The sequence below is a fragment of the Ammospiza caudacuta genome, chromosome 4 (assembly GCF_027887145.1).
Source record: "Ammospiza caudacuta isolate bAmmCau1 chromosome 4, bAmmCau1.pri, whole genome shotgun sequence".
In the NCBI taxonomy this organism is placed as follows: domain Eukaryota; kingdom Metazoa; phylum Chordata; class Aves; order Passeriformes; family Passerellidae; genus Ammospiza; species Ammospiza caudacuta.
Genome location: NC_080596.1, coordinates 10236083 through 10357978, shown reverse-complemented (window position 1 = coordinate 10357978; position 121896 = coordinate 10236083). Strand labels below are relative to the sequence as shown.

Below are 121896 nucleotides of genomic sequence, written 5' to 3'. Positions count from 1 at the left end.
TCTTGCACTAAAGCAGTTAGTGTGGAGACATATGTGGATTTCAAACCTGGGGCACTTCCATATTGCTACAAACAGTTTCTACCATATGAAGCAGTTGTGTAATTCATTTGAAAATTATAACTTCTTCATGTCACAGTACCTGTTTTTAGTGTCTCCTCTTTTCCTTCCTGCATTTCCATATTTAACTAAACATACCTTCTTCCCTGGGATTAGTCACTGGTACCACCACACCTGGTATGTCTTAAATGTTGAAATGTTTCCTTAAAATTAAAGCCCTTTTTCTTTTCCCAATCCAATAATCTCCACTGAGAAAAAATGTTCTTCACAAAAGCGGCTGAGGATAAAAACAGACAATCAAAAAAGCTCAAGTTTTAAGATGTGTCTGTGTGCACTGAGATAACAGTTCAGGAACAACTCAGCCTACAATATCCCTGATGACTGAATTTGTCCTTTTTCAAGGCTAATTCTCTTCATCTTGAATATTATTTGCTAAATATCATGGAAGAAAAATGTAATTTCATCTATGATTTGTACTTGTAGGTTGAGTCTTGATGCACGACGCTTTGACAAAAGAGAAAATTATGGGGTAATAGAAAAGCAAGCTCTTCAGCATGTTAATCAGATCAGTCTTCCTGTTAAATGTTTCCTCCCTCAGGTCTTGACAAGGTGATGGCTTTTGGAGAATGGAGGTTCTCAATATCATCTGTGTGCTGGATACCATGGCTTCTGTCAATCACTTGTGAGCTTGCTTTGCTTGCAGCAAACCTAACAGATGATTATTCTGTCTGCTTCAGAGAGCCTGGCTCAACAGGCCCTTCCCCTCCTAAGCATATGTCATCTTCCCTAGATAATTAGATGGTACATATCCCTTCTGACCTTTTGCTTCAGCTAGCCACCATTCCTTATTACCACTCAGGTCAGAAAAGCGAAGTATCCTCACCCTCTGGTACTCCTGAAGGCTGAGTTCTTGATCACTTCTAGCTTGAAATGCAAAAACAGCATAGAAGATCTGAAAAAGGAAAGCCACATAAGCAAAAATCAGAATTGAAAAATGTAGCCACATGTTACTGTGTAGCTGTGTATCAAACCAGCGTTCAACTTCGTGGCCCGCAATTTATAGACAGGGCCAAATAAAAGGTAAAATTGAAGCATCTGGGGAGTTCTGCATGACAAACAAAGCAATCTCCAAGACCTCATCACCTTACAATACTGGTAAGGTTTTCAGCTCACACCAAGTAGCCATGGATTGCATGAAGAATTTTTCAGCAAGGTTTCCTCATGGGGAATCACCTCTCCTAAAGCTCCTGTGCTAAAATGTGGCACATGGGTCACTTCTGTGCCTTGCTGATCAGCATTCTTGTCACAGCTTTCTTGTCACCAGTAAGTTGAAAAATCCCCCAAACTGAGCTATTTTGCAAGTTCCTGCTCCGTATGAGAACCTTGGGGTGGGATACATGGGGTGGGATAATGCAAGTGTGTTTTCTGCAACACAGGACTGCAATTCACAGTTTAACTGATTCTCATTTCCTACCTCACAGCTATTTAAGAGCAGAGAATAACGAATTCCTATGTCACACTGACAGATTGGTGCCAGTCTTTTCTGGTGTGAGAGGAAACCATTTAAATTACTAACAGTATAATTTTAGATTTTAAATAGGAACAACAAGAAGACAGGCACAGTGTGTATCATACTTACCTGCTGCTCATCCATACCCTGAAGAGCACCAGTCCCTGTGCCATTAATTGCAGGATTTTCACAGAAGTGGAAAGGTGAGCAGCTCTTACTCTTCTGGTACCCTGGACTGCTTGTGCTGCTGTCAGCAGAGGGCCGTGAAGAGACAAAGAGGCTGATGTCATCAAAATCATCATCACCAAAGCCATTTTCTGCTGCATCCTTCTGTGCTTTGCCAGGATTGTATGGCTTCAGGAAGGAGGAATACACATAGCCTGTGAGGACTAGAAACCAGAATAAAGAGACAGAAAATAAATAAACAGCAAAACGCTGCTAAAATAATTTCAAAACCAACTGCTTTATGCAGCTGTCAGCATGACAGAGGCAAACAGATGGGGCCAGAATGAAAGGAAATCAATATCCCAAAGGGAAGCTGTTATTGGGATATTTGTGCAGAGAACTCACTTCCTGTGTCAACAAGCCATCTGCTTGTGCTTCCAAAGGGGTCCTTTTTCTCCACAACAGCCACCACGTCTCCTTCCTGCACGTCAATATCGAATTCCTGCACGGCGTTGCACTTGCGCTTAGCCTGGTACAGCGACTCGGTGCTGTTGGTGGCCAGCAGCTTGGACCTGTGCTCCTCTGTCTGCCGTGGGGACTCCAGCTGGAAACAAATCATATTCATCCTCAGTAATGCTGGGGCCATTTCCAGGTAAAAATCTGTATAAAAATGCTGCATGTGGCAACTGACCTAGCATTTTCACACACAAACCAAGGAGTTACACCGGGACCAAATCTCTCCTGCGAATGCAGGAAGAACTTGTCCCACTGCTATATTAACAGGTGAGCAATAAAGGGCAGATTTCAAAGAAATGTAGGAATTTCACTAATTAAAGACCTCTTAGTCTGTCCTCTGCTCTCAAAGAGGTGCTGTTCTGTATGTGAACTCTCTCCTGCTTAATTGGTTTTCCATAGCCATGACCTTTGTATTCCAATGTAATATCACAGAAAAAGCATAATCCAAAAATGGGCTGAGGTGTGCTAAGGCCACATAAAAACTTGCATGATAAGGCATTTGGCAAAAAAAAAAAAATCAGTGGTACCCAAAATGGCTGCTTTTTGTGTGAAATTACCTCTCTAAATGAGGGCAAGATGCCATTACCTGCTGGAAGCATATTCATTTCAGGGTTTGGTTAGAGGGCAGGGAGGGGGGTGCTGCACATCAATGGGATCTTAACATACCACAGAAGCAAGAGCACCTGTGCCTGCACTGATGCTGAAAGGTATTCTACAACTGCCCCAGCTTCTCCTGTAAACCTGCACCCAAGTCCTTATTTTTCTGTAAATCAAACTCCTAAAACCTCCAGAAACATCTGATGAGATTGGGAACACAGATTTCCTGGTGGATTTTCTGAATGTTCTGCTGTGGGTGTGTATGTTTGTGTATATATGTGTAAACACCAGTGCACATAACCACAGCTGAGCACAAGGAAAAAACGATTTCTGAATTAGAAGACTAAGATGCACTGTAAGAGCATTTAACAAAGCAAGTTACCAAAAATATACCTAATCCTTACCATGTGCTTAAAGGGCTAAGAGCAATTTGAGGTAATTTCAAGTGGATTTTCAAGATATTAACATGAAAAAAGTGAAAAATCTTCAGAGGTTACTGGTCAATGAAAACTTTACTCCAACAACCTGATTCAGAGTCACAGTGGGGAGAAAAAGCCCAAACCTTTAGGTAGCATAAAAATGGATTTTTTTCAACAGCGATTGAAAGAGGATGCTTCATACACAATTGGGATGTATGGTACTCACCGGAAAAGGAACAGGTTTCTTTTTTTCCAGGCTCAATTTTCCCTCAATAAAGATTGTACTGATGTTTTCTTTTACAAAATTCAGCTTGTGAACCTCCTCTATCAATTGATTATGCACTTCCCAGATGCTTGAGGAGGACAGCTGCAAACACAAATGTGGGTTAGATCTCATGTAGAAAATGGGAGGGAGATTGGAGAGAGCAGATTTAATTTAATTTGCTGAGTGCTAGGAGTCAGGAAATCTGACAAGTTATGACTATTTTCTGCAGAGCCCATAAGCAGTGCAATCTCTACATATGAGATGTAAAGAGAAGCAAGGTCTTTGCTTAAAGAAAGTCTCTACTAGATGCTATTACATTTAAATGGCATAGAAATTGAAGTTAAATCATTAAAAATATTCTAAACGGTGATGAAGATTAAGAGCCTGCATTTATGCTACTGAACCACCTGCTTTCACATGCAAATGGGCATCTCAGCAGCTATCAGAGTGGCCAGTGTGCTACAAGGTTTGGAGCAGTTTATCCCACAGCTGTGTGTTTGTGCAACTGAGAGCTGCAAACAGGTTAAAAAAATGTTGGGTAACTGAGTCTCTGTCTGTGGCACTGAATAAGTGATTTTCATATATGCTTAATACCAAATGGATTTGCTGATGTAAACAGGAAAAAAAGAAAAATAAGGTAATTTTGTAGCCAGACCCTCCCAGAAAACAATGCCCAATACAACAGCTTTCAACACATGAAAAACATCAAATTACAGGGATGAAATTTCTTCATGCAGAAAAATCCTTAATTTTCCCATTAAACACCATAGCTCTATGTTTTGATCCTGACCTAGCTTGCTTAATTTTTCAGCTGCCCCTTACTATAATGTGCTCTGTTCCAGCCTTGATAGAAAAAAATACTCCAGAATTGCCTTTCTACAGTGTGTTTCCCAAGCAGCCTTGCTCTGTTCAGGTGAGTGGATTTGTAGGTGTGAAAGGCATTGTTGTAGCTGTGTTTCTCAGGGGGTTCGAGTCCTCCAGGTGAGGCTATTCATTACTGCTGAGAGATATCTGCAGGAGTTTCTGCATCATATTTGGGGTTTAAATCACCTTGATTTTCATAAACACTATTTCATCGGTACTCCTAACTTGTTTCTCTTTTGCAGTCATCTGTAACTCTGCAGTCTAGCAGCAAATGAGGTGTTCATGTACTTTCTTATAATTTCCTGTGTTTTCTAGGCTAGTCAGAGTACATGCTAAGATGTGCTAGCAGCTGCCTTCTTTTTGCCTCCCTGTAATACTGTTGCCATTACTGTCCTGCAACAGCAGGAACAGTCCCATTAGGATCATTCTCAATGAAAAACCCATGTCTGATAAGAGCTCAGAACAGAACTTCCTCAAAATTCACTCCAGGCTGACCTTACTGTGGCCTTCAGTACATAAAGGGGGCCTACAGGAAAGCTGGAGAGGGGCATTTTACAAGGGCATGTAGTGGCAGAACAAGGAGAATGGCTTTAAACTGAGAGAGGACAGGTTTAGATTGGTTGCTGTGACCCTGGTGAGGCACTGAAATGGCTTCTGCAAGGAAGCTGTGGGTTCCTTATCCCTGGAAGCTTTAAAGGCCAGGTTGGATGGGGCTTTGAGCAACCTGGTCTAGTGGAAAGTGTCCTTGTTAATGGCAGGGGAATTGAAACTAGATGGTCTTTAAGATCCCTTCCAACGAAACCACTTTGATTCTAAGAACTTAATCTGTACTGAGCTTGCAAAGGAAAAAAAAAAAAAAACAATCTAACTGTGTTCAGCAGAACAAACAAAGTCACAAAATCAGTAAATCAGTGTAGCTTTGTAGATATGTGTCCTACATAACTTTAGCCAAAGCATACAGAAAGAAGAAAAGAGAAATTAAGACACAGCCACACCTGTTTCTAATGTACTTACTGGAACAGGCACCATGACAGCAGAGTTTGACTGAAGTGCTGCAAACATAATATTCCTGAGGAGGGTGATGAAGAAATGTAGACAGTTCAACACAATCTTTTTGGCTGCTCTGTTGAATACCTGAAGTTCTTCCACTAGCTGTGCATTTAGAGCCTCATATTCTTTCTTTGCCAGCTCCAGCTCTTCTCCAGCTGACCTCTGAATGTAGCTGTTGTAGTCCAACAACTTGTCATAGCGCTTCTGGATGAGCTTCTGGGGGCCTGGAAACAGGGCTTGAAGTGCTGAGAGAGGAGTCAAGACAAGCTTGTCCAGCTGAGCCATCTGGAAAGTACAAACCAAACCTACTCATTACCTTATTCACACAGTCTATCAGATGCCATAAGGGGCTGAGCCTGATGGCAGCCCATCAAGCAATCTGTTAATCACTCTTCACAAAGCTTTGCTGCCAGAGGCAGTTTCAAGCAGGGTCCAGCATGACTTAGAATCTCCTTCATAACGGGAGATGTTCAATTTTTAGATGTTAGTTTTTCAGTTTTCAGTCTCTGCAAATGGCAGCGGTCCCTTGGAGCATGCAGCCTCAAGTACTGCCCCTAGGGAGCTGCCACTGGGGGAAAACAGCAAGGATTGGTCAAGTGGTCAAATGAAACTGGGATTTCCTTGGCTGGAAGGCCCACATCAATATACACTCTAAAGCCAATGAGGTCTTATTAAGTGGGAGATTTGAATTCTCTCAAAGCTGCTTTTTTTTTTCCTTTTCCCTCTCCTGGAAACAGCTGTAACTCAATTCCTGTTTAAGCAAACACAAACAATCACTTGATTTGATTAAATTAGGTTATGCTTGTTGGTTTTATCTCTAGTAATCAACAAAATTAGACACCTGGTAAAAAAACCAGTCTTCCTCAGACTTTTCCATTAGTCTCTAATTGTCTCATGGGATTAATATTGCATGAAATAAAATTTATTTTTGTAAGTAATTTGTTCAAATACAGCACAGGCTGGTAGTGAGTGAAATTCATCATCAGATTAAAGCCCTTGGACATTCTGTGTGAATTAAGTTGTTGAGTTGGATGTGAGAATAAAAAAGCAGCTGCCTCTGCATTCTCAAAAATATAGCAGAGTTGAGGACAGATCCATTTTAGCCCCAGAGCTGCTCTCCAAGACCAAGATGATGTACACTGGCTAAATAGCTCCTATTTTATTTCCACCTGAAAAACTGGGCTGTGTTTAGTGAACCAGGTTTTGATGCATTAAGAAAACAATTCTTCCAAACTGCTGGACTTGATTTCTTAAAAAGAGGCTACTGGGAATTTCTGCCCTGAAAATTTTCCAAAAATCTAATGAGAGAGGAAGGTGTACATTATTGACAAATGTACCTCCACCTCTGAATTTTTCCAGCTTGAGCAGCTGTTTAAATAAGCAGCCTGTCCCATTTTGAAAAGACATTTAAGTACCTTATTAGGGCCAGGCATTAGAGTTCATTTTAATTCTGAAAGCAGAAGACTAGTTGAAAAACTATTACTATTTTTAAAATTGCTTTATTAATTACTATGGGCTATATTTGGATTTTTCGTGGTTTCCCTACATGAAGGATTTGACAGTTCTATGTTAATATCTGGACTTGATGATCTAAAAGGCTTTTTTCCAGTTAATAAATCTGAGATTTTTACAGATCTGTGATTCCAGGAGCTAACAGTACATAAGCACAATATCAATCACAAAAGTCACTCAAACTGAAAGTGCTAGTAACAAAAATATCAAGGCAACAATCTGCTGCTCTTTGCTGAAGTTTAGATGAAACAAATACAGAATTGTTCAGGTGATACAAATTTAACACAAACCCAGGAATTTGGCTTGACAGGTTTTCTTCCATTCTTCTAAGGAAAATACAATTCATTTATATTGTATTTTATCTTAAGTTTCTACATAAATTCAACCAAAACCCCCACTTATCTTTCCCAACAGATTCCTGAGCTGGTTTTTTTTTCCTCTTTTCTGTGCTAGTCTTCCTCACATACAGCTGTTTTCTCAGACATACAGACAGCTGTGTAACAGTGGGCATTGCATTTACTTACAAAGTCTTCACACAGATTTGCAGTGTTGGTCTGTTTTTCCGAACAGTCATTGACTTTGTCATCTTTATCTTGCAGGATTTCCTGAAGCTCAATTATATTCTGGGCAGCCAGATGTATAGAATCCTAAATGAAAACATGGTAGGAAGATGAAACTATTACAATCTGTTTTAATATGCTGCATTCACTCATTCATCTTCTTAGTAATACTTCTGGAATCAGAAATATTTTCCATCTCCAACACCTGTGCAGTTGCTGCACAGTTTTCAGTCATTGTGAGGTTGTTTACTGTGATAATATTTTCCTCTGCTTTGTCTATTTTCAGTGTAAACTATTTAAGAATCAAGCTGTTAATGTTCAACTGAAAGAATTATGCCCTAAACTGATGAATATCCCACTGGAATTCAGCTACTCCTCAGCAAGAAGCCAGCTTACCACACATCCTCAAAAATCTCTTTTGGGGGACAAAGTAGGACTAAGTGGTGTATTTCAGTTACTCAGAATTTAAATCTCAATGAAGTGTGGATCCATTTGGATAAGGAGCTGTCAGCACCACTGCAGGCAGCAGCCCTCCTTGGCTGAGCTCCCTGGCCTTTCCCTGTTTGTGGAACCAAGCACCATAAGCCCTGGCCAGCTGGCTATTGATCTTGCCTATCTCCCAAACAGCCTCCCTGCCTGGCTAGGGCACTCTTACCCTTGGACAGGCTTCATGCCATCTACAAAGCTGGCAAGTGGTCCATGGGAGGGGCAGGCTGATAAATCACAAGCCAACCCTCAGTTCTGAGAGGAGGGTTGAAGCACAGACATTTTAGAGAACTCGAGCACTCTGCACATCTAATGCTAACCCTCATGGGAAAAGAGAAGGAGTCCTTCCATCCACAATATGTATTTTAGGATGTTTTAATTTATGGGGCTGCAGCTCAGTTCTTCAATCTTTAATGAGAAGATTGGTTCAATCCCAGTTTGTCCTTCACTGCAGCAGATGGGAGTGACAGCTTCACACAGAGATTGAAAGTCCTGACTGTGCCACCAGACAGAACCTTCTTCTCTGCACCTGTGGATCTCCACAGAACCTGCCTCTGTCAGGGGGAAAATGCAAAACTGTGGACTTCAAAATTTCTTTCCATTGGCTCAGTAAGGCAGTGGCAGCAAAGCCTATTTATTTAATATTCTGATGTAGACAGCCCTGCTAATAAATAATTTGGTGTTGTCCAGCCAGTAGAAATGTGTGTCAAACTGGTTATGGACAGGGTTTGTGACCACAGATTGCAGAAAGGCCTGTACCCACCTGGAGATGTTGTGAATAGAGCGAAATGTTCTTCACACACAATTTCACAGTCTTCTCTAGACTTTGGAACAACTTTTCTTCCTTATCAAAAGTTCCATCTTTCACCTAAAATAGACATTTGCACTGTTATTTTGGCAGCCCAAAGGAGCCTGGCTAACAAAATAAACATCTAGAGCGCTGCTAGAAAAATCTCTGAACTCCTCCCTTTGAAAACAGATCAACCCCTAATTCTCCCAAGCTCCAGCTGTAATTAAAGAAAAGTCAAAACCACCAGGCAACACGGCAGAGAATTCCATTTTTAATGCTTATGGGAGCAGAGAGTTGCTTTACTACAAGGTCAACAAAACGCTTCATTTTCCTGTGTGCTGTTGTTCCACCTGAGAAAAGGACAGGGGGGAAAGGTGGGATGGGTACTTGGGAGGAGAAGGTGGGATGGATACTTGGGAGGAGAAGGTAGGGTGGGTATTTGGGAGTTAAAGGTGGGATGGGTATTTGGGAGGAGAAGGTGGAATGGGTATTGCAGAGGAAAAGGTGGGATGGGTATTTGGGAGAAAAAGGTGGGATGGGTATTCAGGAGGAGAAGGTGGGATGGATATTCGGCAGGAGAAGGCGGGCTGGCTGTTCCGAAGGAGAAGGCGGGGTGGCTATTCCGGAGGAGAAGGCGGGATGTGATGGCTGTTTGGGAGGAGAAGGCGAGATGGCTATTCCGGAGGAGAAGTTGGGATGGATATTCGGGAGGAGAAGGAGAGACGGCTATTCCGGAGCGGGGCCGCAGCCGCTCTCCCGCACGCCGGCTGCAGGTGGAGCTGTTATCCCAGAGCTGTTATCCCAGAGCCGAGCCAGCCTCTCCTCAGGAAACGCCGGCAGCCGCCGATGGCCTCGGGAAACTTCTTAATCCCGCCCTGAAAACGCGGTCAGTTCTGCCCCTCTTTTCCTGCAGGGGCTTCAGAAATCTCAAGTCACGTCTCAGTGTTTTTGCCGTGGGGGTGTCGGCGTGTTTCAAGACGTGAGTCGGGAACTTTCTCAGTCTAATTAAGCAGGAGAGGCGGCTGAATCTCTAACAGATGCATTCTGATACTAAAATGATCCTCAAACGTTTAAAGCTTAATTAGAAACAAAACCAAAAAAACATAAACCAGAAGTTTCTAAAGAAGAAAAAAAAAGGGAAAAGAAAAAATCACATATCCTCTTAATCAAATTTAATTCCCTTTTTCTCTGATTTTATAGTCTTGCTGGTGTCTGTCACATTTTGAATACAAAAATTTCCACTGTATAAATAAATGAACAGGAAAAAAATATATGTGAGTGATTTGGATCAGAGGAAGAGAAGAAACACTGATAAAAAACAAACCAGGAAAAAATGGCATGTATCTTGTGAAGTCACATCTAGAAAGGCAAGTGACCTTGTATAATCAGCCATCTCATGCAGTGAGGTGCACTGGATATCACTTTCAAGGTCGTTTGTAATTGATTTTCTTTGAGATTTCAATTTAAGCTTTCCTGAAAATGTTTATCCTGCTAGGTTTTGAATTACAACTTTGAAATTATGAAGGAGGATTTTACTTTTGGCCAGCCAACACCCATCAGACTCATCACAGAGTTCTTTCTCTCTGTAGTTTTGAGGGTTCCAGGTCTTTGCACGTGTAGAGGCAAACCCGAGGTATTGCTCATCTTCCTTGGTGGATTCCAAACCTTTAATGCTACAACAGGAGCAAGATGGACTGAACACCTTCTCAGCCCTGACAATAATTATTGCCAGGGTATCTGCAAAATGCTGACCTCAGGCTGAGTTTCACAAAACTACCTCTCACTTCCTCTCTGCTGAAGACCAGAAGTTTGAGAAACTCTTGTGTAAAAAAGGAAAAGGTGGAGAACACATTATATTATTTTCTGTTTCAATCACAATGATCTTTCCTGTCCTCTGTGACAGTCAGAAAATGACGTTATAAATTAGGTAGGAAAAAAAGCAGCACCACAAACTCCATTTCCAACACGTTTTGAAAAACACCCTGTGCAAAAGCAGAACTGAAGCTGTCAATGCAAATCTGCAGTTGGATGAGTAAGTACCTGAGGTTCTCCCCTCGTCAGTATTTTCAGATGGCTGGTGACCCTCTTGGATTTCTTGCTAATGGAGTGAATATTCAGTCGGGCAAACTTTTCTTTAAGGGTTTCATCATCATCATTCTTCCTATACTTCAGCACTGCAGACAGGGAATTTCATTACATCAATAGTCTGTATTCACAGGACTTTTCACCAGAACAGGCACACAAATATGAAACTATTTGAAAGCAGACACTTTGATGTAATTTGGGGTAATGTTGTGTGAAAATGCTCAAGAGGATGAAAACCCCATTATCAACAGTAACCCTGGGGAGAGCGAAGTTAGGGCTTCAACCTGGCAAATCTAAAAAAAATATTGCTATTACTGCATCTTAATTATTATCAGTGTTTGCAACTGCATTACAGACACTATAACATTAATCCTTTCTCTGTTTTCATACTGGAGTTATCAGTCAGGTAACATAGTTGGCTGAGGACAAGGGACATTAAGGCATTGTTACCCTCTTGAAACTCAATGTATTACACACCTTGCGTGGCACCAGCTAAAATTTATATAGTGAAATATCTGAGCTGAAATATATCTTGTAATGGCCAGCCCAAACCTACAAAGAACTTTCTGTGCTTTCTTACCTAAATCTTTCCTCCTTTTAAGTTCATTGATGTTCCAATTAATGGTTCTCATAGTAAAAAGGGCATGTTGTAGTGCCTCGTGGTCAGGGTGAGTAGCAGGAGTTGAGTTCAAGAGCTCCCGGAGTAACAAGGGATATTTCATCAGCCGTTGCACTGGTTTGATCAACAGGGATCCCAGGTCCATTAGATTTGGCTTTCCTCTGTAATTTACACAAAATTAATTGTCACAAAATTAGAAATTCCTTGAATTGCAATTACTACTCAAGTCAAAAAACTTGAGTGGTAATTGCATAAAAAATTGCATAAATAAAAATAAGATAGATCTGTGGGGGAACAGGGGTGTTGTAAACGAAACCCTGCTGTCACCCCCTCAACAAGAAATACACCCCAGCTCTTTGAATTTTCTGTTTTCAGAACTTAGCAGACATCAGCTCTGAAACCATCCCACTCAGTCTAAAGGTGCATGTGCTATAACTCACACATCACAACATCCAGGAAGGGAGATGTAGGTGGAAGAACAAATAACAGGAAGTTTGAGAAATGCATGTGAGAGCAGGGCTGTTACATCCTGCTCTGGGCCCCCAGGCTTAAAACTGCAACATTTCCATGCTGTGGGTAACTGGGATGCCTGTTCACAGTGCATCCCTTCTCACTACACCCCTGACTTGGCACAGAGACCCCTAAGCTTTACAGCCTTTCACCTGGGGCTTTACTTTGCTGGCTGCCAGTCAGTTATTTCTAATGATGCCTTGGCTTCCAAAGGGTACCAAGTCTGGCCTGGGAAATGTTGAACACACAGGATATTCACACAGGCTTGATCCAGCCTGCTGGAAGACTCCCTTACATAAAGGCAAAGCAGGCAGCTGGCCAGGGTGGCAGAAGGGTGAGAGCAGGACAGTCCCAGCTCCCAGCATGGGCACAGGGATGCTCTGTGGCTCTAGGCCCAGCTGGCTGGGCTGGGGCAGCAGAGCAGCATCCCCAGGCATTCAAGTGGCTCAGGCCATGAAGGGCCCCCTGAGCTCTTGGGCCAGCTGAACTCACACTCCAGCCCTGCTCCAGACTTTGCTTACACTCTCCAGGCTGGAATGGGAGAGGCTGTGCAGTCTGTGGGCTGCCACAACAGCCTCAAAGGAAACAGGAAAGGACTGAGCCACATGTGCCTTCATCACCTTCCATGTGGGTCTCCCCAGAAACATGGGGTCTCCCCAGAACAGGTAACACCAACCACCAGGTGGCCAAGAGCAGGGCCAGCCACTGCTGAGGCTCCAGCAGCAGGACAGACATGTCCATGGCCTCCCCTCATGACAGCACACTCCTCAGCAAACCAGGCACAGCTCCAGCACCAGCTACCTGGCACCTCCCCATTGAAACTGAGCATGAGCTCCTGGTGACAGTGTGGAGGGCAGTAAAACAGAGCAAGCTTTACATTTGCATGCCCAGAAAGGCTCTTTTGGAGCAGAAAAGGTTTTCTGACATTAACTATGCAAGAGTTAAGGGTAGACAAAGAAGGATTTCTGCATATGGAAAGATGAAATGACACAATGTAGAAGGAAAGTACAAAAAATAGGGAACAGCCACATGGTTTTGCAGGCTGACATCTATTGTTTTGTGCAACAGAAAGCATAAAAGAAAAAAAACCCCTTCATTCCTACTTTTATATGTGTAAAAAGTACAAGAGCCAATCCTGACTTGCTGACTAATTAACAACAATTTGAATGCCTTTGAGAAGAGACATCTGCATATTTAAACCATCTCTCTCAAACAGGCATTATCTGTAAAAAAGTTCTGCATGAAAGAAATTTAACAGTAGATGCCTTTTAAGGCTTCCTCATGTCCTGAAACATTCTCATAATTTCAATTCCCCTCATTTCCCCTGTATCTTACATTAAATAGAAAGCTGTTTTTCCTTCTTTCAGCTTCTGGCAGCAATAATGAAAAAAAAAATCTTAAATTGTTATTGTTTTCTCTGAAAAGCTCTATGAATGCAAATCTATAAAAGCTGCCTCGTGAATGGAAAAATCTTCAAGTGTCTTCTCTTTATATAGTTGCACTTTGGACAGCTGCCCAAGTGATAAACAGCCCTCTGTTCGGTATCTGCATGACACAGTCTTGCAATATGGTGTGAGAGATAGCAGGTTTGTTAGGAGATAATGACTCCCTGGGGCACTAAATGCCACAAAGTTTGACTCATCTAATTCTCCCCAGCAAGATTAGCTGAGATAGCCACTCTCCCTGGACAGTCCCATTTGCAGTGCACCCTGTTAGGACCCAGGGGCTGCTGGGCAGGACAGTGGCCTTGCCACACGACTCAAGCAGGAGAGTAACACCTTGTGACATCTATTGTGCAGAAAATTAAGTTGGTAATTCATTTGTGATGCTACTTCAGCCTTCCCCCACGTTATTTTGAATTTAGCAAGTACTCTAAGCCACATGTAACTGTACCAATCTCACAGCAAATTATTGCTATAGCACTGCAGCAAATGCAGCTGGCAAACTGCAGTACTGGCAAACTGAGCTCCAGGGCACAGCCTCCCTCCTGCCTCCCAGCAAAACAAAGTCACTAGCACAGACACATTCCCACTTGTTTAAAAAGCCCATGGTGGTGAGCCACACAAAGGCAGGGGAGGCAGGATTTAGTTTCATTTGCTCTCACTGCAAGGCAGCTTGGTCCAGTGGCAAACATGACAGCCAGCATGGTCCAGCCAGGCTGAGGCTGGTGTGATGAACTGGCATCTCAGCTGCCAGTTCTGAGATGGTGAGCAGGAATCAGGCTGCAGCAGGACTCAGGATCTTGGGGTTCATGGTCTACTATGCATGCCTTGATTTTAGTACCAGACATGTAGGGCAAAATTCACTGTGCCATAAGTCTCTCAAGCAAACCCAGGGAACTCACTGAGGCTGCACAGTTGTTAAGCCAAGCAGAATTTAACCTACTGAGCTGCTAGCAAAGGGCAACACTGTCTGGTATTTATGTAATTGTTTTCTTGATCATGCTTGAATGAAAAGCAGTCTGGGAGCAGCAACATCACAGACCATTTGGGGGGAGTTACGCTGTATTTTCCAGTTCAAGAGTAATCAGATTTTTGGGTGCAGTCCTGCCCAAGGGCTGTTGCAACTCTGCAACCTCTGATTTGCAGGTGATGAGACTTCCTGAGTGCCCTGCCTGTGAGGCAGCCAAGCTCAGGGATTTTCCTATCTGTTAGGGCTACACAAGGCAGAACAGCCAGTCTTGGGTGATTTCAGCATGTGTTGCTGCCTCACATGATCATACTGCGACCTTCTGGATATTTTGTATCTCTTGGAGCCACACTCCTTGTGGAACAGGGGTACACAGGAATATCCCTTATCAAAACAAACTGCAGAGAAACTATTTCCTAGCACAAAAACTTGAAACCTCCAAAAGTAGAGTTTCAACATGCAAGTGTTTCAAAGTGCATTTTATGCAGATCATAGTTACAACATCCAATTAACTGACTGATTAACAAATTCCCTGACTTGACTTGAGTTCTGTTCCTCTCCTGCCAGCATAGACCACACTTGCTCCTCCTTTCTCCTAACACTTTGTCTGGGGTTGTAATCTTTCTCTTCAGTTCAGACAGCCCCTCCTCTGACCTCTCACTGCAGGTTGCTACAGGCATTGCTGCATTTCAATGCAGCCAACATGCTGGATGTCCAGAAGCTGCAGCTGTGATAAATTCTCCTTTACAGCTTTTCAAAGATGTCACATTTGGCACAGAAGTCCCTTAACCACAACTCATCAGTGGCTGGGGGACTTTCCTGGCTAAGTTGCAATGAACTTGTTCTTTTCTGATATTCTTCCAGCCACTGTTGGGGCAAGATCCTAAAGAGGGCTTCTCACATAGGGCTACTGAAGGGCTTGTCAGTTTGGAAACAGCTTTACCTGCAGGCCTGCCTGAATTGTAGCAGGAAATTGGATTTCAAAGACTGACACTATGCTGTTGACAAACACTCAGAGCATTCTGCATATGTCCTGGAAAATTCTCCAGGTTATACTGACACAAAAGGCTTGTGTTCTTAAAATTACTACCTGTACAGCTCTAAACATACTAAAGATAAATCAAAGATACTATAAAGATTATTTTACATGTAAAAAAAGGCATAGTACTTACTCTTCTTCATATCTCTTTCTGCAAAAGAGAAGAAAACAAAACATGCATTAGATTCCTCCTAAAAGGATTTATACAGACCAGGAGATTCTCAGATACACTTCAGTACACAGGGTAGCCATAACTGGCAAGGTAACTTAGGTTTATGGCTGCTGTGTGTCAGCAGAACTGCACAAAGCAGCCAGAGGGTACTGGTGAATCTGACCCTGTAACTTTTTGAATGGACAGTCCCAAATGCAAAAGGATTGTAAGAAACCTGCTTTGGCTGCGAGACCCAGCCTTGTCCTCACACTGTTAGAGAAGGAAGTTTGGATCACTCTGCTAACAATTGTAGGTAACATCAAGCCATTAATATAAAAAGTAAAACTAAACATCATTCTTACACTTTACATACATCTCTGTCTACTCTCTTTAAACAGAAATGTAGTTTTAAAAGAAAAAGAATACATTTCAGGCTTTTGGGGTGTAGAGTCAATGAAGCTGTGAAGCTTTTTGTAGACCACACATCAACTGAAACCTCTCTGGATTAGGATGGTGTTGATGCATATACCAAAAGCATCAGGGACTTAAAATTGTAGTTTGCAAACTTGTGCATAGAATGTTTTCTTATGGTATGAATACACTGAAATGCAAGAGATCCAAACGTGTCAGCACCATCTCTGCATCAGGCTTTCCTGACATCACATCCTCAGCCACACTTTTTTGACTGCCTGCACTCTCATCTCCTGGCCCCCAGCGCCTAGCTGAGCATCTGGAAGCTGCTGCTGCTTTCATTGCTTCTGCACTGTCAGCATTTTGTGTGCTTGTGACGTCCCTCTGCCCCTGTGATAGTTGACCGAGCTACTTCAGGCTGAAAGCTGAGCAGGTAGCTGCCAGCATCCTTTCATTTTTACCAGCTGCATTTCTTTGGCTGGGCTAGCAAACAACATCCCCAGTTTGCATAATCACTGCTGAAACACGGGACTCTACAGAAATTGGATTTGCACATGTCTCCAATGCAGACACCTACATTTTGGGATGGATATTTTCCTCTTTAGTCAAAAGGAACAGGAATCTCAACATAGCTAATTAAATCTGATTTGTCTGTACAGATGTGCAGAGTGCCACTCTCAAATTGCTCCTGATATAGAACTTGTTTTTCACATGTCAGATATTACTCAGTGGAGGCACAGAAGCCCCTACTAATGTCAGCTCATTTAAGATTTTTAAAGTGGAACAATATTCTTTCCAAGGGAAAAGAAAACTCTTTATCAAGTAAACATTTCTCAAAGATAGCACCAGCCCTCACATTTGTTATGTCTCACAATGGAAAACAGCTTGTAACTTATTTGGTAACAATCTTGCATAGTTTTCTTCCTAGGGCAAATATTCTCCACTGGGTAGAAACAGTTTTAGATGACCACAGTTCTGAATCTCAGCGTGCACTTTCAGGTCTTAATAGTTGAATTGACTGCAATCTTTAGGCACTGGGAAAGATCACAACATAATATATACACACCAGTGCTTTTATGGTTGGCTCCTGTTTAAAGGGTAATCGGGAAAGAATAAGGCAAAACAAGGGTTCATTGTAAAGAAGTCCTTGTCACTTCCTGCTAGCAAAGGTTACAGTGGCTCAGCACAAAATATCCTTTCTCTTCACAAAGCCCAGCTGTGATTTTGGAGCAGAAGCACCTCTTGCTGGCTCTGGGATACAAGTGGCAACATCCACCCTAGGATATACATGGACATTATTTTTTATCTGTATTTCCTTCCATGTCCCCTTGCCTCAGCAGCATGGATAAATGAATGACAGTAGTGGCTTCTCTTGATTAGTCAAGAAAGATTATTGTAGGCATCAGCACCAAAATACCCACTTAGGAGAAATACCTGGCCATCCATTAGCCTGAAGGCATGAGTTTATATGAAAATTTATTTATTCCAACTTCCAGGGTAGTTAAAACTTGAGAACCCTGTACATATACTTTGTTATATATTTAAGAGCCAAACATGTTGCACAAGATAAGCTTCATTTTCAACAAAACCTATCTTCAAAGCAAACACTTCTCTTTTTATGTTATCAATATTTTCCTTCACCACTCTTTCCAGATTTCACTTGGACATACTTCCCATCTCCTAAGTCTTAACAGATCTCTGCAGACCAATCACAAATTAGGGTGTGGCTGAAATATTTGTTGCTGATGTACACTTCTTTATTTGTGATAACTTTACATCTCTCCTACAAGAGTGCAGCATGGGCCTTTCCTGGAGCTAGAGCCAGACCTCTGGTCTGAATCTGCAGCATGTTCCCTCCTGACAGCTCTGTGTGATGCTTTTGGGAAAGTGAGGGGCAAGGGGATTTATGGGTGGGAAGAGAAGCACTCTCCATGGAGTGGATGAGCTGATGCTTGCCACTAGCTGCAGGAGGAAGCTGTGCTGGAAGACAGATGGATCCATTACTTGGCAACATCCCCAGTTCTCTACACATTTTCCCAAGGGTCTGGCATTGGAGCCAATGGCACAAGCACCTGGCTCTGGTGGGAACTGGCAGCTTGCTGCACCACTGTTCCCTCTCAGACACCCCCATTATGAGGAGTTGGGAACTACACAGCAGCTCCAGACCCTGGGGCCTCGTAGCAGCAGCCCAGAACTGCCAGTGCACTCGAGTAGCTCCATAACAGCCTGCTCCAATTCAAGGAGCAGACTTGCTGAAGACAGGGGGCAGCAAGTTTCCTGGGATTGGAAAAGGTGTTCCTAATAGCCTGTGATATGATGCAGCAATTTTTAAATTTTTTTTTTTTTTTGCCAGTATGGGGCACTGAAACTAAGGAAAGAGCAACCTTTCCTGTGCTATTTTTGGCCATCTTAGAGAGAAAAAAATCTAATCATGGCCCCTGGCTTGTCATCTTTTCATGAAAGCAGCATAAGCCAGAGCTCCCAGCAAGCCTTATAAAACTCCAGATTTACAGGGGACCTTTCATCTACATCCATTTAAAATGTTCCCTGACAGGCAACTGACTATGGACGGAAATCATCATTTGAAAAGATCTTACTTTAAGGACTGTACACAGTCTCTTAAATGCTGCTTCAGTTCTTCATCCTTTTCATAGTATTCCAGCATGGTGTGTGCATCATCATGGTGATAGCAATAGATTTTATATGTGTCTTCTAGTGGGCCTTTAATCTGCAAGAACACTTCCCCTGTTAAGGAGAAAACAAAGCATGTCAAGTCAGACAACAGCATCTCAGAAGGAGTTTTATTATTCCACCACATTAGCTGTGAGCTAAAAAGGCTGGCTTCCACTTTACTTCCCTTAGAAATGATCTTGTGTGTTTATGTGCATTATTTATTACATGTATTTCTCAGCTGCTCATCTTTGTCATAGCCAGGCACCATTATATCAGTGTTAATGCACAAAAATTCCCTCAGGGGAAAAGCATGAAATGTCTACAACCCCCACCCCTTCAAACACAACCTCCTAATTCACTGCCCCAGCTTAATGCCCCTTCGTAGGAATACACACAGGAGAGCTTAACTAATAAAGGGAGACCATTTTTGTGTCATGGGCTGGCAGGAGGGATGAATGCAAGCCTGTTAGCTTTCCTTTTGACTTTTTTTCATGAATATGAACTTAAATGGGTAATGACAGGAATAATGACTCTATCTTCCATTAGCCATTTCAATTTTATCTGTTTTGCAAAACCTTGAAATGGCAATTGTTACGACCTAGAATAGAGAATTTTCTCCACACGACAGAAGAAAAACCTCCACCCCCCCCCTAATTAAATGAAACCACCATGGATTACAGCCATTTTTATATAATATCTAGGTTTATATACAGCTGAAGAGGGAGAACACCTCCATCTTCAGTCCTCCACACCACCATTTTCCCATAAAGAACAGTTGGGAATTTTAGAGGCACTAAAGTAGTCCTACACTCATTTCCCATTTATTTCTGGAGCCTAATTCTGTCAGCCTAAAACTCTTGTGTCTGGTTCTGTGTATGTAAGAAATCTGAGCAAGGAGAGCATTTACTGAAAATTATATCTATGTGGCAACTAGTCCAAATAGATGTTTATAAACATTCCTGTTGAGTTACAGCAATGACTATTAAAGGTAAGAGTTGAACACTGCATTAATTGGGAGCTCTCTATTCATTCACAGAGCAAGCTCTGAGCTGTCAGACATCCTGCATGCTTCATCCTGACCGGAGTGTGCTGTTCCATAATACATTGCATTGAACTGCTCCATCTTCAAGTGAAAAATGATTCAGTTACCACAGTAACACAGCCCTGGGTTTTCTGCCCTAGCAGCGAAGGTTAACTGGGCTGTCTAATGCACGTTGGTTTCAGGGTGCAAATAAGGGAAAAAACAATGAGGAGCTAAGACCACCACAGTACATTTTAGTTACTGAAAGGGCACAATCAGAAAAGCACCAGCATCCTGTAGTTAAATGCTCTTTAGCTGTCTTCTCTGCCTTGTGCTTACTGCTAATGCAGATGGCTAACAATGCACATTATATCCTGGCTTTCCCATGAACTCTGTGCAGGTCTTTATTAGCCACCAACCTTAGGGGAAACCTTAACAAGCCTCAACCTTGATCCTGCATGCTTGGCACCCAATTCTAGAGATCATGACCTCTCAAAATTTGCACTAACATTAAGCAGAGCTCCAAGTGCTTAGCATGGTCTGTGTTATCCTAAGCCCTCAAGTGAGGTCACATTTTCAGTAGGAAAAATGCAATGTAGCCTTAGAGCTCATTTCAGTGTATACTACAGGCTGAAAATTAGCTTCTCCAGAAGGAAAGAGCTGGGCAAGTTCTGTTCACTGAAGTATTGTACCACAGCGAAAGATACTCCCATTGATGCTCAATGATGAGAAAAATCATGTGCTGATTTCATGAACAGGGCCTTTTAACAGCAGGTGGATTTCTAAACCTAAAGCCTGTCTTGGTTCTGAGCTGTACGAACCGAATCAGATGAGTTTTGGGCATATCACTGTGGGAGCTTACTTTATGAACCAAAACCACATTGGATTTGGCACAGCTTTAAAAATACTCTGAGAGATGCAAAGCTCCTTGATGCCTCTTCTGGAGTTGGTCATCAGTCTCAAAGAGAAATTCCTAGGAGGAAGACTTGAGTAACAAAGCAGTTTCTCCCTGTTGCTCTCAGTGGTGCTTCTACTACAGGCAGCAGTAGGAGAGGGAGGAAGGAGGCTAATAGCAAAAGCTAAGTCTTCATATTCCTCCATATACAGAGGAACATGAAGAATATGTACTCAGAACAGAGAGGAGAAAAAAAATCACAGAAGGACTATAAAAGGTATTTAACCTATTTTAGCTCAGATTAGGAGATGGGTTTTGAAACCAGCCACTCATTAGTCCTCATCTCCCTGTGTGGTGGAGCAGTCACAGTGATACAAACTGGATCCCTTAGAGGAGGATAATTGCCAGAAGACACACTTCAAGAGCACATCTTATGCAGTCCAGCCATGAGGGGCATCTCAACCCACAGGCACAGGCTACAGCGAAGCTGAAGTAAGACCTTGTAAAATGTGTAGTGTGGATACCATTTCCTTAGCAGAAACTCTCACTCTGCAAGTCTGCTCCTATTGGACATTATCACTTTTCAATGTGGACATAGGATAAAATGTGGAGAACACAGACTAAAATAAGACATGACTATGAACAACCACATTGTTTTGCTTTCAAAGCACTGAATTATCAGTTCTTTTGAACCTCACCATGACTGGGTTCCAAAGTAAGATACTTCAATACAAGATTTTTAAATACATTAAACATGACAGAATATGATGAGTGTGCTTTTTCTATAGACTGGCTTCAAAAACTTTTACACTGAAGATCCCGAACACAAAATTATTACTTTGATGTACTTTCAGAGGACAATAAACCTACTAACTGCTTGTAGTGATGCAATTATTCTCCCTATTTTTGTCTCAGCCTTCAGAAGAATGTCTCACACCTTACTTGACAACCTTTTTCCTGTCATAAGTTAGCCAACTCTGTGATCAATGATCCCATGCATTTTCATGGTTCTTTGTCTATTTTGGAGAAATGCACCCTAATAGATGGATGAAATTGTTTGTCTTTACTTCTGAATGTGGTAGGGAACTAATAGAATGATTCTCTTGGCTGTGAGAAAGGCACTTCCTGCTAGAATAGAACATTGCTTATTAAGAGTATGACTCATCATGATGCACTTTTACTGAAATACTGCCAAACAACACAGACGCATCAAACTACGTTAAGCTGTTGCCTTGGCAAACCAGATTGAGACGTGCTAGAATTAATACTTTTCCCAAGCCTCTCATGCTTTAATATCCTGTTTCTTAGTAAAGTGGCAACTGATATTTTTACCCAATTATTTGAGAGAAGAGGGACACTTTTTATAAGGTGTTACCTGTGGTATGTGGTCAGGCTAGGAAAGAAAGAACCTCTCTTGACCTCTGAATCACAGCTGGAAATTTTTTAAACTGAACTGTTTAAATTTTTAAACTAAACTGTCTGACTTTGCACTGAAGCTAATTCAGAATTCTCACCTGATCCCTTAAAGGTAGCTCACCCTAAGGTGTCTCTGCACTGACAAAGCAGTCATGGGAGAGCTGATGTCTACTGGTAACTTCTTAAATCTCTCCAGCTGTGCCAGAATGTCACATGAATCACTGCCTTTAATGTTCATGACCTGACCTGCAGAACTTGTGGCTGTTGTGACATATCCGGGGCCAACCGTTGGCTGAAAATACCTGTGATTCCTACAGACATTCCCACACAGAATCCCACAAACTTCAGATTCATTACATCTTTCTCTACTGTCCATGTCCCTGTCAAGCACATTTAACCACTTCCTACAGGAACTGTATCACCAGTACATACATGTTTAGAGTGTTGGGATGGGTTGAGGTTTGACGTGCTTGTTATTCCAAATATTTCTAATGCTTTTCCTGAATGGCATAACTCTGTATATGCAAAATAAGAGTTTGAGTCAGCACAAGTGGATTTAGGTAGGCAATATCAAACTAGATGAAACAGATCTTAGCAGTAATTTGTATAACTCATTGCAACAGGTTTTACTGATTCCAAACCAATTTTCTCCTTCCTCTCTTCTCCTCAGCATCCAGATGTATGGAAAAAAAAGCATCATCATCATACAAATACAGTACAGCAAGTGGACAGGTTTCACATGTTATTTTTCCTGTGTCATTTTGGACAGCCCCTAGCATGCCAGCCTCTGAGAGGGGTACTAGCTAAGTCTGATGAGAGCAGAGGACAGGAGAGTGTTATGTTTATTCTTTCACGTGACTTTGTAGAACTCAAGAGGACAGTAAACATACCGATTATTTGCATGGGTGGTTCCACATCTGTTGTGGCTTCTTCCAACAATGACAGCAGTTTGGCTGATAGCTGATGGACCAATTCAACGTTGCTAAACAAGCCATCCACGTCAAAGCGAGCGATCTAATGGAATACAAATAGTAAGCAGCTACTGACAAAGGATAAAGAAGGACGTTGTGTATTACACAGCTTCTCTTGCTATGCCCTGAGTGTTCAACACTCCAGGAAGCACCACTTCTGCAAAACCTCATATAAACATCCTCCTTGTGACTTCAAGGACACATACACAATTTTCACATTAGTATAATATGGTTGACGCTGTTAACAAAGTGTATGTTATCAAGTGTTTTTAACCTTATTTTAAACTATCACTAACTGAAACTGTTTACCTAGGAAGGAAATAAATATTATCATCTGAATAAAGAAAAGATCCTTAGCTGGCTTTGAAATGTTTGTTTACTTTCCCACTGGGGAAAACAATACTTGGCACTAGGTTTGATTCCCTGATTACCACCCACTATCAGAGGCCACTACAAAAACTGAGAGCTTGGCACTTTGGTGCCAGCTACCAGGTACAAAAACTCCAAGATAGCTGGTGCCATTTAAATTAGTTGTCCTTTAAATCCAAAGTCAAGATCATATAACTTCCACTAAAAGAAACACATTTCTAATTTGGGATATTAATACAACCTAAAGAACTTCTTACAGAGCCTGGGCACACAACATGGATTTCAGTGAATTGTATCCATTTCTAGCAACTGAAAATTTGGTTCTGTGTCCCTCCTCATCTTACAGGAAGTAAATTATTTCCAGGACATGTACTTTTCATTTCACAGCAGGGCAATAGTTACTATTTGGGGATCATTGGAGATAACCAGTGGTAATGTGCTCATACTGAGAACAAAGACAAGACCAGTTTCATCACCCATATCAATACTCTCTGAGCCTACCTCTCCATTTGGAAGAGAACTGCTGATTTACATGGCAGCTTACCAGATGCCAGGAGGATCAAATTGCATGCTATTGTAACAAAATCAGAAATACACTTCCAGTACTGATGCAGTTAATTTCTTTATAAGCATTATAGGGGCTAAAACGTGTTTTATCCATTTGGAAATATGAAACAGATTCATTGCCTAGACCAATTTTCTAAATACATTATAAACTTCCAATATGGTAGTTTATTGGAGAGCTAGCATTAAAAACATGTAACATTCCTGAAAGCCTTTCAAAAATGCAGAGGTTATTAGATTAAGACAGTTATAATCTCTAAATTACTTTTCCTGTATACATCTAGCACAGGACTTCTGACCTCCTCCCCAGCATGTCTACATAGTATTTGGAGCTACATCATGCATGGACACTTCCACACATTAACACAGTGGCAAAGGACAGAATCAAAAAGAATGTTTTTAGTTGGGTGAAAAAGAGTGACAGAATACAGCACTTTTGTCAAAAATCTCAGCGAGTTCAACCAGGGAATATTCTCGCACCGTGCTGGCCAGGCTGGGGAGGAAGTCAAGTGGAGACTACTTCTAAGTGGATGAATGAGTGAGGGAGGAAGAAGAAGTCAAGAACTCCTAAAGTTATGTCAGCAGATGCCAGCTCTTCTGAGAGTGGGTTGGAGCAAATTCTGACACAGTCTTAGAAAAGCAAAAATGTCCTGCAGAAGTTTTAGCAGCACAGGTTAAGAGGCACTGCCAATGTCGCCTGATGACACTTTGGCCTCTGCATCTGCATTTTGTCACCACAAACCCTACACAAAGATTACGTGGATTAAGGTCTGTTTAAAATTATTTTTATTCTATTTCTGCAGCAGATATAATTTGTGCAGCCTCTGTTGAATGCTAGGCCTCACAAACACGAATCTTTGTCTGGACAATCTCCTCTATTTCCGGCACCATTTTTCTACAAATTGAAATACTGTTGAGGAAAAGGTGCTCTTTGAAGTCTCAGCTGAAAAAGAAAATAGGTATCATTGGCCTAATAAGGTCTTTTCCATGAAAGGTAGTTTATGAGCCTTTTTTCTTAAATGTACCTCTTTTGTGTGAAATACAAATATCCCAAGTCCTCACTGGCCTGTCAAGCATGGTATTTATCCACTACAACTGTCTGAAAGGATGAATAAAGTTATCTTAACAATTGAATTTAACCTTGATGCAGAGATTCATGCCATTCCAGTCTCTACTGTGGGAAAAACCTTCATTTTGAGGTTCCAGTAAGCATCTGCCATGGCACATAACAAGGGTTATAACTGCAGAGCAGAAGGCAGAGCTGGAAGCTGCTGCTGCAGCCCATAAGCAGGGATGATAATATCCAAGCTGACCTCTGGACAAGCACCTCGATGCAGGCTTTATGCAAGTTCAGCACAAGGGTTCAGGAGCATCTCTGACCTCCCACGCTCCCCACTGTCAGAGCCCTGACACATCACATCCCGGAGCGCTGGCTCCAGACCCGCTCCCAGCACCACGTCACTCTCCTGCTGGCACTTGTGCTTGCATGGATATTGTCTGCAAGCAGAACGTGGCTGAGTTGAGACCTTGGCACCATCCCCTCATCCTCCACCCCAGCACTCACCTGCATGTTTCTCAGGGGCTGAATCACTTCCTGGATGCAGAGATCCAGGTCACTGATAAAGTCTTTCTCAGTCTGCAGGAGTTCTGCGATGATTTTCACCCTCCTGGCCATCATGCGTCGCCTGACTTCTTCTTCGTCTTCTTCTTCTTTGTCCTCCTGCAGCGGGGTGGCAGGGGCTGAGGACACCGCCTGTGGAGCCATTTTTTCTGGTAAAAAAAGGAAAAGATTTGTGAGGAGTGTCATAATTCCACATGCTCATCCAGCTTGCCCTGCATGACCATGGGTGGTGGACAAACAGCCATGGCGAGCAGGAAAAGAAGCATAAGAAATGGCGAACCCAAATCAGACTGAGTGTCATCCCATCTCCTTCTTGTAAAAGTGGACAGGGGTATGCCCAAGCAACTCGTCCATTTGGCATTAAGGGGATAACCCATCCCCGGCTCCTCTGGTTTAGATGTTTGGTATTGGGCAGAAATTTTCTATGGAGCACAGGAGAGTCTAATTCTCGTCACACTGAAATTCCAGGATAGCTGATGCCCTTCTACTCCTTTGAAAACAGTAGTGGTCTGACATCTATTATGATTTGGAGGATGGAAAAAATGTGCTCCTGTGAAAGAAAAAGGCTGTTTACCATAAAAAAGCTTCACAATAATAACCTTTGTTCTGTACAATGTAACATTGAGTCTATTCATGGGAAATTGAGGACTGCAAGTACTGGATGACAAACTTTAAAGTGAAGACAATGTTACTAACAATGATGATGAATCCTCCAGTTCTGTTTAAAAATATTTTTTTGAAAGAGACAAAGGAATTCAAGAAGAATACGAGAAAACCTTTAATGATCAATAACAACCATTTCTACAAACAACAGAGATCATTGGGATTAGGACATTCTTCACTGCTTTTTGGTACTTAACACCTAGGATATCTGATTTGTCTCAAATACAGGAAAATGCAAGTGACTCTTCTACAGATGGGTAATTTATGTACATTACAAGACCTGCACACAACCTACTTATCTGTAATGATGGTCTTCCCACTTGCTGGTTTGTAAGCCAGCCTGCAGAGATCCATGTCAGCTCTAAAAAGGGCACTGGCAATCCATATTTTTCATTAAGAAATACACACAAAATCCAAAAACGAAACCAAAAAAGACCCGAGTCAAAGATTTCAGAGGCTATTCTGGTGTTTTTCTGCTAGCCACAAGATGGTGCAGAGTACCAACAAAGATTGACATATCATTAGCGTGCTCAAGTCTGCATCACTCAGGCTGAGCTTTGACAGCCCTGGCTTTTATTGCTCAGCAGCAAAGGATGGGAATCTCTGCCAACAATCAACTGCTACACCTTCAAGTCAGCTTCTTGTACAGACTGTACTGAAGGAGGTAATAAAAAGCAGTATCAGGTGCTTTGCTCACTGATCATATTGCATTTATTTTAATTGATTGTTAAGGGTAAGGTCATGAGCACTCCAGTGAGCATTGAACAGTGCAACTGGCCTGTGCAACACCAGCCAAGGGGGTAGAGGATAGCCCACAGCTGGACCTGTGGCAGCCAAGCAGCGTTCAGGACAGAGGGCTGTCAGCCATCTTAAAACAAGAGGTGTAAAATACAATAAATCAAATATATCATCTTTACCCATACCTTCTACAATTATGCTGACCAGTGATACTCAGAAAGGAAAGGTTTTTATTAATGACTCTCCCACCAGGTTTTTAAGTGAGACTGATGTGACCACAGATAGTTTTAAATAGCTGCTTTTGGGACAGCATGTCAGTCTCTACAGCACTAGTTTTAAACAATGAGGACCAAGAACCTAAACAAATCTGGGTGGGGGAATGGAAGGCAGAGGAGTAGGGGAGCTGTTTTCTCAAACATTTTTGTATTTAGATACACTTTTCAGCTTGGAGTTTTTAGCCTTGAAGTTTGTGCATAACACAGGCATGAACATTTTGTCCTCGAGTTTGTACAGAGACAATGAAACGGAAACATGAAGAGAATGTCTCCCCTCTGCAAGGCCTTGGCTATCAAAAGAATTTTAGGCTTAACCTTGCACTGATGAGTTCGTGCTGCTGCAGAGCTCATCCACCAAAGGTGCTGTGTGCTGAATGTTACAGACTCTGCTCTTTAGTGAGTGGGAGAGCAAAACTGGTACCAGTATCACTTCAAACCTCCCTCAGAGAAATTTACTGCTAGGGTTGCAGAATGCGACCACCTTGCCTGCTGCTGACATGCTAAAGCAGCAGGTACTTTTTATTCTGAAAACTTACAGTATGTAACCACATTTATTAATTCACAAGGAACCATATGAACAATCCATTTATATTTAACTTTTGCACCAAAACCAGGATTTTTCTTTAGATTGAGTGTGAAACTGTTTGCATGCCTGCAACTCTGTGTGAAGAGTTCAGGGCAACTCCTGAGAAAGCACAGAGAGGAAGATCTCAGAAGTTCAGTTTTGTCTCAGACACAGATGTTATCATATCAGATGGAATTTTAAGGTAAACACAAGATGCTGTATAAAAAAACTTTCTAATCTTTATACTAGTGGCAGGGGAGGCCATTATATGAGCAAAATAAAGCCACTGTATTTCACTTCAGGCTGGAATTCACAATCCCTCGAGAGGCTGTTCTTTCAGTTTGTGTCATTAGATAGCCCTGATCAAATTTGATTCTTGAATTATGTCAGGGCTCATCTATTATCATTATTTCATAATAGATAATAATGCTGGGAAATAAAAATTATTCTCAACAGGAAGAAGTAATCATGAGAAATATCAGTTAGATGCTGTTTCCTTATAGAAAACATGTTTTTTAATAAATGTTTCCTTTAGTTAAATGTAATATAATTTTCCATTTTCACCCAATATGTTAACTTTCTCATTTCAGGCATATCTGTCTCTATAGAATGCAACAGCAAGGTCTTGAAGTGATGATTACAGCCAAAATGTATGATTTCATGTTCAGCTGATTGCTTTTGACCAGTTTGAGAACATTAGTAGTTTGCTGAAATCCTTGCGGAGTAAGTGCAAGTTTAATGAATGCACAAACAGTGAGAGCATATCTGGAATATAATCAGACTCATTTATACCTGGTAATGTGTACCAGCCCTGGAACAGTTGAAGAGAGGATTAGCAGGAAAAGACATCGTTGAGGATTAACTGCTACAGTAAGAATTTGACTCATTTGTCCTCAGAGATACCAGGTATAGAAAAATGAAAAAATAGTCTATTGAATAGATTGTTAAACCATTGCATCTTAAGCCCAGTTGACAAAAAACTAACTGATACTTTTACTAGACATAAGAATATAAAGTAGAAGGCAAAGTTTGTAATTAATGCTTTTGTGACGTCAGCTATCTGCAGGAGTTGCCTTTCTGGAGGACATTCCTTTGGAGATGACTTAGGTTATTCAACTGTGTATTGAAGTACAAAAATACTTCACAAAGTATTGTGAAGTTGCACAAAACAAGAGGTTCATTATGTGATGACAAGGACAAAGAAGCCATATATCTTACAAAAACAATTTCTTGCAAGTGTGAAGTCTAAAGATGTCCCCCAGATGGAGACATCCCACAATGTGGTGAGAGCATGGAGGAACAGAGCTTGCAATGATACTGCATACAGCAGCTCTCTTCTAGGCCCTGGGCAGGTGCTGGGGGACTGTTCCAATCTGCTTAAAGGGAGGAGAAGAGGTTTGCCTTAATCTACAACTGCAGAAAGGAACCAGGCTCAAAACATACCTGAAAGTGAGATTAAAACATAAACGACGTTAAATGTTGGGATCCAGAGCGATAACGCGACTTTATTTTTCATAAAAGAGGGAAGAAAGAGAGAAAAGCAGAAGAGTAGGAGAATGCCAGAATAATTACAAGAAGCACAGGAAAGGGGTTACCACCACCATGGGTCCAGCGCTGGCTGATAGGGTGCGATGGGGGCGATCTGGGCGGGTGCAGGGGGTCCTTCTCCGCTGAAGCCTCTCCCAGAGGAGCCCAGTGACCCAGCAAGGGAGCAGCGCCACAGCAGCAGGACCAGACCGGGATGGGGAGCATGGGCAGCCTCATTGGAGCAGCCAGGACAGCACAGACAGCAAAGCTTCCAGCGCTGGGTAGATATTTGCAGCACAGCCCCCAGTGACAGCTTAGGCGTTTGCTTTTTTTAGAGGGTTTTGAAAGAGGCAATGGTCACATCCACTTCACAAAGTTCATTGGCTGGCTCCTGCTGTATCAAAAAGTTTACTGCTTGCTCGCTTAATGTATCAAAAGTTTGCTGCTTGCTGCTCTGCTGTAACAAAAGTCTGCTGCTTGCTTAATGTATCAACTAAAAGCTCTATGAATAACTTTCAATAGGATGCCTCATTTTCTAAAATAAAGTCGTTTCTAAAGTTTTTGTTAAAGGTAACTTAATACTTTAATTTTCAAACCTTAATCTTAGAAGAGGTAATGGAGAAACATTCCTTACATTTTACTCGTTCACTACAGGGACCCACAGCAAAGGACTGGAGGACCAGCCATAGCAGGGCTGCAAGATCTCTGTGCATAAATCTCCCTGGTTTTCCTGCCTGGAGAGTGAGCAGCTCCAAGAGGTCTGTTCTATCCATCCTTCCTCACAGGTAAGATGCTCTGAATGGATATTACATTTGCTCTTTGTGCGGGGACCCAGATTTCTCCCCATCCAGTTCTTTCCATGTGGAACCAGAGGAACTAGCACAGAATATAGGAACAAGTACAGTGATGCTGGTGTGTGGAGTGAGTTACAGACCTTTTTGTTACCTAGGCAGAATTTGAAAGATGCCAAAGGAACGTGAGTTCTCACTCACACTGTGCAGATACAAGGATTTTGCCTGGCACGAGGGACTGGTGAAGGCAGAAGTTATCAAGGTATAACAAACAAATTACAGAATGACTGTGTTTTCACATGTTAAACATGAGTTTTGTATCACCCTGGATAAATTATTCCTCTGTGAAAGCAAGTCCTCAGATAGCCTTTACCCTCAGATAACCTAGCAATTACACAAGGGAATGTACACCGACTTTTATCAGCTGGATTTGGGAATGAAATGCAGGCAGCCAAGTCCAGAGCTGTGGCAGCTTTCCTCTCCTTCCTCATGCTGTCGCTCTGGCTCTGTTTTCTACACGCCTGTATCCACTGCAGGAGCTGGAGAGGCTGCAGGACACTGAGACACTGGGATCCATGGGAGTGAGGGAGCCTGAAACAGGACAGGCAGTGGGGAAAGATGGAGTGTGACTCTAGGTGCAGATGAAGTGCATCACGTTAGATAACACACCTGAGTTTTACTCCAGATGCCCCTCCCTTTGTGAGGGACCACATGGGGTGTCCTTACAGTTCCCACCAGAGTTCTTACAGCACAACAATATGGTGCAAACATGGTGCAAATTAGGCCACTGAAAACCAAGTTGGGCACTGAAATAGAAAAATATTGGGAGAGACTTGAGGAAAACCTTTTTTTTTTTTTTTCCCTTTACTGAGAGACTCATGAGAGAAGCATTGTTCAGGAGCAGGTTTGCTGTGCACAGGCTGTAACACATGCAAAAAGCCCCTTTTCTGAACCCAGGAAGAAAACACTGCAGGACCAGGATGACCTTGCACCCGTATTCCTGGGCAACAGGTTTGCTTATAAAACCTGCATCAGAGACTTCCATGCAATTAGGTCATCCAATCTTTGATCATTTTTCTGTTCCATAAGGTACAGAGAGTATTTACATTCAATGTGCAGGTTCTTTCTTCAATTCCTTGACAGCAGACCGCTCTAATTATGTGTGTGCTGACAGGACTACAGAGAGCTCCCATGTGACCGTGGTGCAAGGGAAGAAAGCTTATCATCAGGTGACAGAAGAATGCCCTTATTGTTAGCTCCAATACTTACAAATAAACCTTCCCAAGGTGTCACACACCGGTATAAGTACACCACCCCTGGCACTGAGCTAATATGTTAATAGGGCAGGAACTGAGGAAGGGCTGCACCTGAACTGCTCCCTCCAGGACACAAGCACCTCAGGATTTGGCATGGATTAGCTGTATGAACTGTGGCCCACAAAGCAAAGTATCCCAATTAATAAAATGTTTGTTTATATGCTCAGAAGAGGATCCATAACTCTCCCTGTGTCCCAGTCTTCCCTTCGGCTGCAGTTCCCAGTTCTACTCTTAGCTCCTAAGAGTCCTCAGCCCCAGCAGGGCTTGGCTGTGCTAAGTGCTGTGCAAACACTGCAGCACAAAATGGATTCTGCTCTGAAAAGATGGGCTCACTTACCTGACAGACAGGGAATAAGCTCAAGGAATAACTCCAGCTTTATTGCAGCACAAGTTAACAGAATTAGATCCCCCGAGCCTAAATTTGCATGGGAGAAAATAGAAGTATTTGTTAGATTGTGACTTCTCATCCCAGGGGGGATGAGAAGGGGGAGAGACTTTTCATCAAGCCATCTCCTGCATGTCAGGAAATAACCTGAAGTTTTACTCCTTACTGTACTTTAGCAAGCCAGCCGCTGCACGGATCAATACATTCTGCAGTGAAATAAGACATTATCTGCATTGTAGTCCATAGAAAGCTAGCACAAAGCAAATAAGGAACTGGGGAGTGGCACAGGGCATCTTTACACCTGGTGGGAGGTGCAAGAAGCTGACAGCATGGGCAGCCCATGCAGGAAGAGGTGGTGTGCTCTGCAAGCAGGGAGGAGGATGGGACGAAGAAAGGTGCCCTGCCTGAGATGGAGCAAAGGTGGCTGGGCTTTTGTACTCCAAGGGATAGTAGTTTTCCAAGAATTTGTATCATTTTGCTGGTTTCTGCATCATCTGGTGCAGAATATCTGGTGTTAGTTATTTCTCATAACTACATTAGACAGAGAAGACACAGAGCATTCAGGGTTCAGACATGAGCTCTGAGGTAGTGTATTGTGGTAGCTGTGTGATTTGAATCACCAATACAGGTACGTCCCTGATGCATTTCAAATTGAAGTGTGTGCAAATCACTTACCAGGGCAGTTGACCCGTTCACAGCCAAAGTTGTAAGGGAGTTAATATGTAATAATTTGTAAGACAAGGTGCTTTTTTGAGACACTAATTGTTTTGCTGAGCACTGAAAATATGATCTCTGATTCCTTCAGGAAACTCACTGCTTTCAATAGCTCATTTTTCACAGCAAGCACAAGTTTGGCATATAATTATTAACAAAAAAAAAAAAACAGCAACCTGCCCAAAACTTAACAGACAATGAACTATGCTTCAAATGCCTTTTCATGGTGTGCCCTTTTTAGTTAATAGCATCTATCCCCATGACACACTGTATGCTAATCTGCCCTGATCTTGCAAACATTTGTGTGCCAATAACTGCACCAAGCAAACTCCTTTTATCAAAATACACAGGTACTCACAGAATGGAAGCTTTGGATTAATTCAAAGACTGATCCCAACATTCATACAATACATAAATATTAATATAGTTACTTTTAAAGCTGCTACTGATGGATTTTCACTTTAGAAAAGATAACTCATACCAGCTAACCAGCTATAGATAATACATTTGAAAGTAGAGATGCTAAATATCACTTTTTGTTTTGCAACTTCTTCATTCCTCTTGAAAGAACATACTTGCTGAATTTTCTAGTGAATGTAGAGCAGAGCAATGAATAGAAATGTCACAGGAGCTCTGCCTTAGCTCTTATAATGATCCTTGATATTATTTCTTCATCTCCACCACAGATGCTAGTGAATATACCTTCCTTAACCCCATTCTTCCCTCTTCAGAAGAGCAATGTCCAGTTGATGGAAGACATATATATGGCCTGATCAAGGTATTCCTGGACTCTTCCAAGTATGCAAGTGTAATCTGAGCTCTAAATGACTGCATGGTTTTATCATGAACCTGGCATTTGATGGCAATTACCTTATTTACCCCTATCTAAAATGGGGCTGGCAGGCATTTGGTTATCTCACAGGATGAGCTGAAGTACAGTCACGAATGCTTGCCAAGCTCCTTGAGAATATAATAGTTACTTTGCATCTTATTTCCTTTTTAAAAGAGTAAAGTCAGGAAATGTTGCACGGCCATTCACACCAGATAAGCCATTGAATAGATGCACCTACTATAGTCATTAACCATGAAAATGCTTTCTTCTGTCTTAACCAATCCTTAATTTTAAAGTGAAAAACACTTGCAGAAGTTTCCACCTTTGGCAATGCTATTGTGCACTGCTGTTTGTAGAAGGACAGAACAAACCACCTCGATTACCCTGGAGATCTAGAGTGAGAAAGTCTCCTTCTCACTCTTCATAGAAAACATTGGTCTACTGTATAAAACAAAACTTAAAAGAAATCCAAGCACAGAAATTGAATTCTTAGGAGTTTTTATGCCTGACTGCTTGCTCTCTTGGGCTTTTTGTTTTGTTTTCTTCACAGGCTTTTATTTGGGGGCCTCTATTTCCACCACACCGGGCTGCATTTTGAGCATATACTCCAGGGCTGTGGAGGAACAGCCCGGTTCCTTCTCAGGGGAACCTTCCGAGCCTGCAGGGCCTGGAAGGGACCGGGATGTGCCTCGGCTGCGCTTCATCCTGCACAAATGAACTGCAATGCTGATGCAAAGACACCGTGGCCCCTGAGCTCTGCCTAGGCTGCCTGCCGCCAGCACAGAGCAGGGTCCTGCAGCCCCCGTGGAAACCTGCCCCACTTATGGGAGATTTCCTTCTGCAGGGCTTGCTGCTGTTGCATCCCTGTGTCTTACACATCCTTGTCTGCGCTAATACCTACCCCAGGTCCGCAGATTATGTGTTAGAGAACAGGAGCCAATAGAAGGGAGAGGCAACTAAACACAGAGCTTTTCCCACAATTCCTGTTAGAAGCAAGTGCAAGTTCCCATTTGTATCTTTTTACAGAGCATTTACCACTCTAGGGTGATCAGAAAGTCCCGACCGGGTGACACACACCAGAAAAGCTGTCACCAACAGGGCTGCTGGTTTTCTTAACAAGAATGGAAAACTCAAAAGCTTTGTGCCAACAAAACCACTTCCTTGCTGTAAGCTGCTTTGCATCCAAGTGCTACGAGAAAAATGCAGAACACAAAGGTGTCCAACCACAGCACAGCGTCAGTGTTGGCAGGCAGCACATTAGGTCCGGGATCCGGGATCCGTGATCCTTATCAGATTCAGGCACATCTTCCTCAAAAAAATTTGATCCAGGTCAGGCCTGGGCACATAACTGCAATTCTATGGCAAGTGCAAATATATTTTATAGGAATTTCTACTGCCTTTGTATTTTCACTCTGAGGACAGGCAACTTCTAATCCAACGCAAAGCCTGCAGGTACATTTTTAACCCAACATTGTTTTTCTCAAACAAACGGAGGCAAACAGAGTGAGCTGATACCAGCCCATGCTTTGCAATAGGCGGCCGTGGCAGTCCCAGCATGTGGCAGGAGCTGTAAAGCTGGATTTACTGTCTCCTTGGACTGCTGCCATAAACATAACCTCAGCTCTGCCATGACTTCCTGGGCTTCCCCACCTCCTCGCCTTCAGATTTTAAACAGGAGACATTCATGGCTTGAACGTGGCTGACACAGGACAGAAAGATTTCACACCTTTTTGCTGGATACTCGTCTGATAACCTTGACCTCACTTGGCCAACCCCATTTAGGAGTTAAAATCTGCTGTCTTGATGGGATTTGTGCCATGAGCTTGCCACAGCTATCCGTGCCCTGAAACACCCCTGCCAGATTCCTGAATCGTGGGCCTGACCTATCTGAGTATTTTTCACCTTCTCATTGATTAGCTATCATGAGGAGGGAAGAGCACAATTGATGAACCTCTCTGTTTCAGCATATGCAGTCCCCATAGAAAACCTATTATTTTCAGGCTTATTATTTTATTTTCTGCTTTTATTGTCTCTCTGAAGCAATGCTACTTCCTAATTAAGTGCATCAAAATCACAATACAGCAATCCAAAGTATTTTTCTATTTTATTTCCTCATAAAGGATTATGGTTGCAAGAATGACTGCCACTAAGCAGTTATAGCACTATTAGTAATACACACTTATAGTATAATAATACTCATACCCTGTTGTTCAAGACCCTGGAAACTCACAGAAATTCATCAGTTGGTGTTCCAGAGCACTCCCAGAAAATGCTATTCACATTCTTCATGCTTTTCCTCAATTTGTGGCATCACATTTAATTTTTGATTGACAAACCCAGTACTGACATACTTTACTACAATTTGTGTTCCATATGCAATTTGGTTATTTGAAAAGCAACTCTCTCCATAATCACAGAATGGTATAATTTTCATCAGTATATCCATCTGAACATGTATTTGGACATACTTTAGTTCAGGCTTGTACAATCTATGCAACAGTTTATAGACCACAATATTTTTAATTGAGAAAAAAAAAAAGTCCTTAATGCTTCTAATGACTTGGCACATACCCTGCTTAATGCGACAGCCAAAGACAGATAGGATGGAGCCATCCTATTTTCACATTACTGTTTGTGTTGCAAATGCATTCTGGTGAATGAGAAAGGGTTTCGTTGCATACGAGTTTTGCAGGCACTCACCAAAACCTTCAATTATATTTTGTGTCCCGTCTACAAAACACCATTTAGAAAAATTAGGGGAAACATGTCACAGCCTGGAGGTGGGGGGCAAGGCTGAGAGGGGTCATTGCTCATTGCTCATTCCAATGTGGGTGTGGGGGGGCAGAGCCTGCCATTCCCTTCTTTATCTGAAGGCTGCAGCCTGGAGGGCACGGAGACACCAGCCCAGCTCAGAGCATCCCTGGCAGCAGAGCACTGAACAAGCTTCCCCAGTACCTTGCAATTTCTGGCCGTACTCTGTCCTGTCGGACTGACTCCTCCTCAAGTTGCCGTGGTCCCCGGCGGTGGTGCTGCTCTCCACCACGGGCTCCGTCCTCCTCCTCTGCCCCAGGTACAGCTTGTTCCTTAGCAGGGTCAAATTCCTCAGCCTTCCCCCGGTGCCTTCCTTCCCCGGACAGTCCATGCTCGCCCCGGACAGCCCTGCGTGCTGCTGCTGCTGGAGGGGGACAATAGCTCGATATCCGGGGAGGTGTCCCCCTTGCCCAGGTGAAGGCTGGCTGCTTTGGGCGTGGGTTTGCAGCAGGGCTCGCAGGCTCCGCAGGGCCCCGGGCTCAGCCCTGCCACCTGTGCCGGAGCAGCTCCACCCCCGGGAAGCTGCCGCCCCGGGCAGCGTTTGCATTCACCTGCCCCGTGTGCAACGCGCCTGGCGGGGCCGCTTTCGGAGCCAGCCCCAAACCGCAGCCATTCCCGGCCCTCTCCCTGCTGCAGGGCCCGCTCCTCACCGCGCCGCAGGGCCCGGGGTGCCGGCACCGAGGAGAGGGAATTGCCTCCTCCCGGCTCCGGCAGGGAGGTGCCCGAGCGTGGCACGGCAGAGCCCTTCCCGCTCTGCACTGCCGGGCAGGTGGAAGCGGAGAGCAAGGCAGTGGGAAGGGGAGGCCAGCCACCCACTCGGCCCTCACTCCGGCAGCCTGGTCAGGACCTCGGCTCCTTGCATATCAAGTTGCATCTGCCAGTCTCCTGACCCCACTAAGCTTTTGGGCTGGAAACTCCGGATCTACAGGTTTGAAAGGCGACCAGTCCCCCAGGACAATGAAGGAAAGGGCTGAGAAGGACATGAAAGCCCCTCCGGGAGGGAGGAAGCAGCGTGGAGCTGATGCTTGTCTCAAACAAGCTCTGTCCCGCTCTACACTATGCACAGAGGGGCCAAAGCCTGAAAGCCTGCCAAGGGCCTGCGAAAGTGAAGGACACCACAGCTGTGATAGCCAGGGGAGTGGACACCAAAACACCTGCTCATAATACCTCTGGATTAGCCCCTGGAAGAGATCTTATTATCCTGTCTGTTAGCAATGGCCTCTGGCACACATGCACTGTCTAGTGATCCTCTATAGCGCCAGTCTAATCAAGCTCATGTCAAAACAGCAGGAGTTGCTGGCATATAAGCTTGGACTGGACTTATCCCGGGAAGAGCCCCAACAGCCATCAGTAGCAATCACTGCTGCTGCTGTGATACCCAACCCTGCAGCCCTGGCTGCTGTAGGAAATGCCTGGTGGGAGCCCCATGGTGCAGCCTCACGCACAATTATTGCCACAGCATCTGCCAGGGGACACAACGAATGTCCTCTGACAGAGGCTGGCAGAGTGTTTGGCTTTAGCGCTGCCACACTGTGTCCCTGAAGGACTGTCTAGTAAAAAACAAGCTGGGATGAGACGTAGTAGTGTAACCTCATTTCCAAGTTTTGTTTTTCTTTACAAAACGGGTCCTGTAATGCAATCTCCTCATCAAAGCCCTTCATTTCTACCCAGTAGTGAAAATAAGAGGTTATGAAACTGTTAAGCAATAAACTACGTCAAATTGCAGCACCAGGCCAGTGCTGCACAAAGTGTCCAGCCCAAACACAGCCTGGCAGAGGAATAAAGTGGTGAGGGGAATACTGGGAAGACTTTGTGCTCACACAGAGAAGTCACATATTACATAGGCAATTCATATGTTACGTCCTGCCTCCTCTTTGCTATTTCCCAAGAAACTCTTTATTCTGCAAGTCAGACCACAAAAGTTCCTTGAAAGGCAAAGCAGTGGTGACAGCAGGGAGAGGCGTAGGCAGGGACAGACTGGTAACACACTTGTGACAAGCATCAAAGCTCTAGCAAGAGGTAGTACACAGACTAAAGCGGGAGTTTGGGAAATCAATCAGACAATTTCCTTACACTGGGGACTTTGGGAGGAGTTTTTACTTGAAGCAATAGCTTGGTATTCATTGAGGGTGGTAAAACCGGTTTAAACAGTCACCACCCTGACTGCCCCCCTTCCCCAGATGAATTTGTTCCCATTATTGCTGCAGGGTGTAAACACACACATTTGAGATGAGATGGAGGAACTGATCTGGCAGAAAACTCCTTCCCTCGCCCCTTTTCCCTGGGCTATTTTCCATCTGGATCTGTGCTTCTGATTAGTTCCTCATCCAGCTAAGGAAGCAGTTGTGGCAGCATGAGGCAGGGGATGACGCAGGGCACATATGAGCAGCTGTGGGTAGGGCTGATGGTTGCTTAGGCCAGAATTACCCAGAGAAGGTATTTCTCCCCACCAGGATTTCAGTGCCATACTTCTCAGGTAACAGAGGTCCCACCGTTTTAGATTAGATTTCCTTATATTTATTTAAATTCAAATGGTTTGGGGGAGAACTGGGGAATGTATCTTGGCCGGGTGAAGGTGGAAGAACAAATTTAATAGAATTCTTGGCATTGTAAGTTCTGGCACATGTGCAGAGTTACAGCCAAGACAGGATGTAGTAAAGTTTGCTCAGGTGTTTATTACGACAGCAATCTCCCCACATGTAAAAGTTGTCTTCCTCTTCAATTCAGTCACAAGGGGTAAAAAAGCCACAAAACTGTTATGGGGAAAGCCAGCGGTAGTTGCTGCTGCTGTTGTACTTGGAATGGTTTACATGGCTTTAGCCAGCAGCATTGTTTTGGAGAAAGCCAGGAGCCAAAGCAGGCCTACACCACAGTTTAGAATGTAGATGAGAACTTATTTCAACCTTAAAATATCTCCTCTGTGCCACCCAACAGGAGAAAGGCTGAAAATACTGTATCTTCTGTGATACTCCAAATGAATGGGACATGCTCAGGACTGGTGGCTTCTCCATCCCCTTTGGAAGGAGGGAGATTTGAGAGACAACCGGGTGTATCCATCATCCCATTAAATCCCATCACAGATTTACAGCAGTGGGCTATGCCTGTGCAATCAGCAGAGGGATTACATAAAAACAATCAGATGTGCTTTTGAGCAAGACTCCCTACAAACTCTTATTACTGTTTGCTGATCTTTACTGACTATAACAAAATGCCACAGAAAGCACAGGTCAGAACTGTGTGTGAAGCATTAACTGCCACTCACAACAGTATGAGCAACCCTCTCTCAATTTCAAATTATTCCTGCTCTCTTCTGGCCCCATTAGCAACTGATGGGAAAACAGTACCAAAGTCACTAATCCATAAGACAAGATGAATCTATGGTATCTACGTGGACAAGATGCTCTTTTTCAATGAATGTGGAAATCTCTTTTACTACTTTGTTATGCTCAATTCCACAGGGCAAACTGGAATCCAGCTGACGCAAACACTCACAGGAGTTATTTGCATGGAAGCCACCCTGCTTAAGAAACAGAACAGATGCTGGTGTCAACACAGAAAATATTGGCATTGTGTTCCCCAGCAACTGTATTGGCCACATACAAGAGCTGATTGTTGTATGGTCAATGCCAATCTTTATCTCAGTCCTGAGCTATAAATGAACCAGAAGCACCATAAAGCTGATAGCCATTAAGTAAGCAAACAGTTATTTGTTTTCTTGTCATACCTCACAGCTGTTACAGATTTATTTATAACTCAGGATCCCAGAACTTATACAAAAAATACTGGTGTGGGTTGACTGCCATGCCTGTTCCCTTTGAGTGGATGCATAGATCACTGCTGGAGTCCTATGGCAATGGCATGGGATTGGCATTTACAAGTTTGCTCACTGCAATGGCCAGCACACACACCAAGGAAAAGAAAGTCACAGTCAGAGAGACTGAGAGTGACTTTGCCACTTTCACCTATATAAAAAGATCACATTTGACAGGCAGTGGAGAAGCAGAAAGGTACCATGGTGCTGCTGCAGAAAGCTGTCCTACCTTCCCCACTGGTGGAGCATGACAGCAGAGAGTGCAGATGTCTCTGTAGCTCCCCATCTCCATACAGAGAAGCCTCAGTGCAAATAAAAGCAAGCCCGTACCTTGTCACTCAGCCTGCATGCACGTGTCATAGCAAAGATGTCTTCTGAGGGACGAAACATAAGATAAGAACAATCCTGTGTAAGGCCCATGGAGGACTTTGAGCACAGGAAAGTGGCTGGTACGTACACTCTACCTGTTTGCAACAGTGCTGGTAAGATAAGAACAGCATGACAGGTGAGGAAAAAAGCAATAAAAAGATAAGGTGTAGGGACAGGTAAAACTGGAGTCTACATGCTGATTTTTCACAATGAATGAATCAAAATTACTTTGAAATATACATAGGAAAAAACTTCAAACACCTTTCAATAGTACAAAAAGAGAAAAAAGCCTGTCTTGCAGGTGAAAAGTTATTTAGTGTGGCAGTCTCACCTTCACTCCTACTGTTGATCTTGCCAGACTAGTGATTCCTGTAGAGAAACAGGTCTTTAGAAGTAAGTGCACAGTGATAATTTCTTTTAGCCCTGTCTACAGTGTTTCTTGTCTAAATATTTGTAGGAAAAAATCATAAAGTACATGCCTGCTGGGGCTCAGGCTAGGCTGTGGATATTTCTAAGAAGGGATGGCTCAACCTTTCAAGATATGCAATCTATCTCCTCTGACTGCTGTGATGCTTTCTTACTCCAAACAAAGCCTCTGCTCCAGTTTACGCACACAAAAGGCTGACGTGTTTTCTGCCTACAGAGGGGGACCCATCTCTCAAATTGAAACACCTGCCAGAGAGGAGAAGGGATGCTGAGAAAAGGGTCAGCAGGGCTTGGATTGTCCTTGCAGCGTTGTGGACCTGTCACTATCCAGCCAGGGCTTTGTGTAGGTCTGATAGGCTTGGAGCTGGGCCAGCTCCCAAAGGGGGACATCTAAGGGCAGTGCTGCTTTGAAAGGGCTGGGAGGTGAGAAGGAGAGAGAGCTTGCCAGGAAACCGAGCAGCCCTTTGAATTCTTCAGTGTTAGAGCCGTGTAATTTTCTAAGGAAAATAACCTGACTCTGTTGATCAAGTAGATGGCACTGTGATATCAAAGCTAATGAGGAAAGACAAGCAAGAGAGCGAGGCTTAGGTAAAAGAACAGGAAGATGATTCTTCATTACTGGTGTGTTTCAATGTAAAATAAGAGGGCATAGAAATTACCAAGATGAAATATTTTCTGTGGAATTCTTTGAGAACCTTATGTCTGGCAATTCACAAATCAAGAAAGGAATGGAACCTAAAAATGGACCATCATGAGCAAATGGAAAGATTTTCCTTCTAGGTCTCTATTTTGAATCATTATAGATTTACAGCTTCACACTAAAATTTTATATTTCCAGACAGTATTTTTATAGCTGAACTGGAGCCTCTTTTTTTTTTTTTTTTTCTCTATGTTCCTGTTTGTGCTCATTTGTGAAAGAATGAATGAAAGAATGAACCCGAGAGAATACAATTTGGTGATTTTTGTTTTGTGATGGAGAAGTTGCCTTGGAGTAACAAAGATAAGAGTCTTAAAAAAAAATTAAGCTTCAGTTCATACTCACAAACAAGTTTAATGGGAGTTAGGGTAGGCTGAAAATCCTTGGTTCACAGAGCTTAAAATTAACTCAGTACAGATGCCTAGGAGGGAAGAAATGGACATATCTGACAAAACCAGAGTCAGTCGTGGTGTCCTGGCCTCTTGATAGGCAAATCACTTTCTAGGCAGAGGTCCAGAGAAGTGTGGCAAGCAAACCTAACACACTTCTCAGGGGAGCCTAACAAAAAGCATGGTTAAAAAGAAACAAACAGCTTAGACAAAACAGCTCAGACAAACAATTTATTCGGGGAAAAAAAGAGTGTAAACTTAAAATCTTCCTAACAGTAATGAGTATTATGACTAAATCCAAATTTTGCATAAATACAGAAGATCAGTCTCTTTAAACCAGTTGGGTTACAAAAGTGACTTCATTGCTGCAAAACAAGGGTTCACAGTCTGACTCAAAGTATTTAGTGTCTTTGGGATAGGAGCCTCTGCTCTTATTCACATTGAGATGAAAAGTAGTGTAACCTGATAAACCTAATTCTAGTTACTGAAATACACATTGATTCCTTTCAGTTAGATGACACAGTCTTTCACTGCCATCAGGCATCCATCAGTGAGCAATATACAAATCCATATGTGACTTGGCTGCTTGTAGACATCCTCTCTAGACATCCTCTGCCAAATCCAGCTGTGCCAAAGAAAGGGGTCACCCACTCCAATGATTTGTCATCCTTCTCCTGCTGAGGACTCAGTGCAAAGATCTGCAGGCCCTGAACTTGCTTTGGCTGAAAAGCAGCCTGAATAACTTAGCCCAAAGTCCCTAAACTGCCTCAGCTAGCCTTGCCTGGCTTGATCTGCCCTAGGGAGCACTGGTTCCAGCTGACCCATTGGCAGGTGGAGGAGGTGGTGCTGGCTGAATGAGAGAGCACTGGCCAGCAGGCCCAGGGAGTGACCTGTTCCACCGAGGTGGCTGGGCAGGCAGGGAGGAATCCTGGCTGTAACTTCTGCATACAGGTAGCAGCAAAACAGAAAGCTGGCAGGAATTGATTCCTTTAGATTAACGGTCTTATAAGCCATGGAGATAGAACTTATATTACAGCAAAATTTAATGATAATGATGTGATCACCAGCCAAGAGCAAATGCACTGAAATAGCACGTAGTCGTACTAATGAAATTCTTCAAAGCTTTATTAGGTGAAAAGATGAAAATTATTTTCCTTCAGGAGGATGGGTTTCCTTAAATTAAAATATAGATAATATTTTCTGCATTTAATTTGCACAGCATTTTAATGGGCAAAACATTAATTTTAAAATATTTATGTGTGTATATACAAATTTATCTAAAATCCATGTAAATGTACACTGCAGACTACAAACTTTTAAAATAAGGACGTCCTTCAGGCTTAGATGGTTATATTGCTGCTGAGTTTTTGCTATCCTCCAGTGGCATTTTGCTGGAATGAGATTCACCCCTGTGCAGAGGGCAAGCATAAAACCTAAGCACCATGTAAGTTCTACTTAAGTCTTAAGGACCTGGCTCTAATTCCATTGAAATAAATAGAAATATTTTGATTGTTTTTCAGCAGGAGCTGTTACAAGGTCGATGAACGGGATCAGTCTTATAAATGCTTTTTGCTGGCCCAATTGGAATGATATGCAAGGAGCTAGATGTAAAACACTTGGGAATGAATGTGAAAAAATCCCTAGGCAGTAAAAGACTTGGTAATTCTGGAGAATTTGCTTAAGGTAAACACTGGAACCAAAACATTGATTTGAAGGATGGTAGGTAAACTTATTCTAACCAGGGAGCTGGTTTTACCCAAATATGACTTGAGGAGTATTGGTGTATTTCAGCTGTATTCTGTGAAATATAATGCACAATACTGAAAAATACAATCAAACCTATTTAAAGGATTAATATTTCTGCAGTACTAGGATAATTATGGATACCTTAGAGTACTAAAGCATCACTCTCCTCTGGTAGCATTAGCAGGGTGTCAGGGTGGTTTTCTGCTGTATCATCTACCCTTGCTAGGTAACATGATGGCATTTATTTATGCATCTAAACAGTGCCTGCACAGAAACTCGTTTATATTTAATAAATTCTAAGTGCTTCACAGCTGATTTCCCATTACAGATGAGAGAGTTTTAGGTAAGACCATGTTCATAACACAAGGCAAAGGAGAACTCTGTGCTCAGACTTGGTGCATCTTACCAGGACTCCTCGACACTGCAGTGTGTTTCACTTTTCAGTTTGTAGAGGAGAATAAATATGAATTGGACTCCTACTAGAATAACCTTACACCCATCTGTCAGCCTTGCAAGTGTAAAAAAATCCTGTGTGTGTTCTCTGTAAGTGATTTGTAAAGGCTCTGACTTTATATAAATGAAGTTCAGATTCCTCAGAACCAAGCAGAGGAGGAATTCTAGGCCTGTAGCATGTGTTTCCTTTTAACCATGCCCATTTCAGCAGCAGGCCAACTCAAAGAAAGCACATAATGGATTTTATTATAATAGAGAAAAAAGTTATATAGGTTTTTCCTTTTTTTAATTACGCCACATGAAAAACAGATTGTTTGCCCTCTAGACAAACTTAAAAGACTTAGAACTACAGAGAGCTGCTGGTATCTGAGGAGAGCCTAGAAGAAAGACGGAGAGGGACCTCTTACAGGAGTATGATGGGACAAGGGGGAATGGCTTCAGACTGAAAGAGAGTATGTCTAGGATTAGATATAACAAATTCTTTACTGTGAGGGAGACACTGGAACAGGTTGCCCAGAGAGGTTGTGGATGCCCCATCCCTGGAAATGTTCATTGCCAGGTTGGATGGAGCTCTGAGCAACCTGGTCTGGTGAAAGGTGTCCCTGTCCATGGCAGAGAGAACTACAGGAGATTTAAGGACCCTTCCCCACAGATCTATGATTCTGTGAAGAATTTCACCCCTACATGTTCAGTTCAGGGGATTACCCCTGAAAACTTTGCATTTGGTGAACTCAGATGCCAACTCCTCTGATGAAATATGAAGTACTATTTTGTAGCTTCTGCAAAAGTGGGGAATGGCCCTGCAAAATTGCCTCTCTGCTCTTCTGGAGATGCCTATCGTCACAAATGCAGCAAGCAGTGCAACATATCAGAGGAGACTATAGCTTTTTTCTCCCGCCAGAGCCTTCTTGTAATGGGAAATCTACACACTAGAATACAGCTCCATCAAGGACCCAGAGCACCGACACATTTCAGAGGTGTGCATGGGGAAACAGTAGTGAGGCCATCATGAAAATCGGCTCTAGTGTAAGTTCAGTGGGACCTCCTGTGTGTCAGTTTCTACTCGCTCCCTCGTGTCCCAGTGCTTGGCATCACGGAGAAGAGCCTGGCTCCATGCTCTCGGAATCCCCCTTTGTGGCAGCTCTGGCGGCCTGCGAGCACCCAGCCTGGGCACACCCGGGCTACCACCTGCGCCAGCTTGCCTGCCTCCCGCTGCGGTCACCTACTGCCTCAAGGAGGTGCTGCCTTTCCTCACTATTAATTTCGACCCGATGGAGCCCTCCCTGAGGCTGTGCAGCTCCAGCCTCCCTCTTTCCCCGCGGCGCTGCCCTGGGCCCGGCCGGCGCCGCAGCAGGCGGGGCAGGGCCGGCGCGGCGGCGGCCGCAGGAAGGGGAGGGAAGGCGACGCGCGGCCGCCGCCATCATGCGAGCGCCGCCGGGGCTGTGGCGGCTGCTGCTGGCGGCGCGGGGGTGGGGGCGCCTGGGCGCCATGTCCCGCTACAGCACGGAACAGCGGGGCCGGCCCAACTCGCCCGACTACCGCCTCTACTTCAGTAAGTAGCAGTCCCCGGACTCCATAAACGCTTTCTTTCCCTGGCCCGCGGGGCGCACGGAGGTGGCGGCGGCGGCTCCCCCCGCCACGGGCTGGCTGAGATATCGCCCCCGAGCCTTCCCACCGCTGCAGGGGGAGAGCAGTGGTTTTGTAGAGAGTGAGGGCAGATCCTGTAGACACCCCGGCTTTTGGAGGGGATGCTGGGCCTGCTCAGCCCCGGGCCGGCCGTGCCATTGCCGAGCCCCGGAGGGCGCCGGGGGTGAAGCGGTGCCGTGATGCCGTGTAGCGGCAGGCGGGCCGCGGGGCCTGTGGTACCCCAGGACAGCCGTGAGAGGCTCTGGGGTGTGGCAGCCCAGCCTGTCCCTGGTGAGCAGGGCAGCCCTCCCTCCCACCAGACACGTCACCGAGGCGGGAGGCTGGCATCCAAATCGTGGGGCTCCAGCCCGAGCGGGGCCGGCAAGCGGCAGTGCGAGGGCACGGGCAGGGCTCCAGGAGGCGTCTCAAGACCCAGCGAGAGCTGAGGATGTGCCTTGCTCAGTATTACGCATTTTCGTAACAGTGTTGTCTTGTTTGTGTGCCAGTCCTATCGCAGTGGGTTTGTACGTTTCTGGTCCATTGACCTACAGTCAACTCTGACGTCTGCTGGTGTGGGAGAAGCGGAGGCAGCGTGTGCCCGCTTGGCAGCGCTGCCAGAGCTCCCTTGTGCTCATTCGTGGGGCTGCCAGTGCAGGAGATCGTCTAGAGAAAGTCACTTTATTTGGTGGGAATAAACAGTTTACCACTGAATTTTGTTTTATAAACAGAATTTAATAAACAGCTTACCACTACATTTTGTTTGGGAGGAACATCTGGGAGATTTCCAGGAATCGCTTATCAGCTGCATTTACTCTTCTTTGCTGAAGTGGTCAAAAGTCCAGAGCCGAGTGAAGTGCCTTGTCTGCTTTTTCCTTTGCTATGAACAGGGGTGCTAGCAGAGGAGAAATTCCTTGGGATTTGAGTTAGTGTTTGCACTCTTTTGATGTGATACGAGGACTTGAAAAACTTAAACATACACTCCAGTGAAATTAGTTTCTTTCTAGAGTGGGGGCAAGGCTGAGGTGCAGATTGGGCCCCCAGTAAGTTAAGATCAATTTCTGCTGGTTTCAAGGTGTTTCATATTGAGGGCTTAGAGCAATTATCCCATCCCTCACTTACTTTTGATCAGAATTTGGCCTATTATGTTGGGGGGTTGTGATCATGAAACTGTTTATTAGAAATACAGCGCAATCACAGAGGCAACATTGCTAGAAACCCAGATGAATTCACTTACCACTGATGGAAATTAGGTTCCTTTGTTTTTTTTTTTTTTTTAATTTGTTAATGGTTGTGTATGGCCAGGGAGTAGAAAAGAATGAAAGAATCTTCTTCCTTGTATAGCTTGTATTGCCAGGTAGAAGAGAAGCATAGTGTTGAATTCTAAAGCAATAACTTTGATTCTAATAATTCCTTGTCAAAACACTCAAATTCTTTGCCCTCCGTGTTGGTACATGCTTGAACTTGAACTTCAGAAAAAGTTTAACCAATAAACAATCATAGCATATATACATTTCTCTATTGTGTGGTGTTTAGCAACACAAACATCTTATGCCATATCTTTAGGTTTGCAATGCTACTTCGTTTTTGTCTTTCAGAGAATGCAGATGGTAAATATATTTCCCCATTCCATGACATTCCCTTGTTTGCTGGACCTAAAGAGGTATGTTTTTAATCCTTGAAACATGGTTAATTTCACAATGCTAATAGTTTTGTTGGTGTTCTTTAGATAAAAGTGTAGGTTTTAAAAGCTTTTTTTTTGGTAAACAACAGAGAAATGTATAATGCCAGAAAGGGCCACTCTTAAGACCGATGCCTTATGTAATGCAGGCACAATGACTACACCAAATTTTCTCAGCTAAGTTTAGTAACTTGGAGTGAAACATAATGATTGCTGTTTATACAAGCCTAGGTGTCTCTTTAAGTCTCTAAGTGATTGAGGGCAGGAGAACCCTCACTGTATCTTGTGATAATTCTCTGTGTTTAGGTTTGTGCTTGAATTAATTTTCTGCTGTTACTCTTATTGAATTAGCAGTTTTCTACACCTGCCATTAGAAGTGTACATTTCTGTCGTGGATGTACAGCACACACTTGCATAACTTATGGTGTGTGTCTGTAATTCCCAAAAGGAGCATTAGGATTGGAAGGCAGCAGCAATGCCTATGGGAGAAGCGGCAATCACACCTTTGGAGGCTCGCAGTGCGCGAGGTGCAGCTGAGCACTGTCACGTCTTGTTAGCCACCCTCCCTGGGGTTTCATTACAGCAATAATGAAACGGCTGTTTAGTCTGTCACTGATGGGAGAGCTGCCAGTCTTTGGTTTAGGCTGAGGCTTGCTTATCACAGGGTGCTTGTGACACAAACAGGCTGGGGGAGTTTTAGTCGTTTTCTTGTTTTGTTGCTGAATCTCTATGGGTGATATGAGTGGTGCAAAAGGTCTGTAGTTTGAATATGTTCAGATGGAGACTCCTGAACTAATGAACCAATCTCTTAAATTATTAAATATGAGAGACTGGAAATCTGAATGAAACCTTTTTGATCAGCAGACCCCAGTGCTTGTCAGTGGGAGAGGCAGGCCATTCAGAGTATCAATATTAAGATGCCATGTTCAGTCCGTGCTGTTGCTAGAAAAGCAATGGGCATTTTCATCACCTGTTCCCAGAGGCCTTGCTGTCCCTGCACCTAGAGTTAAAAGTTTGTGGGAGTAGCTTATAGCCTTGATTTTGCCAGTAGATTAAATTAGAGTACAGCAGTGTCTGATCAGTGTGGAGAGACATTCATTTTGGTGTGTTGGTGGGGAAATAGCACTCTACCCAAAATAGGGCCTGAAGGGTGAGCAAGAAGGGAAGTCATGGTTAAGGTCTCTCTTAATTTTGCCTTGTTTGCAGGAGAATGACTTAAGGATGTATGCTGGAATCTTTCCATCCCCTTGTCTAAGATTTATGGACTTTATGATGGATAAATCCAGCCCTTTTTTTTTTTTACTCATTTTGTTTATTTTGGATTGGTTTTTGTCTTCTTCAGCTGTACAGAAGGATGACTGTTTTTAATCAGTTGAGTACAGGCCTAAATTGCTGCTTAAATTTCTTGGTAGCTGGGAGAAAGTACATGTGTCCTTGTACATTTTTTATCTTCCTTTGTTAATGTCTCAAAGGTTAGAATTTCACAATGAAACAGAACTGAGTACTTACTTTTAAAAGTTATAATTTAGGCCTTTGTGCTCACAAAGGGTTGTTTCAATTGCATTGCAAAGTACTGTTGCTTTCTAGTATTCTTTATATACTTCTTTACTTCACTCTTTCCCTATAGGATAAAGAAATTCCAGCAAAGAGGTCAAAGACTACTGGATCTGAGGTACTGCTAAGTTTTTTTTCTTGTTGTTTTTTTTTTGACTATTACCTCTATTTCCTTTCCAACATCACTTTTCTGCAAAGTGAACTTGCTGTCACTGAATATAGTTGACGTATCTTCAAATGCAAGTGTTTTAGGAGAAGACTTAAAGAGATTTAATATTCTCCTCTTTGAATGGGCCAGAAATGTCAGAATTCCTTTATTGATCAAGATGTTCTCAAAGGCAAACACTTACGCCAGTCTTTCAAAGGTTTGTTATGACTTTTGCAGTGCAGATGTGTTATCTTTTTTGCTATTATGTTCGGAAATATTTGCAGTAAAACCTCCCTTAATGAAATATTCATTATTCTCTGACTGTGGATAATCTTTGCTTTATATACAGAACTTCAAAAATCTTGTATGTTAGGGCAGAAATTATACTGAGGATCTGCTTTTTAGAACTGAGGTTATGTTGTTTTCTGTACTTAGCTGGGAAGCCCAAAGGGAGAAAAACCACATCTGCTAATGGTTCAGCATTATCCAGCACTGAAGTTAAGACTGATAGAAGCCTAGAAAACATGGAAGATCTGCTCAGGCTTTTATTTTGAAACAAGATTTGTTTATTCAAATGTCTTTTCCAAAATATAACAATATTTGCTGTGCTTTGCCTGGCATAGACTCATCTAAAACTTAGTAAAAGAATGTGATAGAAAAAAAATGAGCCAAACTATGTTTTAAGGCCAATATATGTGGGTGGGCGGGTGTGTGTTCCAATCCTTATCTTCTCCTATCTGTTTGGCCAGTCATATTGCAAAACTGTAGCTACCCATCTGATGTGAAAGAACAGCCCTAACTGTCTGGGTTCTCATAGCTTTGCAGCCAGTGTGTGGTGCACTGGTTCTTGTGCTGTACAGCAGTCCCCACACGGTCCTGCACTATGTGTTTCCTCTCCCTTTGCTCTGTGATTCATTCAAGCTACAGTGCCTAAGTAAGGCTTTTTAGATTTCCTGTAGCTTGATGCCCATTTAGGTACTGTTTAGTAGATGTAGAATCATGCCTCAAAGAGGAGCTATTCAGGAGAAAGAGTATGTGCCAGTAGACTTTTATCAAAAATCATTGTCTTGCAACATCAGTTCTTATTTACAGCTCCTGCTGGCAAGTCAAGTATTCTGTGTCTTAGCTGCTTATAAATACTGACTGGTGCAAAGACATTACATGCAGAATCTGAAGTTGTTCAAAACTGCATTTGTCTGTGCTGTGAGGAGCATGGAAGCTTGTTGAAAACCGTGTTTCTAGTAGCCTGTGGAAAGAGGGGTAGAATGCCAGTGAGGCTGAGCAGCTCTTGTTTCCTTGGGCAGTGTAGCCTCCAGAGCTGCTTCACATAATTCCTGCTGGAGTTGTCTCTGGACTGTGGTTTAATAGAACTACAGAAAATGAAAATGAGCAAAGGCAAATGTAGAGTTCAATCCTAGCAGGCTTTTGATACAATTAGGCAAACAGATGTGCAGGCTGTAAGCTTCCCAAACATACTTAAATGGTGAAATGTGAGAGCACCTTTTTCATCGTGATCTTAGGGATTTGGGGAGGAGAAAGAAAACAGGAGGATCTTTGTGCTCTGGAAAGCAGTTTCTTCTCACAGTGGGCTCTTCAGCAGCTCTCCTCACCTTGCCTGATGAGAGATGCATCCTTGTGTGCTTGTATGCAGGGAAAGCGTAGCTTAATTAGGGAATAAAGGGAAAATGAGGAATTTAATGTAATGTACTGATTTCAGAAGACCTTTGAAGCCCTGGACTCCTTGTTCTTGTGTAGGAATGCAAAGGTTGCTGCTGATACCTCTTACTCAGTTGATCCTTCACTGAATTTGACCAGAATTCGAAAGTGATAGTTCTTGTCCTGGAAATGCATCTTTGAAACTTACGCTTTTAGGGTGGCAGTTACTTGTTACTCCAGACAAAAGCCCTCTTAAAGAGTTAAATTAAATGAAGTTTGTTAAATCATGCTGAACTGGTGTTTATCAGATGGCAGTCTAGCTATGGAAAACAAAGATAGTTTTGGAAGAGTCTCTTTAGTCAGTCTAATCTACTTTTAATTGTCCTTGATATTCCTGATGTCAGAAAAGGTCTCAAAGTTAGAGGACTTTCAGCTTTCAACGTTTGTGGGATAGAGAGCACACATCTTACAAGTCTGTGTCAGCTGTTTTGCAGCGTCAGTTTGTAGTTTCTAAGGGAAACACTTTCGAGTTTCTGTATTAACTGTTTTCACTAGTTCAACCACTTCTTGTAACATTTTAGACCTTCCCAAATCTCAGTTAAATTTAGCTTTGCAGATGCTGCTGACAACTGACCTTTTTGTTTTTGCAGGTGGTTTTTGGCTGTTTGATGACAAGAAAGAAGTTATTTTGAGGTAGAAACTATGCTGAAAGAAGTAATATTCAGCTCCAGTCTTAAAATTACTAGCAGCTTGCTATTAATTTCAGGGGTCTGAACCCCTGCATTGCCTTAAGCACTTGGAATCCACTCCTGCCCAAGTAAATCTCTGTGACAGGTTTCAAAAGTTTCACATTTCTCTCTGGAAAAGTGGATGTTTCCACTAGGTTTACAGTCAAAACTGTCAGAGCCTGACTGTTGAATATGGTCTTCCTTGTGTGGCAGGAAGAAGGCTTGAAGAGGTCATAATTTTCTTTTCAAGGCCAGCATGACATGTTGTTCCCTGCTGTAGTTGAAAGCGTTTGTAATCTACTTGTCATTGTATATCTTTGGAGAAGTATTCACATGTGGTGTCTTTCAGAGGACCCAGGTGTTCTTGAAACACAATGTTTCCTATGCTGGCTCTGGTGAGGAGTCTGTCCAAACATGTAGCGATTATAGTCCTCTAACTTGGAGACATTCACAAGAGCATTTGAAAAAAAAAATAGAAAGGAAACCAAGACAGCCTTTGTTTTGTTGTATCCTGTGGATTACACATTGCTGGGATGCCCTTGTGGACTTGAGCTGAGATGCTTCTGTGAGCCAAAAACTTGTGATAAATTAACTAGTCAGGTGGGATTTCAGGGCTCATCAGGGTGGTAGGCAGTCTGCATAGGTGATCTGACCTTGTGCTTCCAGCAGTATTCAAAACTGGTGTCAGAGATGTCATTTGGTAAAGTTGGTATGCTTCATTAGGAAAGGAGAAGCTGTTGTCATTTTCTTTGCAGAACAGGTGCACACTTTGTGCTGACTTTGTATTCTGCCTTAGCTACAGTCTCTGTAACTGTCCTTGGTGGTGTTAGACAGTTTTTCAGTATTGTGACCTGGGCTACAGTGTGTCCATTATGTGGTCAGGGATTTGTGTTCCAAATTTTAGGTGATCAGTGAATCTTTCACCCTGATGCTTGAACTTGCACAGACTTTTGCTATGGATGTCTCTATTAGATGCAGCCTCGCTTTGTGTTCCTACAGATGAACAAATGCTGAGAGTGGAAGTAATCTTCACTCATCAGTCCAGTTGAAATCCACCCAGAGTATTGCTGATTTACTAAGAAAGTTACATCAATTATTTGATCCACCTTAGCTTCAAATGAATGATTCCCTAAACTTGACAAAGCCTGTGGTTCATATTTATCATGGCATAGTTTTGCAGGTGAATGTGACCCATAACTGGTTTATCAGAGAAGGTGCCTGACACCAGTGAGATTGCTGTGTGTAAAAACCTACTGTACCTCCACGGTGTTTGTGATTCCCTTTCCAGTAGAACAGGAGGGAAGGACACTGTCAAGAGACTGCAGGCACTCTGTGTTTATGCTGGACATTGCATTCCTCTTTTGCTATGTGGCATGTTAATTTATATTGGAGAAGTTCCACTTTCTCTTCAGTGTCCAGATGCTTCTGGCATCTGGTTTGTTGTTTTAATTGGCAAATATCTTATAGCAAGTGTTACATTGGGAATGCTTATAACATGGCTGTTTATTTGATGAGGAAGTACCACTCCAGTTATTTCTGGATATATTTAATGACAGTACATATTTAGCTTCTCCTTTTTTTCCTCTTCTTTTTCTTCTATTTGCTTTCTTCCTTTTAAACATCGCCCTTTTTTCACACTACTGCCTGACTGCAGCTTATGATTTTCATTCTTGTTAGTCCTCAGGTACGTGCTGCCATGTTCAGTTGATGGCTGATGAGAATCCCTGCCAGATTGTAAATGAGCAGACAGAAAAAAAAAGAAATGATAGCTGCTTTTTCTTCTCTCTTTCTTCTGGACTCAGAACTTCTCTATGACAAAGAGTCAACAGCCCTCAAATGCTACCTCTAGTGCTTTTAGATTTTTAAAAGCATTCTACTATAAAAAACTAGCAAAGTAACTGTAAGCTTTAGCATATCTCTTGTCATGCATGGTGATGGCAAATTGCAGTCTGTAGAGGTTACTCCACTTCTGCCTCAAATTATCTGAACCTTCCAAGCTGAGCATTAAGGGTTGTAACCCTTGAGCAAAATCATACCTATTCAAAACCCTTCCCTCAAGTGTCTGAAGTAAGGAACTTTGGAATGACTGGGAAAGAAACTGGTTGAACAAGAAAGGGAAAGTTAGGTAAGGAAGAATGGGTTTTGAGAGAGATATAGGGCAGTCTAGAAAGGCAGGCATCAGAAAGGTCATGGTTTTTTATTTTTTCGTTCTGATACTTAGGTTTCTAAAAACAACCCTGGATCAAAATTAGTTATTTTCTGTAAGAATCTGTACAGCCAGAACTAGTTGTTTTTTTAAAGTAATTTAACTAGTTAAAACCAGGGTTTTTTTAAGACCATTAGTCTTAGAGGACAGAATGATGACTAACAGTTTACCTGGGTACAACAGTCTGTATTTTCTTGCTTTTCTCAATACTTGCTGTACAAGTATGCTGAAGTATTTTTGTATATATTTTTATCTTTCTATGTTTTTTTAATTTCGAAAACCAAAAGCTGTTTCTGTTTTCTGTGTGAAAGAGACATTTTTGCTTGTCTCAACAAAAACTATATCATGATACATTAAAAATGATGTTCAGCTGAAATGGAATGCAGTAAGGTGCCAAGAAGTGTTAAAGACAACACCTGAAAGAAGAAAACAGTTAAAACCTACGTGAGTTCCCATGTAATCTACTTAGGGTGTAGTTCTTAGGAAATAAGGGGTATCATTTACACATGCTAGTTGTTCCTACTGATGTAATTTTCTGCTGATTTTCTTATGCAGTTGTAGGAATTAAGAAATGTACTTTTGACTTCTCTGTGTTGAGCAAGTAGATTTCAGACCTCCCCTGCCCCATCACCTCTTCAAGGTATAACAGAGTTTAAGTGCAAATATCTGTCTTGTGTTCGCATTGACGCAATAGCCTGGGTTAAGTGTCCCTCTGGGCTCTTCATCTCCCTTCCCCTAGCAGATGCATTCTGTCCCTTTTTCTGAATCTAGGACACTTTCCTCCTCTTTTCTTCCATGCTCCAGGAATACTGTCCTGAGGAAACCGTCAGCCAGCCTGTTGCACGGTCAGCACTCATGGAGTCCCTTCTCCATGAGGCACTGGCAGAGCTGGGTTAAACCCAGACTGCAGTGATCTCACAGGCAGCCAGTTGACTGCTGTTGTACTAAGGCAGTTAAATGGTAAACTTTGCAAGCTATAGTTTTTGTTTAATAAGAGATCTTTTTGCTGTGATTTGAAGGTGTGTCAAATGGGCTGTTGAAACAGTCTTGCCATTGCTTGAGGGGTTAGAAGTGCTTACTTAGGGGGTTGGTGAGGTGGAATTTTTTATTTTACTGATCTAAGATAAAAATATCAATTACCAGATGCATTCACCAGCCAAAACTAACTGCTGAATGACACATGCAGATGGTAATCTGTGGAGACAGGTGGTGTCTGACACTTGCATTTCTTCTTTTCAGCTGAGGCAGGGACAGTTTACAGCAGGGCATGGAGGACAACTTTCAAGTGGTTAGAAAGAATAGGTGCTTGGTCTGGGGATAAAAGAGTGATGGAAACATTCCTGTGTGATACTTAGTTGAGGAGGAAAACAAGATAGGAAAGAGGAGGAAAAAACCCCTATAATACTAGGTAGTCTGGTTCTCTTTTCATCTGTCAAAATATCTAGTATGTGCTCGCCTTTCCACACGAGTGAATCTAGTCTTACTACTGTGAAAATTTGATTGCCCTATAAATAAAACTTTTTATTTTTAAATGTAAACACTGAATGAAGTCATTAATCTTTTGTAAATGCTTGTGGCAGCTTAGCATTAGAGAGAGTACTTTTGGGGATTTTTTTTGCATACAAATTAATCTGTCAGGCTGTCACATTTAAGACTCTTGACAATTCACATTTGACTGATACCACAAATTATGAGGTCCTGGTCTTCAAGCTGAGTTGAATCCCAGTGGTTTTATTATGTTTTTGAGAGCAGCATTGCATTAATTTCAGTCCAGTGTAGTCCAGCCCTGACTGTTGGTTTGGTGAAGACCTGGACTAACTGTTGACTAATTAAAAGCTCAAAACCAAGCATAGAGTCTGCTGAAGCCTTTGCATTCTTCATGGACAGGAAAGCATATGGCAGCATCTAAACAACAAAAATACAGGATTGTGGTGGAGGGGAAGACATCCCATATAATTCCAGTGGTTTGTGAGTTTTCTGCCTGTAGCTGCCAGTCAGAACAATTTTTTGGCCTGCTTGGCAGTTCCCTAAGAGTTTCTTGTCTGCACTGGCTTTCATACTGTGCATTTATCTTTTCCAAGTGTTTCCCAGATGGATGTGCATACTTTATTTGGCTCTCTTCCAACCCTTCTCTTACCTGCTCATGCATGTATGTTGCTTTGTTCTATCTGTTTGCTTGGTGTTGACATTTTTGAGCCCTCTTCATTTTAGTTTCAACTGTTCTTACATACATGAGGTGTATTTTATGAAACTGAGACTTATCTGAAACACTTTTTCTTTTTTATTTTTTTTGGTCATGACCTGGTTGGGAGAAGTGATTCCATCTGACATGCCACTGATTGCATTATGGGCACAGTACTTATGGATGGCAAATATAGTTTAAATTTATTGGGAATTGGCTGTCAGTATTGTGCATAGCTTGTGATTTCATAGTAGAAATGCTGAGTGACAGTTGAGATTTTCCTTTGCTTTCTTGCTTTCCACATTCCAGATTTGTTTGGGAGGAGATGATCATAGAACCATTGGAATTACTTTAATCAGACTGTGACATTGACCCTGGTAATGCTGTTTGTTTGTTTGTTGCTGCTGCAGGATGCAAGGAGCAAAAATACAAATATTTAAGGGTTCACTGGAGCCTTAATTGTGGTGTAGTTAGAGTATCAGTGCAAGTCTTCATTTGGTTCAACTTTGCATTTTTTTTCTTACGAATTTCTGCACAAACATATTTTGTCTTTCCTGACCTGTTGCAATTGCTAATACCAATATGATTTTTCCTTGGCTGTGAAGAGATGTCCCAGGCAATGTGATATTTTTGAGGTCATTGTAGTAGTCTAAAACAGGTTGTAGACCTTGCTTGATGTTTGTTCTAGTTACCCAATTCAGTAAGTCCTCTGCTCCTTGGCAGGGCTTAACTCAGCTTCATAAGAAGAAATCTTAGGGCAGTTACACAGAATTTTTCTCTTTGGAAAATGTTGCTTTAACCTCCTCAGTAAGAAGGTGTGGTCTGCTTATTTGTCTTCTAAAAGCATGAAAGTTTACATGTTTATTGGGTTTTTTCCTCCCACACAACCTTATAAAAAACTTTCACTTTGTTTCTGTTAGAAAGGCTAACACAAATGTGAGCTGTCTGTGTCCATGCCCTTCCTCTGCCATCACGTTTGGATTAGTATCAGCTCACTTGAACCAGATGTGACAGAGAAACAGAACCAGATGTGACAGAGAAACAGAAGTGTCATTTGCATGAGTTTTGAAAAATAGTAAGGCAAAAGAGGAGGGCCTGAAGGAATAAATCCATGGGGGAAAAACTCAAAACATGGTCCTTTCCACTTCTTAGGGGAAGCTAACTCTGTCCTATAGAAACATTCAATCCTCTCTGACAAGTAGACTGAACCTCTGCCTCATGGCAAACCATTCCATGGACATTCTGAACATTTTGTGAAGGGTGATATTGACATGGGAACAAAAAACATCAGGAGTATTTCCGTTGCTCCTTGTTGTCCTTATTTTTAAAAGGGTGAGGTAGGGAAGGGATGAACCATGGAGGTTGATACAAAGGAACTATACAAATAAAAGTGGCTGTAACACAGAAATGTGATATGTGTTGCTGCTGAATGCACAGGAGAGAATTTGTGTTACTGTAAAATACTAATTGCCAAGTGGAATTTATTTTCAGTTCTGTTACTATTTTTTTGTTTTAGGTCCTGTTTAATATGGTTGTAGAAATGCCTCGTTGGACCAACGCAAAAATGGAGGTAATTAAGAAAAATGCCTTGATTATATAGATGTTTGTGGAAGTTACAACAATGCAGTGGCTTCCAGTAGGCAGAATGTAATCACAGTTTGGATTGCTCTTTGCGCACTAAAATGTTATCTGTTAAAAAATTGGTTTGAAGTGGTGCATACACTTTCCTTGCAATTACAGAAAGCGTTGAGCTACTGATTGTTTTCTTGGTGGAAGCGGGAAAAGCAGGTGGGCACTGCATCTTGACAACCCTTTCACTGCAGAGTGCAGCATATCTGCAGCAGAGTCCTGGAGTACTGACTTTTAGGGTGTTTTCCAGCATTTAGACTAACTCTTAGACTCTGTTTGCTTATGGAGCATTCCACTCAGATGATTTAATTCATCATTTCCACTGTATATGTGTTAGGCCAAATCCCAACAAATGGAGATGCAACTAAAAGAGCATTTCCTTGTGACCAAAAAAAAAATATTTGGGGACTTCACTGATTGAAAGTATGAACTCCTGCAGGGAGATATTTTACAAGTAGTAAAAGCATTTGTAGTGTTTGTGAAACAACAGATCTCACCAGGATATGTCCTGTCTTCCTGAACATTTGTATTAATTTTAGGCATGCTTCCCAGATGCTTTTAAGGAAGTTCGTGGTTGAGCTGTTAACTCTTTTAATTATTGAAAATAATACCAAAGAACCTTCTTAGCCTGCTATTTGAGACTTTTTTTCCTTTCCCTGATGATAGAACTGTGTTTGCCATCGCAGCTATTACTCTTCAAGCAGGGTTACTTCAGATATTTACCGTTTATTTTAAGCTCATGATTTATTGTGGCAGCTGACTTCTCTTTTGCAGAGGATCCATTTGACAGTGCTACTTGAACTCTGCCTAAAGCTCAGAGTGCTCTCCCTATGCTTCTCATTATGTCAGGAGTAGAAAAGTTTGTCCTGCTAGGTTTAGAAATCATTGATTTTAGGCTTTTTGGGTTTGATGGAGGAGACTAGATGTAGTTTCCTAATATTTAACTTTTAATATCCTTAAAATTTGCTGCATCAATTAAAGTAGTTGTCTTGCATTGCCATCGTGTCCTGGCAATCCTTCAGTCCTGACCAGGGTAAGCTGCTAATTCCTGCTATTACCAGATCTTGTCTGTTCATCTCTCCTCACATGCAATGGAGACTTCAGGACATTAAGCCTTGCATTAGTATGAATATCTACCCACTGTTACATTTCCTGCTACAGATCTTCTCCTCCTCAGCTTGTTCTATTTCTGTTTTTCTTCCCTTGGTGCCCTCAGTTACTCCTCTTTGTCCCAGTTTCTGTGAACAAAAGGCATTGCTGAGCTCCACTTCCATCAGTGTCCCAGGTGGCTGTTTGAACCCTTCACTGTTTGGTTATGACCAGGAGCAGGTAGAATCCAGTGTGAAGCCAGAAATGTGTGAACCGTCATCTTGGCTCCTGGGGGGGGTTTACTTTTGGAATGAGTACATGCTGTTGAGGTTGGTGGTTCTAAAAGGCGGAATTCCTTTGAGATGACTTTGGTGATGGTGCTTCAGGTGAAGGCCAGGGATATAAAATGGATATGGGCTGAGGGCTGTGTGCTCATGCAGGGAAACTATGCACCACTTGAGTGTAATCACTTGAGCCTGTAACAAATGTTTTGCCGCTCAGATGAGTGTTTGTAAGCAAGAGCCAAGCTAATGTGGGTTGGTGGGTTGGGATTGTGGTGTGGAGTGTCAAAGGGTGGTTACAGTGCAAATTAGCTGTGGTGGGTAACTCAGGCAGTGGCTCTATGTGTGTGGTTTGTGTATGGGCTTTGGGGGAGGATGTTACTATTCAGCTGTAGCTCAGCTTTTCTGTCAGTGCTTCTTTCGGAATAAGAATGCCCTCTTTAACTGGTAGCTTAACTTGTTCCAAATCTGTTTTAAGTTGGCATTTGCTGACTATGAGGAACTTGTGCTTGGGAAAAGCATCTGTATGCTGAGAGGTGATGGAAAAAAAGGGGGTGGTGTTTGCAATTGGAGAGCAAGGAGCAGAGGGCAAGAACATGAAACATTTCCTCTGTGGCTGTCAAAGCTCCTCTTGTTGAAAGATGTTGTGCCACCATTTGCATGTGTGTTGAACTTGTACCATAAAGTCCAAGAGCTTCTGACTTAAGTTCCTTTCAGTTTTTATGTTTGACCATGACAGCCTCCTTAGAAATTTATTACTTTCTCTTCTAGATTCATTTTTTCTTGCATACTTTACAGCATTATTTAATACCTTAATAAGCAGCTTTTTGAATATGACCCTTGAGATTCAGAGTGAGGCTGTAGTAGTTTTAATAGTCCTCAAACCACAAGCTTGTGCTGCCAGATGGATCTTTCTCACTGGTTGGGTATGGAATTAATTGCTTTCCATTTTAACATTCTCCTTCTCTCTTTTCCTCTCCCTGCTCCCCACCCTCTTTCACGATCTGCTTAGATTGCCACAGAGGAGCCATTGAATCCCATTAAACATGATACAAAGAAAGGCAAGCTTCGATATGTGGCAAATATCTTTCCTCACAAGGGTTATATATGGAATTATGGTGCCCTCCCACAGGTAACATTTTTGTTATAATGGTGAAAGTTTTCTGTCTTCTGTGTAAATTGCCTTGTAAATCTTGGATAGTGCCTGAATGCAAATCAACTGCAAGAGGGGTGATTCTCTTTGATACATTTGTAAGTTAGGATTTTTTTATGTTGAACTTTATTGTGTCCATAAATTTTGATCGGAATTTGGGTGTGGGAATAAATAGGAGCTATGTTTTCAGGAAGGAGTTAAATGATGAAGAAATCTCAAATCTTTAGTCTATGCCTCTGTACTGTACTGATAGAATTAAATTGTCATGGTCTGCCATTCGAGAATATTTTGTCAAGTAGACCTTTTCTGCTTAAACAAAGCATTTATTTAAAAATTCATTTAAGATTTTCATGTATTGCAGCTTAAATTTTAATTGGGATTTCTTAGTATCTTTAACGAAGAGGAATACAAGGGCTGTTCTTTTTTAGATTAAACCTCAACTGCCTTCCTTAACATTTCTCTGAACTGTGAGACTTTACTGATCGTGACACATTGAAAACTTTGAGCCTTGAAAAAGTCCATCTAATGGCTGAAATTTTGAGTATAATGAAAAGCTTTAATTTTTTTTCATTTCTGTGAATAACACATTAGACTTCCATTAGTACTGAAGAACATGATGGAGCTTGAAAAGAGTAATTTATTTTCTTTGCATGTAACTGTATTGGAATATGAGTCCCAATATTACCAGGTAGATTGTGCCTGGGCCAGTCTGACCCTCGCTGCTAGGCCAAAGGCAGCAACTGTGGTGTGTCACCCCAGAGATACCTTGGCTTGCTGGAGTTTGCAGCTGGGCAGCTGAACAAGTCCAGGCTTGTTAGGAACTCCGTTTACCTCAGGAGGAATGGCTTCTGGCGGTGGTGAAGAGAAAAAGAGATGGATTCTGCTGGAGGGTTTAAATCCAGAGGTTTATTCCATGGTTACAGAGGTCTGAATGTAGGCAACTGCTCCAACATGCAGCCGCATGGTCTGATTCACCTTTTAAGCTCAGGGACGGGGGGAGGGGAGGTACAGGTGAGCCACCAACCAGGTGAGAGGGGCAGGGTCTCAGGGGAAGATGACACCCAGACAGGCCAATGACCCCCAGGCCTGAGGGGCATCCTTTGAACTTGACCAACCACACACCTTCCTGGAATGTTAAGCCTGATTGACAGGACTCACTCAGCATGGGGGCAAGGGGGAAGGGAGAGAGGTATAGGCACACCTGGGGAAGTGACCTGGAAGTCTAAAATGGGACATTACAGCACACCACAACATAACTGTATAAGCAATGAAAGTTGAGTCCCAAAAATCTGCTTACATGTTTGATCCCTGGAGAGGAGATGCTAGGCAGGTTCTTGAATACAGCAGTGAAATCTTGTCCAGTCAACAGTGTCAGTAGACAAAGTTTCCAAGTAGGTGTAGTTGGAAACGAGCAACTCCATTTAATGTTTTGAAATTTGTGTGTTCCTTAGTTCAAAGCCAGAATTATTTGAAAATGTAAATATTTTCCTGCAAAAAGTGCATTATTTTGGACTTAGAATACTTTCCTCAGGAGAAATGTTTGGCATCCCTTGTTACTTGGTGAGCTGGGGAGGGCTGAACATAATTGTCATTTTTAATTTCTTCTATATTAGACTATTTGCTATCATAGCAGAAGTTGCTGTGCTGTCCAGAGAACAATACTATTCCTTCCTTCTAACTGAGAGGTGAAGAGGTGTGACTGGGCAGAAGAGAAATACTGCTATAATGCAGCCCTAAATAAAAAGCACTTTGGAAGGACAAGAGGACACAGTCTTAAGCTGTGTCAGGAGAAGTTTAGGCTAGACATTAGAAAAAAAAATTTGCAGAAAAACTAACTGGGCATTGGAATGGGCTGCCCAGGGAGGTGATGGAGTCACTGTCCTGGAGGTGTTTAAAAAAAGGCTGGATGTGGCACTCAGTGCCATGGTTTAGTTGATGAGGTGATGTTAGATCATAGGTTGGACTTGATGATCTCCAAGATCTTTTCCAGCCAACCTAGTCCATTCTGTGAAGAGTACTGGAAAAGTAAATATAAATTTTAAAATCTCTCTTGATTTCACTTCAGCAGTTTTTTGGTAATGATTCTGCTACCTAAACATATTATTTTCATCATTTTGCCTTCCAGTATCAGTCAAGTTCTCAAGAGCAAGTTTGGGGTGGAGTTATAGTCACAGACCGTAGAAGCTAGCAGCACAGCTCCTTGGAAAAAAAAGTTTTCTATAATCTTTTCAATAACACCTAATTGGACTCACAATTCTTAACAGAAAAACTTGTCAACTGTAGGATGAATTACTCATTACTTGTAAAAGTAGAAACAAGTACTTGTAGTAATTAAGTTAGTATAACTCAGCTAGGATTCCTTGCTTGTGCAGTATTCAGAGCAGGGGTTTAAACTTTCCTCTTTGGTCTTCAACTCTTAGCTGTCCTTTGGAATGTACATGTCTCAAAATACTCAGAAATACTTCATACCTAAATCTAAAATCTTTAAAAAGCTTTTTGGGTGCTGATAAATATATGCATAGAAGTGTGGTTCACTCAAAGCTTAGATGTGTTAGAAAATAATTTATGTTAATATCATGGTATGTAATAAGTATAACAAAAATGTAATTGTAAGATGTCCTAGCTTGATCCCACTATCACTAGTAACTAGAAAAATCCATATTCAGTCCTCTGATGCCTTAATCACTGCAATTGGGTAAAATGTATCTGTTGAGTCATTGACACTGGAAAAATATGTCCTCAGTAATCCTCATGTCGGTTGTCCTGAGTATGAATTACTCAGTGTCAGACCACTGGCTGTTTACTTTTTTCCTCCCATTGAGCAAGCCTGTTCTCGGAAAGCTGATGTTTTTATTGTTACTTTTGCTAATCTTTGTAATTTAGTGGTAAAATGAGTTGTAATTGCAGTTCAGCAGCTAACTGATAGTTCTCTTTTCCCTGGCAGACCTGGGAAGATCCAAACCATACGGATAACCTTACAGGATCTTGTGGGGATAATGATCCTATTGATGTTTGTGAAATAGGTTCAAAGGTTTGTATTTATCAGGATTCATTTAATTTATCAAGGTTAACGTAATAATTTGGTAGCAACTTCTGAAAGAAAAGGTCAGATGGAAAACAAGAAAAGATGTGTTAATAATGTTAGGGACTGACAAAAGTATCAATAGAGGATCTAAGGAGAGAATAGGTGAGAAAATGGTGGATTTTTAAAAAGGATGGGGGAAGGTAGGATTTGGTGAAGTGTTTATACTGGTTAAAAGGGAAAATAAAAGAACAACATCCTGAAGTTGTGTAGTTGGACAGTAAGTTTTGGGTGAAGGAAGTGACAGTTAAGATTTATTTCTTTTTTCCCTGTTAGCAGTATTGGAGCTAGGAATAATGAAAAATGAGGAAATATGACAGCATCATGCATATTAGAATTATAAAATCAGACCCACAAAGGAGGTAGTTTTGATTTTACTCATCGGTGCTAAAAGAAGTAGATCCTCTTTTCTAGAGAAGACAGGAACCTGCTGCAGTGTTGCAGAGTTATGAGTTGTGGAATGGATAGCTGAAAAAGAGGTGCAGCAAGGAGCATTAGTAGGTATAAAGGAAAGGTTTAGCTCACTAAAGAAAATTCTACATATCTAGAGGCAGCAAAGAATGGAACAATGCTGTATCGAAAATGAGGTTATGAAATGGACGAGTTTGAAAGAGGGATCTCTTAGGATATTTCAGTATGGGGAAATTTAATTAATGACTTCAGTGAAAGTGGCTTTATTTGAGGTAAGAAACCTAAAGATTAATCTCAAGGGATCCAGAAAGAGTTAAAGAGGAGATATTAGCTGGTAGGGAGAAGGTTCCAAAGAAAATGCAAAAATGGTTGTGTTGGTATTTCTGGGGGAGTGCTATGCATTTATATGTGTATATTGGAGTCCAGAGGAAGGAATAGCAAGACAGAAAATAGGACCCTGAGTTCAGAAAGTAGAATGTCAAGGGACAGGAAGAAGTTAAAAAATTAGTATGAGACGCTTCTGACTTACAGTTTGGAAGGAAAACCAACAAAATGTGAGGGAACTAGGGTAAAAGGGAATGAAAAAAAATTATCTACTTTTCTACTTAAATAAATGCTGACTGGAGAATTGAGGATTGGAGAATAGTAACGGTGGAAGAAAGATCTGCAAACACACTACACATCTATTTAGTATTTCTAGCTATCTTGCAATTTTGTTACAACCTGCGGGTGAAAAATGTAAAACTATTTTTTTAAGGTAAAAGAGAAGTTTTACATGTTGTTTTCGAAATCTTTGTGGCATTACTTTCTGTTTCAGGTTCGTTCTTCTGGTGAGATTGTTCAGGTGAAGGTCTTGGGTGTTTTAGGTCTTATTGATGAAGGAGAAACAGATTGGAAGATAATTGCCATCAGCGCAGATGACCCAGAAGCTCAGAAAATCCATGGCAAGTATTTTTGTTTTTCCTAATGCAGTTATGTCAGAAACTTGCCCAGCAGAATAGTGCCTGAGTTTAGGCCTCCCAGGATAAGAAGCAGATAGTGGAAAGGCAAGACTTTTTTGTTTGTTTGTTTTGGGTTTTTTGTTTGCTTGGTTTTGAGTTTTTGGTTTTATTTATTTTTGGTTGTGTTTTAGGTCAGGTGCTACCTTCAAGTAGGACATATATGCTTTCACACTAAACTTCTAAAATGGTTTGCTTGGATTTTCAAAGGGACACGGCATGCAGAAAGTTTTTAGGCTCCTGAAACACAACTGCCTTAGAAAGTGACCTCCAATAATTACAGGCTTATGTATTGTGTAGTAGTGCATATTTACCTGCTCTATGTTATGTAGCACACTACTGTTTTCCTTTTTGAAAGTGTTTGTTCCTTTTATATCTACAGGCATTGTGTAGCATTCTGACAAGACATTCCAATGTCTTGCCACTTTTAAGAGGATTGCTTCCAGAGTTTGTTGCTTAGTGTGAACAATTGGGTTTCACCTTTTAGCTTGAAAATTGGCAAAATAAACTGCTAATGCAGCTTAGCCTCATCAGCCTTGATGATGAGCTGTGCAGGGGGAAATATCCTGCTCAAACTTGTCCTCCCTGTGATCAGACTTGTGGTATCCAAATGAAACTCGAATACTGAAGTGTGTTCATGTGAGTAGCACATGAGGTGTCATTCTGATGTGTTAAAACTGCAGGAAGTTAAGTTTTCATAGCACAGGTAAAGTGCAGTTTTTCTCTGGATAGATGGAGATTTGCTTCCTCAAATGGAATATTACTGGGAATCATGAGGTTTGTCTAAAACTGATTGTTAGGAAACCAGAAACCATACATACCATCAGGTATGTACAATGACAATCTGCTCTTTGTTGGTATGGGAGCACCAAGGTGCAGAGTGGCCTTTCTGTAGGAATAGACCAATCCAGTTGCTTTTTAAAGAAGTGTGTTTCTCAGCCATTGAGGTTTTTTCATGGTTTCTGAATGTAAAGTATATCACTGGACTAGTCCTTCATTCTCAGTTTTCTTGCAGGTTACTTTCACATGGAGAATACTTGACTTGTGGGGAAAGAAGGGGAGAAGAAGAGATGAGGAAAAGGAAACTCTTGGGTTGATGCTGATTAAAATCATTGGGCAGATGAATTACTGCATAGTGTTTATGACTCTTTAACTACTTTGACAGTTAGAGATTAAGAAGTTCAGCTTAAGGAAAGAGTAAGTAATAGTTTGCTGTTAATGTCAGTATCAATTTAAACCGCTCTGTAATGTGCAGTAAAATGCAGTATAAGTGTCAGTAGTTAAAAGTGAATAGCATTTCATTTCTAGGCACTGTTCTGCTTAAAGACTTACCTTTTCTCCCTGGCAATTTCTGAGAGAATGTGGTCAGAAAAGTGGATGAGAGAATTCAGAAAGGGAGTCCACTAAGCAGGGGCAAAACTGTGGTAGTTTATTCCACTATTATTTATTATTTGGGATTAACTGTCTGTATTTGAAAGCTCTCTCTGTTTTTTTGGTTGGTTTTGTTTTTGTTTTTCCCCAGGTAATGACTGATTTATATCAGCTCTATTACTTCTCCCCACCCAAATAAACTAAAGTTGTAAGAGCTTTAGTCTTAAAAAAGGAAGAAAAAGTAGTAGGAGGAATGGGCAAACCATTGCCTGTAATTGATTCCTGTGTGCATCCTTTCTTATCAGGGATATGTGCAAAACTTCAAGAAGAGAATTGTCCTGAGATTCAAAGAAGTGTAGAACTACTTATCCAGTTTAATATGATTTCCCTTTGGGATTGGAGTTGCAGCCCAAAATTTACAGAAAAAACAAAAGGGGAAGAAAAAAAGCCCCTGTCTGCTTTCAGAAGACATGACTGGCTTGCAGTGTTTAACAGCAATCATTCTTCAGTCTGAAAACAAACAAATCTGCCGGAGCAGGCAGTACAATATGTCCTTTTATACTTGTTTTTCCCCCTTCCCAAAGTTTTTAATTATTTCAGCATAAAGGGATGGCAGCTACGGATAAAACCAGTCTCTCCCTCTGTAATTGATGTGCTGCTGTGTTATGGAGGTGGCCTCCTGGGGAAGATGAGGCTAAGTGTTGCCTTCTAATCCTGTCCAGTCACTTCTGTATCATTTGTTAAAGATTTCCAACTGCACTGAGAATCATCACATTTGCTTTCAGCTCAGTATGTGCGGAGCCCCCAGTGAACATTTGGAAAAGATAATTTCAAGACACCAGAGTGGTGATTACTTGCAAACCCCATCCTGAGCCTGCACTGTGTGTTAACTCCCCTTGCCTCTTTAAGCACACACCAGGTACCTGGGATATTCTCCTTCCAGGATTGCAATCCTTCTCATAAGTGCAATTGATTTTTCTGAGACTTCACAGAACTCAGAACTGAGAAGTCACAACTTCTGAGTGCTTCTCATTGTTTATTCATAGCACTTCACTGGACTGTGTTGTGCAGGCATTTATTGATAAATACTGGTTTAAATTGGAAACCCTGCCTAGAGCTCTCTGTTTCACACAGAGCAGTGAGAAACTCTTGTTTACAGTGACAATACCCAGGAATGATAGGCAGTGCTTAGTGTCTGTTTTAAGTGAGAACTCTGTCATCAGGAGGAATAGCAGGGTCTTAGTGTCTTTTTGGATTGACTTTGTAAGGTAATCTGTTTGAAATAATAGCACTTAATTCTGGTGGGCATAGGGACAATCACCAAATACAAGTGGTATGTCAGATGCAGACATCTGTGTGAGAAAGATAAATCTGATCATGTCTAGTTGGAGTCTAAAAGCAACTATTTCATTAAGATCTGGCTTTGTGCTGTTGTGTTTCTGCTCAGGCAGTTGCTAGGCAGATGGCTGTTAGTAGACCAGCGGAGCAACATTAGACCAAACAACTCTGAGAAAATACCTAAAAGCTCCTCCTTGCAGACTGAAACACTAAATCTTGGTGGTGTGATAGGCTGGGTTGTTTTCTTTATTTTGTTGGAAGTAAATTTTTGTGGTAGAAAGGTTGCTTGTCTGCTTATCTCATAGTCTGGATTGAATTTAATATATTGGATATATTTGAGTTCACTTGTATATCTAATACTTTTCTAGTTTGGGCTCAGAAGGGATGAGTGACAATTTTATGCTGTGATTTGGTCTAAATGTATGTGGCATCTTCATATTGGACAAGAAGTTTTAAACATCACTGGCAGTTGAAGCAGGAACTGTGTTTGAAGCAGTGTATGAAGTCTGGCTTTCAAAAGGTCATCTTGCCCTCCTTCAGCAAATTGGACTAATCATGTATTAGTCCATGGCATTATGGAGGTGATTTACTGGCCTGGAATCTTAGCAGCCATTTTTGCTGCCATTGCTCACTGGAAAGATGCCAGGATCTATTCAACAGCAGTTGGTGGTATCTGCTGGCTTTATTGTGCTACCTTTTGCTGACACTGGTGTAGTTAACTGTGCTGTGTTGCCACGCTGCTTTTACAATACACATCTCAAGATAGGGTTTAGTGATCAAACCCTAAGTGGCAAAACTAAGGCATGTTGTATATTTTGTACTAAATATTGTTACAGACCTTTACATGTGAGTATATTTATTCACAGAGAAGCAGCAGAGGCCCAGAAGGCCTTTGTTGTGGATTTCTGTAAGCACCCAGTATAAAGAAATTATTTTGCTGTACCAAGTCTCCCCTCCTACCCCTTGCACAAAATACACCAAATGCCTTTATATGGAATGTAGCTGCAGCTTCCTGTAAATGTTTATAAGATGTTATTAAAAACATATGTCCTCTCTTCCCACAGACCTTGTTTAGAAAGCTTGCTGCAAACATGTTTTAGCTTTGCTTGCTGGAAGCAGCATCTGTTGTACTAAAAATGGTAGTTTTGTACAAATGCTTTTGTTGCTCTCTTCTGTAAAGCCAGTTAGAATTAGGGGAGTGTTAGCTCACTCCCCTGACAGAGAGGTAGCAGCAGTTCATGGTGCCAGCCTCTAGGGTTTTTCCTTATGGACACTGAACTGCAGCCCTTAATGTGATTGGCTGTCTCTTTTTAACCCTTGGCACTTAACTTTGGTGCCCAGAAAAATGAGACCTATGGTTGTATGCAGGCAGTGTAGAGTAATTCCCGCTTAGAGCCCTGTGGGGACCTGCTGATAACATAACTGCAGGAGCCTGACTTGCTCTGCTGCTTTGAGCAGGGCTTGCTGGCAGAGATCAAACTGCTTTGGGCCTCCTAAACACTTGCTGCTCCCCAACCTGCCCCTTTTAACATCAGTGTGAGCACAGTGTGGGAAGATAAGCAGTCAACATCAAAAAAGACTCTCTTAACAGTGTTTGCTGCAGAAAAGACATTTAAATTGTTTGCTGTTAAAAAAAATCATAATAATTTGAAACTATCTTCTGTAGATATTAGTGTAGTAAATTATTGTACTGCTTAGTGGGATCTTCTCTTTTACCTCTCTTTGCTTATTTTTTTGTTTTCTGAATGTGGTTTTTCTCCTTTCCCCCCTGATATCCCAAAGAGGCTGTTTAGATTTCAGTGGAAGACAAACTGTCTTTCAGGTTTTTCTGTGGTGACTTTTAATGAACTGAAGAGGTGGCTGTTGAGTGAGTGATGCAAGAGCTGCTGTTTTCCTTGTATTTTGTATTATATGCTGACTCCACAGCAACAGCATTGATACTTTCCTGGGGTGTGTTTTATTGCATTGTTGCATGTTTTTCTTCTGCTTGCCACCAACTTTGTTATAATACAGATGTTCTGGAGTCTTTTTTTTTTAATCAAGCATTCAAATTTCATTTGATGTTCAGTAGCTGTCTTTTATAGTAAAGAATAATGAAGTGAAGCATAGGGATGAAGGAGAAAAGGAGAATACCTTGCAAGGAACCCAGGAAATAAAAGCAACCAATGCCCTCCTTCTTAAGTCCTCAAAACCAGAGTATAATTCATCCATATATAATGCTGTAGTATGATTGTGTTTAAGTCACTTTACTTAGGCAAGGTATTTTCCAGTAGAGATAGTGTGAAATTCAGGGAGACAATTCTATTCATGAAGATAGAATCTCTAACCAAAGGACATAATGAAAGTCTGTCTCCAAGCCTATCCTAATATTTGAGTCCTTCAAATAAGTGTAAATAAAACGTATAAATAAGGGGCAACAGATGGAGAAAAGTGCCAAGTGCCAGTTAGTAGACTGTAAAGCACTTTTGATGAACAGTTTTTATGGGAGTAGGAGGCAAATAACCAAGTAGTGGGAGTGGAGAAACAGAGTTAGGAGAGACATTTGCTGGAATAGGAACCAGAAAAAAGGAGCAGCAGTGTGAGAAAGTATGCTTGAATTTAAGTAGTGTCTAGAGATAGAAGTCTGGAGTTTGTCTACTGCTGGGAGCCAAGGAAATTGCTGCAGCAGCCTGGTTTGCTTTACAAACTTGAGGAGATACTGTCTCTTCAACAAGTGTTAGATGTGAATTCAAACTTCATAAGAGGAGGAGATGACAATGTCTTAAGTTGGAAGAGGGATGTTCTCTTGCTTGGAGAGAACAAGATGATACATTGGGGTCCTGAAACTGATGTGAATTGGAGCTGCAGTTTTATTAGTGCCCAAGTGAAGCATTCATGCTCCAACCAAGATCTCACCCTTTTCTAAATCATTCCTTCTTGGTTGGTCTCACCCACCCCATCCTAGTGAGAAGCTTTTTGTGCTCTTAAACACGTATTTCAGCTAGAAGACATAGCACAGCCTTATGTGCCCTTGCTTTTTTCTGGGACTCTGCCAGTGAAATTCCCTGATCTCCTACAGACAGATGGCCAGCAGCCAAGTTCAAAATGTGTTTTACTCTGAGCCCGTAAACACGTAGCCCTGTAAAGTGTGTGCAAAACAAAAATTTACATGGGGTTCTTCAGAGTTCCATGCTTTATTCTTTGGGTAGTGGAAATGCAGTAGAATTTGGCAGTGGCATCTATGACATGCTATTAACACTCAGAATGTCTTCTGAGGCATAGGTCTGGCCTCCCACTTCAGTCTACATGTCATCTCTCTTGGTGGTCTACTGAGAATTGAATGGTCTGTAGCACAAGACCTTTTCTCTTCACTTATTGTTCTCTTCAGAAATACTTTGATGTCTTTGTTCAGGTTCACAGTGAAATTTAAAAGACATTTAGGCACTTGAAGATGGAAAGCATAGGTATCAATTCCATGGACTAAGCAACTCTGATTTTATAGGACTGGATAGACAGAAGAGCATCTTAGCAGAAATCACTGCTGACCAGATGTCATCAAGTGAGGCGTACCTATGGGAGAAGGTAATGAGGGAACCAGGGAGAGTTGAGAGAGAGCAAGAAGGAATGAGGAAGGGAGACATGAGCGAGTCACTTGCAAAACACTAGAGGAGAGTAACACCTTGGAAGATGGCCTGAGCAGAGTGAGGTTATGGAATAGTTGGTAGACTACAGGAGTAAAAGGTCAGCTCCCGTTTCCATCAGAAGTGACTGTGGAAAGGAAATAGAAGATCACACCAGTACAAAGTGTTTGGCTTCTGGGATGGACGAAATCCTTTATGACATCAAAATTATTGGAACATGTTGAAAGCTTTTGCTATGTAAACATGTTGCCAGGGAGTTAATTTGTTAAGGGGTTGACAGGGCCATGCCATTGCAAGTGACAGAAGTGGTGGCTGTCTCCAAGGACAGCCCATTAAAATTTGATATGCAGAGCAGGTAAGGGGTGGAGAATCAGGAACTGCATCGTTGATATGGCAGCGTAGTCTTCAAGCTGAATTACTGTGATGTTTCATCTCTCTGCATACACCAGGGTAGTGTTCATCTCTGCTTCACAAGGGTGTCCCACAAATAGAATACATTCCTCTTTGTGTCCTTCACATCTTTGTCCATCAGGATTGTAGAGGTAGAATTGTTTGTCACTGTGAGTATGCAGGTATCAGTAAAGGTTATCAGTAAAGTTAGTGTTTAGAGCTCCTGGCACGTCTCTGTCATATCTTGAAGGGGATTAATTTGGGACTAATGTGAGCAAAAAAAGTGACTTTTAATATAATGTTGACAAGTCAAGCCTGTATTTTGTTAAGAGGTCCTGGTTTAAAGATCCATGTGTTGAAATTGTTTTTATAGTTATTCTTCCATTATCAAAAATGGCTTGTAGGCCCTGCAGTTGCTGGAAGAAAAAATTGTGTCAGTGAATAATCTAAATATTGCAAGAGCTACCTACTGAGATAAAGATGGGATTTCCTTCTCCTTTCACAAATATGGTCCTTTTATTCATTGTACCTTTGGCTCTTAATGAATAAAGGGCAGGAGATGACTGCTTTACCTGCTTAGTGTGGTTGTGAAATCATAAGCTAGCAACTATGGGCAGCTAATGTAATAAAGTAAAGTTTACCAATGACTTTGAAAGTATTCAGTGAAATCAAATTGCTGCAGATTCTTTAGGAAAATTTAAAAAATTGATGTTCTGAAACCTGTGAGTGAAAATGATCAGTTCTTTTTTTTAAATTTTTTTAACCTACAGATATTGATGATGTCAAGAAGCACAAACCGGGTTATCTTGAGGCTACAATTGACTGGTTCCAATTTTATAAAGTCCCTGATGGTAAACCAGAAAATCACTTTGCTTTTAATGGAGAATTTAAAAACAAGGTGAAGATAATGCAAAATTAAAAATACATCATTCTGTTACATGGACTCTAGAATTTTTAGAATTGTAAAGGAGGAAGCTTAATGAACAGAATTTTGGTGGGAGGGATTTCTGTGTACAATTTATTAGGCTAGGATTAAATAATGTTTTCTGCCTACCATTTTGTTCCGGAAAAATGCATAGGTCAGTAAAGAAAGTCTGAAAAAAAAAAATTAGTCCTAATCCTGATGAGATTTACACATGCATCTGTGTGTTTGTAGATGTTTTTTAAAACATTTTCATTCTCTGTGTCAGAGTAATGAACAGATTGTCTTTTCAGTTGTTTCTGTAGTCCTGTTGGTAAAATTTTCTAACTTTTGTTTTTAGGGTATGCAGTTTAAGACAGTGGGTTACAGATTTTTTCATATTTTGTATTTGCTCAAGGCATACTTTTTTCTGTTAAATCTCTGTAAAAACATTTGGAACATTTGGCTTGAAGGCTGAAAAATTACTTGCCTTATTTTTTTTTTAGAAAACCAGCTTTTTAGACTACTTACAGTAGGAATGACCAGTGTTTGTAAGGAGATCGGACTAGGGAATAGACTTTGTTGAAGGAAATACCTGGATTTTTCCAGAGAAATTGGATGTGATTTGAGTAAAATTGCTTTGCAACTTGTGTATTGCATGCTCTGTGTAGATTATTCTTGGCAAAGAATCACAAGTTTCCTATGAATGATGTCCATGTGTTGGCCAGTTCAGCCTTGCAGGGTGCTGTCAGAGTTACGTAATGCCTTCTAACCAGCACAGGCAGCTTTACATGCTTTGTCTGGTTAAAGAAATGCCCTGACTCCCCTCTGCACTGAAACTGCCTTTTAAATCAATCAGTTGTGGAGTTGTAAGGCTTGATAACCTGATCTCTCCCCTGTTCTCCCAGGAACTGCTCTTAGAGGTGCTCTTGCACTGTAGAGTGACAGTAGACCAGTGTATCCCTGTCAGGCCATTGGAGTTGAGCCTGAAGGCACTAAATGCCCTGAGATAGCTGGTTTGGAGCACTTGAATAATTCTCAAGCATTTCTAGACCCAGGATGTGATGAGGCTGCTGTGGCTATGCTCCAGCAGCTCTGGTGAAGTTCACAATGTTCCAGTGGCACTTTTCCAAGTCACTCCTTGTTAACAAATGTGAATGTTCAGTTGGCAGCTTTTTGCAAGCCTAGCTGTCATCATCTGGACACCGAGGGCTTATTTTACATTAATTTTTGGAAGCTTTTTCATCCCAGCCCCACTCCCAATATTATTTTTCTTTCAAACAAGCAGAAACTGTTAAGCAGCTGACATATTATGTTCCTGCAAATGCTTAAGTGTATGATTGGGCACTGATAAAGTAAATGCAAATTATGCCTCTAGAGGGGAAACTCAAACAGTGACCTGCATCTGTAAGGGTGGAGTCATAGCTCACACACTTGATGCTATTTAGAGCCTGGTTCAGTTTTCTACAGCAGTAAGGATCTCTGTAGCATCTAGTGCTGATTTCATTTCTTTCACGTAGCATTCATGTTTTGTGGCTGCAGACTGAGGGAAAGTCCTGAATGTGTTGCCAATATATTTGATAAACAGTGAAGTTTGTTTCTTTACATAAAAAGGGTGTTATATTCTCCAGAAATTTAACGAGGCCTCAAAGGAGATGCCTTAAAATAACATAGGAAATAGTATGTTTTAATAAACCAGCTCTGTGGCTTTTTTCTGTTTAATAACATTTTAATTTACAAAACTTTCCTTGTTGTAAACTAGGATTTTGCTGTTGAAATTATTAAATCTACCCATGAACACTGGAAAGCTTTGCTTCATAAAAAAGTTGATGGAGGTGCTATAAAGTGGTATGTATCCAGTCACATCTCTTGCTCTTCGTATTGTATTATACTGGTGCTATTCAACAAGTTGCAGCTGTCCATGAGCTGCTTAGATTTTTTTTTTTTTAATTTGAGATGACAGGAATATTAATGGGTTTGATAATTAATTGATAATAAAGCATGATTGACTAATTGCTCCTTGTATGATGATGATTTACTGGTAAGTGGCTCCAGAAATGTATTGATTACATAGATGTGACATTCATTACTTCAGCTGTTGAGAAATGGTCCCAGAGTGTTTGTTCAGAATTGTTTTGGGAGAATCTTGGGCCTCTTGTCACTGTTCATTCTGTTGCTTTGGGGAATTGAATTTAGTGCAGTTTATTCTGTAGGACCTTAAAAACTCACAATCAAACTAATTTTTGGTGTGCAAGGATGCAGATTCATAGGGAAACATTTCTGCCAAGGATGTGGTCCCAGAGTTTGTCTGGAAATACTATAGGTATGTGCTGCTTGATGTAGGTGCAGAATTTTGGCCTGTTTTTTCTTCTTGTTAGATACTACAGGTGGGTTGCTGAAGTAACCTGCTGTTACTTCGATGATTTCATGGTACATTCCAGGTAACATGCTGTTAGTTCCATGGTGGCCATGCCTTGCTGGCCATTTTGCAAGGCACAAGAGATGGGGTGTACTCACATCATCTCTGCTAGCCATCAAGGTGTTCCTCAGCTCCTTCAGGAAGTGCCAGTTTATTTCTGCTGACTTCTTGAATTTAGCTTCTCCACTGTGGTCCTCTGCACTGAACGCAAGCTAGCAGCCAGAAGCACTGAGTGTGAGCAGTGCTTGCATTAATACAGAATACACAGCCTAGATACCTCCTCAAACACAGAGGAACAAAGAACACCCTTCCACACACCTGTTCCTTCCAGCCTTACTTTGTGGCTTTCGCTTCCTCATCTCTTGCAGATACGCATTTCTGAGATCTATATATGATGGTGGGTTTTTTCCATAAGTACTGAATTGTGTGTGGCTCTTTTCCACTGATGGATAAAGCAGGTTTTTAATTTTATTTTTCAGCACAAATATTCTGGTGAGTGGCAGCCCATTTTGTTGCAGTGAGGAGGATGCCCGATCAATTGTGCAGTCAGTAAGGATGTTTACTTTTTTTCACCCCTTTTTTTCTTTTAATGATTAATTGGAAAAGACTGTTCGAAGCTCCAAAACTGAAATAAAGCAGCTAAATTGAAATGGTCCTTCCTTAAGCAAAAATTTATGTAAAAGGAGGAGCAGAAGGGTTGTGGGGAAAATGTAAGCATTGTGATATAAACCTTTCATTGCAGTGGTCCAATTGTGCTTTCTGGAAGGTTCATTACTGTTCTGGTGGAGTTCTTTCATTTTTTCTCCTTCTGTGGTGCTGTTTCTTCTGATCCTGAATAGCAAGATGGACTGCTATTTGTATCTAGCCTGCTGTCTTCTCTGTCTCCCCTGTTGCCATGAGTTACCACCCAGTGTTAGAACTCATTGACAAGCTGACTGTAGTCCCTAATCACTAAACAGACCCTTTGTCTACTTGCATAATTAAATGCAATGCTGTAAGAGAAGTGATGCTTATTTGAATGCTTCTTAAAGAATACCTGTCATATTCTGAAAATTAACATAAAATTAAAACATGCAGGTTTCCCATTCAGGCAAGAAAAATATCCTGCAGGTTTTATGCTTTCATGTGCAAATGTTAGTGGAGGAGAATTTTTTCCATTTCAAAATACACTAGTTTTGATGCCAGAAATTAGGCAAGGTTACCAGAAATTACATGGAGAAATGTGCCCCCAAGTATTACTTTTTCTTTTCTAACATAGGCTGTGACTGAGCCTGTGCTCATGACCACATGAGATACTCTGCATGTGTGCCTGGCTGCCAGGGCATCCAGTGTTTCGCCTCACCAGTCACAGCAATTATGCAAGTTCAGGTGTCAAAGGACACGCTGTCCAGTGTCTGTGCAGTTAACATTCCAACTGCATTTCTAGTAACAATATGTTGTCCTGGATGCTGTTGTGTCACAAGCAAATGAGACTCAATTGGAAAGAAATGTTGGTTTAAGTCATAAATATGTGTAAAACCAAACTTTTTCCTATTCAGATACCTTGCTTTCAGCACTTCTTTTAAGTATTTCTGTGTTGTATTTGTGAATGTTGATTAATGGGACTGTAAATTTTAAATGAAAGAAGAACTGTTTTTGGAATTCAAATATAATTTTAGACATGTCTGTCACAGCTATAAGCAAGTATTTACCTTCTCTGTAGTTCTAAATTTACAATAAATATGAGTCTTTATATCTAACTAAAGCTGCAAGTCCAAATATATTAGAATTGTTACAAATGTGCAGAGGAAATATTTTGCATTCTCTGCTCTTTGTACTTTGAGGCATGCAGGGTAAATAATCATTAAATCAGCAGTATGTCTTACTTTGTTTCTCAATAACAAATCTTTTTTTTTTTCCCCGTGGTTTTTGGGGAGGGGAGGAAGTTAGTAAAATCAGTTCATAAAATAGATAGCTTGTATCAAACTGTAATGCCTTTCTTATATGAAAGCTTCCCTTCTTATTAAATAGTATGACTTCCTGCCTTTTTTTGTGCCTCACATTCATGTAAGTGATGGTGTTTTTGTGAAGTTTCCACATATTCCATTCCATCATTCTGTTTCAGTTCAGCCTAAGTATTTTAATTACATCTTTGTAGGGTGCTGCCTCTTGGTGCTTTCCAGACAGGGAAAATATGCAATATTCTATTATAAATGCTGTTCATACTGCATACAGCTGCTGATCTGCAATAACTAAAAAAGTAAAATGGCCTTGAGATAGGAATCATGGACAGTTGAACTCTAAATATAAGCAGGGAGGTTGACTTGCACATTTTAAGCAGGTATCTTTTTGTCTAATACACTACAGTGCATGCTTTGGTTGTCAGACATTCATCTCTTTCACACTGAAGTGAAAGTACGTGAGTGTTGGCTGCAGAATTTTAATGGCTGTGGTGATCTCAAATGAAAGCTGCCTGTGTTTGCAGAGAGTTTTGTTTGGGTTTTTGATGTTTTGTTTTTATTTTTAATTGAAACTAAAAGCAGACACATTTTCTTCTAATTTATATCCATCTGTTAGGTCCTGGATAAAAACAAAATAATGAAAGCTGAAGCAGATCTTGTGAGAAATATAGTGAGAAATGTATTTCATCTACTGCAAAATTTCTGAGCTATTTCTGCAGTGAAAGCTGATTCCCTACAATTCTTTTTGCAGCATCAGATTTCAGTTGCAGCATTTTTGAGCGAGTGATTATTGCTTTAAATCAGATAATATTGAGTTCTCAAAAAAACCCTAGAACAAAACAAAAAAACCCAAAGACCCCAAAAGCCAAGAGGCAACACTCACTATTGCTGTGGAAAAGTTTTCATGGTGAGCAAGAGAACTATAACAGAACCAAATAGAAAACATTCAAATCCTTACCAAGGGTGCACTAATCAGAATTTCCTATAGATTTTGACTGTGTTGTTCCCAAGGTAGTCCATTTGTTCTCAGCATTATTTGACCTTTTGTTACTTTACAGATGAGGAACTAGAATGGCTTGTCTGGGTTGGGGAATTTCCACTCCATTGAGGCAGTTTCTAGATGGTTGGCATGTTGGGGGCAAACTAAGAATGATTCCCCAGCAGGTAAATTGCCATGACCATCAATTCCAAAGAGATAAAAGATAGCCTGTGCATTTAAGAGCAAATACTGAACATTTGAACCAGCCAAAATTACACCAGACCCCTGCAACAACAAATCTAGATGAATTTATCACTACGTAGTGAACGTTTCTGGTGTTCTCTAGCCTCTGAAAGTTGTTTCATCTGTGTCTCAGCCCCAGTGTCAGTATACGTTGCGCACTAAACCCAGGAGTCATAGGGCTTTGTAATGAATGTGTTAGTGCCAAGATACACTGTTTATTTCAGGCTTTTAAGTGTTGCTGTCTGTAAAACTGACCAGAACCACCAAGCCTTTTTTTAATATTAATCCTAAGAATTACTTGCTCTGTGAAGAAGCTGCTGAGGACTTTGCAAGTTGGAAAATCTCCAAGGCAATCTATATATAGTTAGTAGAGCAATGCTTCTCAGACTTACCACATAATTCTTTCTTATAAGACTGGAAAGTGAGCTAGGAAAGATTCGCTTGTCTCTTGATAAAATGCAGAACAGTGTTTTACAGGGGAAAATATTTGACTTTTCCTGATAATTTAAAGAAATCTCCAACCAAATTTGAATCTGTATATTTACTGATGTGTTTTAAATAATTCAGATCTAAGCAAGAAAGTTTGTTTGCTGCATTTCTCCCCACACACTTTCTGTGAGAACATTTCCATTTGGGATTTAGTAAAGGTAGAATTTTTTGTAGTGGCCAGTTGTGAAGCAAGAGATTGGTGAAGTTTGTTTTTATGAATTAATTATTTTATTTGGTTTTTTAATGGTGTTCTAGATGAAAGTGTTGTGTAGTGAAGAGATTCTTGGTTCAGTGAGATGAGAATTTGATCTAGTCATGGTGGGAAAGTACTCCTTGTCTTAAGCTTTTTCAGCAGAAGTGGCAGGCACCTGCTTATAAATGGTGACCTCTGGATCTCCCTGTCTTATGAGATAAAGCTTGGGTTTTGCTGGGAACAGAGGGGATATTCTGCTGATAGGATCTGGGTTATGTTTGTCATACTGGTACCTCCTTTCAGACCAGTCACATAACCCCCCCATGCAGGTAATTGTCATGGATAGGTGGGAAGTAGAATCCTGCTTCTTCCTTCCCTCCTCAGGGGCTTTGTTCTGCTCTTCAGTGTTTAGAGCCCTGTGCCTGCTCAGATGCAGGAGGGCTGTGTCATACCAGTGCAGCTCAGCCCAAGTGCTCCTGTGCTAAGGAAAGGCAGTGGAAAATTGTTACATCCTGATCATGAGGCAGGGTGATTCCAGATGTGTTAAAAGTGTCTTTAATTTTGTCCTTTAAGTTACAGGACAAGACAGGCTGTGCACTCCTGTGATTGAACAGTGGCATATCTAGCTTTGGAATGCCAGACCTGAATTTTAAAACAAATAGTCACTTTCTACAGAACTGAATTATTCTGTCAACATGGAATTGTAAAAGGGTATCATCACACATTTATTTTAAATGGTTTGCTTGTATTTAATGTAAATTGTATGTGTGTGTATGTATTCACACGCATACCTGACAGTGAAACATGTAAAAATACCTTTCTAGTTGTTACACTCTTTAGATGTTAGCAACAAATCCTGTTATTCTCAAAGGTAATACAGTCATCAAAAATCCCCTTTGCATTAGGTAAGGTGTTAATCTATCACTCATTGTTCATGTGCTTGTTTTGTCATTTATGAGCAACAAAGGAATTTGTACAGTGGGGATGAGAAATCTATAAGGTAGACTGTTGTCCTGTGGGGGCAACAGAAAATTCTGGTTTAGTGAATATGGGTGCTCTCTATGAAACCTTAAGTACTGAGATGTTGGTTTAATTTTTTTCCCTTTTTTTTCTCTTTTTTAGGCACCAGCATTTATGAATGGAGGTCCTGTTTCACCAGAAGGTACCCTTTTTCTCAGATGTCATATGACTTCTCTTAATTGCTGGCTTTAAAAATTGACATGAAAACTCTTTTGGTGCAAAAAGGCAATTTTGTGTATATGAAAATGATAATAGCTATATCCTGTCATGTGGTTTTGCCTGTCTTCTGCTAAATAGAACATGAACAGAAATTATGAATGCTTTCTGGGAGAAGATTACTTTTGAGTGAAAGTGTAGTCCACATAAAAAGATGATCAGACAAAAATTTTCTCTTACTGATCATGCAAGGCAAATGCATGACATTTATCCTTTTTAAAGGAGATTGGTTGCTTTGCCTTAGTCTTTTGTCATTCCTCACAGTAGGTAACTAATCAAATAGCTCCTTTTCCTCAAATTGACATAACCTTACCTAATTTTCAAGTGTAAGTTCTAAAGACAAAATTTTATCCTTTCACTGTTACGATTGTTTTTCGTGTTAACAGAACATGTGTTTTTCTTTAAGAAATAAGAATGCATCCTACATTTTCAATTTTAACTACTTTAAAAAAAGATTTTTCTGCTGGCAGGAACTACAGAGAAGACATATGTGCTTTTTGAGATGGAGAGAGTTACAGAAATACTAAGTTAAACTTAGTCATGAGCCAAGTGCCAAAGTGTTTGAGGAGCAACATCTGTGTAGCCCATGTCATGGGAAAGCAAGTTGCATTCCATTTGCCTTTATATGGCATGCCAGTAAATAGCATTTATTTACTAAAGGATCAGATCTTAGACCTCTGACAGACAACTGAACATCATCTGCCTGATCTGTGATGTTTTCCAGGGATGGTCACAACAGTGTTATAACTTGTTGCAGTACTGGTACAGCCAAACTGTTAAAATGAACAGATACTATTTTGAGGCCATGCTTTTCACAGGGTGGGGAATAGAGTTAACACAGCTAATACTGCTAACATAGCAGTATTGTTATGGGAGGGAAGGTAGCTGAAAGGGCAGAATGTTGTTTTTTCAAGTGTTTGTATATGGCTAGTTTTATAGAACTAATGTCACTCTTGTATTTTTTGTTTGTTTGTTTTAGTTGATTCCTGGTACTTTTTCCCCAAGTGATCATCAAGGTCTTCTGAACATGCATCATCAAATCTTAAAAATCATCCCTTTGTTTGAAGATGGACAAAAGCACTGATTGTTGGATTCCTGCTGAAACAACTTTTCAACTTGTGTAAACCTTCTCTAATGTAAATAAACTCTGCCAATATTAAATGAATGTTTCCTTTCTATGTCTGTGTAGGGTAGAGCAGAGGGAAGAGGAGGGGCTTGCTTGCTTGTTTGTTTCTGAATCTCAGAACTGCAGAGCTGCTCTTACCCACACATGAGGTGTGCCAAATGAGATGAGATATAAGTTGTCTTCAACCCTGTTCTCCAGATTTTGGAATAATTGAACCGTTGGGTGTTGATTTCTGTCTCAGGGCTTTTCTGGCCACCCTGACTATAATCCGTTTGAAGTTGACAGTAATCTTTATGTAAGAGGCTTAGGAGTTTACCATGTTCTTTGATAGGTGACTGTTTCCTGAGTTGCATTTACTTTTGTGCCCAGTTGTCTCTGCAGGCTTCATAGAGTTAGGAACAGAGCATGCTTGCTTTAAAAAAAATACAACATTCCTCCAAAGATTAATTCGACTAGGAAGGACTAATGCCATAACAATTGAAGTAAGGATGCACGTGTGCTCTCTGTTCTACATCCTGTTTTGATAACTTGTATGTTTCATCACACAGGAAGGATTTTCCTTATGGAAAACTTCCATTTTTAGAACTCTGTATACTTGTGATAATTATTTGTTCAATGAGACGAGATTAATAAAATGTACAGAACTGAGCTTTGTGCTTTCATGGTACAAATATCTGCCATTTTTTCCTACTGCAGGATTATGTCTGGCCACAGTGTTCATTAAAGACAAAAAAGGCAGCTATTAAGCAGAAAGAGAGGAAATGATAATATAGACAGACAGCTTTATCCAGCTTGTTACTGAGACCAAAGGTGAGCATTGTCTGCTTTGTCCCATGACGGAAACAGAAGGTTAGCGCTGCTGACACAGGGTGGAAATGGAAGACAAAGAACAGCAAAAGTTAGGCTATGGCTTGCCAGAGAGGATTAACTTTTCCTTATAAAGAGTAAGTTTTTAGTAAGAAAGGTTTCACCTTTGGCAATGTCTCTGATTTTAGGATAAAATTTCCCTTCTTTAAACTCCTATAGTGTATTGTTTAGTGTACAAGTACCAGTCACTTTGGAGATTTCAGTCTGGGCCTCAGCAGTTTAGAGGAGATGAAGTTCTCCCATCTGCATAGAGTTTTGCATTGTTTTATATGCAGGGTTTAAGTGTGATAGGACAAATGCAATGTAAACCTCAGATATTAGGGGCTACTTTTATTTTTTGTAGTCAAGTGACATGTTGCATCCAGCATACACTTACAACGCTGATTTTCCATGCTTTATTTTATACTTAAGAATTCTAAGTACATGCAAAATTATACCCCCAGGTTTTCTTAAACAGAGTAGATGTTTCTTGAGTGGCTTGTGTTGGCATGCAGCCTCTCAGGATGAGATTCCTCTGGTTAGAGGTGAGCTCTTGTAGCTTGCAGAACAGCTGCTGTATTTTCCCATATGGTAGTACACCTAGGAGGCTTGCTGTTTTATGAAGTGCTTAAGGACAGCTGAACAATGAAGGGCACTGTGTAAATCAAATTATTTTCCCTCTACATGGTCACTGCTGTCCTTTTCTTACCTTTTTTTTAGACAGCATGAAAAGTCATACCCATGTAAAAACCAAATATTGATTACAAATGCACCCATGCTGAATTATCAAGATAGGCCGTAAGTTACTTCATTTTTACTTCACATAAATTTTAGCAGAATTCTTTAATTTCTAAGTATATTTATGGAATGTGGTTATGAGTCTCAGAAGCAAAAATAAATTTTTAAATCAGATAAGGCCTTGTGCAGGGAAATAACAAATAGTACTTGGGAAAACTGAAAACTGAAGTGATCAGAGATGCCTAATACTACTGTAAATTTGAAAATGTTTAAGTATGTCTTTCTTATTGAATATGAATATAAGCAGTTGACTGTCATGGTGAAAGTAGTTTGAAGGAAAGGCAAGTGTTCATGTTCATTCTTTGAAGATTTTTCCCAGGTGGGATATAAAGATGTGCTGTTACATGTAGCTTTGCTGAGAGAATGCACTGGATACTACTGAAAATTTTCAGAAATTAAGCATAATAAAGGAGCTATAGAGAGATGGGACAGAGAAACTAGAATATATTTTTCAGATCCTAGGAAAAAAAGTCAGAAATAAGCATTTCTTTTGTTTTATTTTCACTTTTTTCACAGGCTAGGCCTTCTCTTTGTGTTTATTTGCGTTTATTGTACTATTTAAAATTGGTTTCATTTTAGCAGGAAGGTAAGTGTAGCAGTGTCCACTTTTCAATAGTTTTATGAAAGGAACTTTTTTATATCTGATACTCCTGCAAATGAGGACATTAAGAGAAACATCACTTTTTTTCTCCCAGAAATAAATCCATCCTAACTGTATTTTTTTCTGTGTTGAATATATAATACTCACATATATATACTTTCAATATACATTTTCGTCGTGATTTCCTCTTTGTAGAGGAAGGAGAGGTTACTTTTTTTCTCCCCTTGCTGTTCTAACAGTGAGGGTTCTTTTTGCTTACCTAAATCATTAGCTGCTGCTCAAAATAGTACCTTTCACTGGCATGGAATTCACACATGTATCCCCCCAGTCAAAAGCGGGGTTTGAGTTTTACTTATGTGGCAATAATGTTCATTCTTTCAAGTGTGAAAATAAAAGGACTGTGAAAATAGGATGGTATTGTCCCTGTCAGGATGTTATTTTCATGCTGTTAGTAATAATGGATATACTCTGAAAACCTCTGGAAGAAGAGGAAGTCATTCTGAGGTATGTTTGGGAGAACTGTTCATAGATGTTATGCAAGAAGATGTTACTTCTTGCTATAACTTTTCTGTGTTTAACACTTGTGAGCTACAGCATAAAAGCAGTATTAAACTGATTGAAGTGTTTCATGCATCCCTTTGCTTTTAATGGGATTGAATCTTTTTAATGGCTTGGAGTTCAGTTTTTCTGGTGAAAAGGCAGACCTATTGTTACATCAGTAGGGTGCAAAGAGTTTGGTTTTTCTGCCCTTGCTGTAAAGTGTAAGGTGATTTCCTATCAGGTTTGACAACCTGGGTTCTACTCCCTATGGATCGGACTTCTGGGATTTAGCGAATAAATAGGAAAAAAGCTCACTTTTTTGAAGAGAACAGAAAGAATCTATGAGGTTCAGGCAAATAAAAATAATGAATAGAATTCTAAATAGGTGTGACTGAAATGCTTTAAAACATGCCTAAAAATTAGGGCAATACATAACAATGCTGATTTCATGCAACTGGAGAGGTCAATAGGATGCACTTGCCAAGGAAGAAGGTTTACCCACCACACAAAAGTTGTAATTGCATCCCCTAAGTGCACAGGAACAGTGCTTTAATCTTTAGCCACCTAAATGGGGGAAGATAATGGAAAGCAGCAACTGTATATACTGTTGATTTCCTGGGAGTCTCTTGGGTTATGCAGATATGACCTGGGTGCTCAGCAGTGTTGACTGACTGATACACCCACACAGAGTCTTTGTTTTCTCACAGCTCACTGTAACTGCTGCCTTCTCTTCCTGAAACAACAGATGGGGTCTAGAGAGTAGACCAAAAAAAGCCAAGCTTACTGCAGCAGATTATCACTTTGCAATTATTTGTCAACTTTGGCTAATCAATTCTTCACTACTTGTAGCAGAAGTCTTAAATTGCTCTGGGCAGAATTCAAGTAGTGCTGCATGTTTTTTTAAAATTTTCATTCTAGATCTGCTCAGTTACAACTGAGTCAGTCTTGTCAGTGATTCAGAATGTTAAGTCAGTATGTAGGATTTTTGTTGATGATTTGCTCTACTTGCAAGGGTCAAAAAAGAGTTTCTCTTCATAAGGGAAAATGCAGAAACCAGAAATAATTTCACTATTCTATGCATGAAGAGTATTTCTTATGTACCAGAGCACTGCTTCCCTTTAGCTTTTTCCCTAACAACATCCTCATAAAGTTTGTAGATTCTTTATAGATGTCACCACGTTTATGACTAACTTTTTTGTTCATTATCTTTGGAAGAAAAATACTTGCATTACTGAGGTGTTAGAGCACATATGCAAATTTGTGTGCTCAGTTGTACACGTAGTTGACTGCTTCTGTGTATGTACTAATACTTGCCTGGAAACTAAGGGGTTTTTTTTAGACCTGAAAATCTGGTTTTCTGTGCAGTGTCCAGTTCTAAAAAATCACTTGATGGTCTTGTAGGCTTCTCTTTTGGGATGAAGAGAGTAAGTGTAGTCACTGAAATGGCTGCACTTCATAGCTGTTATTAGTCCTGTGCTCATTTATTGGTGCGTGTGTGAGGATAGGGATATTGGAATGTTATGCAGCTGATTGGCCTACTATGTAATCTGCCTGCTGCTGTTGTACCAACTACAAGTTTGGGGATTCTCTCAAGCATTTTGTATTTCACATTTTTAATTTGCTGAAGAGTAAACATCTACCTGTAGTCAAAAGCTTTACATTGAACTACAAAGAATTAACTTTAAATTCTGCTTCTCCATAGTGTGCTTGGGCATACCTTGTGGGCTTGGGCAGGCCAAGTAATCTTAATTCTACCTGTAAAATGGGTAGAAAAGTTTCTTTTATGAGTGGTCTGATTTTTAATAGAGACTTGCCCCTGCAAGGGGGGAACTCCTTCCAGTGTCTCAGAAAATGTAGGATTCATTCAGCTTTGTTTACAGTGAGGAGTGGGCTATACTGACAGGCTTTTTGCATGATTTGGCTGAAGATACAGGCTTTGCTAGTCAGACTGATCTGCCCAAGGGTTGTCTGATGGCATAAGGATTTTAAGTGTGAAAAGAGTATCAGTGGTGATGAAAGTTCAAGGTGTAAATTAGCGTCTTGTCCTTGTGACTTCTTAAGGAGATTAGACTCAATTTTTAAGCAAGCCTTTAAGTCCCCTAATGGGCCTATTCATGGGGTTTTTTGGAGTGCAGAAATGCCAAATTTGAAGTATAGCTCCTGACCGCCTGGAGATTTGAGCATTTTAACTTTAAATCATAGGAGACCTGCAAACAAAGCTGGCTTAAGAGTTAAAGTAAAAATATCCTGCTACTTAAAAATTTACAGTGTAGTAAAAAAATCACATCTGAGTGGAAACCTGCTTTCCTTGGAGACCTGGGATGAGAGGGAAGGTACAGTCAGCTGAGGACAAAATTCCCCTGACAGCTGTTCACTGAAATTCACTTTTTGCCTTAAACTGCCTTGCTATAACTAGATTCCTCGTATGTTATGATTTGGGAATCAAGAGCTTTCTGACTGACAAACCACACAAACCTCTCCCTCACTTTTTGTGTCTATAAATAGGGATACTGTCTGTTTATGTTACAGTAATGTTGTGGACATTAGTGGCTTAAAAACCTTAAAGATCAAAGAAGTCTGATCACTAACAGATGTCTCTCTGACCCTGTAGGTTGGCAGCACAAAGCTTCTCAGTATTCAGGAGTTTTGGGATCCTGTCAAAGAAAGTTTCTTTTGCTATGTGTACGTAGAAGGGAAATCCTGCAAGAGAAAATAGTCAGGATAAGCACTATTGTAAAGTGTTATGAAAAGAAAGTTGTAGCTAGTCATGCAACTGGTAGAACAAGAGGGGAGACCAAGGAGACTCAGATGTGGGAAAGGAAATTCCATCTCCTGTCCCACTACAAGAAGAGATTGGAGATGTGTTTTTGTGGACCTAAGTGTTACTGCAACCTCTTTGTCCCTTATTTGCAAGCCCTGTAAAGGTGTTCTTCCCTGATTACTAATCTGCTTTGTAAAGTCTGCTCTTGGATTCACTTAGCACTTTATCTTGAGTTGGAATGGTTCAAGGTACCTCCAACTGAAATGCAAATTAGTCTTAGATGTCTCTCTTCAATTCACACTTCTTGGAAGAAGTGACAGTTCTTGAAAATTTCATAATGATATTTGTGTGACGTAGGGGCTCTTTGTTGCATACACAGTACAGCTAATCTGAATCATACCAATATTCTTCTGATCTGCCCGAAAGTGTAACGTATGCAAGTTGCACAGCACATGATATTTTTCACTGAGTTTGTGATCTGGTGATCTTGTGTAAAAGAAATCTCTTCAAAGATGGGGGAGAAATAGGGATGAGGGGTGGAATGGGAGATATGTCCTGTCCCAAGAAGGGACCAAGCAAGCTGTATCAGTTAGTGAACATATGCACAGTAGCTCCTAAAACTTTAGGATTTTTTCCTTTTAACTTAAAAGCCTAATCCGTTTCTAAATATAAGTTTATTAAAATAAGTTTAGCAGAAATAGTTTCTTTATGATGATTAGTTGCATAGTGAATAGATGTAGCTGACTCATTCCCAGTTCTCTTTGGGTTTTGCTTTCTGAATTTTTAAATTATACATTTTCCTATTTAAAAACTCCTATTTTTAAATTATTCATTTCAAAACCATGTTGCACTGAAGTGTTCTGACCCATCAAATGATACAGAGTATCCTTAAAAATAAAATGCTTATTCTGTGTAACATCTAGAAAACTTTTTTCTGATTTTAAAGATGCTACTTTCCAGAATATGAATAATGGAGAAACCAAATTTTGCAGCCATAACCATTTTCTGCATCTATTAGAACTAGTAATTATGATCAGAGAGATTGTCGTAGGTACATCAAAATATACATAGCACCTCAAAGAGCTAACACTCATAAGCGTAAGAAAAAGGTGAGATATGGTAGAAGAATTAAATGCCTTTCCTGTTGTGCCATGGAGAGAACTTGAGGAGCACGTGAACACCAGCTGGTTACTCAGGGGCAGTGGCTGAGAAAGAGATGAGCTCTGTATAGACCCTGACCTCTCACCTTCCATACTGCAATGTCATGGTGCCATTGTTTGACAGTTCTGTGTTATGTGGAGGAGACTAGCTGCTTGTAATGCAAAACAGTCATGCAAGCAGGATAAATTTAGCATACCCTATATAGTAAAAATGTAGGATATTGGGACCTTAAATGTATGGTGTTGTATCCTTATGTCTTGCTGACCTACGTACCACATGTTGCAGAGGTCCAGAAAAGGAATCCTTGTGTTCACAGAGGAGGTAAAAGTGTGATTTACCTTGAGGAAGTTCTTTTCCCTGGATCTAAACACTATCTGTTGTGTCCTTTTGTCAGCTGAATCCTGGAGCTTTCAGGAATGACACCAACCTTCATGTCTTTCTCTAACATGTGGCCAGACTGAAGAGTTTGTGAGTGAAGAGTCACTGCCTTCCAGGGGTTAAGCTAGCATAATTTAAATTGTTTTTGCAAAGCCTTTGAGCTGGCTTAGAGATTACTCACCTACCTAGCCTGTGTTACTGTAAAATACTTATACAGCACTCTCTGAGAGACAGAGAACTCTCACCTCACACATGGTAGCAGGGGTGGGAAGCTAAAATCTTTTAATACATGAAGAAATTTCTGCACATAATGCAGACCTAATGTAGTCCTTCCTTTCTTCTTACTTCCAGTCTTGTATGTTAATGAAAGTATAAACTAGAGGCAATTCCTTTGGCAGGGTGGCAGAAAACATTTGTATGATGGGACTGTAGTCATCCAAGTTCAACTATTCATGTAGTCCCAATAAGTAACTATATTTGTTAGCAGATTTCCATTAATAAGATGTTCTGGTGTAGGAATCTGTGTATTTGGCTTTTTATTCAAACTGATGATGTTTGTTTCAGTAGAAGTGTGGTGTTTCAACCATATGCTCAAATGTTAACATGTTTAATGCCAGCAGCAGATTATTTACATTAAAGGACATGGAGCCAAGTTAAACTCAGTTGCAACTTCATTAACTGCATTACAGTATTACTAGCAAAAAACAACTGTGATAATCAATTGAGTATATCTTGGGTTTTTTCCTCTCTAATTTTTCAAATGGGCTGAGGCAGATCTGTTCTTGTTAGAAGTTGTGCTCTAATCACTACTTTAATCCCTTGTGCAGCAGTGTAGAGGAGGAATGCCAAGAGGTATTCTGCTTGAGCCTGAGGCTCATAAGAGTGAGGGATAGGTGGGTGAGTATATCCAGAATTTTATTCCATCCTCCCTCCCTCTTGTTAGGGGACTAGAAAATGTTACATGTCTTTCTTTTAACAATGCACAATTTAGCTATGTTAAATTAAGCAGTAGCTCTGGAAGAGAAATTTTATGATAAGACTGATGCAGTTGAGTAGACTGTCCCCAAACGGCTGTTGATGCACGATATCTAACTGTAGCAAATGCCTCATGAGCTTTCCACTTCTCAGATCAGGCTTTCGAAGTTTTATAGCTTTGGTTATTTAACTGGAGCAAGAGCATTTTGATAGAAATGTCTATCAGAGGAATAACCAGACTAAACAAGTCAGCAGATTTGAGGAAGTGGTCACTGAGCTAAGCATGGCATGAACAGTTAGTGATGGACATCTCTGTTGCAGCCAGAGGAAATGGTCTGTTCATAGATTGTCAGAAGTGGAACAGCCATGCGGGAATAAAATCTCTGTACTTTGTTTTAAACAGTAAGGAATAGGGCATTACTTGGTGGGGTCACAGCTAGTGGTAGGATGACGTGACTGTGAAGTGCAGAATTTGAATAAGCATTCAGCCTTTAAAAAATCACTAAAACCCAACTCCTAACAGCAGCCTGAATGCCTGGATGATCATTAAGCCAGTTTGGAAAGAGGATCAGAAAAGTCTTTCTTTATACAGTTCCCGTTTCCATCTGAAAAAGAGAACCATCTGAGGAAGGCAGAAAGGAGAAGTTCAACGGAATTTTTATGGTTTGTTTGTTGGCAAACACTAGGCCATTTTTTTCTTTCTTTTTTTCTCCCTCCCTTTTCCCCTTCCAAAATTGTTAATTCTCGTTAGGCCCATTTCAGATGTTCATGGGGAGGGCTGACAAGGACTTAGCATCATAGTATGATCCAGCCACTAGTGATTTCTGCAGAAGATGGACTTTTGGCATCCCGTGTGAAATATGTCTGCCTTCAGAGACATTCTGACTGTTTTTGAGACAAGAAGGCAGCAGAAGAGCTGTACAGTGGAGAATGAAAAGCTGAGGAATTTACACAGAGGAAAAATTGATCTGTGTGTAGATTAGGCAGCAGTAGAGCTCTAGAGAGTTTCCTCCTTGCTGAGCTGTTGCTTCTGAGACTGGGGATAGTGAGCATGCAGGAAGCTGAGGGTTGTGCCCTCCTTTTTGGAGAATATAGATTTGTAGGAAGTGTTGGAACTGGAGTTGTCTGGGTGCTGAAGGTGAAAGAAAGTGATATATATGAAAACAAGAGTCTGTGAAGCTGAAAGAAGCAGATTTTTGTGAGAGATCTTTTTTCCCCACCTTGTGCATTACAGTTCTGATTTTATACTTGTGAGCAGGAGTGAATGAAAGAGGCCCCCTTTGCCCAGGTTTTGTCTCAGAGCCCATCATCTTTTCTGTATAATTTGCAAAACCCCGTGACACACACTGACCACAGCAGCTTGTTTCTCATTCTGAGAACATGGTCAGACTGTGGTGAGGGGTTAGAGAGCTGGTAGCCTCAACTTCCCCAGTTATTTTAGGCCCCAACCACTTCTGAAAGGAGCATGATCTTAGGGGGAACAGTTGATTCATTCACTTCTTAAAAGCTGTCAAGCTCTCAATCTAGTGTCTTAAGAAAAGATCCTGTAGGATGCAGGCACTGACCCAGGAAGAAAAATGGCACTTGGAAATGTCAGGTGGAACAGAAGAAGTACTTCCATGTTTGCAGAAAGCTTTGATCCATGCATTCACCATGTTTTTTCAAATTTTTCTTAATGGCTTTTTTTTACTGCTCTATATCCAGTGACCTGGTCCAATTCCCTGTATCGAGTTAGAACAGACAATGGTTCATTCCACTAAGGTGATCACTTATGGAAGTTGGTTGGAGAGCACAGTTCAGTGGTGCAGGCAAATTAAAATAAATATGCTTGGGGGAGGGAGCTATGTAAATATTAAGTCAAATTTTAAACTATCAAAAACAAATAGTGGGCTTAAGTCTGGTCTAATTTTTCCTCCTGAAGTACTTAGAAAATTGTCTCTTGCATCCCAGATCCCAAATTTGAAGTGTTGGTCACGCTTTGTGAAACTGAAGACTTACTATAGATGTTGATTCCTACACGTGATTTAGTGGTTTCAGCAAGTGGCAGATTTACAGCATCAGTACTTTCAAGTTTTATTGCAGATGGAGTCATTTAGTGACCTTTGGGTGACTCTCGGTTAAACACCTACACACAGAGAGCGTGGCCTTGAGCCGGGGGAGCGGCAGCCGCCTCCCGGTGCTCCCGGCCGAGGGCAGAGCCGCCCCGCCCCGCCCCGCACTTCTGGCCGCCAGCAGCAGGGGTAGCTCGGCCGCTGCTCCCCGGGCCGCCGCTCCGCTCCCTGCCTGCTCCTGCCTCCCTGGCAGAAGGCACCAGGGCAGCTACCACAGAGCCTCTCCCTGCGCTGCCTGCGCTGGGACGGCGACAGGAAAGGGGAAGTGGTGCAGGGTGTCGGCTGAGAGGAGTGTTTGAATGGGAGCATGCTGCTGCCTGTGGAGGTGTGCATGGAGATGGGAGTTACTGCCGTTGCTTTTTAGTTCTCCCAGCCCCCTGCAGGACTTGGTTAGGAAGTTTGCTTTCTTGATGTTGAAATGAGTTTGTGGCAAATGCTGCAATACCCTGAGCGGGAAAATGCCATTTGAACCTATAGGAGGCTTTCATGAGGTATGGAAAGAAGGAAGGTGAACTGAGGGAAAGTAAATGACCGCTTCATCCAGATTAGCTTCCAAGTTAATGCCACATGGCAGTCAGATGACTGAGCACAGCTGCATGGCTGCATGGTCACATTATTCACATCCTCACTAAGTAATTTGTTGGTTATTTCAGAAGGACAAGTCAGGGAAGGGGAAAGCAGAGGGACTGCTGAGACCCACTGCCATGGTGGCATGGGAGAATCTCTGGTGCTATACTTCATGCTGAGCATTGAAAACAGTGAAATAAATACCCTTGTGCACAAAGCCTGCTTCTGTGAAAACCCAGGCCTAGAGCACAGCAAAAGAAGTCTTGTCCAAATAAGTAAACACTCAAAGATTGTTGACTTCCACCTTCAGCATTAACTTTTTTTTCACACGAAGAGACATGGTGGCAGGTCTGGGACTGCTGGCAGGCACAAGAGGAAGAAGTGTTGAGCTGCACGGGCAGTATTTACTGCTCCTGTTTCCTCCACAGAAACAACTGTGGGCGGGTCTGGTTTTAGTGCATATCTCTCGAGCTGGCTTTGCACATCATGCGTGGTGTGGAAACCACGGGTTGGGAAACCTGACCTAGATGAAGGGAAGCTGGTGAATTACTGCTCTCAGCCTGTTTGAAACTCCAGTGCCACAAGGGAATGCTGCTTCTAAAAGGAGTTGTTACCATTTCGGTGCAGCAAGCCAGTAGTGGTGTTCCTTGTGTGATCATTAGCAGAACTGCTGAATCAGACAGAGTTTCTCTAAACTGAGTCCAACACTAAATGCAGAAATTGGATAGAGGAGGCAGAAGCAGACATGGTAGTGGCTAATTTAGTTCTGTTCCTGCAATTCTTTGGTTTCACGGAACATATCAGAAAAGGATGTGAGAGGCATCTATGAGTTGTGATGGAGCAACTCCTGGAGAAAGTGTGTGAATTTGAAAGCCTCAGAGTAGTTGAGACATCAGCTTCACTTCCTGTAATTACCAGGGGAGAGAAAACTGGAATAAGGGGTTAGACTCTGGCTAAAGGCAAGTCCTGTGAGGCAAAGTATATCCTCAAGGCATGCTGCTCTACCAGTGGCTGTGGCCACTTCTGTGGAAGGACAGGAGTGAGAGGCTCTTCACTACTGGCTGCATAGTATTTCACTGCCATTCTGCAAATGCTCCAAATTTTCAGTACCTTTTGCTGAATGTATATATAAAACAGCCTTGTTTATTTCCTGAGGCTGTTATGATATGTCTACTCTGCTGCTTTTTGTGAAAACTGCTATGGTTTGGTAAAAGAGGAGTGGGATTTTATGAATTTGAAAGATCTCAAATGAGTTGGTTGTGAGCTCTGCATTTTTTCTTGAAAAACACACACCAAACAAGCCTCCTCAAAACACAAAAGACGTTAAAAACAAAGGTTATTTTCTCATTGGGGAATTTTGAAATGTTCAAACCAAGCAGCTGTTTTTTCAGCTGTTGCAGGTATTAAACAACAGCAAGAAAATCCTCTGCTATGACCTGTCACAGGAAATAATCCTTTCTTGATCATGCTGAACAGCCGTGTTCATTGCTTCTCCTGCAGCAGTAATATTCAACTTCTCGACTTGTTACCTGCACAATGACTCGTCAAAATTTTAAGCTAATGGTATAAAATATGAAATAATGAAATTGCAGATGTTTAAGTGCATCCTTGGGATTCATAAATTGTGGGAGCTATAGTGAATTGTTAGGAATGAATTAGGTGTTTGGAAGTGAGTGACTTTGAAGATATTGTTGCTTTTTTAAAAATGCTAAATGCTTTTGACCTTTCTCCCCATTGCAATGCAAGTGAACACCTAATAACACCACTTCAATTTTGTTGCTTTTTTGTGATAATAAATAACATTTATTTTTCATGGTGATACTTCAATTATGCAAATCAGATTCTCACTAATGGCTTTTTTTCAGACCCCATACATCTGGAGTTTAATTTGTTTTTTTACTAAATAAGTCAGGGGAAATGCAGCACTGACAAAGGTGGGCAGATGCATTTTGGATCCTCTGTTTAACTACATCTATGCTGTGTAATCACGTAGGAAAAAAAAACCCAAAAGCCAGAAAGCCCAAAAAACTAGTGGTCTCTATAAATGTTAAGAAATGGAAATCATTATTAGAATTACTGTGGTTTCTGTTGTTATTGTCAGTAAGGGAACTGTTGCCAATTTATTTCACTTAACAAGTATCAGTGGAAACAATCCTGAAAAATATTACTTTGGGAATATCCTGTAGGCTTCCTTTACTTGGAGACCAGCATTTATTTCTGGCTTCAATCTGCTTATTGTTTAGATTAAAATCTGCTTTGCATGGTCAACATAGTTAAAAGCAAGCAGATTGGCTTTTGACTCCTACATTATCAACATAAGAATAATTACAATCACAAATAAAAAGGCAGGAAATAACTTGCATTACTTGAAAAAGAACACAAAGCTTTCATGTTTACAGATTTTTAAGGTTAACAATTACTTTCCCTTCTCTTTGTCCTGTTTGTAATCAAAACAGAATCCTATCCCTAAAAAGCACCAAAAACTCAAGAACAAGCAAACCACCCCAAAAGCTGAGAAGCAGGCAGTGATCAGTAATTGGTGGTACAAATAAAAATGGACTTCTGCTGTGTCATTTCTAGAATCATATTTAAATATGGTACAGTGATTGAATGGCTGCTGCAGTACAGAAAGCACAAGAATGTACTGAGGTAGAGCTGCCTGAGCCAGACAGACTAGAAACACAGTGCAGAGATGTTTAAATTCAGTATATAGCAATGTAAAGTACTTTCTGCACACCAGCCAAGGTCACTTCAGCTGGGTGAGAGCCTAGAAGACAATATTAGAAGTGCAGGGTTGTGAGGAGGGGACTCAGGAGGAGTGCAGTGCTTAGGACCATCCTGTGTATGTTGAGGGTCCTGTGGTAGCCACAAAAGGTGGATTTGAACAGAGAAGATCAGATGTTCCCCATAATATGCTTGTACTTCCCCTTTACCATCTTTTTGGCATTCTAAGGTTTTATAAAGAAAATCAGGGTGTACGAGCATGAGACGCCTTAAAGAATCAGTTGGTGAACAGCAGTTCTTTGAAGATAAGCACACTCTGGCTCAGAGGCCCTGTTGATTATCCAACAGCAATTTGATCTTATGCTCTGTTGATTCAGTGATCTGACACATGGTGTTGGCATTGTTATTTAGGGTGTTTTATGTAAACCGGTAGGAGCTGGTTTATCCTGTTTGGAGTGTAAGCTAGTTCTCCCATTCTCCCAGCTGAACCTAACAACTCCATTACAGTGAGTGCTTTCCTTATTTGTCTCTGATCTGAGAACTGTGATCACAAAAAAAGCAGCTCTGACCTCTGTCTTTGACATGAGGTTGTCAAACTTTTCTTAAAATGAGATACTGCCTTGCCTGGCTTTGGATAGTTGTTCCCCATTATCTTTAGAAATTAAATCTTTTTAGAAAAAGATGGTAGTATTTGAAGAACCTTCATTGTTCAAGTGTTTCTCAGGCTGCAAGTGTTTCCTTGATTGCTGGTCAGCCATAAAACATGGGAAATTCCTGGCAAATTATTAGCAGGTACACAGTTTTACCATTGTTACTTTTTGGGAAATTTTATTAACTAACAGGGAAGTAAGCATAGCCTTGGATATGGTTTGTTTAGTTTTCTGAATGAACAGATAGTCCTATGATTTATTTATGTCTGGGTGCTTGGGCTTTGTTTTGGTGGACCTGATTATCATGGACATGAGATGCTGTCTGTCCTGCCTCTGATCTGGAGCATGGAAGTCACAAGCCCTGGCCTGCAGGAAGAACTAATACAGCTCCTATTGCAGCCTGCTTGTGGCCATGTAAATTTGGAAACCATATGATCCTTGGTTTTCATACATAAATCCTTGGACTTGGACAGTCCTGCTGTTGCCATTGTCAGAAACACTTCTGGGTTATTCTTCATGGCTGAGTGCTGTGGCACATCTGTGTCACCTGAGCCATACACAGGCTGCTCTCCCTGCAGTGCTCCATCCAAACAGCTTCCAGACAGGTCATTTTACACCACGGTTCAGAGTGTTCAGTTCTCCAATTTCTGAGGAAATTCAGCCCTTGCAAAACTCACCAGATGGATCTGAGTTCCAGCATGAAGACGCAGAACTATGTTTTATTCCCACATCCTGAATGAGTGCTGTAACCGCTGAGGAAGGGCAAGGAAACTCCTGTTTCCTCTGCTCATGCTGTGTTGCAGAGATGTTGCTCTTCATCTTGAGAGCAAAGGGGTAGGCAGGGCAGAGCTCAGCATGCTGAACTGCAGATGAAAAGCAGGGCCTCCTGTTGCCCTGCATGAACAGCCTGAGCCCCTGAAGAGGGGGATTGAAGGAGCTTCTCCCTCCTCGGTGCTCCCCCCGTGCTGGTTGAACCAGGTTGTGTTGCAGGGAACAGTTTACATGGACTGTGCTCTTTCCTGCATGTTGCATGCGGAACTTACTTGCTGAAATCACAACTGTTGCCTCTGCTGAAAAATCTGGAGACTGCAATAGTTTTATGTCCTTTTGTGCAGCCCTGCTGTGCCAAAAACCTAGGTCCACAAAAAGATTAACAACTTGTTCCTTAGGGGACATTAAGACCACAATACTCTGGAAGTATGTGCTTGTACAGAGGAAAGGTAGCATTTGGCACTGCTTTCTTCCCAAACCTTCCTCCCAGCAGGCTGCATATAAAATATACATTAACTCCCCCAATAACTACACAATTATGACAGTTGAAATAGAATTAGAGGAGCTACCCATAAAGCCCAGACCCCATGTCCCGCCTTCACTGCAGGCTGCCAGCAGAGCACCTATCAGTTGTGATTTGCATCTGTGCAATTGTTTTTTTGTTTTTTTTTTCTTTCAGGGAAGAAAAAGCACGCTTGCTTCCAGCCAGCTACCCTGAAAAGATTATCAGTCACAGCAGCAGCTATGAGACCTAGCCAGGATAGCTTCTAATGTGTGCATCACCATGCTCTTAAAAACACAGCACAGACAATCAGTTCCTTGCATCCCATTGCACTTCAGCTGCTGGTGGGACGTCTACTAGCTGTTAAAAAAAAAAACAAAAAACCAGCTGTAGCATATCCAAAGTCTGCACTGATATTTTTGTCAATCAATTTCTTAGTCTTCTATTAAGAAAGACTGTACATGGAGTACACAATAGATACATATATATACGGTACACAATGTACTGTATATAGAGTACACAATAAAATAGTTGTACAAGAAATAAACATTCCCTTTCTCTAGAAAGCTCTAAGCTGCCTGAAATGGTCTAACACTCAGAGTCCTGTGATATATGCATTAGCATAATTCAAGAATAGATGGCATCTTTCTCTTGAATAAGCATCATGCTTAGCAGGAGGAATAAGAAAATCCATCTTCCAAATACCATTGGCATTTTCAGAGGCTGATTTGGATTTTCAGCATTTGTTCTGGTAGCCCTAGCTCTGAAATGTCAGTATATTGTGTTCATTGCTTTAGGTGGATCCCTTCTTTCTAAGCTAAGACCAAGCACCAAGGCACTTGCAGTTTAAAGATAATAATGTCTTTAGCTAAATAAGCCCAAGACTGCAATTTTTAAAAAATGTAGCTCTAACCCATTTGTTGCAAATTATGACTTTCTGTGTTTGCACTGCTGTGACTATGCTGGTTCCTGATGTGGGCTCATTAATAGATTATTTCCTTGTTAGCTGTAGGTAAAGCTTTGACCTGGAGCTGATTAGGGAAAAGAACTTCTGTATCTATTATCTTTTCTCTCTCTTAATTAGTATAATTATGCTTCTGTGCCCCAGACAGCAGTCTCAGACAGTCTGCTGTGGAGCCACAGAAACTGTCTGGATTCCCAGAATGGGAGTTTGCTGTTAAGCAAGGCATAGCTGGGTTCTGTAGTGTCAGGGAAAAGCTGAATTACACCATTACACGGAAAGTAACCAAACGAGGGCAGAGAGATTTCCCTTTCTCCCCACCCAGATAAATCCAATTAACTGTGAGGAACGCAAAGGGCAGGTTTTGTTATTTTCACTTTTTTAAAGGTAAACTGGCACACCTATGAGACAGAATCAGTCAAGGGTACCATATTTCAGTTTATAGGTGAAAATGACAGGCACTGTTAAGGAGGAGAGCGCCCACCTGAAACCACTCTGGTTTTGACACAATACTACAGCTTTTTAGTAATGTGTTCACCTGTTCTGTGTTAGCTGATTGAGAGGGTTTGCAGCTGGGCAGAGTGGGCGTGACTGGGACTAGTCCAGCACTGGGCTGGGGGCTGCTCTCCAGCAGTTAGGGTTTTCCCTTCCCAGGGTACACCTGCTGCCTCTTAAGTGAGGTTACAAAATAAGAGCAAAGGAGGGGTGGTCTCTTTCCAAGGCAGATCATGGCAGCTTTTAGGGGAAAACAAGTTAAGAAGGTGAGTTCAGTTTAATACGTACTTACTACTGGTGTGTGTGTAAGGCACTGAGCTATGTAACTGGCAAGAAATCTTGAAGCTTAAAATATGAAGGATTTTTAGGAGTGTGTTGGAGAGCAGTACCAACTGTCTTTTCTGTTGCCTCTTACCCTTCCCACCATGCTTGCACCTCAGAGTATGTGTTACTCTTCCTTGCAGTGTGACTGCTCTGGCAGGATTTAGCAAGACTTGTTCTTTATGGCCCTCTTGGGTATCATTGCTCTGGTGCAGTGGAAGTGTAATTCCTATCATGAAATGGTAGCTGTGGCTGAAATGCAAAGCTCAATAAAAGGGGAAAGAAAATTATGGTTGTAGGTAATTGTGAGGAGGCAGCAATATAACTCCTTCCTTGGGTTCAGGGCGTGGAGATCTCACCTTCTGCATTGCTGTCGAGTTCTCCAGTGAAGTGGAAACAATTGGTTGTTCAGTGGGAGCAGCCTTCATCCAACTTTTTGAATTTATCTTGCAGCCTGAGAGATTTGTAGTGAGTGCCTGTATCTGAATTAAAGAGGGAGGCTCTAGTGTTTCATGCTCTTCTCCATACAATGACAAATGCATGAATAGCCATTGGAAGAGTGGAGAAAGCTCAGGCTCTGGGATACTGTTAGCTTGGAGCTAAGAATTATAAAATTGGATCTCCTCCCAGATGGAGAGGGTTTAAGGCCTAATCTACCACATTTCAGCTAAATGTCAAAATTAGTCATGGTCTAAAAGCAATGACTCCTGGCTTGAAAGTAGGACTAGAGGTGTTTTCTTTTAATCAGAGGATGTGCATCACTGACCAGTGATGTTGCTTCTTCATAAAGACCAGAAGGTCCCAGGGAGGCTGGGCTCTGCCCCTTGCCTGCATCTCCTGAGGAACCTGATTGTCTTTGGGCTTTGGGTGAGCTCAGTGATTCTGTTGACACAGTCCCAAGTTCCACCCAAGGCCTTGTCTTTGGTTACACCCTGCAATGCCACCTGTGGAGCTGCTCGAGTCCCACTGTGGCTGAATTCCTTGTTGTTAGCCCTCAGCACTGTCAGAAAAGAAATCACTGTGAAAATACTTTGTGTAAGAAAGCACCTGGTAACTGACAAGGGATAGTTAGATTTTATTTTTTTGGCTAATTGTTTTTACTATACGACTTCTAAAAAAAGAAATTTAAGAAGACCCATTAAATAAAAACCCAGCTGGAAAATGATGAAACCACTCTGGGTTGTGCTGTGGTGTAGCTATCCGTGTTCCTTCTGTGCTGCACGTGTGATAAAATAGCCTGGGAGAGGGTCTGTAACACCGTCCCAGGCTCCTTGCCTGGAGGGGTGAGCAAACCCAAGGATGGACCGTGATGAGGGCAGTGGCAGCCGCTCTGGTTTGATGGGCGAGGGAATGAGTGTGAGGCTGTGATTAAGGCTCTTCTGATGGGCCGTGAGAAAGTGAAAAGCTTGTCTGTGTTGTCACTGGAAATTGAAAAGGACTTTTGTGATTTATGGACAAGTCTGCTCCTGCATTTAACCTTTTCCAGGCTGTGATTAAATGCTCTTGAAGCTGATGATTGTCTGGTTGGTTTGTTTGATTTTGATACATCATTGGTAAGACTGTTTTGTTAGTGTGATAGCATGTTTTGGAAGTAAATATGTGATTCAGCTCAAAAGCTTGTGCGTTTAAGTTTGGTTAGTGTCTTGGGGCCCAAGAAAACAGGTAAAACCTCCTGTCAAGGGGAACGATGCCATTGAAACCTGGGTTACCAAAGAGAAATCTGAGATGCTGCCTGCATGTGGAAACATTTCAGGTCTCAGCTAGATCCTTACTAGCTTTGGGACTGAGTTCCAGTTAAGAAGCATGAATTAGTTGATTAACTGACTGCTTCTGACCTTTCTCTCTGTTTACTCACACTGTTAATGCTTTTTGTGCCTTACAGAAGGAACCACAGCTTAGGCTCTCTTCCTGTGGACCTTGCAAGCATTTACTTTGCAGGCTGAAACCTCTCCCTTCAGCTGCTAAGGAGCACCCTGTGTTAGAAGTGTAACTGGAAGCTGAGACAGCTCCCAGTTGGGCAGGGTGGAGGCTTGGAGAGCTCATTAGCAGTGGAATGTCCCCGTTCCAATGGGGACAAGCCCAGTGTGAGTAAGGCTGGCACGGAGCAGGTGAAGGAACCTGGTGATCTTACACTGTTTACACAACCTACTACCAGTTGACCAAATAAATAAACTTGCCTGCTGACTGTATCCAGAGTGAGTCAGGCTGTTTTACAAGAGGTCCGTTGTGGCTACAGAAGTGACGGTGTTTTCTTCGTGTGAAAGACATTGAAAAAGAGTGGGACTGACTTGCTTCTAATGTGAGAGGAAGTTCTGGCATTTGCTCCTTGGGTTTTCTTACCTCCTGTTTGCTAGTTACAATAGAGTGTATCACTTGTTTCCTAGACTTTCTGAATAGAATTTATTTTTATTAGCAATACAGTCATCATGCCATCTTCCAGCCCAAGGGAATTAGTCACCCCCAGGTCCATTTTAAATTTCTCATTTTCAAGATGTCTTAAAATCAAAAATTTTAATTTTGGGTGTGGCTCCCATGTGAGAGTCCTTGAAGAGTGTGTTGTGCACTGACTCTTCCTTTCAAAGTATCCGAAGCGAGGGGCTTTATTGCTCATATTTTTTGTTTCTCTTAAAGTGGAAGAGGTGAAAGGGTCACAATGCATGTCAATTAATTTTGAGATCTTGGTTTAGATCCCATTCCTTGCCACTTTGCAAGATAAGCTTTTTCATTAATTTTCTTATAGGTCACAAATAATCTTTTTATGATGCTGTTTTCTGTAGGCATGGTAAACAGGTTATTGAGTTGCTGTGAAGGGGGCTAGAGTGGATTAAACAAAAAGAGCTCATAGGTATGATTCTTTTGGAAACTGACTGACAAGCATTTTGGTGGCTGCAAAAGCTGATATGATGTTCACTTGTAGAGTCCTGATGTTCACTTGTAGAGTCCTGTGTGAGTGCCTCTTGATGGTTGAAGGCTTTTGTTAATTTCCTGGGATTAGTATCGATGGCCACAGCATTAAAGATCCACAGCAGGAAAATGTCATGAAGGCATAAGCAGGTTTGGGCTTTTTTTTTTTGACTGATGGGAGGTAGTGCACAAGCGCACAATTTAATAAAATATTCCACTGTGAACAGAAATAGCACAATGGCAAGTAGAATTCACCTAATAGTTCTCAGAATGGCTTTTTATTTTTGCTCTTAAAATTTCTTTGCCAGCTGATGCTGTTGAGTCAGTGTGGTGATCCTGGTAGAAGATGGGAGCGCTCCAAAAGGCTCCTGCAAAGCTGCTGACACAATGCAGTGAGGTTTAAAGGTCTGAGACTATTGAGGGATGAGGAAAGCAGGATTTCTTAGAGGATATAAGAGGTCTTGTAACTGATGCATAAAAGTCTGGGTGTCCCAAGCAGAAGTAACAGCCTGAGGAATGGTGTTTACTAAAGACCCTCCTTCTCTGTTAGGAGAAATCTGTTTCCAACCTGTTGTGTGAATAGATCTCTTCAGCACCTGAAAATGGATGCAAAGAAGGAAATCTTCAAAATCCCTGAAGGAATTTGCAAGCTGTAGAAACTCCCAGAGCCCTGCATAGAATTGAGAGGGTTTTGTGGTTTTTATTGACGTCCTGGTAGTCCCCTGCTGCAGCTCTGAAAACAATTCTGGCTGCCAGGATCGGTTTTCTCTGCCATTCCCATGGATGCACCAAGCTCGGTTCCCAGGGGCTGCTCTGTAGGTAGTGCTGTCTGGTCATGGTTTGTGTTCAGGTCCCAGCTTATGAGGCCCATGGAGAAACTGGACACTCAGGAGGTTGTCTTTGCAGTGTGAACGATCCTCTTTGTCTCAGCCTGACTCCTGCAGCTTGTAACAGGCAATGGTGCAATCAGAACCACAGCAAAAAACAGTCACAGTTTCTCTTCTTGGACTGTCCTCCCTCTCCTTCCTCTTTCTGTGTTGTGCTGGAATTGTGCTGTTTTTCACTACTTCTGTTAATTTTTTTTCCTTTTCCATAAGGAGAATATGGAATGAGATGAAGCATGTTCCTTTTTCTTTCTTTCAGTCCAACCTTTCCTCTGTCACATATGATTCACTCAGAAATCCCCAGTCCACATCTTACTGTGATCGGTAGCAGTTACCAGATGATGCTTCTGGTTCTGTGTATCTTGTGTGCATCTTGGAGTAAAAGCTGTGGTGAGCCTGAGTGGAGTTGTGCAAACTCTTCCCAGTTGATGTACTGCTGACTGATGGGCAAGGGTGAGTGCTGTTCCCTTGCTTCTCTGTCAGTTCTTTCACCTTTGTGGTTATTCTGTAGCACTCTGCAGAATGGCTGCATTGTCATGCCTTGAGCTTTCCCACAAGTCCCATATCCACTGTCATCTTAGTGCTTTCAGACTTTATGAATTGCCTTTTGGGAAGGACCTTTGGAGAACTATGCTGTTGTGAGAGTTTCTTGGATCTTAAAAAGGCAAGAGGTTCAGAGCAGTGCTGTCTGAAACAGCTCTCACTCTCTGAACTCAGTCTTGTAAAGCAAGGCTCTGAGGAAGCTTTTCATTTCATAACCAATTCCCAGAATCTCTACTACTTATATTCCAAAATTTAGGTTTTGCGGTGTATCTGGACTGTTTTGTGAGCAATCAAAAATTGTTTGTAAATTTACAATGTAAAGCTTTTTTTACGTTACAGATGTCTTCCCCCAGTTACAACTGGGGGAAGAAGAAAAAAAAAAAAGATGTTTCAATAAGTATGGAAGTGGATGTTACTGCAGTCCGATCCACAGTTAGTCTGCACTCAAATACTTCTCAAAGTGACCAGCTGAGTGTTGGCTAGTTAATGTGAGATGTTAAAAAGAAGCTGAAGTACCTGCTTATATTCCAGTAATCAGGTGGCTTTCCAAGATTTTCAGCATGCACAGCTTGAAACCTTTTAAGGTTCCAAGAGTTTGTGGTATATTTGGCCACCTATTTTCTATAGACTTCAAGATTTGTTTCATTCTTTTGAGTTGGAGGGGACCCGCTGTGATCATCAGGTCCAGCTCTCAAGTTAATGGCCCTTCAGCCAGAGTGGTGGGGAATTTGCTTTCTGCAGGCATGGATTTACATTCAAGGAAGAGAATTTCAGTGTCTTCACCTCTAATTATCTTACCCCAATGGGCCAAAGAGTGCATTTGAAAAAGACACTTTTTGCCCCAGGGCCATTTGCAGTCCCCATCAGCTCTTCAAGGTCACTGCTGATGAGTTGGGATAGGGCCTTTCTGCCTGTAGAGCTGTCAGCCAGTGGCAAGCTGCACTTTGCAGCTTGCCATTTGGGGCAGTTCGCTGCAATCTGGTAAAGTTTGCATGGAGGGCTGCTTTGTTTAGTGTTTCATGCTGTTATTTCCAAACAAGGGAATACAGTGCTGAGAGCCAGTCCTATTACACTGCTCTGGCTGTTGAGGCAACTGCAAGCGTGGTTGTTGAATTGTGTGGCACTTCTCCAGTTGAAGTTGACTCTGGCCAATGGGGTTTGATTTTTTCACCTCACCAGTGATGTGATTAGAATTGGAAAGGAAGCCATCTTGTATGGGCTTTTACTGGAGAAAAAGTAGTAAGTAGATCTGCACTTCTGTTTCTGGTTTGTTTTTTTTTTTTAGTATTTTGCGTTGTTTTTTTTTTTTTTTTCTGTTCAGCATCTTTCTCATCTTCTGATGATGCACATAGGATTTTATGGGTCATAGTGAAATATTTTATTGATCATATTATAAAAAATCAATGGAAAAACTGACAGTTTTGTGCTGCCTACTATGTATGCAGTGATGGGTTTGACTGCTCAGCATTGTGAACAAGAAGAAAATACCTTGGGGTGCCCAATTATAGCAGCAGTGAGAGGAAATTCAGAAGAGTAATTTTGGCTTCTTTCATTGCCTTTATGTTGGCCTCTGAGCGAGTGGCCATTCCACTCCTTTCAGATTTCACAGCAGTGAGAGCACTAATGGCAGCTCTGTGCAATCCTGACTTCTCGTGTCTGGGAGACTGAATCAATGCTTTGCCTTCCACATTTAGTAAAACAATTTTACACGCACACTGAGCAGCTATTCTTGTCTGTACCTGCTTTGAGGTGGACTAGATGAGCTTGAAGATTTTACATAAAGCTGTCTCTTTCATTCCTTCTCCCTCACCCTCTCGTTTTCTTTTTTGTTTTTTAAATAAACTGCTTGACAATAGAACAGTTCTCTAAAGGAGGTACTTTTAAAGCAAAGATGAAGAAAACCCGTGTTTTAATAGGGCTTACCTCATAAGAGTGGAAGTTTAAAGCAGGAAAAAAGAAAGTTAACATTAACAGAAAAAAAGCAGTTGAGCTCGCCCACTTCAAGCATACAAAAATCAGGTGCTGTTACCACAGTATCTGAACACTTAAATTGATAATATGTTTATTACTGTAACATTCCCATGTGGTTTGGAGCAGAACCTTTTGGAAGTCAGCTGTGACCTAGAAACTGAGTTTAGGGGCTTGGATATCTAAAGTAGGTTCTAAGCAGAGTTTAGATGCTGAAATCCAGGCTGCTGTCTGTCTATTCCCTCTTCAGTCCCTACTAACCCTTGGAGGTGAGGAACCTCCCTGACATCTCTGATCAGCTGGATTCTCCATTCATACCCACTCAGGACTGCTTAGAATGGGAGTCCCACAGCACAGCTCACAGGGAAATGTGACCTGACCCCAACATGAAGAGTTTCTTTGCCTAAGTTGTGATCAAAGTAGACTCAGTGCTCGGGGGAACCAAGCTCCTGACAAGCATCACACCTCTGTTTTGGCTGCTTTTAAATTGTAGCTGGGAAAGGAGAGAGCCTACAGGGGAAGGTGCTTGCCTGTGAAGAGGAAGGCAGGGGTCAAGTGCTATTTCTGAGCACTGTCTTTTAATGTGCTGTTTAACATTAACATCACATCCATAAGCAGAAATGAGAGCAGGCAGCAGAGCTCTTCATTCCCATACTACAGAGTCATGCTTCCCCTTAGGCATAATTTCCTCCCTCTGGCCCAGCACATGCATTATTATAATTTGGATTGAGTGGCAGGAGGAGTCCCCTTCCTCGAGGAGGTGCATGTCTTGGACTAATGCTCTTTCACCTGCACTGAGGGCTTGAATCTCTTCTGGCAGTCATTTAAAAACAGTAACCATGCCTCCTAACAGGAACTCAGCTGCATTTTGGAAGATGTTTGTGTGTGGGGTAGGCAAGGGTTGTATAATGTATAATCTCTCTTCTTAACTGTAGTTGATTGATTGGTGTTAACTGAGCAAGCACTTTGCTCTTTTGCAGGAGTTGTTCGGGAATACTTGCTAGCAGCAGGACCTTCCACAGATCAAACAGTGTCTGCTCCCTGCTTGGTCTGTGCTTTAGAGGCAAGCAGGCAGCCCCACAAATGCAGCAAACCTTTGGTTTGTTTATCAGCACAAGTATAACACTCCTAAAAGAGGTCACTGGCTTTCCTAGAGTGACGATCCATGGCTTTCTGTGTAGAAAGATCTTCACAGTGTAACTTAACAGCCACATGTAACTTGTGACTATCAACTGTCAGCAAGCTGCTTTCTTAGGAAGAGGAAGAAAGTGACTTCTTATATTCCCATCTATGTCAGCTGTAAATGACCGTATGCACAGGGAAAAATAACCTCAGGCACCAGCACAGGCTGGGGGCTGACCTGCTGGAGCAGCTCTGTGGAGAAGGACCTGAGTGTCCTGGTGGACAACAAGCCTTCCATGAGCCTGGGGGTGTCCTTGTGGCCAAGAAGGCCAATGGCATCCTGGGGTGCATTGGGAAGAGCATTGCCAGCTGGTTGAGGGATGTGATCCTGCCCCTCTGCCCAGCCCTGGTGAGGCACATCTGCAGTGCTGTGTCCAGTTCTGGGCTCCTCAGCACAAGAGGGACATGGAGCTCCTGGAGTGGGTCCAGCAGAGGCCACAAGGGCAATGAGGGGGCTGGAGCATCTCTCAGAAGGAAAGGCTGAGGGAGCTGGGTCTGTTCAGCCTCGAGAAGAGACAGAGAAGGCAATCCATCAATGTCTGTGAGTATCTGAAGGGAGGGTGTGAAGGGGATGGAGCCAGGCTCTGCTCAGTGATGCCCAGCAATAGGACAAGAGACAACAGGCAGAAACTGATGCACAGGAAGTTCCACCTGAACATGAGGAAGAATTTTTGTACTGTGCAGGTGACTGAGCACTGGAACAGATTGCTCAGAGAGTTTGTGGAGTCCCCCTCACTGGAGATACTCAAGAACCATCTGGATGCAATCCTGTGCCATGTGCTCTAGACTGACCCTGCTTGAGCAGGGAGGTTGGACCAGATGAGTCACTGTGGTCCCTCCCAGCCTGACCCATCCTCTGTGACTTTGTGGCATGTATACTTAGCTGTGTATCTGGGTAGTTCCTTAGTGCCTAACTGCAAATGCATGAAGAGAGCACTTGCTGGATTCACGGGAACTTGTTCTCTTCAGACTTTGTGAAGTTTTCTTATTTTCCCTGGCACTTAAAATGTGTTTTTCTGGGGTGAGTCTGCGAATGTGTAACTAAGCTGTTTGCCTGCTTTTCCCAAGGAAGCAGCTGCTGCTGTGCAGCAGCAGAGACTGTGGTGGAGGAGGAGGCAGCACTGCTTTCTTCGTGTAACAGGCACAGCTGCAGGAGATCTGAAACCTCATGGCTACACTTGACCTGGTTTCCTTGTCAAAAGCACATCTGGTTTTCAATTTGATTTAACTTGGAATCTATGTTCTGTCTGTGCTGGGGCTAGGAGTCCTGAGATGCAAATCCTTGTGTAAAATGCCAGTGTGTTACTGCTGGGAAAATTACCAAGAGAACAGATCTAAATGTTGTCTTGGTAGTCCTATGAGAGAGGTTCACCTTTGTCTTGTCTGATGTGGCTGGGATTTCTGCCTGGCAATTTGAGTGCTTCAGGAACTGTCAGACTCCTCCCCCCTTCTTCCTGTACTGCTTTGGTTTGGCTGGTATCACCTGGCATCCCCTCACAGCAGCATTGTCTTAGTACAGGTGACTTTCCTCTGTGCTAGTGTTTCTTGCCTGGCACTGTGGACAAAAGTAGCCCAGAGTGTCCTCTGTGACACGTGCACTGTGCCATGGACTTGCTCCCTGTGTTCCCTGGAGCAGCTCAGCTGAGGAGTTTCTGCAGCTCACCCAAGGCTCCTGCAGGAGCTGGATCAAGGTGGAAACAGGCTGCTCTTGGTTGCATCCTGCACCAGAGGTACTGGAATTCTTTTGTGCAAATGAGCAATCATTTTCATCTTAAGAGCTGGGAGAATAAATGCCTGCAAACTGCAGCCTTCTGACAAAAAGCCTTTGCTTGCTTCTGGTATGGAGAGTGTTCACAGAAGAGACAAAGAGAGGGGAGATTTGCAAGGGTTACTGATTATAAGACTGTATAAATTCCTGAAGAGCAGGCAAGCCTGAAGTTTTAAAATTCTGCCTTATACAGTCCCTTCCAGTGTCCTGGCTTAGGAGGGCTGTGTAAATACTGCAAATGTTCAAATACAGACCCAATATTTGGAGTCTGGATGTTTTAAACCAGGGCCTGAACTGAAGGGCTGTCATGCAAAACAAATGCACTGGGGTGGCAGTGGAGGATGGAACAGCTAATGGATGTTTTCCCTTTGCTTGACATCTGTCACCTTCCCCCATGCCAGCCCTTCCTCTGTTTATAGCAAACCATTTGCTCCCATTAATTATAACTGGATTGCTGCCATCTGACCAGCTTTGTGCCTGTACAAATGTCAACAGAGCCAGGACTACACAGGTGGGAAGGGCCAGTCAGAGGAGATCTGGTACATCTGTCTGGGGAGGGATAGATGGACGGGAAAGGGGGAAATGGCACCCCCCCTTTCCAAATCAGGCTCATTGGCCTACAACAATAATTGAAATGCAGACTGGGAGCCCCAGGATGCCACTTTGCCTGGCCCTTTTCAGAGCAGACTGCACTTTAGGCCATTCCCTCCAGTTAAATCTCTTTACCAAAGTGGTCTGTATGAAGCCTTACATACAAGAAGATAATGGTGCTGTCATTTTTACAAATAATCACAATGGGAGCAGAAAAATAAGAGGAAGATGATTACGCCTGAAAATGCAATGAGGCTCCAATTGCTAATGCAGTGGAAACTAAAAGGAAGCTGAACCACAATCGCAAGACGTTCCTGCCAGGCTGGCTTTTCTGCTGTCATTTAGGAGTGTACAGCTGTGTTGCCATGACGTTAGGAGGAAATGTCCCTACCCTGGGATGGCCTTTCCTTGTGTAAAATACTATGAAGACAAAGTATTTAGTGTGGCAGTTGAAGCAAATCTTGAGTGGGTTAACATAGATTGGCTTGGCTGGGTTGTAAAAGAAAAAATCCCTTCAAAGCTTCCTGTAGCTGCCTCCAGCAGTGATGTTCTGCTTCTGCCGGGAGCATGAAACAAGAGGGTGGCACTGGTTTTTACACTGAGAATTAAACCCCATTTTAAAATTAAGTAGGACAGCAGGCTTCCCTCAGTCATTCATAGAACGGTGGGAAGTATTTCTTTGTGATGTGGGATGGACTTGTGTGTACCCCAGAGTACTTCAAGCCTTTTAGAATGATGATAATCTGAATCTGTCCAGACACGGAGGACCTGAGTGCTAAGACTGTGAGTATTCCAAGCACCTGAACTAATGGCAAAATGGTTTTGAGGGAGAAAGGATGGTGGTTCTTCTCACAAACTTGCAAGGAAGGAGACCTTTTGAAGTCAACAGTAAAGAGATTTCTAACCAGAAAAGCCTTGGAGATGTTTTTACAGCATTTTGTGGGAAGTATATAATTCCCTTCTCCATGGCCTAGCATCTGGGGATCCCTCCTTCAGGGGCCCCTGGCCCCCACTCTGCTGCAGTGGCAGTGGTGTTTGTCTGGGACTTAAGTGCCCGCATGTTGCAACATCCAAGTCAAGTAAGCAGCTTCAGTGTTCTCCCATCAGAAAGGACAGCAGTAGATCTTCAACACATCTCTTCCTTCTTTCTCATGTTCCTGCCCCCAGTGTAAGATTTTTCTTCCCTCTGAAAATGAGCATTTTTTGTTTCTTTAAATCAGCAGCACTTTCTGTGCTAATGACTGGTATTCCCTTTGCTGGTTAGAGGTGAGGCAAATAAAAACATAGAGCTGACTTATCTCCCCAGTTCTGCAAGAATCTCTCCCAGCACAATATTTTCCCTAATTAAACTAACTTAGGGAATAATTTACAGGTCAAAGTAAATAGACTTGCTTAATGTATAAACATAGTTGGAAAGCAGAGTGTCTCACAGAGTGATGCAAGGAGAGCAGTCATTGCGGCTCATGGGTTGGTGGGGGTGGAAATGTCAGTACTCTGAGACAAAATGTGCCTCAAAACGATTAGTTTTGTCTGCATTAGGTAAACAGAGTCAACTGTAACAGAACTTGACAGATGCATCTTTTTCAGGAAAAAGAAATTTTACTGTGTCAAATAGCGGAGTATTAATTTGCTGCTGAGATATGTGCCAGTTTTAGTATCAGTGCTGCTGGATTACCAACAAACCTTTGCAGGTTTGGGGTGGCATTTGTCACACAAACGTAGAAGTAACAGAGAGCTCTGCTGACAGGGCCTTGCTCTTGGGAACAGCCTAAAGGCAAGAGAATGTGCATTTTTATAGACTCTGTTTTGCAGACAGTGTAAACCACAGGGTTCATGTTTAAATCCAAGGTCTTGTTCCTCTGCTTGGAGCTTTACTTGAGTGAAAAGATTTGAGCTTTTCTAAAACATTTCCTATTTGAAAGTGTGTTGAAAATGTGCATATAGTAAAACTACCATTGCCCACAACTTAATCCCTGTCTTCTTTAAGTTGTTTTGCTTCTCCAAGAGAAATCTGTTGTGCTTTTCCTCACATCCTTTTTGTGTTGGATACTTCTCCGTATATTTTGGATGCTCTTTTCCATAAGAGCATCATTACCTGCTGCTCTTAGTTTTTGCTTGGGGTTTGTTCACCCTGGTTTGGCTTCTCACCACAGGCTTTCCTGTCATTCCCATAAAAAAGCTGTATTGTCCTCTCTGTGGGAGTCAAAAGCTGAGAAATGACAGAACAGATAGGGAAGTGAAGAGAAAAGGTGAGGCAGAAGTTATTTGGATGCTCAGTTGGGCATTCCCAGTTGTAACCTCCGTATGGTGGCTACAGCCAGTGGTTTGGGTGGTGACAGTGAGTGGTCATGGCCCCCTGAGGCACAGCAGCAAACTGCCCAAGTCTCAGGAAGAGCCTGTGTTCCTGGCAGAAGTGTCCTGGTTAGGTCTGGTTTGACTTCTCTGGGTCTTGGCTATGAGCACATTGTGCGATGTTAGCACCTCTGGAATGAGATCTCTGAAAGTACACTGGAGAAATCATGCTGAAAGACACAAGTGGGGATGTTCATTAATGGCAGGATTCTTTGTCAAGGAAGGCTAAAGGGCTGAGAGAGCTCTGTTAAAGCCAGTGCATCCATTTGTTCAGCTGGCTGATGCAGGAACATGCACCTGCGCACAGGAAAGGGCAGCACTTGGCTGCTGCAGGGTGCTAGCCTGCCTCAAGACATTCCCATCTGGGAGTACTCTGAGAGCTGGGGGGAACATTACAGACTGTGGAGTGTTAAATCACTGTTCCCAAGACACTGACTGATCTGAATGTGCATAGCAGGGGGGCTTTCCAGGGTCTGTAGAGTTGGGTCTGGATGGGTGTTGGGACCCAGGACATTCCTCTGGCTGCTCTGGGTGATTTGAGACCCTGACAAGGGGCTCAGGGACCTTGGCATGGAATCAAAAACACCTGTGCCTTTGATTTTAGTCCATGGAAACTATTACCAACTTTGTGTGAAGATTTACAAACCACAAGAGTTTGAGTAAAATGATAGTTAATTTGTCACAGGGTGAAAAAATAGACTTTTGGGGTTTTAAAATGAGGGCTCTAGAAGCAAGATGGAGGAATCCTGGTGTGTCCTGTCCTTCTCCTTCTTGTCCTCCCTCTTCTGCTGGGATGGTGACACTTTTTGATTGGTTTAAAGTAGAGACAGACTGTCTAACATAAGTGATAGGTATTGGAAAATTATTGTAAATAAAGTACACATAGTTTGTAGTATAAAAAGTTAACACCACCACAAAGGCAGTCGCTGTGCCACAATCCGATCCACTGGACAGATCTCAGCAGGTCAGAGAGAGAATGTAATAGATAAGAAAAAAATAAACAACCTTGAAAAGCAGAACTGACAAATCTCAACTTCTTCAGTTGTGAGGCTGGGAAAAAAAGACTTTCTAATACCTCGAGGGTCGTCTCAACCACAAAAACCCAACAGATGGGGGGACCAGTGCTGATAACAAACTCAGGCTCTTAAAAAAGGAAGCTTGAGAATTCTTCTTATTGTCACAGAAACATTTTGCAACTGTGGTGAGAGCAATTTCTGTCTTCTCCCACAGAATAGGCTGTTTCAGAATTCAGTCTTGATATCCCCTGAAGTTAAACAAAGGGTCCAGGAGAACAAGGTTTTGTCTGATGCCTCCAAGAATGTATGTCCTGGTATTGATTCAGACACACTTTCTTACTGCTTCTGCTTTTCTCTAGATTGTGAGTGATTTAGATTATACCTGAGGGGTTTGGCTTTAATGATTTTGAGGTTTTCTTGGTCACAGAATAATTTAGGTTGGAAAAGTTGCTTAAGGTCTTTAAGTCCAACTGTAAACCTGTGCTGCCAAGTCCACCACTAAACCCTGTCCCCAGGTGCCACATGTGCAGTCTTTTGAGTAGCTCCAGGGATGGTGACTCAAGCCTTTTCCAATCTTACAACTCTCTTGGTGACAAAATTTTTCCTGACAACCAATCTAGTCCTCCCCTGGCACAATACTATTTGTTGGAGCCTCCCACCATTTGGGAGTGATTTGAAATAAAGTAGAAAAATGCTTAACCAGGTACAGCTGAATACCCCAAAGAAACGAATGCTTGGAGTCTCCCCCTTGTCCTGCCTCTGCTAGTTGTGCATTTGTGGCTGTTACTTGAGCAGTGAAGGCACTGGCACAGTGAATATGCCATATTCATTTGTGTACACAAACACCAATGGAAAAACTGCAGTGAAGCTCTACTGTCTCTTCCTGCCCATAAAAATGCCTCCCTCCTTCCCTGTAAACACAGATTTTATGGAGCAGTAGCCTGGCCTCAGCAGCCTGTGTCCCAGCCTGTTGGAAGTAAGAGTCAAAGCAGAACTAGGAATAAATGTGATGTCTGGGTTTCCTGTTTTGAGGTCCCTAGTGATACACTTTGTTTGAGCGTTATGCCTGCTTTGTTGTTAGCTGGCAAAAATGACAAGGAAAGACAAGTTTCTGCAAGACAGACTTAGAGTGCATTAAATAAATATAAATTTTATTAAAAACACCCACATCTCAGCGTTATCAGGAATGATATAATAATAAACAGCTTTCAAATAACCTGCATTACATTACAATACTTACAGTATTTATAACCATCCTTGGATTCTTTTTATAGATATACCAAACATCTCATGAAAATGAATGAAACTAAAGTAAAAAAAAAAAGTAGAACATAAACATAGAAAATGCACACAGAAGTTCATTACCTTAGTGTCAAACTGCTAAAGTTTCCTACACAAGTTAACCACTAGCTTTAGAAGTGAACTTCATACTGCTGTGCGTCAATCAAGATGAAAAATTCATTCAAGTAAAGTTGACAACTCTCAGAAGCATCTTCAAGTATGGCTATAATCGACCTGATAATCCTATACAAGCAACTCTGTCTGCTTTGTCATTCGTTCCAACTGAGGCAGGGTCCTGTACACCAAAAATTACAGCTCAGGTATTTACAATATAAAACTGATTCTCCAGCTAAGCTTCCCGCTCCTGCTGCCAGCAGTTTGGCAAATGACGGTGCATGGCATATTAACCAAACATCTACTATGGATTTCATGAATTAGATAGGATTAAAAAAAAATCACCAAGAGATGAAGATATATAATGATTTACTTAATCAGACATAGAACCATCATTTTTTTTTCCCAAAAAGGCAAAACTTTTGTTTCAGTGAGTGGATAAAGTCACAGACTGAGAAAACCCAAAATTGCTGTAATAAATATTTGACCATTAAACCCAAAGGCCTCCTTTGATTTACTTGAGTTAGGTTGTGATTCTGTTGTATAGAATTTTTTTTTGACCAAACATAATCTTACAGTATATTGCACAAGATATAGCTGGGACATGGAGGTTTGCATGTTTAGGGAAGCCCTTGTACTGACTGTACCTTTTTATATTTTATTAATTACAGTATCCAAGAAGCCTTGTTTAGAGAGTGACTTGAACAACTCTAGCAAACAGTCACTTGCCAAACCCCTGCCTTACATTTTTCCCTTTAATCAGCTCAGTGCATTCTACTTTCTTTTTGTTTAATAATTTGAAACAGTCAAAACATTCTAAATCTCTTAAACACTTCTGTTACAATAAAAAGAGCTAACAAATTTACAAAATTAGTTTTAGTTACACAATACATATGCAAGAAAAATAAGAAAAGGGATTCAAAAGAAAAACATTAAATCCCTGAAAAAAGAAACAAAACAAAAAACCCAAGAATAATATATTTAACCTACAACAGCTTTACATACACACAGGTGACACGTTGGCATAGGAGAACATGAGCTGAAATATCCCTGAATTTTTAGAAACAAAAAAAAAAAAAAAAAAAGTTGAAGTTCAAGTTATACTTGCTAAAATATCAAGTATTGAGAGTTTTTTGTTTAATTTTTTTTTTGTTTGTTTTTTTCAAAGGCTGTTGGGGGAAAAAGATGGTATACAATATATAAACTTTCACACTCAGTTCAATATCCTATTGCCAAACTAGTGTTGAGGTATATGACAAGTAGGAACATCACTCAAACCTTTTAATGTATTTTTAGCTCACATTATGATATATTTGTAGCAGGCTGAGTAGCACCATGATGTGAATTCAGCTCAAAACCCAAATATATATAGATTTAATATTTTTACAGTACTAAAATACTAAAGCATTGCGTTAAAAAAAGTTTTGTTTACAATTTAATTTACTATACAACTCTCCTGCTTTTAAAATTTTTTAATAGAAATTAATGATTTAAAACCACCACAGCAAGCCAGCTGCCTATTTTTTTTTCTATGAATCAACGGAATCGCACAGAACTAACCCTGTTTCATTCATCTTGTGTAGGCATCGGTCTGCTCAGTCTTTCTGGAAAAGAGGCCACTTGCACCGAGAAATGACTTGCACCACAATGTACATAATTATCAACACAAAAGCAGTTCTGCCATTCCATAGTGGGAGCACACAGATCTCTAGAAACAGCAGAAGCCCAAGCTAACTAGGTGTAGTCTGTTGCATGCTGCTAATTATTACCTGTGGTTAATATAAAATTCTTTCCTTAAAACTGTACATATTTGAGCAATGAACTTGTCATAATAATTGTAGAAAACAGTTTACAGTATAGCTGTGTGAGATGAGCACCAGAAAAAAAATGTGTTTTGTGTACTAAAGTATTCCCTTATATCCAGTAAGCCCCATTTTTACCATAACTGACTGTATTAAAAATGGATATGTAGCCCACTAGCTGATGCATGGCTAAACCAAAAGTATTTAAAAGCTTTTTTAGTTTAAAAAAATTATCTTTGCATTTTTAAAATCAAAGTAAACTCTTCTTTTTTTTTTTTTTTAATGTCTTAGTACCTTAGCATTGTTCAAGTTGCCAAGCTTAGGTAGACAAAGTGCTTTTGAAACACTATTTAAAAAAAAATATCTCTCTATTTTATTGTCCTTTTCTAGGACTTGACTGGATGAGCAAAATCCAGAGGTCTTTGTAATTCCCATATGTTAAAAAGTAAGCTTATTTTAACACCAGGTAACTTCAATACATACATGAATGAAAAGGTCCTCCCTGTTGCTGAAGAACATTTGACTACATCATTGACATTTTGTTATAAAGGCATTAACTGTTTCACTGATAAAATAAAGACACCATTCTCTTGGATAGCACCATGGTTTTAGAATATTCAAACAAATTCAGTGTTTTGCTGTCTATTTGTCTTATCTACTTTGTTAAATAAAATCAAAATACTATTAAGATTACAGTAAAAACTGCGTGTTAAAAAGCCATAATTCCAGTATTTCAGTACATCATAGATTCAGCACCAGATGTTATTTTAAGATTCCTGCAGTTGTAATACTACAGTATTATTTTTTAGGGTTGTTTTTGCTCCTGTTCCATGACTATGCAAACTTGATGACATTAAAAGTGGCCACAGATGTGAAAAACTGTAAGAAAAAAAAATCCATTTGCAGATTATCTCTTTCAGTAATAGAGCCAGTGTTTTCCAATGTAAATTGTGAAACACTTTTTTGTTGTGTTCTCTCTGTTTTTCTTTCCTTTTATTTTCTTCTTCTGTTTGTAATTTATTTTTTTTTGCATAGGATGCTTTGGTCTGTTTCCTACGTGCCATCTGTGACCACTTAAAAATCAGTGGAAAACAAGGGCTCTAGTGAGATTTACCTCTTTTTGCTGGTGTGCTGAGGCTTTTTCCACCGATGAGCTCTGTAAAAACACTGTTTTCTTCTCCACCCTTGCCTTCCACGAAACCTAAAGCACCACTACCCTAGCGACAAGGTGTTTTTTCAAATGAGGTAACCAGCCAAGGTGTCAGATGTATCGGTTGTAAGGCCCTGTAACCCGTGTAAAGGCATATGGAGATGTGGTGACGGTGGAGTCTGTGGTGACCGACAGTGTCCTTTGTGCCAGGGACTTGATGAAGCGCAGGTACGTTGGCTCAGAGGGCTCGTGGGGCTCCACGGGCTCCCGCTTGGCTTTTTTGCCGTAGGATTTCTGAGGCACGTAGTCTGGGCCGTACTTCTCGCATTCCTCTTCTTTCTCTCTTGCTTTCTCAGCCATCTTCGCCTCCCACAGAGCCAGACCATGTTTTGGCTCATTCATGCTCTTGTGCTGGTAAAATACAAGGGATATTCTGGTGGGATGGTTCCGGTTGGGATTTTTTAAGGGAGTCGTTGCGTGGAGCTCGCGTTTTGCACACTCTATGAGAATTGACCCATGAGATGGAGCAACTGCCACTCCTCCAATTTCTGGATCCAGAAAGTTCTGCTCACTATCTGACCAGACTTCATCGGGATCCTCTGCTTTTTCTGGATTCAGCACGTCAGTTTTATCTAAACCACCCTGGGGAGTAGTCCTGTCATGGTTTTGACCTGGAAGCATGTTAGACAAACCATTAACTGCGTGTGAAATAATTTCATTATCCTTATTTTGGAGATGCAGTGAATTAGGGGGACTACTAAACATAGTTGGAGCAGAATGGTAGTCATGTGATAAATGTGGAGGGGGTTGCATGTGATGATGTTCACCTGTTTTACTCATGGAGGCATAATCCATGCTTGGATTACTCAGATTAGATTTTAACCTTGAGGCAACCTCCATAAAATGGCCATTGGCCTCATGGGTTGAGTAAGGGGAAAATGACCCTACGTGGTGTAAATTTGGTCTTATGGTGCAATTACTGAAGGAGTCTATCTGCATATTTTGGTTTCCATAATTCAAGTACTTGGGACCAAAACTCTGGTTATTCCCAAACCTATGCTGGTATAATGTTTGAATGGGTGGTAGACTTAGTTTAGACATATGGTCTTGGCTCTGGCAACTATACAAGTCCATGTGCTGATGCTGGGAGGAGTAGAAGCCCAAGTAAGAGGGGCAGTTGTCCATAGCTATGTTTCCATTGCATTGGTAGGGGGGATATTGGTTATTTTGACTTAAAGATCCTGAATAAGGGTTCATGGGACTGGAAGAATTCAAATAAGACCCCGCAGACTGTGATGAGGTTGGATAGAGGTTCACAGGATTGGACCCTCCATATGGATCTGAAGTGTACGAAGAGTTTGGATAAACATTGGCTGGATTAGGCAACCTTCCACAGAGATTTGCAGAACCTGAACCCGAGTAAGAGTTAATGGGATTTGATTGAGGGTTGTTAGGGAGAGAGCGCTGTGGATGTTGCTGCTGCTGCTGCTGCTGTTGTTGTGTGGCTGGTCCTGAAAGACGTAAAAGATCTGTAGATGTAAAAAGGAAAAAAAAAACAACCACACAACAAACAGGCTTTTTAAAAAAAGGCCCCAAACCAACCAACCACCCAACAAATTACATACTTCATATGAAATTTCCAAGAAAAGTAGATTCATTAACAGACGCTCCCTTTCTCATATCTCAAACACCATCCTTTAAGAAGCTGAATAAATACTAAGGCTACTCTTCCTTTTTGGCATGTGTCCAACAAGATCAGATGCTAGTGGCAGTGGGGAAAAGAGGACAGTGCAGTCTGTTCAGAGTCACATGCACAAAATCTAAAGAGTTGAATTGTCTTTTAAGTAGCCCATGAAATGGATCATCAAAGTGCTCCCAAACAGCCGTGCACAAAGTGACTTTCTTTTCCCCAAGAATAAATAATTCTTCTCATCTACATGAATAGAACTGACTCCAGGAAATGTCCCTAGCAGTATGTTAAAACCAACATTCACTGGTAGACAGAGCAGCGCAGTAATAAGTGAGATTAACTGAAGACATGAGAGCAAAAATAACATTCATTAAAGTGCAATGGCATCATTTAATGGTCACAACCCTTGCCTGGGTCATGGGACAGCTGACTTCTATTCATAGGTATTTCAGTGACCTTCTGGGTGGCCCTAGATGTATCACTTTTTTCCTGTCTAGGAAAACTGCTGCAACAATAAAATAGGTCTGATAACTCCTTTGCTCAGGACTGTCAAATCTGCTGCTGAGAACTGCCATAAACTCTTACTCCACTGTGGAAAGCCTGCTTTGCTTTTGGTCTTGAGGCAGAGAGTGTAAATAGTGGTAAAGAGGTTATGCTTGTATCTCCTGAAATCAGGAGGTGCTCTGTAACAGTGGCAGACATTGAGTGATGTGTAAGTCATTCTTTGGCAGCAACACCACAACTTCTCTTCATGGCTTCTAGCTCTACTAATCCTTTAAACATAACTTTACAATATGCTGGATGGCAAGCAGAGTTTGTTTCTAGATTTCTACAAGTGTTAATTATCCAACAGTAAAGGATTTCTCATTGCAACTTTTTTTTATATTTTTTCTTCTCTGGAGTTATACCACATTTGGCACTCTAGTATTTATATAATGTTGATATTCGCTTTCAAGAAATCTCTTGCCTTTTTACTTCATTACATTCTTGGGCTGAAAATAATGGTTTTCTTGAGGCTGATTATAACTGGCCCTGGTTTGTAGGATGCTTACCACTGCTGACCCCACTCAGATTCCTGTGTTTACCTGCCAGCTGCTTTGCATGACCCGCTGCTTCAGAGGTGCCTTGCTTGTTGCGTGCTGCAGCAGACTTCTCTCTCTCAGCTTTGCTAGACCCATTCTCCAAGGAGGCAAGCTTTTCTGCAGCTGCTTTCTTTGCTTCCAGCTTCCTTTGCCGACAGGTCTTCACGGGCTCTGCTAACATCCGTACTTTTCGTCGAAAGGACGTGAGGACCTGGATGCTGCCATTCCTCTTCTTCTCCTCCTGGCCCTCAGTGCTTCCAAACTCATCCACATCAGAGACTTTGTATAACGGGAGCACGTGGAGCTGTTCATCTTCTGGTGTTTGGCCAATTTCACGATTGTCTTCTCTAGTCAGTGTGCAAACCTGTTAGGAAAGTGTATTAGAGATCTGAAACTCTACCTCTGCATTGTGCCCTGACACTGTCAGCGCTGGCATCTGGCAATCTCTTTGTAAACTGTAAATTTCTGTGCAATTTTTGCATATCACAACAAGCCTGCAAATGTAATTTCTTCCATTACTTTGTTGGACAGTGTTAAAAGAAACAGAAGGTGTATAGATATCTATTTTTTTTACTTGTGCTCAAATTAACAGTAGAGTTAGGGAGAAACCTCATGTGAAATAAAACTCTGTGATCCATTGTACCATGGCTAGAGAGCTAAAGCAGTGGAATCTGGAACTTGGTACTCACCTGAAGATTCTTTCACTACAATACACGAGGTAGCTACCTATTAGAGAGAATGTGCAATATAGCACACTGGTGTTGTACTTCACAGCCCCTTCACAGTGCAACTGTAATGTTAATAACAAGATTTAGGGGAGTTACTGCAGCGAGCCTGTTGTATTAGTTCTAGCTAGAACAGGTATTGGGAGGATCTTTGTGGAAAAAGATGCTGATAGGGATGTATTCTGCAGCAAAATAATTGTCCCAGCTTTGCAGAGAAAGCTCAGCTGGAAATGTACATTAGGGGTGATTAACTTGTGAGTTAAGTCAGACCCTGGAAACAGGAAAAATTCAGTTTGAGTTAAAAAGGCAGATACTCTCATTGGTCATAATAAGAGCTGCACTGTGAATCTAGGGAGCTGCTTCTAATTACAGCCTTAAGAGTATTCTTTCCTATGTTTGGCCCCACTGTTTTATTACAGAAATAATCCAATGCACATTCAAAACCAGCTTGCTTTTCTAGTATCTTCTGCAGAACTTCTGCTGTACCTACCAGAAATCAGAACTGAGGAGAGTCAAGGGTACATGGACTAGCAGACTTTCTGCTCATCCAAAGCAGGAATAAAATCCAAATTTTCCAAAACTCTCTCTCAGAAAGAAGTTATTTGTTTCTACTTTTATTTTATTAGAAGATATAATCCAAAGTTGTTAGAAAAAGAAGGATTTCAGGAGGATAAATTGGAACTGTTTTGTGCCAGGAACACTGAAACAAGCATTTCAGTGCTGCTGGGACCTTCTTTCCATTGTCTCCACAGTTTCTCTTCTACCAGGTCTGTGTTAAACTTTTCTTTAATACACTATAAGTCTCATTCATTTGAAAGAAAAATGTGTAGGGGGTAGTAACTTAGCTCAGTTACTGCCTAATGTTTTTTTTTTTTTTTTTTTTACTGATCTGCATTATGCAGTATAAATTTAAACAGAGAGGAGATAATGAATGAAAGCCAGGAGCTGAGTGCTGGAGAGAGGAGGCTGCTACACATCCCAGACTTACCAGAGTACTCCCGTTTTGCATATTGTGCAAGTCTCTGTGAGCATGAGCACAGAAGTCGAGGCAGGCAGTGACCCCAGAGAATGGGCGACCTTCCTTCAGCCCCAGGCGGCACTCGGGGGCTCTGTGTTCGTACTCGATCTGCAGAGACAGGACAGGGTTCACTGCGTGCTCCACGAGGGCACAAGGAATGCTCTGCTGTGACAAAGGGCAAGTCTCCCTCATGCCTTGGAGGTGACAACAAACACATCTTGAAAGCAAATAAACTACAGCAGTTAGATGGCTGGTTTGTATCCATGCTTCTTTCCTTGCTGCTTTGTTCCCTAGTACCTTCAGTCTCTGGCACGATGGTGAAATTAGTCACTAATACTTTTCTTTGTGTATTACTCTGCCAGGGGTTGGTGTTTTTACATGACAAATGCAGTGCATGGTTTTCGTGACTGGCACTCTGAGAGTGATATGTTTGTGTAGACTGGAAGTATACCAAGCTATTAAGGGAAAATGGCTTTACAAAACTGACTCCAGAATGATTTAATGAAAAATAATAATTTGCTTTTTGATTTGTAATATTTTGGCATGCTAAACATGTATTTCATTAGCTTAAGTACAAATCTAAACCACCCTGACTGAAAAGAGAGAGAATTCAGTCAAGACAGTTCTTTGTACCCATGCAGTCATTATTAAGGAGCTTTACAAAGAACTCAAAAATGCATTAACACACCTTACACAAAAAGAAAGGATTTTGTAATGGAAGATAAAGCCTTAGAAAAATGATGGTTTCATTTTTTATTTCAAAAATTAAAAATGAAACCACATTTATAAAATGCTTTTCTGAAATTCCTGAGCCTTTCAAGTGAATGCATGGAACATCTACACTTAATGGAACTTAATGGATCCCTTTTTAAGTTAAAGTCAAATTAGATGCTTTGCCAAGTCTTCATTCAAAATCACTAAAAATATGTCTAGTTTGCTCACAGACATTTATTTTTCAAATCTGGATTATTTACTTCCCTGGAATCTGAAAACAAGACCAGAAAAAAACCTTGAAAACTGTGTAAACTTCTTTGGAATTAAATGTGAGCAGTCTGAAATGTTAGCCAGACTATAATTGTCTGATCAAACTATATGGGTTTAGCTGCTCTCCGAAATGTTCTGTTTGGTCCAGTTGGGAAACAGTCCTTTTCCACTTCTGGTTGTAATCCAGAAGTGGTCCAGATTTGGATTAGAATAAATCTGGGCATTTGAAATGTGGTTTTAGTGCTTTTTTTGGTTTTAGAACCTTTTACAATATCATACAAATTAGAACTCAGTCATCTCCCTTTAAAGCCACTGGCAGTAGCTCAAGTACAGTTTCCCCACAAATACAAAGTCTACATGAAACTCCTGAAATAAGCCAAGCTATACACATGCCTTATTACATAAGGTAAAAATTGAAACTTGTAAAAGCATGTATTTTCAACAAATGTTGGGCAGCACCACAGCTTACTTGGAGAGAAGTTCTTAAGTGAATTTTTGTGGGAAAAGAAAAGCAGCCCAAGCAAAGAAACAATTTATTGTTCACCACCTCATTTTTCTTTTCTTTCTCTTCTTATTTTCTCTTGCAGAATGTCTCCCAGATATTTGGACAGATAATCACAGCTAGTGGGCACATAGCCACAGTTTTCTCCATAATGACTCTCCAAACATTATCAGATCAGGTAAGTGAAACTGGGTAAGTCTGCACTGTCTGTTTACCTTGTCTAGCTGCTACTAAGTACACAGTAAAGGAGTGAATTTTACAGCAGATAATAATGGACAGTTTTTTGTTAATTGACTGTTTCTGTTAAAGCTGAGAATCTGTCTTGTACTGGTTGTACCATGCTGTCAATAGGAAAGCAGGGTGATGTCACAGTTTGCAGTAGATGCTGAAAGTTTGGGGACTCAAGTTCTGTGAATGTTCCTAACAGTGGTAAACCTGAGCAACGAAAACAAGGTCAAC

General features: G+C 41.5%; 3 protein-coding genes across 3 annotated transcripts in view; 1 reads left to right on the top strand and 2 right to left on the bottom strand.

Moving 5' to 3' along the window:
- Positions 1-823: 823 nt before the first annotated feature.
- ARHGEF38 (Rho guanine nucleotide exchange factor 38) lies at positions 824-36709 on the bottom strand. Its single transcript, XM_058803754.1, has 14 exons — positions 36307-36709; positions 25489-25694; positions 22911-23034; positions 18613-18760; positions 15587-15604; positions 11457-11656; positions 10832-10965; positions 8765-8869; positions 7480-7602; positions 5408-5728; positions 3491-3631; positions 2138-2336; positions 1697-1956; positions 824-1009 (listed from the first exon to the last, which is right to left on the bottom strand). Exons 1-14 carry the CDS (start codon positions 36707-36709, stop codon positions 824-826), a joined length of 2568 nt encoding a protein of 855 aa, XP_058659737.1.
- Positions 36710-40391: 3682 nt separating this feature from the next.
- PPA2 (inorganic pyrophosphatase 2) lies at positions 40392-82181 on the top strand. Its single transcript, XM_058803752.1, has 13 exons — positions 40392-40455; positions 45351-45605; positions 47275-47339; positions 48985-49029; positions 57348-57401; positions 59843-59962; positions 62928-63014; positions 64294-64420; positions 71964-72091; positions 73857-73942; positions 74993-75062; positions 79480-79519; positions 80573-82181. The coding sequence occupies exons 1-13, from the start codon at positions 40392-40394 to the stop codon at positions 80599-80601; spliced, it is 1170 nt and encodes a 389-aa protein (XP_058659735.1). The 3' UTR covers positions 80602-82181.
- Positions 82182-113669: 31488 nt separating this feature from the next.
- TET2 (tet methylcytosine dioxygenase 2) overlaps positions 113670-121896 on the bottom strand; it is a 22625-nt gene continuing 14398 nt past the window's right edge. Inside the window, exons 7-9 of the mRNA XM_058803857.1 lie at positions 119922-120059; positions 118212-118572; positions 113670-116965 (exon numbers count right to left, since the gene is read on the bottom strand). Coding sequence (XP_058659840.1) covers positions 115548-116965; positions 118212-118572; positions 119922-120059 — 1917 coding nt within the window. The 3' untranslated portion in view covers positions 113670-115547. The remainder of the gene's footprint in view (positions 116966-118211; positions 118573-119921; positions 120060-121896) is intronic.

Excerpts from the sequence above, each read along its gene's own strand:
- ARHGEF38 (XM_058803754.1), bottom strand. The coding sequence starts at position 36,709 with ATGCAAACGCTGCCCGGGGCGGCAGCTTCCCGGGGGTGGAGCTGCTCC. Across the intron at positions 23,035-25,488 it reads AGCCCCTGAGAAACATGCAG|ATCGCTCGCTTTGACGTGGA; the intron begins GTGAGTGCTGGG and ends GTATTCCATTAG. Across the intron at positions 1,010-1,696 it reads AGGGTATGGATGAGCAGCAG|ATCTTCTATGCTGTTTTTGC; the intron begins GTAAGTATGATA and ends TTCCTTTTTCAG.
- PPA2 (XM_058803752.1), top strand. The coding sequence starts at position 40,392 with ATGGAGGACTTTGAGCACAGGAAAGTGGCTGGTACGTACACTCTACCT. Across the intron at positions 40,456-45,350 it reads ACCTGTTTGCAACAGTGCTG|CTCCAGCCTCCCTCTTTCCC; the intron begins GTAAGATAAGAA and ends GAGGCTGTGCAG. Across the intron at positions 49,030-57,347 it reads CAAAGACTACTGGATCTGAG|GTCCTGTTTAATATGGTTGT; the intron begins GTACTGCTAAGT and ends TTTTTGTTTTAG.